The sequence below is a fragment of the Malania oleifera genome, chromosome 10 (assembly GCF_029873635.1).
Source record: "Malania oleifera isolate guangnan ecotype guangnan chromosome 10, ASM2987363v1, whole genome shotgun sequence".
NCBI classification, from domain to species: domain Eukaryota; kingdom Viridiplantae; phylum Streptophyta; class Magnoliopsida; order Santalales; family Ximeniaceae; genus Malania; species Malania oleifera.
Window position 1 is genome coordinate 10,743,175 of NC_080426.1, and position 124,578 is coordinate 10,867,752.

The 124,578-nt window shown below is 35.4% G+C and overlaps 4 protein-coding genes, 1 long non-coding RNA gene and 1 other non-coding gene across 13 annotated transcripts; 2 read left to right on the forward strand and 4 right to left on the reverse strand.

Annotated features, from left to right (window-relative positions):
• Positions 1-6,219: 6,219 nt before the first annotated feature.
• Positions 6,220-7,378, reverse strand: LOC131165578 (uncharacterized). The gene is made up of 2 exons (XR_009139600.1): positions 6,843-7,378; positions 6,220-6,597 (listed from the first exon to the last, which is right to left on the reverse strand). It is a non-coding gene; the product is annotated as an uncharacterized LOC131165578 (long non-coding RNA).
• A 9,219-nt stretch (positions 7,379-16,597) lies between these two features.
• On the reverse strand, positions 16,598-18,144 carry LOC131165579 (uncharacterized). 2 transcript variants are annotated; one of them, XM_058123504.1, is made up of 3 exons: positions 17,495-18,144; positions 16,846-16,972; positions 16,598-16,734 (listed from the first exon to the last, which is right to left on the reverse strand). In XM_058123504.1, the coding sequence occupies exons 1-3, from the start codon at positions 18,107-18,109 to the stop codon at positions 16,709-16,711; spliced, it is 768 nt and encodes a 255-aa protein (XP_057979487.1). In that variant the 5' UTR covers positions 18,110-18,144; the 3' UTR covers positions 16,598-16,708. The 2 variants fall into 2 exon arrangements, with proteins under 2 accessions (XP_057979487.1, XP_057979486.1); XM_058123503.1 differs by having other exon boundaries at positions 16,598-16,972.
• Positions 18,145-19,761: 1,617 nt separating this feature from the next.
• Positions 19,762-31,758, reverse strand: LOC131165580 (protein-tyrosine-phosphatase MKP1). Of its 4 annotated transcripts, none has more exons than XR_009139603.1 (4): positions 31,542-31,758; positions 28,506-31,193; positions 20,509-20,693; positions 19,762-19,950 (listed from the first exon to the last, which is right to left on the reverse strand). XR_009139603.1 is itself a non-coding variant. In XM_058123505.1 (3 exons), exons 2-3 carry the CDS (start codon positions 30,996-30,998, stop codon positions 20,637-20,639), a joined length of 2,550 nt encoding a protein of 849 aa, XP_057979488.1. In that variant the 5' UTR covers positions 30,999-31,193; positions 31,542-31,694; the 3' UTR covers positions 20,256-20,636. The 4 variants fall into 4 exon arrangements, 1 of the variants encoding a protein (XP_057979488.1); XR_009139602.1 differs by having other exon boundaries at positions 28,506-31,173; positions 31,542-31,694; XR_009139601.1 differs by having other exon boundaries at positions 31,449-31,681.
• A 5,033-nt stretch (positions 31,759-36,791) lies between these two features.
• Positions 36,792-68,077, reverse strand: LOC131165581 (beta-hexosaminidase 1). Its single transcript, XM_058123506.1, has 15 exons — positions 67,581-68,077; positions 67,397-67,480; positions 67,133-67,168; positions 59,353-59,464; positions 59,204-59,274; positions 58,931-59,061; positions 57,480-57,496; positions 56,918-56,966; positions 56,288-56,388; positions 48,907-48,966; positions 47,161-47,194; positions 43,440-43,538; positions 43,046-43,105; positions 42,723-42,973; positions 36,792-37,236 (listed from the first exon to the last, which is right to left on the reverse strand). Exons 1-15 carry the CDS (start codon positions 67,929-67,931, stop codon positions 37,061-37,063), a joined length of 1,632 nt encoding a protein of 543 aa, XP_057979489.1. The 5' UTR covers positions 67,932-68,077; the 3' UTR covers positions 36,792-37,060.
• Positions 68,078-71,598: 3,521 nt separating this feature from the next.
• LOC131165582 (cytosolic Fe-S cluster assembly factor NBP35) lies at positions 71,599-80,780 on the forward strand. Of its 4 annotated transcripts, none has more exons than XM_058123509.1 (5): positions 71,604-71,944; positions 73,135-73,188; positions 73,603-73,731; positions 73,863-73,964; positions 79,665-80,780. In XM_058123509.1, exons 3-5 carry the CDS (start codon positions 73,686-73,688, stop codon positions 80,594-80,596), a joined length of 1,080 nt encoding a protein of 359 aa, XP_057979492.1. In that variant the 5' UTR covers positions 71,604-71,944; positions 73,135-73,188; positions 73,603-73,685; the 3' UTR covers positions 80,597-80,780. The 4 variants fall into 4 exon arrangements, with proteins under 4 accessions (XP_057979493.1, XP_057979492.1, XP_057979490.1 ...); XM_058123507.1 differs by having other exon boundaries at positions 71,617-71,944; positions 73,090-73,188; XM_058123508.1 differs by having other exon boundaries at positions 71,621-71,944; positions 73,086-73,188.
• A 4,536-nt stretch (positions 80,781-85,316) lies between these two features.
• TRNAH-GUG (transfer RNA histidin (anticodon GUG)) lies at positions 85,317-85,388 on the forward strand. The gene has a single exon. It is a non-coding gene; the product is annotated as a tRNA-His (tRNA).
• Positions 85,389-124,578: the final 39,190 nt, after the last annotated feature.

The window sequence follows — 124,578 nt, forward strand, 5'->3', positions numbered from 1 at the left end:
CTCTGCTAACATACTCCGCGGGTACACGCAACTCCAACTGCTAGTCCGTTTGCCCTCACCTAAGGGTGCATTCTCCTCACGAAGGCAATTCGAACAAGGCCACCCTATACCTCTCAGCATAGGTGTGGGCGCACACGGCCACATAACAAATCTCTAACAACGGTACTGTGCTCACAATACATTGGTCGCCAGGGTTCCTAAAGCATATCATGCAATTTAGATAATAGAAAATATCATTTAAAACATTAATTCACATATATTCTTTGTTATTTCGAAAATTTGGCTCCTAGCCACAAAATACAATCCGGCATATAGCCATCAATTAAAACTCGACCCTCGACCGTCAAATAATAATCTTGGCCCTTGGCCAATCAAACAATACCCGGCCACTGGCCATTAGTTCAAACACCTGCATTTCACAAACAGTTCCAGTATTTTTCACAACCATTCCAGTATTTCACAAACAATCTAGTATTTCAAAATTCCAAATTCAGATATACAATAATCCATACAAATTAAATCATCCGCCACACAATTTTTTCACATTTTAACGTATCCGTATAAACGAACAAGCTTTCGACCATTCATTTTATTCAAAAATACCGTACCATATATCCTAGGCTTGTAAAATCCATTTCGAACAGTTAATTTTCAAAATAACCTTTAAATTTTTAAATAAATAAATAAATAATATATATTTATATAAACATAACAATTAAATGGATTCAAATTTCATAAAATTACTGACTTAACTTAATCCCCTTACCTGATTCCTGAAAAATTCGATAAAATTTCTGCCTACGCCCCACGGCATTCAAAAACCCGTAAGCCCTGAAATTCAAATTTCACCATATCATTTGTCACAATCCCTAGAGTAACTTTTCCTAAAATACCCCTAGGTTTCGAATACCCTAAATAGCCTAATAAAAGTCTAAATTATCAAACTTACCCCCGATTTAGGATTGGTACCCTAGAGCTCCAATTCGAAAGCTCATTCCGGCTAGATTGTAGAGAATCTTCCCACTAGTCTCCTGACAATTTTCGTTCGCTAATGGGGCTTATAGTTTAAGAGAAATGGAGGTAAGTTTGAGATTTGGCCTTACCCTAAGAGATATGCCTACGCCGCTCCCACGACAGATCCGCTTCGGTAGAAATGTTGGTGGCAACGAGCAGAACCCAACGATATTTTTGAATTTTCGATCGGCCAAATATAGAAGACGAGGTGGAGGAAAGTGGGAGAGAGGAGACAAGAGGAATAGAGGAGTCCTAGCACAGCTTTAGAGGCGACTCTCTGTAAATTCAATCGTGAGAAATCTCAGGATTAAATCTTCTCCTTATCTATATAACATATTATTATAATATTTATATTATTATATTATATTAATTAATTAATAATAATTATTATTTAATTTTATTTTATTTTTATTTTTTAAAAAAAATTTAATTTTAATTTTTTTAATAATAATTTTTTAAAATTTTAATTTTAATTTTTTTTTTATGATCAATACATTTTCCCCTCCTTACAAAAATTTTGTACTTGAAATTTATTAATTATTACCAATCACCTCCTTAACTCACAATCCTCATCTACAGAAGAGTCGGTAGCCACCCACATAGCGGCCTCGTCCCAAGTTTATTAACTATCCTCACTTATGGCGGAGGAATTAATATTGTGGTTACAATACTGCTTTTGGGAAATTACAATAATCATAACAAAGTTTTCCAAAGACTATCCATAGTTAAAACTATACACAACTAACCACCCCACCTACTATAATCCCTCAATATACAATCATACCTTTACCCATCTGGTACTAGCCCTTGCTGAACAGCTACAGGTACTTCGGGCATATTTCTGTTTCTAATTCCCAAGAAGCCTCCTCAACTGCATGATTTTGCCACAACACCTTCACTAGTGGCATATCCTTAGTACGCAATTCCTATATTTTCTGATCCAAAATTTGAACTGGTACCTCCTTGTATGCTAGAGTACCCTCAATCTCCAACGACTCATAACTGATCACATGTGAGGGGTTTAGAACGTACTTCCCCAACATGGACACGTGGAACACGTCGTGTATCCTAGACAGCACTAGGGGTAGTGCTATCCTATACGCCACCGAACCAATCCTTTCCAGGATCTCAAACAGCCCAATGTATCTAGGGCTCAGCTTGCCCTTCTTTCCATACCTCATCAGCCCCTTCATCGGGGCAATCTTTAAGAAGATCATATCACCTACTTCGACTTCTAGCTCCTGTCGGCGAGTATCAGCATAACTCTTCTGCCAACTTTGGGTTGCCTTGATCCTTTCCCTGATAAGTTCGACCTTTGTAGAGGCCTGCTGAACAAGTTCTGGTCCCAAATTCTGCTGCTCGCCTACTTCATCCCAGTACAACGGAGATCGGCATCGGCGACCATACAAAGCCTCATATGGTGCCATTCCAATGCTAGCCTGGTGACTGTTATTGTATGCAAACTCAACCAACGGCAGATATCAGATTCAACTGCCCCCAAAATCTAACACACATACTCGTAGCATATCCTCAAGATTCTGAATGGTTCGTTCGGATTGTCCATCTGTCTGAGGGTGAAATGTAGTACTGAAAGTGAGTTGAGAACCCAACGCTCCCTGCAAACTCTTCAAAAAATGGGAAGTGAACCGCCGATCCCGATCTAAAACAATGGACAAGGGCATGCCATGTATTCTGACTATCTCCTGAACATAAAGTTTTTCCAGCTTATCCATGGAATAACTGGTTCTAATTAGAATGAAATGGGCAGTCTTCGTCAATCTGTCAACCACTACCCATATGACATTCTACCCATACAAAACCCTAATTAGAAATTTACTCACGTTAAAATGACGACGATCACGACTAGAACCCTGTGGTGGTGCCTGATCGTCAATTTGATTGAAGATCTAAGAAGAAATTGAGAAATTAGGAAAAAATTGTCTTACCCCAGGAATGGTGCCTACGCCGCTCCCGTGACAAATTAGCTCCAGTAGAAATGTCGGTAGCGGAATTAAGAATCCAACAACACCTTCCGTTTCTCGATCGACGCTCATTAAGCCGACGAATTCAAGGAGAGAGAGGAGGAGGATAGAGGAGTGACGGAGAGAAATGAGATGCAGAGAGCCTGAGAGAGACGACGCAGACTTCATGGTAAGTTTCCTTTATATATTTTTTTTCTTTTTTTTTTCTTTTACTTACTTAATCATATAATATAATAATATTATATATATATATATATAAAATATTATTTATTCAATAAATCAAATTTAACAATACTTAATTAATTAATTGATTAATAATAAATAATTTTAATTTAATTTATTTTTAAATTATTTAATTATTTATTTAATACATTAATTTAACAATGTTTAACTAATTAAATGATTAATAATTTTAATTTATTAACTTTTTTTTTTAATTTTTTTTTCTGAATTATTACATCTCTATACGTATATAGTCTACCAAACTTTAAAAGAGCATTTTTGCATGACTCAAAATTTGAAACCAATAATTGGTGGTATTTGTGAGAGATAAAGCGACAATCACCGTGGCATGGATGCAGGCTAGCGTTGCTTTCACATTTTATAGGTACTTGAATCTTATTTCATTTTATTTTAATAATGAGTAAGACAAGACCATTAATTAGCACGTGCTTTCATTTAGTAGCCAAAAAGGCTGTCAAGCAGCAACTCAGTAATGACAGAAAAGATGCCCAAGTACATAACATAATATTCCACATTTTCACTTGAAGCACATATTTGCAATACACATTAAGCTAATTGTAGAATAAATCCATTGAAGATATGATGTTCTTTGGAAATTAAAAATTGAACCGCCTTTACTATCACCTGAAAAGAAATAAATAAGTAAGGTTTAGAGAATCCGAGATATATTCTGGAAATCTCTTCGATGCTTAAGTCAGATATTGGTTTGAGAGATTTTTTCTATAATAGTAAAATAGAGTTTAGAATAAGATATCTTAATATTTTTTTTGAGTTTCTATTTATAATGAAAAAGTTTGACCCGAGTGTGATACACCATTTATTGTTGAATTATGATGTGGACGTGAATCGCTCATGTTATTATCCTGTTGGCATGGATCGCTACGAACATTATAAGGCGGGCATCAAGTATTCCGACACAAAGATTGCATAACATTAATAAGCACATCTCTCATCTCAGTCAAGTATTTCAGTCACAAAGATTGCATAACATTATGCTATAGCCAATGTGATGCTTGTCAAGTATTTCAGTCACCAAGTCACCTCCCATCTCATTGTTCACTTTCAATAGAAACATTCCCAGCATCATACCCTCTCGCTGGAGGAGGTTGGTAGCAAAGTTGTAAGACGTGATGCTCCCTATGTTCACGGGGAATAAAAATAGAAAGTAGAATAGAGCCTTTTCCATTGCTGACAAGTTAAAAACGCAAGCTCTGTAGTTGGAATAGTAATTTTTTACATTAATGCTGTGCTCTGATATCGTTTAAGTAGGTCAAATATTTTAGGTATATCAATCTCATCAGTCATGAGTGAGAACCCTCTCTCAAATCATATTCCCAGTCCAAACAAGGCCCCCTGCCCCTTTCAATGGGAGCAGGCACCCATCACGTGATCGCACCGACCCCCTCACGTCATCACACACCTCACACCTACCCCATAACATATATATTTCACAAATGATTCCTCTCCCAGCACCAAAAAGGCTCCCCACGTCCCCGGAATTATATATATATATATATATATATATATATATATATATAATCAATCTTTATCACTGTCGGTATCACCGCTTCTTTCAAAAAAACCTCTGTTTTCACAGTTCGCAGACACTGACACAGACAGTCACACACACACACACACTACTTTTATATATATTTATAATTTAATTAATTATCAAATCTTAAAGCTAGCTCTAATTTGAATAAACTCAATGGTGAAATTAACTTACAATTTATTTGGCATTGTTGTTGTTTTTTATTTTTTTTTTTATATAGTTGTGAAATAAATTATAAAAAATATTTTTATTTATATTTTTAATTTTTTATTTATATTGTCATTATCAAAAAAACTAAAAATTAGATCTTATAGTTTTCAGTTATTGTTATACAAAGATTACTAATGCGCAAATCGGATTGAATTGTGATCAATCACACACAGATGATAAAGAAAAACAAATAATCAATGACACAAGAGATTACGTGGTTCGGCCATGTGCCTACGTCCACGAAAGTGAACAACTGAATTTTCACTATCTTGTTAAATAAGAGTTACAATATTGTTTATATGCTAATCCTATGCATACATAATGCTTAGAGAGTTCTTAAAGTACCCTTGTAGCAATTCTTGGAGGAAAATCCTTTGAAATCTCCAATCTACTGATCTGCACAATTCAAAATACCTAATCAACGTCAAACAATACCGTCGACAATTTTAGCAAACCATTAATGGTTTAATACTAAGCCTGAACCATTGTGACTGAAACCGTCGACGGTTATCTCCTAATGCCAAATTGTCGACCAAACTATCGATGATTTCTTTCTGCAGCTCAACTTCCTTGTTTTTCATTCACCATGCTTTTTTCGTGCATGTATCCCATTCAATATGAGCAACACAATCGAACAATTATTTTGACAACCTGCTCATAGAAATTTTACAAATGACCAGACTTTCAAGGATGGTTTGCTTCTAGACAAACCATTTTTCAGATTAAATTATTTATTTATATATTTTTAAATTAAAATCAAAACTAAATGATCATATGAATTTAAATATAATTAAAATAAAAATATACATAAATTTTAAAATTAATAATAAATTCAATTACAAATTACTTCTTACTATTTTTTAATTCTTATGTCCAATAAAATTTTTATTATAAGGTAGATTTCGGAAGTAGAATAATTAAGTAAAATAATTCTAATAAATGTCATTTTTATTATAATAATTTTTAATGTATGTTATTTGTAATTTCATTATTTAATTATATTTTTATAATATTATTTTATTTAAAGATAAAAATGAGTATTTTTTAATTAAAGTTTTAATTTGTATTAATTTTATAAATATTAATCAAATAGGTTTAGTTTCTAATTTCTAATTTTTATTTCTAATTTTTGTTTTTATTTTTAATTTTTATTTCTAAATTTTTGATAGTTATACGAAACTGTTCTTAAATTTTTGTTGATTCTTGAACAATATAATATTCACTAACAACCCTCCCAAAACACTCTTTATTAATTAGAGATACATAGAAGGAGAAAAATATAGATCAGTTTTGTCACTTCAATATATATATATATAAATATGCCATATTATTGAAGTCGACAACATTATTCTCCTAGATCAAGAGCAGTGCCGGACTCCATCCATGCGAAGCCCGTCGACCTCGACAAGTCGTCCATCGCCGCCGCCGTCCCCCGGCGCACCGTCCTCATTGCCATGTCCATTAAATAAGGATCAAGTAGCAGTTTGGGCGGCGGAGGGAGGGGCCGGAGCAGAAAATGCACCAAGTCCTTTGCCGCCTCCGTAAAGACCGCTACAATTTCTCAGCGTCCATCTCTCAGAAGCTAGCTTCAAGCGGCTGCCATGGCGATCGATCGAGATGTGAACATGAGACCAAGTAAAGAAATGTGAGAAACTAAAACTTGAACAATATCATATTCCCAGAGCAAGCTTGGAAATCAAAAACCCAGATGGAAAAACTGGATTATACAAATAAATAATTAAATCGGAGTATATAATTAAGCAAAGGCAGCCTTCATTCTTTTATTTTTTTGGCCATTAATGCATGTTGAATGGGTAGCTGCATGCTATACATAAACATACCTGAAATTAACCGGCAAAGTTGTGTATGTGATTAATGTGATGCTGCATTAACATGGCAATGTGGAGAAAGCCCAGTTAATTAATGAGGAGTGTGGATGAGAGCTGCGTTGTGGGGACTAAGCTAGCTAGAAAGCAAATAATGGGGGCCGGGCGCGCGTGCAGTGGCTGAATCATGATATGCACCGGAAAACGTAAAAAAGGAAAAGGAAGAGAAAGAGGAAAAGCACAGAGAAGAAAAGAACGGAAAAGAAAATAAAAAAGGAACTGGAGGCAATCATTCCAGCTCTAACCAAGTAGGTAGCTCAATTAGCTAGTACGAGATCTCAATCTAGCTAGCTAGATCTTTACTAATGATCTCTTCTTCTTCTTCTTCTTTTGAACGTATAGATGTTCTCATTAATTAATTGTTCCACCATGCATTGTCCGTTCCCCCTATCGATCATCTGTTTCAACTTACAACTGCGGTCTAATTTATATACAAAAACGTAAAGCGAAGTACAGACGGGGCTCTCTCTCTCTCTCACCATTCCCACCACAAAAAGGAAAAGCAAGGCTTACTTTTTGTTAGTGGAGGAGCTGATCTCAGTACCGAACGAAGCGCAAGTCCAACAACCAAAAATTATAAACAATAAAAACAAAAGGAAAAGAACAAAATGTGATGGGACAAAAGAAGTGAGTGTAATTCCAAACAATAACACTATGCATTTATTTTTTTACCATATGAAATGAAACTTTTATCCTCATTCACTTGCTAACTAGAAATTACACAGATGCCTTGCCTTCATGTATTTTTGTGCCAATATTTTAAATATTAAATATGTAACAAATTGATTCTATATTTATTAATATTATAAAAAAAATTATTGTTTAACAAGGATATGTTTTAAGAAATAGACACATGAACATGAACAGGTGCAAGAAGAAGCCCCTTATATAATTTCTCCAAGGTGGAAAAAAATTTAACATTTTTATTTTCAAAATTAAGGAATAAATGTCAATACATCTAAAATTAAATATGGATTAATGGTGGTACTTCAAAAAATTATACTGATCGATAGATCTTATTATTCAAAGATCACACTTATGTCGATTCATTCCTTTGTAATAGTATCATAGCATAATACAATATGCATAATATAGTGAAAAAGTAAAATTAAGTGAAATATTTAAGCAGTAAATATACTTGTTCATTGCTTGTTTTAATATTGCTTGTTTTAATATTACTTGTTCATTGCTTCTTTTAATATTTTTTTCCTCCTTTCATCAAGTAACTTATCTTTTTGTTGTGACATGTTAGAGATTTGTCAAATCTAAATATGTAAGAAATTTTTCGTATTCCATTTGCTAAATTAGGATTTTTAACTATCATGATCATCACATGTATTAGCTTCATACAAAAAATAAAAGTTTTAAGAAAATCATACCAGAATCAGCCATAACGTAAACCGGTCTTTGAAGAAGACTTGTAAGAATCGTTTCTCTCGCTTAACCCTCTTTCTGTTTTTATTTTTCACCAGATCATATGGGTAAACTATGAGAGAAAGGATTGATAACAAGAGGACAATTTCCAACCATATATATAAAAGTAGGCATTAATAGAAAAAACCCTTCCACTTCCCCATTAATTCTCATAGAATTTTAAAAGCCAAAAGTCACTTTAATCCATTAATCTAAAATGTCCATAGCCCTTTCATTTCATGTGGGTCATATTTCAACATTCTCCCACTTGACCCATATGAATGACATTTATTTAGATTGACAAGGCAAACATAATATGCACATAACATTAGCTTTTCCATACTCTAGTAAAATTACAATAATATCATAATTAAATAACTTACCAACATGAGTCATGGCGGGCGATAAATACCAACAAGGTGACATTTTCCCTTCCATGTACTACAATGTTAGCAAATTACTTAATTATAATCCATAATAGGAAGTAGCTGTAATGTCCCCGTAATGTCTTTGTCAAAGACGATTCATGTTATCAATAATTCATTTCCATAATTACGTAATTGATGGTAAGTAGGAAAAAAAGTCAGAAACACAATTAGCAATATCTCTATAAATGTTATAGAAAAAAACATAAAAATCCACAAACATACATCAGATTATTTTTTGAAATTCATGTTTATTTTTCTTTTAATTATATTTAAATTCATATGATCATTTTATTTTGATTTTAATATAAAAGTGTATAACATGAATAAATTAATAAAAAAAACTATTTATGGATATGAAAATTTTTTAACAACGGGTTGTCAAAACAACTCATCGATATTTAGTTTTTTTATAAACAGTTGAAAATCGATAATAGAAATAGAAAACTGACAATAGCAACAAACACATTTTTATAATTTGTTTTTTTTTTTCACTATGGAGAAAAATAAACTAAAAACAAAAAATAGCAACGATATCAAACAAACCATTAGATTTCAAATAAATTTAAGTGATTTAAGAAAATTAATTTATATTAAATTAATAATTTAAAAATATGATTAGTTATCTAAAATATAATTTAGATAAATTTAATCCAATAATTCATCCTCATATTATCGTAACATCTTATGATTAGTTAATTCAAAATCATAGGTGGAGAAAATGTTCCTTAGAAATCTTTTCCTTTGATAAGGGTACTTAAATTAATTTTTTGGTCGCTTTAAACACAATATAGAAATTGAAGTTTTTAAATGAATATTGGGCCCCCAAAAGTTAGGGGCTGTTTGGTATTATTGTCAAAATTTTAGCTAGTAACAAAAATTAGAAATAAAAATTAAAAACAAAAAATCATTAACTTATTTTGGTTAATATTTCTAGTACTAAAACAAGTTAAAAATTTTATGGGCTGTTTGGTATCACCGTTAAAAATTAGAAACAAAAACTAAAATTCAGAAACATAAACAAAAAAACTAGAAACCAACAATCTTTTTCTTTAGTATTTATAAAATTAATTCAAATTAAAATTTTAATTAAAAATGCTTTTTTTCATCCTTAAATCAAAAATATTATAAAAATATGGTTAAAATAATAAAATTACAAATAATATGCATTAAAAAAATTACTACAATAATAATATAATTTATTATAACTATTTTACTTAATTGTTCTAATTTCAAAATTTACTTTACAATAAAATTTTTTTTTGGACATTACAATTGAAAAATAGTAAAAGTATTTTTTTAATTGACTTTATTATTTTTTTTAAATTTGAGTATATTTTTATTTTAATTATATTTAAATTAATATGATCATTTAATTTTTATTTTAATTTAAATGTATATAAAATGAATAATTAAATATAAAAAAACTATTTTTGAATATTAAAATTTCTGACACACTACTAAAAAAAGTCTTTGTAGTGATGAAAGTATTAGTGACAGAGTAAAAAATGTCACTAATAATAACTTATTAGTGATGAAAATAAAATTCGTCTCTAATAGTCTAGACATTAGTGACGAAATTACTAACCATCACGAAAAATGCATTATTAGTGACAATTTTATTTTTGTCACTAATATGTTCGTAACTAAAAGAAGGATTCCCACTCAAACTGTTGTGCGAAAATATTAGCGACGATTTATTGACTATTAGTGACGGTTTTCAAAATCATCACTAGTAATTGTGTGAGTTAGTCCGATGGTGTACATAATAGCTTTACCCCCAGCACTGTCTAAGATTCACGATGTGTTTCACGTGTCCATGCTAAGGAAGTATATTCCAGATCATTCGCATATGATCAGTTATGAGTCTTTGGAACTCGGGGATACTTTGGCATATGAGGAGATATCAATACATGTCCTAAATCATAAGAAGCAGGAGCTACATACTAAGAAGATTCTGCTTGTAAATGTACTTTGGCGTAATCATGCAGTGGAGAAAGCATCATGGGAATTAGAGACAGAAATACGTCAGAAGTATCCACAACTGTTCAGAGAGGCTCAGCGCTACACAAATAAGTAGAATGGTAAGTAAGTGTTGGTTTTGTATATAGGTTGCTTAGAGTAGGCTTGTTAGCTTTATCAGTTGTTGTTGTTTTAGTATATGGTTGGTCTTTGGGAGAGTTTTGAATGGATATTATAATCTCCCGAGACATTATGTGTAACCACGGTATTCCTTCATCATAAGTGAGGGTAATTAATAAATTTGAGACGAGACTGCTATGTGAGTCGGATTAGTATATCAGTGATAATTTTGTGGATGTGATGGAAATCAATTAGCAAATTTTAAGGACAAAATTTTTGTAATGAGGGGAGATTGTAGTAACCCAAACCAAGAAAATAAAGAAATAAATAAAAGAAAAAAGAAAAGAAAGGAAAAAAAGGAAAAAAGAGTTTGGCCAGGACCAAACCGTTGTCAATTTTGTGAGGATTAGAAAAATCATTGACGGTTTTCTTGCAGGTAAACAACCGAGAGTTGTTTAAAGGTCAAACCGTCGACGGTTTTGTCAAGCCCAAAAAAATCAGCGACGATTTTCCTACGGGCCTATTTACTTAAGGGTTAAGTTATGTTTTAAGTTTTCATAACTCACAACTCTCTCTCTCTCTCTCTCTCTCTCTCTCTCTCTCTCTCTCTCTCTCTCTCTCTCTCTCTCTCTCTCTCTCTACTTAGAGTTTTCGGAAACTCTCTCTCTAGCCTCGAGAACTCTCCGCAAGTGCTCTCCGATTCTCTTTCCCTTCTCGTGCCACGTAGGCCGTCAATCTTCCGCAAATTGGTGCGGATAGGTTTTCGTGATTTTGAAGGTTTTAGACATTTTCTTCAATAACAGGTAAGGGGATTATATTATGTCAGTTGTTTTTGAATTGTGGACAGATTAAATTGCAATTTATGTTTACGGAAACGGTATATATGAATTTCAGAACGAATCAGGTATATGGAAATGGTTGTTTTGACTTTTATACGTTTTTTGGGAAAACTAACGTGAATGGTTTGAACATCTCTTATTTTCAATAAAATATGTAGTTTGAATTAAATAAAATTTTGGAGATGCTCATACCCCTATTTCAGCAACTTGTATATTTTCTCAGACAGTTTACTTTATTTATGATTTATTAGGTGAAAATTTGTGTGGCATGAGTATGATTTAACTCGCATAAATAAACAGACTATGTAAACTATTGTGATGTGACGACTATAAGCCGATATGAGAAATGACAGCTATAACCCGATATGTGATATGATGGCTATAAGCCAAGATGGGATGTGACGATTATAAGCCGATATGTGATGTGACGGCTGTAAACCCATTTGTGATGTGACGGCTATGAGCCGAGATTTGATATGCCGATTTTATACCAAGGCAGAAAATGACAAAATAACAAACAATATATGTTTTATATAGTGTTATGAAAAGTGAATTATGATTTCCGTATTATTATGTAAATTGTCATATATGATTCTAGCTAGAACCCTGTAGATATGCGATGTGATATTATGAGCATAGTACCATAACTATAAGTTGGCAGTGAGTGCAATCACACAAGAATGGAAGTGTGATATAGGATAGTCAATTGGAGACTTGGGTACAGTACTACCTCGAGGCAGTTTCGGGTGACCCTTTAGGGTAGGCACAATCGTAGTTACTACCTTTCTGACTCAGCTATGGTCGGCCCGCCATATGCTGAGTTCAACCTTCGGGCCGCACAACCCGTCATGGGCGGAAGCATGTCATATGATATGTAATAGAGTGATGACGCTAATTCAGCAGTTTAGGTTGTGTCTTTTATGTATATATGGACAAATTTACTATAAAATGGGGTATATTGAGTTTACAGTTTATTATTATGAAATTATGTATTTTTAGATATACAGTGCAGTAAAGTTTTAAAAATGTCATATTATATACAATGAAATAATGGAAGTTTTATATTCACACAAGAACTCATGCTAGCCACACACTAATAATAATATAATCCGTTTTACTAAGAAGTGTCTCACCCCATTATACAAATCATTTTTTAGGTCTTTCAGGGAACCGTGCCTAACTTACTACAGGATAGAGATTAGACTTTTGGGGATGATAGACAGAGCTGATGAGTCGCCAGCGGTTACATTTTGTTATTTTGATGGGTTGTATTATATAGACAGGTAGTTATATGTATGTATTTCAAAACAGTTAGAACTCTGGTAAAGTATTTTGATGTTTTAGCATCTTCTGTTGTACGGTTTTTAATGCTAGTAATGATAGGTGCACCCAAGATTCCTTGATTAAGGCGGGTTGCAATATATATGTGTGTGTGTGTGTGTGGTATCAGAGAGCATTTCTATATTTATAGTAGTTGAATTTTTCAGGACGTCACAATAATTATTATTAAAATTAAAAATTAAGGAAGGTTTGTATGATTTTTGAAACCTTTAGGGAGGTTTATGAAATTTTTTGAAACTTCATGTAGGTCAATGTGCTTTTATTTTAAGAAAGGTTGATGTACTTTACTCTTATTTTTTTTTTTATAAATAAACTTAATTACTTTAATTCATAAATAGTTAACAAACATCGACTTGTATCAAAGTTTAATTAAAAGGCATGAACTCATTTTATAATAATAGGACCTTGTCGAGGTTTAAGGAAAAGAGACAAACTTTTCCTGTAGTTTAAAAAATGTAAGTAGTTTATCTCTCTCGATAAAAAGATATAATCTCTCTTATGTCCAAAAATCAAAAAATCAAAAGAGGTGTATAACACGTTTAAAACCTCAAGGAAAGTACATATTACTGTTACCAAATTATAACTAAGTCACTACTTTTCAAATTTTAATCTTTATAAATTCAACTATTTGATTTTGTATTAACAACAAAATGTGTGCAAATAATAAATACAAAAATTGAGTTCAATACCATTTCAGTATTTGGATTTGGATTTCGATTTAGATTTAAACTTGTATTGTATTTAATAAAAAAATAATATAAAATAAGATTGACATTTTTTTTTAAAACAAATCTTCACATATAAAAATCTAAACCCTAAAACTCACACTCCTCGACCTAGTTACTACAACTTTGAGATATTATTATTATTTTTTACTTTAATTCCCTTTATACATCAACTTTAAAAGAGAAGGATTTGTAAAGAACCAACTCCTGCACAAAAGATTTAGAAACCATCAATATTGTATATTTATGTTTGACCCACTTAAGTGTCCTAGGACCTATACCAATCACAAGTTATTAGGTTAAGTTTGGATAACCAAACACATCCTTATGTGTTGTTTGATAATACTGTCAAAAATTAGATAAACAAAAATGAATAACCTAGATCAGAAACTAAAAACTAGAAATCAACAACATTTATAAAACTTACAAATCAAAGGCTTAATAAAAAAAAAATTGCTCATTTTCATATTTAAATCAAAATATTATAAAAATATGATTAAAGTGATAAAATTACAAATAATACACATTTAAAAAATTACTATAACAAAAATAAAATTTATTATAATTATATTAATTGATTATTCTACTTTTAAAATTCACTTTGCGACAAACATTTGGCTGGAGATTTAAAAAAAAAAATTGAGGAGAGAGAGAGAGTTTACCTTCCCTAGGAGTGGTGCCTACGACGCTCGTACAGCAATTCCACTCCGGTTAAAATGTTAGTGGCGGATAATGGAACCCAAGGGTATCTTTCGTTCTCTGATCGACACACGTTAGGCCAAGGAAATGGAGGAGAGAGAGAGAGAGAGAGAGGTGAGAGATGGAGACGTGAGGAGAGAGAGACGAGAGAAACGCCGAGAGAGAGAGTGTGTAAATTGACACAGGGGGCGTGTGCGTGTTCTCTGCACATTTCAAATTCCGAAAGCTCGGATGTTAACTTATATATATATATATATTATATTATATTATTTAATTAATAATAATTATTTAATTTTAATTTAATTTAATTTATTATTTATTTATTTATTTTTTTAGGATCATAACCCTAATCAAGTATAACTATTTTTGAGATCGTTGCGTAGGGTTTAAGCGTGAGGGGTGTAGGGTTTCGAAGATAGGAAATTTTAGCAAGTCTCACATTGGAAGATAGGGTAGGGAATATTCAATCTTGAACAAGAAGCCATTACTCACGATGCCCTTTGCAAGTTTCATTATCATAATAAGTTCCGACAACACTTAAAAAAGTATTTATATAACACATATTTTTAAAATAATCTTTTTTTTTTTTACAAAAAATGACATTTAATTTATGCAAAAATAAATAGCTATTGTAAAAAAAAAATTAAATTATTTAACCTGTGTTTTGAGAGATTTTGGATTTGAAGTTGTATTGGATTTTTGGATAAAATATAGTACAAAATTATATTGAAATTTGTCCAAATCTATCCAAACCTAAATTCAAGGTTTGAAATTCATGCTCCCGGATACTATCTAAATAAATTTCAAAAGGTAATTTAAGAAATTTTTTTGATTACTAGACAATTTATATACGAATTTAATTTTGTTTAAATATTAAAAAATTAGTAACTATTTTATACTTTTAAAAAATTTTAGAAGATAGTTGTATATTATTTTGTTATGTATTATAATATATTGATTATTGATGAAACATATTCAATTTTAAAATTAAGAGGAAGAACCATTTATCTATTTAAATTAGTACTTAAAAATTAAAATATTAATTTAATTTATAACATTATTAACTTAAATTAATATGACAATCATATATTATGAATCTATATTCAAAATGAGATTATTGTTAATTTAAAATAATATTATATTATTTTTACTTGATAAAAATATTTAAGTGTTAACAAAAATGACCAATTAACATAATTAACATAATTATTAGTTAAATTGTTAATTAAAATATTATATTTTTAATTTAAAATATATTAGAAAACAATCGTATATTATTTTATTATGTATTATAGCATTAATTATTAATAAAGTATAATGAAATTTTGGAATGAACAACAAATTTAAATTAACATTAAAAAATTAAAATTCTTAATTTGGTTACTAATACTATTTTTAATATAAATTAATGTCATAATCATATGTTATAAATATGCATTAATGACTAAATTATTTTTAACATTATATTATTTTAAGTATTAATTTTTTAAAATATTAATATAACTATTATTTAAATTTTAAATTATAAAGTATTAACCTTTTATTAAAATATATTTAAAAATATTTATGTGTTATTCAACTATGTACTATGTCATATTAATTATTATAATTCAATTCTGAATTGGATAAAAACTATATATTAATTTAAATTAACATTAAATAAATTAAATATTTTAACTTAGTTAATAAAATTATTTTTGTCATAAATTAATATGTTATAATTATACATTAATAGTAATATTATTATTAATTAATTAATTAATAATAATAATAAGCATGGGCGTGGAATTCTCGATGGCAGCCAAATTGTCTCTCCACAAAGCCACATTCACAATAAATACTCTCACATTTTGTATATATCCTTTTATGACCCAAAATTCCTAACCTTCACATTTTATAATATACCTATTGCTCTCTGCTCCCTAATTCGATTAAAGGCTGGATTAAATAAGTAGCAAAAGGATTTTTTGCTCCAACTTTAATAGCTTTGATCATTCTACACTAATAAGTTTGATTAAAAACTAACAAATCAATTAACTTGAACATAATAAAAATTCATTTGGTTCTTACACAATTTTACTCTAAATCATTTTACATCAATCAAGTTCCGCACCGTGACCATTATAAATTATAAGTTTGAGCATCTAAGTCGATATGCTTTTATAATACAATGACAAACTTGCGAATTTAAGCAAGCAAAGTAAGCTCGGAGGACATTTCTTATTATTCAAATAAAGTATTCTTGCACATATGGTTGCACAAATTATTTTCTTCTGTCTCTCCGACAATTGGTGCTCTTATTCCTTTGGCATCTTGGTTAGCTCTGTAAAAGTAAAAACAAGCAAGTAAGAAATAAAAGTAAAGATGAGGGGAAAGTAGAACAATAGTAGAGAGAGACAAATTTATTCGGTATTGTCTCCTCTCGAGTGAGCACCATTAAGCCAAGGCTTCTCAACCACACATTCGCCATTACTCGCTTCATCATTGACAAACTTCTTTCCAAGGTAGACGTATGTGAGAGCCGCATTGGAGCACAAAGAACCCTTCAACAATTTTACGCCCTAATATGATGAGAAACAACCCCCACCCCCACCCCCACCGCAAAAAAAGTTAATAATGTTATAGCCAGCACTTTAGCAAGTAAAACACGTTTATTATTCTTTCTTGGCTTGCAAGTGTTAAATTATATATGTATATATATATATATATATATATATATATATATATATATATTTCAAGAATGGAAAAACATGAATTTCAAGCATTTGAAATGGTCTTCTATGAAGTAGAACAAAACTCAATATAATTTTATATTATGTTTTATCCAAATTAACACAAATCCATGTGCATAACTTCTACTAAACACATATTAAGATAGCATTTGCGCGTATGGATTTCAAATTTTATATTTAAATTTAGATAAATTTTGATTATTATTTAAATCTAATACAGCTTAAAATGTTGGATAAGAACTTTTGTTAGAAGTGATTTGAAATGTCCTAGGAGGCCACAACTAGCATTTTAGCATTTGAAACACATTTATTAGGTAGATCCTCTAGAAAATTTTGAGTCGCTTTGCTCACCTCATCAGTGCCGAAATAAACTTCCTTAGCCTCAAGGACCTCAAACTCTCCCACATTTGAGGCGTTGAGGACGGCAATGGTGGAAACCATCGACAGCGGCGACACTGACAAATCATCCATCACCATGTACGTGACTGATCCCTTCACGTACCCTCCTCCTCCTTCGACGGTCGGCCCAACGTAACGCACGTCCGTATTCATAGAGTTCCGACAGTTAGGACACTTGGTCCCCTGTTCCTCTGACACGTACTTGCCCCCGTAACAACTCCCACAGGTGTACAAATTCTTGGTGGGCCGGGCCTCGGCTGCTGCCTCGTCCGGCAATAGCAGGGGCGGGGCAGCCGTCGGGTTGGGCTTAAGGACGTAGTCCTTGTTAAGATTGGGTTGAACGTAGGTTTGGCCCAATGAATCGAAGCTGCGGTAGAGGTTGGCGGCGCAGCCCACCATGGATTGGTGGGGGAGGAGGAGCCGAATGACACCATTTAGTGGCAGCCGAATAAGACTGAAAATGAAATCTATGAAGTCTTTTCCTGCTTCCGCGAATATTACTTTCTGGGTTTTTTTGTTTATCAGAAGCTTTAATCTAATCTCGGTGCTTGCTTCTGCTTGTGCCATGTTTTCTGAATTTTATGATCACAGATCTGTGTGTCATTTGGTTCTTCTTCTTATATGTATATATAGGGGGCAAAAGGCTCTCTTTCCCATGAGAACCCTCTTCTTTTCTTGCCATTTTGGCCAAGAACATTACATTGAGGAATACGAGAGCCCTGAAAAGATGAGGAAAAGCCAGCTATTCGGCAATTAAGATTTATGAGATCGGCATTTTGGGCAAGAACATCAATCTAGTGTGTAGTGTAGGGCAAAAGAAAAGAACATAAAAGAGTTCGAAGCAAACTCTAAGAATATTTACAGACTAATCAATAAAAAATAATCTATTCATTTAAAGACTTAATAAAAAGAACATAACAAAAAATAAATAAATAAAATGAAAAGACAAAGGTAGCCCGCCCTTTAGTCCTTATATGTCATTTGACTTCCTTCGTATTGGGCAAGAGACTCTTTTTCCCAGCATTTTGGCCAACAATGTGGGGAAACAAAAGAACGCAACAAAGTCCAGAAAAAGATACGGAAAGCCAATTGTTTCAATAATTAAGATTAAGGATGTAACTGAGTTAAGTTTACTTGCCATCTACTCGGATTTGCCAATTTAACTCAACTCAATTCTACTCGAGAGTCCAACTAAAGTTCGAGCTACTCCAATATTTTTAAAAAACCGAGCTCGAACTCAATAACCATACTCAAACCATTTTTTGATCTAATCAAATTTTATAATTTAATCATTTTCATATTATATATATATATATATATATATATCATAAAATATATATTTTATAAACATATTTGATATTATATATACATAAGGTATATTAATAGATGCATTTAATATTACTTTATTATCGAGTCGAACTCGACTTTTATGAACTTGTAGCTAAATCGAGTTCAAGTTTAACAATTATGAACTCAATCGAGTTTGAGTTGAGTAAAGTTTAAATATTTATCGTGTCAAGACTCAATTTGTTCAATTACACCCTAAATATAATTTGTTAAATTGAACTGAATTGAATAATATTAAATTGGTTGAACACATCAATAGATGGTCTAATTGTTTAAAAAATCAAAATATATTTAAAAAAACATAACAAAAAAAATAAAATAAAATAAAATAAAAAACAAGAATAACCTTCCCCGGGACACACAACATTAATCACGAGTGCTTAATTTAGTCAAACTTTAACATAACCAACTCAGCAAAATAGGTTTGCACCTACTTACACAACTCACTCAAATAATCCTCCTACCTATTTTCTCTGCAATTAGGTTAAGATTCAATCTTTGTGCAGCATAAGCAGGGAATGAATCGCAAGAAATATCGACCACTTCAGTGCTCACAAATTTGTTATTTTTATTATAAAAAAAGAGAGTATAAAATACTAAATAATAACCATTTGTATTTTCACCTATTCCCAATCCAACAGGTTAAAATAACTTAATTCTTTTTCTTTTTTTTTGGCATCATTTTGAGATTACGATCCCACCAAGTGGCTTGCTTGTTCTTAACCTTCATTCATTTGACACTAAATTTGACATTCTATTCCAGCATTAAACTCACTAACTCCCCTATTATCTATCATTTATTTTATTTTATTTTATTTTTTTGGGGTGGGGAGTGAGGTTTGTAGGTGGAGTGAAATGGGTTCGCACAAGAATTAATTAGCACGAGGGGAAATTCTAACCATTTCTACTTGGCCTGGAAGGGGGCCTAAAATCTGTTTCTGCAGTTTAGTAGCAATGAATATACAAGAAAAATCAGTCAGCAGGACAAATTAGGGTTGAGTTACGATCACTGTACAACCAGGTGCAATGCTGAAACGACCTTACACTTGCAAAGCAGCCTCCTGCAAACGGCACACACAAATTTAATCAGACCAACTGATCAAATAAAAAACCAATACGAATAACTATAAAAGCTTTAAACAAAACACTTTCACACATGCTTCATTTATTCGTGTGACCACATTTGCCAACTCAAGATAAGTGGAGTAAATGGAACATGGACCAGCAGTATTAATGAAATCATGAATTGTGATCTCAAAAGGCAAACTTAGCCAGGGTATGCTTGCTTAAAGACAGCCAGCACTATTAACTTGTTCTAAAAGGAAAAAAAATTATCATTTCTGAAATTGTTCCAAGAATGCCCTCAGATAGAAACACAAACACTTCTTCCTCTAAACGCTGATAATAGTAGTTAAGTTTTACCATTCAACCGCAAGTATCAAAGTTCCAACTTCAACTCAAACAAGATGGACAGAAAAAAGGCTGTTTCTACAGTAAACAGAATACCCATGTTTCCCCGGATGGAAAATGGTTTCACAAATTTTTATGCCTTCCACAGCAAATTATGTAGCAAGTTTCTGAAGCTATAAAAAATTGATGGTCAGCAAGAAGCCCCTCACCTTGCTTGTTTTGTCACAGCTGTTCCTTGAAATGCCCAGAAAGTTCCACTGCAAATTATGCAAGCTGAAGACATAGGAAGGTGATTGAGCTATTGGAGTCGGTAAATCTCTCTTCAATTGTGAAGGTGCTACAAAGAACTTAATAATGCAAGAAATTCTTCTGGTTCTTCATCCTCTTTAACAACCTATTCACATCCACCACCATTTCACATGCACACTCAGGGTTCACGCAAGGAGGAAACATAGAAACAATGAAAAATTAAAAACATATGTTGAAACCATGAAAATAATAACAAATTTTCAGCATTTTCTCCTTGCAAGTTAGAGAAAGACAAACTCAGACACAGCCAAGCATGAGCATGTATTGCCCTCCACAGGTCTTTCCTGTTTTAAAGTTTCCCAAAGCAAAATCCTTGAAACTAGTCTTTGTGACAAAGACATTTCCTATAATTCTATTTGAAAGTACTTGATGAAACACATGAATTTCTGCATATGTCTTTTGCATCCTTCAAGTAGCAGTTCTAGTAAGATCTGTCCCCAGGTCAAGCCCAAGGGAAAAAAAATTACAAATTAGAGACTCATTAAGGGCACCTTTAAAACAATTAGCAACCCAAACTTTTCAAATTAAAACCATTCTGTTTATCAATCACTGCATAAAATTATAATGAGGTAACCACATCTTCAAACTCTCTATAAAAACAATATGATGATAGTACTTTCATGTAAACAGGATCAGTGGTGTTGATTGAAAAGCAAATTACATATATAACCTTTTATCAAATATATATTACACTATTTTATTTTATCAAACAATGGCTCAATTCATTAGTATTCTACAACCAAATGAGGATATAAACAAATGTTTTCAAGGGCGAAGGCAACAAGAGAGGCTTTTTAACCTTATTGAGGCGAGGTGTAAGCGTTCAGGCATCAGACTTTTCTTGAAATTATTTTTGCAGATAAAAATATGTAAATAAATTACAAATAAGTTTAAAATATAGAAAATTTAATAAAATTACAGGTAAAATAAAAATAAAAAAAACATAAAAACAAAAACAAATATAATTTGTTGTTTTTTAAACTATTTGTTGGCTATTAAGAAAAATATTAACTCAAATTCATAAGTAAATCACACCAAGAGATAGTAATAACAATAAACATTTTTCAAGCCAAGTCTAACTTGAGACTTGCACCTCCAAAGTGCACAAGCCTCAATTGAAAAGGCATGCCTTTTATACAAAGGCATAAGATTCACATGTATAATGTGTTCCACACCCCATTCATATCCACAAGCAGTCTTGCAATTATATACAACACAAACAAGATCCAAAAACTATGTTCTAATTGAATGCATGACTTCATATAAATAAAGAAAAAGAAAATACAACAAACTGACTCATGCATTACCATGGTTATTAACATCGCAATTAGGATTGTAGAGTATGATTCTATGATCCCAATTCACCCAAACAATCCAAGTCGCAACAAAAATCAGAATCTAGTAGAATCGTGGTTGAATCATAAAAGTATCAGTGGAATGGTAGAATCATTCCAAGAGTTTGCTGGTTGAACCGCGTCCAGTAGACTCCTTGTTCCGCTCATCCCCTTCATCAGTTGTTTGATCAGGATACTATTACCTAGGTTACTAAACTTGGAATGGATGGCGAAGCATAGGTGGCAAGCAGTTATATGAATACAGTGCTTTACCCATAGATACTTCTCCAACTCTCGCAAGAATTGCATGGGAGTCATCCTCAAAGGGACTTCCTGAATGACCATACCGAGGAATTCTACCATACTTCGTGCAGCTATTGTTGTTCCTCTCAGTAGGATTCAAACTCAGATGAAGTTCTGACCATCTGTCAGAGAAAAAAAAACGTAGGATTCCTAAGAAATTCTTTGATTTCTTCCGAAAGCAAATGAATAATAATTTGCTTCTCACATTTCACGAGGGACATTGAGGAATATCCAGAAAGGCATTTTGGGAATCGGTCTAATTTTATCTCTGTTCGTTCCGTTTGAAGAAAGGAAGGACCCCAAAGAATCGAACTTTCTTTTGGTTGTTGAATCTCTCTTTGATTGATCAATGTGTGTTATTCCGATTTACAACTAGCCAATTAAGAATTCGATGTACACTAGCACTCAAAGATGCAATCATCAATTCTCCCAAGAGGCCGCAATTACCGCAAGCAAGCATATTAATGACGAATGATGCATTTTTTATACTAATACTTGTACTTGTACTTGCTCCACTATTCAGCCCAAGCCTAGTTGAGGAAGAGTTACGTAGGGAGATATAGGATACAGCTAATGTCGATAAGGAATGGAGGGTATAATTATTTGAACTATTAGCCAAAGATGCAGATAAGATAAGGCACTAGGAAAACAAGCTAGCCAAGATTGGTAAGTCTAGAATGAAATCCAGAGGGCCGGAGTATAGGACTCTCGATTTGGCTTGTTCAATAGGAAACACCTCAATTCGATTTGGTTAAGTACTTACTTAGTGAGCCAATGTGCACTGGTAGGCATTGCTTGCTTGTCGAAGAGGATCGTGCTTCTCTTCCTCCCATTGTGGTAATGGGGTTAGGCCTTTCCCTACTGCCAAGTCAAAGCTAAGACCGTTAGCCAATGAAAGGACTACCTTTCTTGGCCTATGAGCGACAACACCATATCAAAGCTAAGTAAGAGACAAGAAATGCGATTAAATTGCTTCCTAACTGCTTGATTTATAAGTATTTACGAAGTCCTAGACTTGTTGAATAAAGCAGCCTAGCAGTCTTATTTGCTTTGGCCTTTCTTCTACTGTTTTCTTTTCTGAGTTAGGCCCAAGAAAGTCTAAGATATAACTTTCCTAACTACTAAAGATGATAGCTAGAGACCATAGATGAGAGTGCAAGATAAATATTTGTAAAAAATAGTATACTTTGCTTATGCAAGTTGTTATGTACCAAAACCAAAGAATATTGTTGATGAGATGCAAAAAAAATGGGAACTGACTTCGCTCATGCACCTTGACTGAACCCCCACCAATTCCTACTTCGTTACTTGGATTGTTTTTTTTAATTTCCTTTTCCTTTTTGGGTTTTAATAATTAGGCTCAATACATGTTTTTATTGGCCCAAAGGCTCCAAAAAGGTTTACGTTTGGCCTAAAGTCTTCAAAAATTGAAGCAAAATAGCTCCCAGCCTCTCATTGATGAACAAAGTCAGCAAAATCTTCACCCAACTCCCCTGGAGTTCAACACCTCAATCCCATGGTTATTAAAATAGCAATCCGAATCGTAGGCTCATACGATAATACCATCTAGATTCATCCAAACAATCCAAGTCGCAACAGAAGTCGGAATCAAGTTGAATCGTAAAAGAATCAGTAGAATCATAGAATCAGAACCATAGAATCGTATGGATCCTACTTTCTTACCTGGATTTTTTTTTTGGGGGGGGGTTCAATAGTATTGCCCAATTCATGTTTTTATCGGCCCAAAGGCCCCAAAAAGTTTATGTTTGGTCCAAAGTCTTCAAAAAGTGGGGCAAAATAGCTCCCAACCTCAAATCGATGAACAGAGAGCTCTCCATCTGGTGAATGGTGCGAATGGTGCTCGATCAGCAGCAGCCAGCAGTCTTGCTGTTTGATCAGCAGTTCTTTGGTGTTCTACAACCAAAGTTCTTGGGGTTTGACAAAAACTTAGTCTCAGCCCTCTTGCTTCTTTGGTGTTCGACAAGAACACCTCAGTCCTCTTCAATACAGAGTTCTTTTTTTATCAGCAGCAGCAGCCAAGAAAAGAGCCAAGCCAGCAGGCCCAGCAGAGCTGCAGAGGTATGCTTTGAAACAGATCTGCATCTTAAAATGACTCAACAGTGATCATTGTTTTTCTCATTCGGCTTCTCTTCCTTTTCTTGCTCTTCTTCTTTTGCTTCTTTTTATTGTTTGAACTCTTTATTGTATTTTTAACTTCTTATACTAAGTTACTACCCAAGTTTTTAGCCTTAAGACTTGTCATGAAGTTTCATATATATATATATATATATATATGAAACTATATATATAAATTTTTAATATTTATTTTACATTGAAAGTAGAATCTTATGATTCTCAATCTGGTTCTATGATTCGATCCTGCAGACCCCTCCAACGATCCAACTTAAGATCTCGATTCTAACAATCTTGCTCAGTCCTCTACTCTCTTTAAATTTCAGCAGCCCATCACCTAAATCTCTCTCATGTTCGACAACCAGGGAGCTCTCCATCTGGTGACTGATGTTCGATCAGCAGCAGGCAGCAGTCTTGGTGTTTGATCAGCAGTTCTTCGGTGTTCAAAAACTAGAGTACTTGGTGTTCAACAAGTCGGTCCTCAATCCTCTTCTTTATTTGGTGTTTGACAGTGACACCTCAGTCCTCTTCAACACAGAGTTCTTGTTGTTCAATCGGCAGCAGCAGAGAAAAAAGCCAAGCTAGCAGCCCAGCAGAGCTGCAGAGGTATGCTTCAAAACAGCTGCTTCTTGAAAAGCTTCGAGAAAGACACAACAGCGAACTCTGTTTTTCTCTTTATTCTTCTAATTCTTCTTATACTTACTCTGTTTTCTTGCTCTTCTTATTTTTCTTCTTTTTTATTGTCTGAACTTGTTAATAGTTTTATTGCATTTTTAACTTCTTATACTTACTATGTTACTAACCAAGTTTTTAGTCTTAAGACTTGCCATAAAGTCCCACATATATAATTTTTTAATATTTTGCACTGCAAGTAGAATGTTATGATACTCTATCTGATTCTACGATCTGATCCTGCAGACCGCTCCGACAATTCCATTTAGGATCCCGATTCTGACAACCTTGTGCATTACAAGATTAGAGCTCTTCAGTCTTCACCATATATCCCAAAAAGGCACAACGTGTCTCATAAAGAAAAAATCCAACACCACCCTAAACACAGTAAGAATTACCAGTAGTAAAAGATAAGTTGACAGACAGCCCCCCTTTATCTCAAACTAAAAATGATCGATCTCTTCAAGAAACTGAAGCAAACAAACCATGTCTAGCCAATGCAGCAATGACCAAAATTGTTGACTCCTGAAAATAAACAAGTTCTTAAAAGGATCTTTCAATTTTTTTTATTTTTTGGTTCAGAGGTAAATTTATGCCCAGACACATAACCGGACTCTCTTATAAAGGTATCAAGAGCCATATCAACTGCACCAAGGATATCATTACACGGCCATTGGAATCATAATGTTATTTAAAAGAGCATCTGCAAACAAACCAAAGGTCCATTGAATAGCTACTGGATTTAAAAGAACAAGAAAAGCATGCTGTTATACCATCAATAAAATATCAGAACCCAATGCCATCCCCCCCCCCCCCCCCCCAAACAAACAGCCAAAAAAAAAAAAGGCACCTAGGCTCTGCATTATCCATGCATGTACTCTTAAAAAATGGAGTTTACACCACTCACCAATACATGCTTCTAATTCTCCAAGAACGGAAAGATTTTTTGATAGCTGCTTAATTTGATTTATTTATTTATTTTAGATTGCAAAAGATATTATCAAGAATGCGATGAGAGAAAATTACAATCTAGGAGAGGACAAGAGATCCTCATAGCAGGGAAAACAAAAAAAAAAACCAAAAAAAAGAAGTAAAACAATGCAAAATGGAACTAAAAGACCTATTCAAGACTCCTCCCATCATAATTGGTAGAGCCCTGAGGCCTTCCTAATTCCCACAGACCTTTATTCACTTTTCTTTTGACTCCATCCAATCAAACTTCCTTCCCTCAGGATCAGCCAACCACAATCCCACTCCATCCAAAATATTCTAGACAGAAACAGCCTGCTCACTAATCTTCTCCTCAGGAGTGGGAAGAATCCCATCCTCACACTTACTACTCACAGCCAAGTTCTCATTAATCCTCTCCTCAAAAACAGATACATTCTCTAAACCTACATGTGGAGAAGAGCACAATGTGAAATATCCCCCACCCCAAGTGTATCAAAAATGCTGGACACATAAGCCAAATTTCCAATGATCTTATCCAACAACAGACCGCTATTACATTTAAAGTTACCATCAAATTCACTATCCCTTTCCTAGATATGCCCCCACTTTTGCTCCTTTTGATTATCTCCTTTATCTATGTCAGACTAGGAGCAACTTTGAGACTCCTCAACATAAAAATTCCAGGAATAATCTAAATTTAAAAATTTGCCTCCCTTGGCTTTGAATTCATGCAATAGTTTACAAGAAAAATTTTCTTACCTTTCCCCTCTTTGCTGGCACTTGCACACCTTCAAAAACACAGACATCTCACATTTATTTTCATCTTGAAAACTCCCAAATATACGTACCTCTTGGCACAAACCATTTTTCCCTCCATCTGATTAAATTTTCTGCTCCACCAGAGAGATTCCCCCTTTTGTGACTTCTACTAAAAGACTCCCTTCTCAAACCATTACCCCCTTTCCTTCCCAAGGGTTCTCCACATACTTTTATCTTAAACCTTGGTACTAGCTATAACAACCTTCATGGACCTTGCTACCCCCTGAGCCCCAACTAAAAGAAATCCCCTGGCCCTTATTACAAGGTAGATCAGACCCTTGGGTTATAAAACATGGCCCTTGGTCTTTGACAGCAACACTTGGGATAAAGGTCTGATCCTTAGAATAGCCCACCTCATATGTGGAAGATCCCTCTTTTTTAGACCTTTTCCTGCCATGGGCCTTTTCAAGAGCTTGGCCTATCTTAGAACCATTCAGTAGTAAATATGCTCCTCCTTTGTCAAATAACTGGCCCAAGGACAATAAATCAACAAGCTGCCCAACCCTGCTTCATCTCCTCATCCTCCCTAAGAGAATCCTTGCTGCCTCTACCACCTTCACAACTCCATCCGAAACTCTAGCCAGCTTGACTCCAAATGGAAATAAAATAGCTTCCAGCACTGAATCCTTTAATTGCAACAAAACACCACATTGAGAACGCATATGTCCTTTCCTAGCAAACACATCAGCTTCACCTTCACATTTGACAGCCACAACCACTTGACTCCATGATCTTCTCGCTCAGTACCTTCATTTTTGCGACCAGCATCATGATGGAGATCCTAGCCAACTCAATTTCAAAACTTCGCCACCCATCACCTTTAGATCCACCAAGGACTGAATATCTCTTCCCCTTCCACCCCAACCCTAACCTAACTCCATAAATTTTCCCACCTTTGTTAAACAAATTGTCATCCAATAACTACCTAATTGAGTGCTAAGAAATCCTCTACCCAGCCAACAGAAAGTAGACAAGACATTAGCAAACTGTTTAGCAGAACTTTTAGATAACTTTAACCATTTGTCGCAACTTTGATTGTGTTCAAAAACTAATTCACTCCCACTTTGTCCAACCTGAATCGAATGTTTACTCATTTCTATTGACTTTTTTTATCAATTTCATGGTGCATTCCTTTGTCAGAGAGCGGAGGAGGTTTCACACGAGAAAGAGTGTATCCATCATGAGAGAAGCTCTCTAGATGCTTAATTTTATTAAGATGCCAAAGATTCCTTCCAAAAAGACCATATTCTTTCAAATATATCATTTCACCTGTATTCTTAAGACAAAATGAAGTTTCAGATAAACATATGCTTCTGCCTAGTTATTCAGCTGCAATTTATGCACATCTAGTTGTCTACAAAAGATTTAGGTGGCATCTACTCTGGAAAATAGGATGAGGGCACCACATTCCTGGATTCCTAACTAAACTGCCATTACTCTAAAAACTTTTTCCCACAAGATTAAAATAGAAAACAAGTCTCTAAGTCGATGATACCTAAATAAAGGTTTGATGGAACTCCATTCTTTCATTATATCCTCAATATTAAACCCAGCATTTCATCACATGACAAGAGAGGAGTTCTTGGTACAACATTCGATAAAAACGAAACCATAATCTTGTAAATATAGGAGAGAAACAACAACAATGCAATAAAAAGTAGAAGACAATCAAAAGTAATATGTACCTCGATGATAGTTTCCTCTGGCAGATCCATTTGGGTAAAGATATCAGGAATAACTTGATTCCAGTCAATATTCCCTATATCATCTAATTCTCTGTTGCTATCGAATCCATTCTGCCCTTTGTTGTAACTGAAAGACCTTCCTAACCAAAAATATAGAATCCTTCTTTCCACCTGTTTGCCTAAATCTGTACTTGGACAAATGAAAATAAATGCAGCATTGGAATCCAGACAACCTGAACCAAATGTTTCAATCTTCTCTAAACTGGGCCACTGAAATACCCAGGGTTGCAACCAATTAGAATATACTGAACTGTTCTCCAGTATCCCATTCATGGCACTTGACCTTGTGCCTCCCGAACAATAATTTCCTGACAATTCATCAGAAGCTTTGACAAAAGCCGGCTCCTCATGACATGAATCAACACCAGGTGCTTTACCACAAGAAAGGATTGACTTGAAATCTTGATTTGAGTCCCTCTCTCTGTTTCTAGAACAATCTTTAGAATCTAACACATTTTCCACACTTTTCGCCCTTGTACTATTACTAAGCATTGGCAGCTTCAGAGTCTTTGACAAGCTACCCCTGCGCTCTGCAAGGGATTGTGAAAATTTCTTAGATGGCAGGGAGACTGATTTAGCACGAGGCAGAGAAGTAAAATTCACTTCTATAAAGTCTGCACTGTTAGACAAGTTTTGAGGTGTTGTTCTAGGTGAGATGGACAAGCTAGAAAAAGAAGACAAAGTTGAAGGTAATGGAAGAGACACAGGCACTTTTGAGGGAGACAATACAGGAGATTCTGAAAAATACTTTGAACTATTGCTTGAGTCCGAAGTTATGGAATCAGGTGAGAGGAAAAAAGGTGATGAAGATAACGAAGATGAAGATGACACTGAAGATGATGATGGTGGTGAGGATGATGTTGATGCATTTACAGGAGAATGTGATTGTTTGACCAGAAAATTATTGTCTACACTAAGCATCGACATAGAATCTGAATATACTCTTGAGAAGGACAACTTGGGAGCTGACACGAACTCCTTCATACTGCCAGGGGCAAACTTACGCCTTAGTACACTCCAACTGCTTTTTCTTACAGGAAGTTGGGTTTCAAGTTCAGTCTCTGATGATGCAAATGGAGGCAGAAAACCAGCTATAATGGCTTTCTGGAAAATTTCAAAATCAACATTATACAAATCCACTTTTCTTTCACCCGGACAAATCTGGACAGATGATTCACTAATATCCACTCCATTAAAAGATTTGTCCATCAACGGTAAGAGGTTAGAAAAAGCATCCCAAAAGTATGCTGGTTCTTCCCCTTCCTTTATCATTATTATCGGTCCCTGCACTTTCTCATACCGAACAATCTGACAAACAGCCCCTCTTGCATCCCTTTCCATGATGGCTTCACAATTCTTACCAATCCAAATATATATTGCTGAAGGTACGTGTATTATAAATGCACCTCTAGAATCCAGGGCAGATGGGGAAGGATCATTTAACGTTTTGGGGACAAGATGTAAAGGATCATATGGAGAATGTGGAGCAATTCTATACATCCTAAGTAAAGAACTGGGACTAAGAGGGAAGGCATGGACCCTTTTTTGACACTGTAACAACTGGCAAGCAAAACCCATATTTGGGTCAGCAATCCCTCTAGCTGCCTTGACATACTGGAATGCATCATCAAAACTCTGCCCTTCTCTCCACATAAGATATGCAATAACCAAAGATGTAGACCGGGAGACCCCTTGGCAACAATGAACAAAAACCCTCCCTCCTTGCTCCCTGACATCTTCAAAGTAGTCGAAGACATCATAGAGTATGCTAGTAATGTCCTCCGAAGGATTATCCTGCAACCACAAAGTTCTGTATACAAAATCAGCTTTGAAGTATTCTGGACACACGAATCCCACGCAATTCAGAATATGAGTTATTTTATTCTGTGTAAGAATATCCCTGTCCCGAGCGACCGCATCTCCACCAAGATAGATATGTTCTGCCACCTTAGAGCATTCTTTGTCAAAAAAAGCAATCCTTTCCCTCTTCACAAGCCTGCCACTTTTACATGGGGTTTTATCAATTACAGACAAATCAAGCTTCAACCTCTCCCCGGTCTTGCCCAGCTCTCCCCTCCCACTTGGGGTTGGAGGCTGCGGCCACTCCCCAATATCATCGGACCCAGCCTTTGGCCACTCGTCTAAACTCCGGCGTGCAATGGACAATGGTTGTAACGGTGGCAAACACGCCCGAGCTTTCCAATTCTGCTGAGATCTAGGGGTTAGCGGAGCAGGAAACTTACGATTGTGGCCGCTATTACTCCCAACATTACCGTTTGGGTCAACACATTCCTTCTCTTCACTATCTGGATTGTTGTTAGAAGCTGAACGGGAAGAAGACCACGACGCCGACCGCCAGAAAGTTTTTCGAGAAGGTCCAGAAGTCTGGCACGGTCCCCAAGAACCAGCGGAGGTGTCCTCCTTCCCCACCATACCCAACTTCAAACTGTGAATGTAGAACCCAAATCCAGACTGAAGAAAAAAAAAACTGAAAAACCCTAGAGTGTCTATGATCGTGGGACTCGACCAAAGCGCGGGCAAGAAATCAATGGCACATCAGATCAAGATAAAGAACCGCCCAAGGTCAGACAGACGACACCGCCCTACACTGCCGAGGGAAGGTTCCAACTGTGAGCAAAAATAGAATCAATCAAGTAAACAACTAAAGAAAAAACACAAGTATTAAGAGAAAACCCATCACTGAGCATCATTTTGGCATATAATGATAAACAACGAGCAAATGAAGGGGCAGTGATGATTATAACGAGTACCCAAATCTTGACTGCTACAGGTAAATCTCAAACCAAAAAAAAAAAATCATTGCAAGATTTTCTAGGGTTCCTACAAACGAACGAAAGAGGGAGAGATGTTAACGAAACTTACAGGAGAATACACAGAAAAGCAACCATGAGAGAGAGAGAGAGAGAGAGAGAGAGAGAGAGGGCAAGGGGAAATGGAGGAAGAGAAGAAGTGTACCCAAACAGAAGACAGTAGAAGGTCGTTTCTAACTTTAAAATGGGTTTCTATAGAGTGAACTCTGCGCATCAAAGAGATCTCTCCTCCTTCACGCTTTTCTCTCTCCACTCTCAATCCGAATTCTCAAGAGCCAGCCATGTGTTCTGTGAAGGGTCCCCTTCATATATAGGGCACCCCACCCTCTCTCTCTCCAAGTCCCCTCTTGGTCCATCTCTCCCACGGTTTGAGTGTCGCCCCATTTTGTTAATAAAAGACAAAATTATATAAATATTTATTTAGTTATTTTAATCTAATTTATTTAACTCTCAATTGAATTCTCTTTTTAAATGCTTTCTAGCTACTTCAGTTCTCCAATTTATAACTTTTATAGGAAAAATTTTATAAAAAATAAAATCAACGCCTTTACAGCTACTAATTAATTCCTTCAAAAAAAAATACCTAGTCCACATTTAATGTTATTTTGAACATTTTGTTTTTAAAACGACAATTATTTTATTTATTATTACACTAATCTATTATGAGTCATTATGATAATTTCTCAATGAAAAATTTAATCTTAATCAATTATATTATGTATTTGCAATAATAATTTATTGGCACAAAATGCACCAACCACTTTCTAAGATTTGAAAAAAAAAAAAACATAAACCTCTAGTTTTAGATTTCAAAAATTTTATGAACTTTTCTTAACATTTGATTTTTAGAATATTTATGTCCCTCCATTAATTTATTGTTAAGAGACAAATAAAATTTTACAAAATAACTATTTTACCCTTTTTATATCGTGAATAACGACGGTTAAAACTCTTCATTAATAATGATTTTGTATTTCTTGGGAGAGGAATTAGACATTTTTTGGATATGATTAAAAGAAACGTATCCTCTTGATTGAGTTTGCGCTAAAGTGGAGGGAGAGGGGGTTACATTTTTTTTTTTTTTTAATACTTTGACTAATATTTATATAATTTCACATTTGACAAGGGTAAAAATAAGGTACCATAGCTGATTTTTTTTGGAAATTTATTCGACTATTTGAAAAATAAATTAAAATAGTTAAATTTCTAAACCTTTACTTGATACAATTTTCGGTTCCGAAAAAAAAGGTAAAAATATTTCATATTTTAAACTAATTCTTTACAAAACATTGTGACTTGCCATAAATGATCATAATCTAAGATGCCCTTGAAAAATTCATGCTTATGAGAAGTACCGAAATTCAAAGTTTGCCAAATATCAATTTAAAAGATGCACACGTATCACATTCTCTTATGTGCGGGTACAATGTTTCACTTTTCTACCTTGTGCACTTTTATTCAAGATTCATCGTACGAATCTAATACCAATATATATATATATTTAAGACTCGGGCCCTAATATATTGACTTGAATATAACTTTGCAAAAAAATAGTTCTTTTTGACAATGATCAAATAAGGTTCTTTACGTAATACCCAAAATATTAAATAACTCATTAGAATTTGAGATGAAAGATTTCAAAAGTAGCAAAGAGCAACACCCGATGTTTAACCCCTACTTCTATAACTAATATTAGAATATGAGTGCGGAGGAAGTAAAATTTTCTAAACGATCTTACCATTTTGTAAAAAAAAAAAAAAGTGATTATTAAAATGATTAATTTGTTTTCTGTTCATAGCTGATTGCTCGAATATCAAACACCATTCTGGACAATTCAAATCAAGTTTGGAATTGGAAGGCACATGGTTGCCCTTAATTTGGATCCGGAGGAGGAAGAAATGGCAATTTCCGCTTGGCATTATCCACACATGGGAGAAAACTTGAAAATCTTTGAGAAAAAATAGCAAAGCCTTTTGTGCTGTTCCTTTCCTGGATCCGTGAATTGATATTTCTAGACATACGTAAGAATTGAAATTTCAATTCAAAATGAAACCTTGAATTCCACTGATTGGCATCGACTCCAATTAGAAGACAAAATCGTTTGACCGATTTTCTCAATTGGGTCTCCCTTAACTCCTAAGGAATGCATCATCCAGAAGAAAGGGTCTCTGTTTTATTCTATCAGTCAAGGGTAGTGATTGTGAAGGAGAAGTTACCTGACCAAACCTCACAAAAGGGTCTTCCCTAACTCCACACAAAGGGCAAAATCAAACGGTTTCCCCAAGTCTTCCGCTGCATGTAGGATTCGGGGAAAGACTTACTTGAGGAAATTGACTAGGAAATAAGTGGAATGCCAAACTAGTCCACACGATTCCTCTGCCCTAGTTGGAGATCATGTGAAAATAACTTTCAAGGTTGCTTATATGAATGCTTAGCGAGTAGCAAGAAGAATGCATGTCCCTACCACTTGATGTGCCCGGGAAGGAACTCATTGGTCATTCTTTGGATGAGAGTGACCCATATCACCCATGGCATATATTCTTTCAATATTATTCAAGATTAATTATTGCCCTTTAGACTTTGTGATCCATAACAGCAAGGCTCTATAAGAGAATTTACAATTTTGTTACTTGGGTTGTGTTGAAAAGATGGAATTTTTTATTAGAGGTGTTGAAAAGAAAGATGACTTTTAGTGACTAACATAATGAGTTCTTATGATCTTATCTCGAATAATTACTTCTCTAAACAGAGGTTGCATTGAGACTTATTATCTTTCAAATGGAAAAAAAGATTGTCTCGGTTATAAATTCAAGTCACTTCCATGGAAATGAACACCGAAAGGAATGGAAGCATTGCCAGGAAAAATTACAAATAAAAATAAAAACTAAATGATTGTTTTCCCTTACCCAAAATTGACCAATTCATACATGTAACATCCAAATATTCATTACTTTGTTTCATGATGCATCATCTAGTTGCGAGTAGATGCTCATGAACCTAAAGAAAAAGAGAAGAAATCTTTCATTAGGATAGAGCTAGATATCAAAAGTTGAATCAAGTAAATAAATAAAAACCTAAGACGTAAGATGATTTGGGGTCTCTCTAGGAAAATTATTAGGCTTTGCAGTGATAGAAAAGAGAGAAAAAAAATTGAAGCCATCTTTGCAACACTAATAAACATCCATGAGGTCCAAAAGCTCATGAGAAGAGTGATGGCCTTGAGTTATTTCATCTTTAGAGTGGCAAAGAAGTGTCAGTCATTTTTCAAAGTGTTAAAGAAACTCTAGAGTTCCAGAGGATGGAGCAACATCAAACAGCCTTTAAGGACTTAAAAGTACTTGAAATTTCCTGCTCTCATTACTAAACTAGAGCCACCGAGTGACTCTACTCACGCGTGGTTATTTTCTATTCCATTCTAATATCTATGTGTACCGGTGGATCAGATGAGTTGGGCTTAAAGGTCTGACAAAAGAGTTGACTGCTTTTATAGGCGCAAGAGTTTTGTGGAAGCCAAAGGCCCTAAAAAGAGTAATCAAGCAACATTTAGAGTCTAGCAAATTCAATATACAGCCAAACCTTAAAAAGATTTTTTGGTCAAATGCACCTTCCTAAAGGTTGATTAGTATAAAAATTGTGTCATTTGGAGCTTTATATGGATGGATCCTCCATTTGAAGATGAAAGTAGGAGTCAAATTAACTTTGATTTCTTCCAACTAGAGTAGTATATAAAATACGTTCTTTCGTTTGAATTCGAGGCATCTAGTTGTTTCAAAATAAAGATTTTATTTTTTCAAGTAATTGTGTTTTGCCTCTTTTCTTATTTTTATTTCTAATAATGGCACAAAGTACAAAAACTTGTTAATCAAGCTCAACTTGGCCAAATTAGTGGGAGCTACAAAGCCGAGTGATCCAAAACTCAGAGTCACTCAAGTGCCCAAAAAATTAAAAATTATAAGCACGACATCCAAATGATGATTTTGAAGGAAAGAGATGTGATTTGAACTTCCAAGTATTTGAGATGCATGAGACATCAAAAATTGAGGATTGAGGAATCTAGGATTAGGACAAGCACATTCTTTACGCTAGCCACATATTTGGTTAGAGAGAAGCTCAAACTAAATGGTTAGAACTCATACATCAACACGACAATTTCTATTGCTTGACTTACACGCGATTATTTAAAGGGCTCCCGCATTGAAGCACCTAATATACTCTAGTTTGAAATGCCATGTTTGAGCTATATAACTTCTTCAATTTGTCGTGAAGGTGGAGAACCATGGATGCCTTAAATGTATGTAAAGTGCCTTACGGAATTCAAATACAAAGTACTCTATAGTCAACATCCTAAAGTCTCATGGCTAGTGTTCCTTAGTTATCTTCTATTGGAAAAAGAGGCTACGTCTCCAATTCGTCTTCCAGTTGCTCTATCTCCCTTCTTGATTGTTCATCTCTCAGGATCCTCATTGATCAGGAGCTCCTTACCAAGTTGATGCTCGGGAAGTATTCCAAAGAATTGAAGCTACCCTGCTCCTCATGGTGTTTGCCTTTGTTTCAGGTAGCCTAAGACAGTGTGGGCCATACTTCATTCTCCATCTTTCAAATTAAAAGAAGTCCCTCTCCTATAAACTTACCCTTTCAGTAGCTTACCTTGAATCACTTCCATGGAAACTAGCAGTAAATTCGGAGGAATCAAATGGGGAGGCCTAGCCAAAAAATTAAAAAGAAGCAAACATACTGTTCAACCGTTCATAGCTCTAATTGAATCCAATTCAAAGAGATATCTCTCTTGTTGCAAGCCTGCATTCATCCTGAGAAAATGCAAAGTCATGTTTTTCTCTAGTAAAGCAGCCCACGCAGGTTGGAAAGAAGATTTATTCATTTTGCCCTAACTGGCATTCCAAAATTGCCCTCTGGTGAAGCAGCATATAACCATGTTCTTACCCCCAAAAAAAATGAAGGGAAAAGAAAGAAAATGAAAGAAAAAGCATAATAGTTAGTGCCCCCAACCCCCTAAAGGACAGTAAAACAATGCCTACATGCATGCATATACATATGTATATGACTGACAAAAAAACAAAAAGTTCCATTGCCAACTTTGAAGAAGAAACCAGTACAAAAGGAGCAAGCACTATAATTTCCTAGCATTACAGTAAATTTCATTGATTAAATTATCTCAACAAAATTCCAAAAGACAATTACATAATAAATAGTTGATTTTTAACAATAATTAAAAGTTGCAAAAATTATGTGCCACATTTGGAAATTTGTAGAAGACTAATGCAAATTTTTAAGTTATCAGAGAAGTTGCTTGTACATTTTCTGGTTTAGAAATGAGGAAATGACAGCAAAAAGACACCAACGGGAGTGAACCCATGTACAGATCACTTACAATTCAAAAAAAATCCACAATATCAATAATGACATATTAAAACTCTGGATAAGCATTTATTCATCAACATAAACAGCAGCAGCAGCAACAACAACAACCACTGCAACAAGATGCTCGTAAAGCTAAACAACGCACCAACTAATGAAACATACAGGCACCAGATCACAGCAAGAGAAAAGTGAATTTTTGGGAAGTGCATACAGTTCATAATTTACAGATGATGGATATGCAGTTTCGCACATATAAGTACATATCAAAATGACAAAAAGGAAGAATTACTGATCATAGCAAGATCCTGGACCACTCGGAGGGCTTCGAGCGTACTTGTTTGAAACTGGAGCTGCCTGAACCCCACGCCTAGTCAGAAGGCATCTGAAGTAATGAAGCCTAGGAAGCACCCTTGAGGTAGTATTTCCTACAGATATGGCCTCCCTCCTGCTCCACAAGCGCTCTAGGGAACAAAATTATGGAGTGTTAGCATGCCTACCACCATCATGAGGTGGGAAAAATATAAAGGAAAGAAAAGAAGAAATTGAAATATCTGACACCATTGAAGACTCTGAACTATTATGCACAATGTAATATGTAAGGGTCTTGGCCAATTGTAGTGAGACATTATCTGTTTTGTCCAATTAGGCCCCACAATTTTGCACCATAAAAGGACTCTCACAGGGTCAAAACCTGTTCCATCTTTTTTTTCTTTTTTTTATTTGATCAGCAAGACCTGTTCTATCTTCATATGCCCAAGATCTCCTAACATGCACCCAATGTGACTGATATAATGCATCAAAATATAATATGGGAACATCAATTAAGAGATGAAAATACCAGAAACCAACATGACAATGAGCCTGAAATATATGCTGAATGCATTAAAATGGGAAAAACATCACTTAAAGGGATAAAAACACAGAATCCTACATGAAAATTAGCCTCAAACATACAGACTGAAACTCAAATCTCTATCACGATGATGACAAAATTCTTGTCACCATGTATATACTACATGACAGATTTATGCTATAGAGAGAATACTAATAACTGCTGCATGATACGAGTAACATTTAAGAGAGAAAAGCAGGAGCTCAGGAAAATCACAAGCTGTATAAATGGCTTAATCCATAGCCATACAATAAAGGTGATACTAATCACCACTACACATGGACTTAGAAAGTCATGACATTTAAGAGCTAATTGAAAGTTACGACATTATGAGCTAATTGAGTTAGTATACTAGTTTTCCATCATAGACAGAAGTTGACAAGGTCACCCAAAAAGAAACATCAAAAGAGTTTTAAGTATGACTCTGAAATAGGCTGAATGTTCTACTGGGAGTCAATTTCATGACAAATGGCCAAGTTCTACCACAGATATGACATCTCTTGCAATCAAAATCCATAATTTATTTTAATTATCACCTACATGAATACCTCTGTCAATTTTTTATTGAGCTGCTGTCCAAGCATTCTTACATTAAGCACTTTTATATTTGAATATTGAGAGCAGCTAAGACAAAAGCTTGTCAAACCAATTCACCTCCACTAGAAAGGCTTCTAGATACCAAAAAGAGTCTCACCCAAGGATTTCTAAAGAAAGACAGCGTTAACAGTCTCCCAACTTGGAAAGAGTATCAATATGTCTAGACAGAGGAAGTGAAGTTCTTATTCCATAACTGAATTCTAGGAGCCTAGGACTTCAAATCTCGACAGAGGGTTTGAGCATCCTATGAGAAATGGATGCATGCCATCTCCATGGGAAGGATGCGTATTATAGACCCATCGTAGTCCACCCTTTCCTTGGACCACACATACATGGGAGCTTTGTGGACCGGGCTGCCCTTTTTCTTTTTCTTTTCTTAAGAAAAGGCAGAATACTATGTAAGACTACAAGGGGGAGTCACTCTAGTACAGAAGCAGAGAAAAAATAAATAAATAATAAAATAAAAAAACCTATCTACAACCACAGAAACAACTCTCTACAAAGGAACACAGAAGCAAAATTGTTCCAATAGGAGCCATTAAATAAAAATAAAATAGATAGCAACTTCCCCTTCAAAATTTCCAGAAAGGATTCAACTCCTTTAAAAGCCCTAGCTTTCCTCTCTCCATAAGAGCTCTAAAACTACTTGAGGGATAACATCCATAAATTCTGCTGAAAGAACCTCTCCAAGCATATAACTCAGCCCCCACCCTATAAGCTTACACCAAATTGATGTCCAGGATGGTATAAATTAGGTTATACAAAACTCTGGCCCATCTACAATTATGTAGAATATGGCTCATAGATTTCAGCTTGCTCCTTGCAGAAAAACCATCTCTTAACTGTCAAGTACCCCTTTTCATTACCAAGAATTTTCTTCCAACATATAGTAGTAATGGAAGTAGTCATAGTCTTCATAAATAAATTAAAAATTTATTGAAATACCATTTCATATCATCCCAGGGCCCATCCTACATACCCAACAAATTGACTCCTTTCAAGCCCTATAAAATCAGGGACTGATAGTCATCAAAAATCCTATGTGACTGCCAGAACGGAATGACTTAATTTAATAGAAATTCCAAATGTCCTCCTCTAAGAAGGCACTAATTTATAGCGAATCCTGAATGTCCTAATTTTTTCACACACAGTCGGTCTCAAGCTCGGGTAAAGGAGGAGGGTTGCATTAGGTAGCTAAAAAAATTTGTCGGATCACTATGATATGAATCCTTACTGAATATTTGCTAAGGCGTCCCCTATGAGCGATGCATTGCACTTGTACCACTCAGGTGTAGCGAAAAGTGGACGAAGGTGGGCTAGGTCGTTGCCCCAAAGCGACGCATCATGCCAGCGCCCGGATACGGTGTCAAATATGCGAGGATTCTTGCATCATTCTGTACGTGGGCAAGTAAAAAAACTAGTTCAAGAAACTAGGATTAGATTAGCAACTTGGAATATAGGGACACTTGCAAGTAAAAGCATGAAAATTGTAGACACAATGATTAGAAAAATAATTAATATAATTTGCCTTCAAGAAACTAAGTGGGTGGAGGAGAAAGTTTGAGAAATTGATAAATCAGGATTTAAACTATGATACAATGGAAAATAAAAACATAAGAATGAAGTAAGAATTATTATAGATAAAAACTTAAAAGATAGCGTTGTTGATATAAGCAAAGTAGGAGTTGGAATTAAAAAATCAAGATAGTATTAGGCCAAGAGATAATAAATATCATTAGTTCTTATGCTCCTCAAGTAGGCTTAACAAAAAATCTTAAGAGACAATTTTGGGAAGATACGGATAGTATTATACAAGGCATACACAGGACTGAAAAAATATTCATAGGAGGAGGTCTGAATGGACACGTTGGAAGAGAAAATAAAGGTTATGAGAGGGTAAATAGAGGATATGGATATGGAGACAAAAGTGAGCCTGGGGACATGATCTTAGACTTCGCTATATCATATGATTTTATTATACTGAATACTTGCTTTAAGAAGAGAGAAGAACACTTAATAACCTTAAAAAGTGGACAAAATAAAAGGCAAATAGATTTTTTTTTCCAACTAGGAGGGTAAATCATTTATCATGCAAGGATTATAAAGTTATTCCAAGTGAAAGTCTAACCACACAACATAGAGTCTTAGTGTAAGATATATGTATTAAAAAATGGAAGAAAAAAACAAAATAAACCAATGTAAGAGAGAACTAGGTAGTAGAACCTAAAGGGAGAAATATAAAAAATTTAAAGATAAAATGATCAAAGATAGGGATTGACTATAGAAGATGGGATAGATATAAATATTCTTTGGAGTAGATTAGTTAGCTCTATTAAAAAGATAGCAAAAGAGATTTTAAGTAAATCAAGGGGTAGATTCTCGAATAGTAAAGAAAGTTGGTAGGATAAAGATGTCCAAAGAGCCATAAAAAAAAATGGTATAAAACGTGGCAAAATGTAGAAACATGGATAACTTTGAAAAGTATAAAGAGGTGAGAAAAGATGCAAAAAAGACCATTAGTGAAGCTAAACACAGATCATTTAATAATTTATATGATAGATTAGATACAAAAGAGAGGAAAGAGATACATTTAAACTTGCTAAAGCTAGAGAAAGGAAAAGTAAGGACTTAGGAAATGTAAAATGTATAAAAAGTGAGGATGATATTATCTTAGTTAAGGACAAAGACATAAAAAAAAAGATGGCATAGTTACTTTAGTAAGTTGTTTAATGAAAACCAAATAAAAGGCTTAAACTTAGATTTGACAAATGAGTTACTCGCAAAAATTATAGTTGCACTAAAAAAGATGAAAAATGGAAAAACTATAGGACCGGATAACATCCCAATTGAAGTTTGGAAATGCTTAGGTGATAACGGAATTATAGGTTAACTAATTTAGTTAACAAAATAATAAAAACTAAGAAAATGTCAAAGCACTTTAATACCTATATACAAAAACAAAGGAGATATTTAAAATTGTAATAACTATCGTGGAATTAAACTTATGAGTCATACGATGAAACTATGGGAAAGGGTAGTTGAACAAAGATTAAGGCTAGAAACAAAGGTCTTAGAAAATCAGTTTGGTTTTATGCCTAGGAGATTTACCACAAAAGTTATATATCTTTTAAGAAAATTAATGGAAAAGTTTAGGGAAAAGGAGGACTTGAATATGGTGTTTATTGACTTAGAGAAAACATAATAGGGTACCTAGGGAAGTTCTATGGTGGGTTTTAGAAAAAAGGGTACATGTAGTAGGTATATTGATGTCATTAAGGATATGTACGATAGAATAATGACTAGTGTAAATACTACAAATGGAGAAACTAGAGAATTTTCAATCACCATAAGTGTACATCAAGGATTTGCTTTGAAACCTTATCTTTTGTTTTAGTGATGGACTATATTTTGTTTTAGTGATGGACTAACTAACTAAGAGCATTCAAAATGAGGTTCCATGGTATATGTTATTTGCAGATGATATCATATTGATTGATGAAAGTAGGGGCAAAGTGGAGGCTGAGTTAGAATTATGGAGAGAAACTTTGGAATCTAAAGGTTTTAAAATAAGTAGAAATAAGACAAAAAATATGAAATGTAATTTCAGTGGTAGGAAGAATATTAAAGACAAAGTTAAACTTGATGATGAAGAGATAAATAGCATTTGTAGATTCCGACACCTTGGATCTATTATGCAAGTTAAAGGAGAAATTGAAGATGATGTAATGCATAAAGTTAAAGCAGGTTGGGTAAAATGGAGAAGTTCTTCTTGCGTGCTTTGTAATCGTAAAATACCCTTAAAATTAAAGGGGAAGTTTTATAGGACAGCTTTAAGACCAACTATGCTATATGGATTAGAATGTTGGGCGACGAAGAAGCAGAATATCCAAAAAGTAAAAGTTGACGAGATGAGAATGCTTAGATGAATGAGTGGTATAACACTGAAAGATAAATTAAGGAATGAATATATTCGTGGTAAGTTAGGTATAACTCCTATAGAAGATAAGATAAGGGAGGTACAACTCAAATGGTTTGAACACTTACAACGTAAGCCACATATTGTGTCCGTGAGGATGAGTGAGTGTGTTACTAAGGGGGGCAATAGCAGGGAGAGGGGCAGACCTAAAATAACTTGGAATGCGATAGTGAGTAAGGATTTAATAGCCCTAAATTCGCTGAAAGAAATGGTCCATGATCGCATAAATTGGCGGAAAAGGATTCATATAGCCGACCCCACCTACTAGGACTTAAAACTTGGTTTTGTTGTTGTTGTTGTTGTTTATTTTCTAAATCCTCCAAGGTCCAACTTCCTTAAATAACAAATTAAGTTCATAAACAAGGAGTCCTAGTAAAGCCTTCAAAAGCGCAGATTCTTCTATACCAGCCATTGATTCATGAGATGTGACATCTTTAATAACATGCATTTTAGACCATAATTTACTTTCACCACAGGCATACCTGCAGCTGCAGCAGCCCGAGGCCATATAGTTTGCTGAATATTTGAGGTGTCAGCAGTTTCGCCCCACATGCAAACTTCTCCTCCAAGCACAAGCTCTTGCTTAGAAGCATCGTTTATTCCTTCTAGTGGTTCAGCATTATACACGCCCTCCCAAGGGACATCTAGATGGTCAAGATACCAGAAACCTTGATTGCTGAAAATGCATCTGAAACCTTTTGCAACAGCTTTTGGACAAACTCCAGCGCCCAGCCTACACCAATATATAGAATTCTTGGTGTGAATGATACAATGAAATTGCACATCATGTTCCCATAAGACTCACCAGTTGTGCACCACAGTACGTGGATTAAGGTGTGCAGCAAAAGTGTTGAAGGTTTCTTCCCTAGAATAAGAAAATACATCTGCGTCAAAAATTTTGTGTATATTTTGAAACAATGTGAAATTATTGCATTGGAAATCATATGCCAAAAGAAACTCTCTTCAATTATAGATCCTATTATTACTCAAGTTCCTCCAGAAATAATGTATATTTTTTAGTCACCCCCCAAAAAGAAAATTCAACTCATCATGCTTCCTATTCATAATTTTTAATGTCCTAAAAAAACTTTACATAAGTTCTGGTAGGAACACATCAGACTTGTTCCCAGTCTGGCAGAAAATCTGAGGGCATGACAAAGTTCATGCATCTTTATAATAGTTCTATAAACATTCATTACCAGTTGACTGGAGTCCAGTTTTTTGAAATCGCTATCTCTTGAGCTTTAAGAACAAAGTATTGATATGCAGCTGTAGCAGTCTGGTTGTTGTCTTGAAGCCTGCAGTAAAAATACGTCAATCCATGCACCAAACATGAATTCATAAAATCCAAATGCTCAAACTCGGCTGCACCAGAGGTCATACTCAGAAAACCAATTAAGAGATGAAAACTTCAACGAAAATGAAAACCAAAAGCTTATGTCTTAATTTTGCAATAATTATACTGTTCAAGAGACTGTAACCAGAGTTGCCGAGGTGACAACAATTTTCCATGCACAGTGCATGGTCTGCAATCCACGTTCAACATTAAAGCAAGATAATCAGTAACAGACCAAATTACTCAAAACATTCATAGAAGCACAGAAACAGAAATTAGAATCACACAATATTCATATACTCTACACGTTTATCTTCCACTTCTGCATGTATCAGTTAAACTCTGAATCAAAAAAAGAAAAAGGAAGAAAATATAAACACACATGTACATATAAGAACATCCATGTGGCCAACACCCGCCAGTTCTGGAAAGTCGCATTGGTGAGTTGATGATAGGGGATCCAGACGTATGTGCCTCCATCTTCAATTGAGGGGTAAGACCGTAAGAGAGAATTCCTGTTTTTGAGGAAGATGGTCTGGGAGAAGAGCAGCAGTGTATGGATGGGATATCACTATTTCTGTGGAGCAAATTGATGGAAAGGATGTCACAGGGCAACATCTTTTGGATAAGATGGGCTCATGGATTTCTGCTCATGAAGGAAATGAAGTTCATGCTAGAAAGGTGAAGAAAGGCCAGCAGGAATTAGCTAATTTGTGGTGTTCTGTGAATTATGATGGCAGGAGATTAAAGAGGGGCTTTCTAAACTAGGTTTTGTCAGTTTTTATTTCCCTTTTTCTATGTTATATTCTTTCTTTCTCTGGATGTGTTTTTTTCGAGGATTATAGTCCTCCCTTAGATTGTAACTTTTTTTTTTCTTCTACCTTAATATATTTCTTTTCATATTAAAAAAAAATGATAGGGGATCCAGAAACTGACCATTGGTGAATTGCATCTGTAACTATAACAGTATTAAGGTAGGGAAGTGTCACAGCTGGAATACACCAATACCGAAGCCCCAAGAATGATGTGAAAGTCAGGGAGAGGAGCTATATGAAGTAGGCCACAATCACCCAAAAAAAAAAAAAAAAATGCCACTACCCTAGCAAACTGCGAATTGGTACAAACAATCTGAAACATAGTACATTTTCATTCCAAAACACTAAGCGGGGCATTTGTTTGATATGAATGGCCTCTGATAGATGCTGAATAAGAATTAGTTCAATATTAAGTGAACCAGTTAGACTTGGGATTATTTGGGAAGATTTCAAAATTTGGCTGAATTCCACTATTTCAGTCAGACATGCATCCACGTCATAAGAAAACTCAGAGACCCCCTCCCTTGTTCAGCCCCTACTCTCTCTCTCTCTCTTGCTCGCTCTCTCCATCCATGAACAAGCAACAAGGTGCAACCACCAACATCTTTTCCGGACTGTGGCATCATCCCATAGAAATTGCTTCCAGCACTGTGATAATTGGGGTGGAGGGGGCTCTGAGCGCCTCTGAAAACTCCAGCGTCTTCGTCAGCATCATCTCAAAGATCTCCTCCTCCAGCACAAACTTCCTCCCTAGTCCCCATCCTTGTACCATGCCATGATTCAATTGAACCTCCAATGCAAATTTCCTCTGCTTGATTCTTGATTGCCTCACCTATGAGCACTTGGTGTCAATGAAGGCAAAATTGGAAGTGGTGGATTGATGGCCGAGATCAATTTTGATGGCTTTGTCTTCCATCTTGACAGTCATTCATGGAGCTTCGTGCAAAAAAATTTCCACTTTTCTTTATAGTGATACAAAAATTTTGGGAGATCAATTTTTTTTTTTTGCAACTTTTTATATTTTGTTTGAAATACAATTGTTATAATATTTTTCATATCATCTTTCAATTTTTAGTATTTTAAAAAATTTCAAATCCCAAATGAACTCACATAATATAACAACAACAAACCAAATCTTAAGTCCCACCAGGTGGGATTGGCTACATGAATCCTTTTCCGCCAACTTATGCAATCATGGACAATTTCCTTCGACAAATTTAGGGCTATTAAATCCTTATTCACTATCTCATTCTAAGTTATTTTAAATCTATAAAGTTATAAAAATATTCATATTTAGATGTCTAAACTAACCAATTGTAAAACAATCTTTTAACTATTCTATGTGGTCCAAACTAAATCTATACCCTCTGAAATAAATTAGATTTTAGAACTTAATACTTAATTTTTCCAAACGACACCCAAATATGGTGATCCAGAGTTTTAACTTTTAACTCAATATTTTATAAATGACATTTATTTTTATTGGTAAACTGGAGAATTACGGCATTGTAATTTTATTTTTTGCTAGTATTAATCTCCTTCATCAACAGAGATCTCTTTTAAATTTTCAAGTGCTTCAACCCTCAAAACTAAATTAGATTTTAAAACATAATACTTATTTTTACCAAACGACACCCAAATATGGTGATTCAAAGTTTTAACTCAATAGTTTATATATGACATTTACTTTTATTGGTAAACTGGAGAATTACGACATTGTAATTTTCTTTTTAGTCAGTATTAATCTACTTCATCAACAAAGATCTCTTTTAAATTTTCAAGTGCTTCAACGCTCTCTCTATATGTATACTCCTTACTATACCACACATTTCAAAACATGCTGCACCACAATCCTCTTCCTGTTCCATGAACCACACTCTAGAGAGACATGTCAGTAAGATGCAAACTTCCTACACCTGGACAAAAAGACCCACCAAGCTTCACGGTTCCTAATATTGGCTTTGGGTCTTCCCCATACATCTTAGGTGCAGGGCAACAAAAGCCTCGTGTGGTTGAGTTTGCTCAAAGAAACGATTCTGAGACTGACAATGCTCATTGAATCAGCAATTGAATAAGGGATCATGGATCAGATCATTATAATCTGTTGAATCTTAGATGTTAGAACTTGGAATAAGTTCAGCAGAAGATCACTCACAAAATTTGATGGTATTCTCTAACAAATGAGGACTCCTTGTAAGTGAGGCCCCTTGCAAAATGTATTTCTTACACATTTCAATTACAAGGCAAATTACAATTCATTATTCTCGATACATTGTTCTTATATTCTCGTTGCAAATTTTCATTTTTTTTTTCTACATTTTTAAAGTTTTTAAAATTCCGCTATCTCTATATTTATTTACTCACATCATCATAAACATGGACACTTCTTCCTCGCAAGCAACAAGCAACCAGCCTGATTACTTGGAATGTCTAACACAACACTGTCTCTAACATTATGAAAATGAACTGTATGTAACAAAATGTCTAAACATTATTTTACTGGACAAATGTTTAACAGTTGTTACCATATAAGTAGTTGTAGCTGCATTTTATTGGAATGAATTCTAACTCAATGTATTACAAGGAAGATGGTGCAGAACCAATCAACCTCTATTGACTGGATTTTCTCCCCACCGTAGCAAATAGAAAAGTAAAGATCCAATAGCCTCGTATTGCTCATCCCGGACAACAGCAATCATAACTATACATGATCATGTAACAATTAAGTGAAACTTCAATGTGATTAACTACAAAAGAGAAGAGATGTACCATTGTTTCACGTGTGGTGTTGAACTCCAACAACCTGTTAAATATTGGATCATGTTAAACATAATACTAATCAGAAGATGTACAAGTGCAACAATTAGCCTGAAAAGAAAGGCACAACCAGCACAAGAAGGGTTTAAAGGCTACTATTCGATTAAAACCAAATCAACTGGAACCAAAAATACAAGTTAACTCAATTGTGGTTAATTTGATGAGTCAGAACTATATTTTTTTTTTAATAAAAAAATGATTTTTGGTTACTTTTAAGCAAAAAATAAAATTTAGAAAAATAATTTAGAAAAATTTAAGATGCATTTAAGGAAAATATTAATCACTTAACCAAATTATTTTAATTTATTATTTTTAATAACTTTTTGCTTTTATTCAATTCTATTAATTTCATTTTTATTAATTATTGGGGGCAAAAGAGGAGAAAGAAACCTTCATGGATGAATTTAGAAGGGAGGGGCAGCACTCACATTTACAGGGAGAGGAGAGGCCCACCAGCCTTGGACCGATGCGGGATGAGGAAGGAGGAAGTGAGACTGGGACCAGACCTCCTCTGGTACTGAGGTGGGGCCCCTCTCTTCCCCATTCTTAGATCCATTGCCACATCCAATATTTGTGGTCTTGAACTAGGCCCTTCTCCATTATAATCTGTTGGGCCCTTTCAATAAATCATTAATTACAAAAAATTAAAATTTAAATAGTTTAAATTTATTTTTCTAGTCTTTTGATAATCAAAGTTAATTGGGACGACCAAAATCAGTTTTTCAGTTGGTCAAACTAGCAGAATCCCTAAATTTTGGTTGGCTCAGTAGAAAAAATTTCCTAACGAAATGTATTGGCAAATTTGGAAATTTAACCAAATGCCCATAGCGTCTATAGAAATACAAATTGTACCAAAATAGATCAAGATCTCAAATAGTCAAGGTTGTGTTCCAATAAAATTCCTTATTTTTATAGCAAATGCTAATCTTATTCTTTGTTAGAGAGTCATTGGCGTCTTAAGCAAGAGGATATCTCTGAAAGAAGCAGAATGATAGGGAAACATTAGTATTTGCAATTTGGCAGTGATGTTTCAAAATGAAATTTTAGAAGCAAATAGCCAAGTACTATTCATGTAAATTTACAAGTATTCAGTATTTGATGTCCATATGGAATACAGCTGCAGCTACTCATGGAGAACACCTACCCTATCTCACTTCACAGTTCCACTATATTTTGTAAAGGAAGAAAATATCCAAAGGCAGCATAGAATGGGAACAATTTAAGAGCTCCTTAATGTATTGGAAGGAAAGGAGCAATAATATGATCAGGTTGTTTTTACCTCATTATAATTCCCCTCACTAGAAAAGTTATAACAGCAATCATACACTCATAAAAAAAATAAAATAAAATTTAAAAAAACCAAGACGGTAAAAGAAGCAACATCCAAGTACAGATGAGTACCTTAAAACTCAGTAAATTCACACCTTTGTGTTGCAGTAAGAAAATTACAGAACTATTACAAAAAGAAAACAAATTATGAACAGAAAACAAACTTTCTCATTTTTCAATTCCCTTTGAATCATTGAATCTGAAAGCACACAAAATGTTTTTCTTTTCCATTTCTTCTTACCTTACATTTGTTGGTTAAATGATTTTACAGTCCTAGGCTACAACAAGGAACCCATTCTAATTTTTTTCTCTTTCCTGAGCAAAAAAATCAAGAAGATTTATCTCAAAAAGAAAACAGCTCATACTAACCTGTATTGACCTCATCACCGCCCAAGTGGAATAGCTCGAAAGGAAAAATTTTTCGCAACTCTGCAAAGTAAAACATCAAGAAATTAAGCCAGAGATAAAAGAATACCTGCAAAAAGATAAAAAGTCAAGTTTTAAGGTTCTAACTTAGCTAACAATTATCCAGAAGCTGCTTTTTGCTTCTTCTTCTTTTTTTTTAAATTTTTCCACCTGCTAAATTATAATGGCATATTTGCCTCATTGTGATGTCAATCACTTGGGAGTAGTTGAGAGGAAAAGTGAAAAAACCAATTGATGCTGGAAGTTTTTTTTTTTTTTTTTAATAAGTAAATAAGAAATTAATTCAAAAGAGCCCCAAGAGGGTGCAACCCCATATAGGTAGAATAATTTATAGCATAAAAATTCAAAAATAAAAATCAAGTCTTCTACAAAATCTACAAGCTCATTTTTGTCAGCCTTGCGTTAATAGCATAAACAATTCATCCATCTATAGAATTCCTAAAAGTCAACTCTGTGATACAGAACAGCAAAGAGAAATTGAGCAAATGATGCAAAACAGAATGAGAATTACGACCAAGAGAGAAACTGTAAGATAAATGGATAGGAGAAGGGAAGCAGAAGAAGAAGGAAGAGGAAAGAAGGAAGGAAAGAGGAAGAAAGAGATACAATGGAGGAAAAGACACATTCACCTAAATTTTCAAATTCACAAAAACTACCAATTACATGGCTTTCACATCCTATTTATAAGAAAGTCTAAATTATAAGAAATTGCACCTAAATCCCTAAAGATGCAAGAAATCACAATTAAACACTTAAATAACACATATTACAAGCAAACCGCCAAAAAAACATAGGCCTACAGCAAACAAACTAAAGAGTAAAGACATTTGGCTTCAGGACCCAAAAGTCCCTTGAGCCTATTTTAAATGGATCTCCAAGTTGGGTCAAAATGATCCAACCAAATACCTGCTTCCCATCCTACATCAATTCCCTCTGTTCAAGAAGAAATAGACTTAGACTGCAACAAGTTGGGGAAAGCATCAAATAGTTCAATCACAGTGGAAAGAAACATCTTATTTCATAATAAAGGAACCAGCAGCAGCAGTGCACATTGGTGAGTGGAAGAGCTCAGAATCAAGATGGCATCAACTTATATGTCATCTTGTAGATGGAGAAGGTATTAGAATTTTCTTAGGCATGATTCTTAACCCTCCTACCAAACAACCACTATGCTCTAAAAAGGTATGAAAAATCTAGAGGAAGAATATCACACTGCACTGTCTCCACAATTGAACCAATCTTAAAGGTAAGCAAGCAATGATCATGGACCTTCAAGTTGGTATTGTTCACCCTAGCAATCTTGCATGGATTGGTCTGTGGCTCAACCTCCAAATTTAACTTCCTCACAGCTTTTTCAGAAACTAAGCCGTACAACTGCCAAGATCAACAACCATATACGAAGTTCCTTATAACAATCAGAGAAGTGCCAGAGGATAAGTTTGAAGAATCATGAGATACCAAGTTCTAAACTGGGGTAGTTTATATGATGATTTTAATACAGGGCAGATTTTATCAAAGGATGATTCATTTAACAGGTGACAAGAGAATCAAACATACAAAGGTTTGACATCAAAATTGAGACAACATTTAAGAGTTGAAGGAAGGTTAAGAATAAGGTCTAGACCGTATTCCATCATCAACAATGGCATTGCAGCAAACTTTATTTAAGATGGACACGCAAAGGTTGATTCCAATGCTGGGGGAAATTTTATTTGAAGAGGTTTGTCAAGCAAGCATATGGAAGCTTCCATGTGAAGGTAACCATGGATAGTGTGTCTAATTTCTCCGGGTTGTAGCTTTAAAATTGCAACCAAGCCAATTTCATAGTCAGCGAAACAAAAAACAACTTCAAATGTTTCCACAACATCACCAAGACATGCCACGTGCACCTAATTCTTTATTTTTTTTAGCAAAACAAAAAATTTCATTAATAGGAAAAGAATTTACAAAGAAGAAGAATATGACATGAAAAAAATCTGGAAGAAACCAGAAGGAAAAATACAAAAAAGCAACAAAAGAAAAGAAAAAATCTAGCCAACAGATTCCTCCAATCTCACTGAATATCTGGAAAGCTTACTCCCCCAAAAAACTAAAACACAACACACGAGGCCATATAGTAAATCTTTTCCCAAACCCCAATAGCCAATTCAACTTCTTCTTGGAAAAGATCCATGCATTGCACTCCAGCCATAACCCCCACAATAATGCAAAAATACCACATTTCTATAATGCAGCCCTTCCTCCTTCCAAAACCTACAAATAAATAGCCAACAATTCTTCCTTTGATATAGGTGAAACCCAGATTGACTTGTTCCAAATCCTCCAACCAAAATAACTTGTTCCAAATACTGCATGAATACTAGCAAAAATACAGAATTTCTTCCTCCTTCATGAAGAAGAAATGATTTTCAGAGTTATATAGCACTTAGATGTGATTCTAAACACTATGATTTTATACCTGCTTGTATTGTGCAGGAAAAAAATGTTGAAGATTATAATGAGGAAGACGAAAACAACACTAAAAGATTCTACAAGATCAACAGCAACAAAGCCTTCCATCCCAATATATTTTTTTCTCTGTAAAGTTCTCCACTTTTCCAATATATTTTAAAATTAGGGATATTTCATGTTCCTACCGACCCTTTATATCAACTTTAAGGAGTCGAAAAGCACATGGGAATTGCAAAGATTTGAAGAGAATCCCAAATTCAAAATAAACTAATAATTCTCGATGGCATTCTCAAAGGCCAGTGGAATATGATGATATATGATCTTATTGTTCAAATAGCCTGTCTAATGCAATACTACTCTACAAGTGTCACAAGTCTCCTCCATGGAACATCAAACTGTTTGTGCATAGAACTACAAGTACAAAGAGGGTATTGAACAGAATTTCTGGATGCTTTCTCAGTCAAAGTAGATATTCCAGAAAATCTCCATGATCGTATGAATCAAATGTCTATAAAGAATTATACAAACTAATTGACATGAGATTCCATGAACGGCCAAAACAAGTTTTGGGGGGGAGCAAGAGAGTGGAACTCGAGGGTTTCCTTAATTGCTTGAGGTACCTATATTTTTCTGGCTAATGAAAAAGTGCCATTGCAAGGAAAACTTTGTGCGTTTAGGAATTTAGACATTTTTTATATTTTTTATTTGCCTTAATAATCCAAAGATTCGTTTTGATGAATCTCTTATAGATCACAATCACCGCACTCCTTCTGCCAAAATAAATGTTTTCTACCATAAGCAAAGAAGGTTGTCATAGCTGCCCTGTTTTACCAAGGAAAAAAATAGAACAAAAAAAATTGACAAACTAGACTGTGAAACCATGCATTGGAAGGTGACCCCAGGCAAGGTGACCCCATTTCCCCCTTTTGTTATCATGGTCATGGAAGTGTTGGGTCTTATGATAAGTAGGGCAAATGAAGGCAGCTTTCTAAAGGGTCTTAGCATTTGCAGGAACAATGACGCTTATGGAACACTATCATCTTTTGTGAGGATAAGCCACAGATAATACTTAATATTAGATGCATCCTCCTTGGTTTCGAAGCAGTATCAAGCTTAAAAGTGAATCTGTGCAAAAGTGAAATCATTTCCCATACATAATTGCGATCGTGGTCTCTTTCTTGCAGGTATCCTTGGTTGTAAACTTGGCGCCTTCCCTATTACCTATCTCAACCTCCCTTTTGGAGCAAAGTTTGAGGATAAGGGTATTTGGGATCCCATAGTTGACAGGTTTGAAAAGAAGCTCGCTATTTGGAAAAGGAACTTCTTGTCAAGAGGTAGTAGACTCACTCTCATTAAAAGTACTCTTCAATATTCCGGTTTACTTCATGTCTCTTTTCCCTATCTCTAGTGCAGTTTCCAAGAGATTGGAGGGTATCCAAAGAAGATTACTTAGCAGGAACACGGGTGAGGTTTTCAAATATCATCTTGTTAAATGGGGAGTGGTTAAACAACCTTTACCAAAGGGCGGCCTTGCCCTAAGGAGGCCCTTCCGAGAAATGGCTTTGGAGATTCATGACTAAAAAAAAAATCACTGGAAGGATGTCATTGCAATCAAGTACGGTCCCCATCGTACTCATTGGACCTACTTTTAAAGGAAGGTCACGATACAAGTGTTCGGAGATATATTAGAAAGGGATGGGAGAATTTCTTCCCCCTCATCTACTTCCATGTTCTTCTGGCATGATGTTTGATGCGGTAATTCCCAACTCAGCTCCTCTTTCCCTTCTATCTTCAGACTTTTGAGCAACATAGATGCCCTTATTAGCCAATAATTCACTAGTCAAGGGATTGTTTGGGATATTCCTTTGAATAGAAATGCTTTCCATGGGAACTTGATACTCTTACAAATTTTTTCAACAGTCTCTATAAGTCTCAATGTCAAGCTATTTCCAATGAGCCCAAATGGGTTTTGAGGAAAGATGGGAACTTCAAGGTCAGCTTTTCTACAAAAACCTACAAACACCTTAGTTCCTGGTTGGGGGCAGCACTAACTTCACTTGGAAGCTGTTTGGAAAACGATAGCCCCTTCAAAGGTTGCCTTTTTCACGTGGGAAGCAACTCTTCGAAATTTTCTTAATATAGACAATCTTTAGAAAAAAGGTTTCCCTCTCGTCAATAGATGCTTTTTTATGCCTGGAGCAGGAGGAATCAGTTGATCATGCCCTTCTGCATTGTTCATGAGCCAAGAAATTCTGGAACTTAGCCATTTCCGTAGTAAATCATACATGGGTCACCGTAGCTACAGTGAGAGGCAAACTAGGGGCTTGGAAAGGGATCAGCTCAAACAAGGAAGGAAGAAAATCTCTCTCCCTCATTCCCCTTGCAATTATCTGGACGGTGTGGAGAGAAAGGAACAAAAGGGCCTTTGAAGGAATTATCTCTCCAATTCAGGCTGTCATGGACCATTGGATTGCTATGATCTCCAGCAGGCATTCTGGGCTAGTTGAAAGGGACCCTTTGTAGTTCTTGATTTTCTTGATAACTTTCAGTAAAGGATGTTTCTCTCTCGCTGTTTCTTTTGTACTTGGGTAGCATCCCCTTGATGCCTCTTTTAATATAATTTCTCTTTGTTGATTTAAAAAAAAAACTGTTAAACCATGCATAAAGAAGAATGTAATTAAAAAAAATTTCATAGAAGCATAAAGTTCCATTGTGGCCTTTTGAGTTCTATCCACCAAAACACCTCAGTAGCCAAGGAAATACTCAAGTGCCAACTTCTTTCTACCCTCCATCGGATACCTTGTAAATGGTAAGATATTTTTCTGGGCATTCAAACCATAAGATAATGCAGGCATAAAAAATGCCTTTATCATGTCATGCTCAATGAAAATGTTCAATGGCATCAAAAGCTCCCACACATCTAGCAGGGGGATATCTATTTTGATAAAAAAAAACATCAAGAAAACCAAATTTTTTCCACTTATCATTTATAGTGGTTTCTGACAAGTTGTTTAATAGTTAGCATGTTAAATCGTATACATAATGGTCTGGTCTGGTTTGGATTGATCCTAGCCAGATGATTATGAATTGCTTCTAGTTCATAGATATTAAACTTCGTAAGAAGATAAAATCTCAAATCATGAATTTGCGTGAAATACCTACTATTCTCATTCAATTGCTACATGATCAACAATTCCATGAGCCGACTTCTGTCGCTAACATGAAAGTATCCCTTTCCATGTCAGAAACAAACCATAAGGGCCCGTTCTTTGACCAGAAGGTTTTACATAGTTTCAGTTCTTTTGCTTCCCATATAAATTCTCCCGTATGTGCCTTATAATAAGAACTAGCAGGTTGATAGGTTACTACCCTAATCATGAAAACATAACATAATAAATAGTTCCCTATCTCACATGTAAGGCAATGAAAAATGACAAAGAATTAAACCCAAAAAAGATAAAATTGAACAACCAGATAAGCATCTTATGCACATTGCATATGGCTTGATAATGGCATTTACTTCTACCTTCCATCAAAGAAATAGAAAAATAAGTCTTACCAGACTCAGATTGGTAGATTCCAATTACCACCCTTAGTTTTCTTTTTTCAAGTTTTAAAAAAAAAGAAGTATCATGGCTTGTTGCTTTCTATATTTCTTTCCTAATTCATATGTGATCCAGTCATCCCAAATTTTCTTTTTGAACCAATCAAATTAAATACATAAAAAATAATCTCTTATATTTGCTTTCATACTCTTTCATAATATAAAAATTGTTAAGGGCCCTCTAGCATGAAACAAGAAAAGTTTGTGATGCTGAAATGGTATGACAATAGATAAGATCAAAAATACTGTTTCCTTTATCCCATACAGTCATACTGCTCTATCGATACATAATATTTTTTTCCAAAAAGAAGAATACAAAAATTTTCTCAGATCGAGTTCGAAGTGCCATGCTATGATTACTTTACATATATAGATCATATCATATGCCAAAGCCTAGCATTCTTTTTCCTCAAATAAATAAATAAATAAATAAAAAGGTTGGCGCCAAGCACGAGGGAACGCTAGACATTGGTAGTCTCTCCTCTTGCCAAAATAAAAAATTCATTTTAGCTACATCTAGTCCCCCAAATTGTATAGTATCATAATTAAGTACTCCAGGTATTACCCATTTGCCAAGAAAGTTTATAAACAAATAAAGATCTTTTGTGTCATCCTCTACATTGAGATATAACAAAAGACCAATAAGCATATTTAAGATTTTTCTATCAACTCCTTGGCCTAAAAACAGAAATCTTTCTCGATTAAGTTCATTGATTAGGATCAATGTGTATATTCCAACCCTCTTATTTTTTCTAGCTAGTTCAAAAAAGAATCCAAATTCAAATCTTCCCTTAAAATCTCAGCAATTCTCATGTATTTTCAACTTCCAAGAGTTCACACAAAGACTCAATAAGGACATGAGGGGTTAAACTAGAGAATCTTCTAGTTTCTCTATTTTCTTCTTCCCTTCATGGTCTCTTTCCACAGATATTATTTTAGTATGATCACAATATTTCAAAATTCAAATTATACATTAATGAGAAAAGTGAAAACCCAGAAGAAATCCAAGCAGAGACCATTAAGTGCGTCACTAAATATTAAACAGTCTTGCATCCTTATCAATCAGCAGGAAACGTGATCCATACTGAAGCATTAGAGAAGTTCAATGCCAATAATGTATTGGTAAAGAAAAATATCTGGACAAAAACAGTAAGCACAAAAAATGCAGAAGTTCAATGCCAATAATGTATTGATAAAGAAAAATATCTGGACAAAAACAGTAAGCACATAAAATGCAAAACTAAGTAAAAATTTTCAATTGAGCTTAACCTGTCAAAATGCCAGAAATGACATCAAATGTAAAATTTTTAGAAACATCCAGTGGCTCCCTACAGGATGGTGAAGGCCAAAGATCAGGATACCCAATGCCCCTGCATAAAAAAGTAAATCATTTTCAAGATAAATCTGGAAACAGATATAGCCAATTAAATTTCAATCAGTATTTTCAAAAAAAAAAATTGTTCCTAGGATATTGTATGACTGTCTTGTAATGGTAAGGTATCACTTAAAGATAGAAATGAAGTAAACAAAAAACCTAAACCTTCCATATCCATCTCTTCCAGATGAGTGCGGAAGAAGGCATGAGTCACCTTGATAGGATTTAAATCCATATTAAACATACAGTTTCTGTATGTACATGCATAAAGTAATCTTGATATATGGAATAATCAGGAGACTTTTCTATGTTGCCAGGCTTTTACGCCACGAAAGCGTAAACATAGAGAGGATCACTTGAGTACTTAAAATAAACTCTCCATGAGATCCTGTACATACAACAAGTTTCATGGAATTTTTTTCTCAAGCACTAAGAACTTCCTTGGAAGAAAATTAATTACCATGCAGAATAACAAGGAATTTTTTACAAGAAGAAAAGAGAGCTCCTAAACAGAAATGCTTTACCATGATTCAGCATGACCAGGGACATCAATTTCCGCCATGACATTGATGCCTGTGGGAAAAGATGCAAAACAGTCAAGAAAAATGTACAAAACTACAAATATTCCCAGATGTCAATTCAGATGCAAAAGATACAGAACTGAGCTTTATCCTGTTTTGTGTATTAAAAAAGATTTTACTTCTTTCTATTATCTGATCACAGACATGTTTCTGACATATAACTTCAATCAGAAAGAGAAAAAAATGGACTTTTAAAGTTTAAAAAAATTAAGTAAAATATCTTAACATTGCCTGTCGGAAATGATGCAAAACAGTCAAGAAAAATATACAAAACTACAAATATTCCCAGAAGTCAATTCAACTGCAAAAGATACAGAACTGAGCTTTATCTTGTTTTGTGTATTAAAAAATATTTTACTTCTTTCTATCATCTGATCACGGACATGTTTCTAACATATAACTTCAATCACAAAAAGTAAAAAATGGACTTTTAAAGTTCAAAAAAATTAAGTAAAATATCTTAATATCATGCTGAAACCCTAACATCGCTCAGAAGAAAACATACCTCTACTTTTGGCGAAGCTTCATATGACAACATACCAAGAAGACATGAAATGATATGAACACTATTAGCACCTCATTTTGGGACTTAAAAAATGAATTGATGAGGGGAAAATGAGATAAAATAGAAAGCATAAACAAAGGAAATATTAAGCAAGCACTGGTGCAGGGGGAAGAATGGGTTGGGGGGCACTTCCCTCCACTCCTTTCCAAACAGATATAAGATTCCTGTTAACAGTTTGAACGGAGGATCATTCAACAACTTGAGCAATTGATTGTCCTCCAAGCATAGATAATTTCTTTTCTTTTCTTTTTTACGCAGAAGACATCTACCCTCAGGTTTGACAAAAAGACAATGACCTCACTGAGGTTCCAAAAATTCCAGAAACCACCCCTAAGGTTTTAAAAATCAAAGGGACCTCCTCTGAAGTTTGTCAAAAAGGCACAAACCTCCCCTTGTATTTTTCAAAAAGACAAATTTTTTAAGAGGAGGCATGTGTCTTTTTGGCAAACCTCGGGGAGGTTTGTGTCATTTTTGAAACCTCGGGGGAGGTTTGTGTCATTTTTGAAAAACCTCAGGGGAGGTCTCTGTCTTTTTGCCAAAACTCAGGGGAGGTGAGTGTCTTTTGCCATTTTTTTTATCAAGGTAGTCAAAAGATACAGATTTATATCAGTTGGTAACAGCTTAGATGATACAACTGTCACTCCATGATGGGAAAACGTGATGGGTTAAACTCAACTACCCACACTGGGCAGCAAACTAACAGCAATGTTTTTATCACTACTCCAAAATGGGTCAGCCAAATGAAGGATAGGTGTATAATACATCATGAAAAGTGCATAAGCATTTCTTTTTGTGGACAAGTATGGAAAGGGAAAATAATGTCAACGACCAGGCCATTATGTGAAATTGAGTAACAAATTTGAGAATCCAAGTAAGGTGGTCCTCCCATATGTCATCTAGGCAGGGCAGTTCTCCAATCTGCCATCTAGGCAAGGTAGTTCTCCTTTGTGGGTGGACTTCATCTCCAAAATAATTCTCTTCAGAACACAAAAATTATTCGAAGGACACTACTGGAAAAATAATAAAGGCATGAGTGGAATATCCTGCATAGTCTCATCACTATCATTAGTTTTATTCCCAAACAAGTGAAACCACATCATTTTTAAAGTCAAAAGAATAACACATTTTCAATGTTCTTGCATTCTATTGGCTGAAATTTATTTTTAAGTTTCTTGAATAAACAAGCTGGCGGCACCTTCAAAAGCATATGTCGCATAACTCCTATGATCCGAGAGATTGGGACCAATACAATTTAAGATCATATTAGAAAGGTGACAACATATCGTTAGCAAAACAAATCAAGAATATTAAATAATACTAGGAGAAAGGTTACTGAAGGTATCTAAAGATCATGAGCTACTTAGGGATTGATCAAGATATAGAGCTCTTACTTAACAATTTCATAAGCATCCTCAACAGTAAAGCGCTCCCACTTTGTATATGCACCACTCCACAAATTTGGATATGTAGGAATTTCGAGAGGAAATGATTCCTCATCTATGATGTGCCAATGAAGTACATTCTACTGAATGTAATTTACAATATCAGAAATACATGCAGAATAATTAGGAAATCAAAGGATGGGACAATAATCAGCTGAATAGCAATAATAAAAATTTCTATAGAAAAAAATACAAGTAGCACTTAATATAAGATGAACTTACAAGTTTAGCATATGACATAGATTCTATTATTTGCTTGATTACATCAACTGGCAGATAATGCCTTGAAGTATCTGCAAAGAATGTCACGTAATTTAGAACATTTGAAACTCAGAAAACTTGTTTTCCTACTTAACAAGAGAACAAGTTACCAAGCAAAAGGCCACGATATGCAAATCTTGGCTTGTCTTGGATGAACCATGGCGCATTGTATACTCGTACAGATTTACTTCCATAATCAAATGCACATAATTGACTGAACGTCTGGAATAATTAGAAGGGGAAATAAGAAAAAAAGTGAAGCACACCTTTATGGTACCAGCTAAACCCACTTAGTGATAAAAACATGTTATATAACATGAAAAAGTGGCAGGGATTCCATGCATTACTTGCAGGTGCAGGACCATAGTTTCAAAGTGACAGCAAATTTGACTATGGAGCATCTAGAGTTTTGAGACAAAGACCCAAGTCCATGACCGCATATAATTAGGCATGTTGAACGCACTTATGAGTTATGCAGGAATCAACATAACATGACCCACAGTTCCAAATTAACAAGGCGCATGTTTTCAAGAGTAAGATTTTAGATGCTCTCACTAATCCACGGTTTCAACTTCTTTAATGGGACCTGTGAATTGGTACGGTCCAATTTGCGGCCGGCAGACAAAATTATCACAGTACAAGGTACTCAGTGAAGTTGGTCCACTTGGAAGAACAATGAATTTTTACTAACAATGCCATTGATTCCTTGAGTACATGTGCACATGCATGCAAACAATCTGGCAAATTATATTTAATGATCAATAATATCTATAAAAAAAAAAACAATTTTTTAAGGAACCAATTCCGTTCTGTTGTGCAAACTGCACAATTAATAATGTTATTACCTAAAAATTAGTAATTTTTGAAGAAATGTGTTATAGTATTAGAATCGAAAGACATAAACATCTAGACATATGCTAATATACATTACAATAATTAATATGATAGACAATAATATAGTGTATAGTAAAAATTGTTTGAACAAAGTGGAAGCAAGAGAAGAGACAGTGAAAATTTATTAGCGAAATTGGAAAAATAAAAATGTTGGCAACAATTGGTACATAAGCTAAAAGAAAACAGTGGAAAAATTATTAATTCCATCTTAACATGCAAAAATGAAGGGGACTGAAGGCAAAAGAAAATAAGAAAAATTCTCTCTTCTCTAATTTAGAAGAAGCCTTTTTTTTCTTTTTTCGCTTGAAGTGGAAAATAGGTATGCAAGCCGATTCAATTACAATTTCCACCATCCAAATTCCTTTAAAAGCAAATGATTTTTCTGTGGTTAAGCTGGGTTACAACAAGCAACATGATGACTGCTGACTGCTGTTCTTTGTTACCACGTATACATGCATGAATGCACACACACATGCACAGGCACACACACACACATACATAATAGGGAGAGGGAGAGAGAGAGAGAGATGTGGGGTTGTATGCCTATGCACACAAATAAGCAACAATAATGTGTAAGACATTAATTGCCTCAAATAAAATTATGATCATGTTTATTGAGGTAATACGAAAGGTCTTTAATATTAAATATAATAATGTTATCATAATTTACAATAATATCTTGGAATATGAGAACTGAGAAGTCTATAATTATGATAAATTATGTATATTAATTAATCACTCGATGGAAGTGATGAATATATAAAGGAGGTTTGGGGCTGGTCCTATCTCAACCTAGAAAGCTTGTGCTAAGATTTCCATCAAATTAAGATAGAGCATAAGGAAGTGTAAGGTTGTGAGATAGAAACACAGTCTAAGGATGTATGCTTGGAGGCTCTGGAACAAGGTATGATTTTTTTTTAACGTTTGTTGTGTAAAATTATGAGTTTCAAAGGTCCTTAAAATTAAAATGTATAAATCATGTTTATCGTGTGTGTCTAAACTTACATGTGGTATCAGAGCCAAAGTTGTAGAAACTCATGATTTTTTATTATGATTAAAGGTTCATGTTCCATTAATTTTAGTTCATGAATCAAGGCACAGTAACCTTATGTTTTTCTAAGGTATAACGATGTAAGTGTGGTACGCCTTGGTTAATAAAATCTGACGATACAGAACGTTTGTTGTGATAGTAAATATATATTAATGTTATTATGTGATTGAGTGGCTAGAATGATTTTATAATTATTTAAAAGAAATGTTATTTCTGAAGGTATAAATTTATTCCTTTTGTGACGCATAAGACGAATGGGCTACGAAAGTTATATAACTTTCATGACTTGATCCGTGAAAATCAATAGGATATATAATGTTAATGCATGCTAACATGAATCTGCTAGCATTCTGTCAACATGTTTATGTTACTCACAATATTTTAACATTGTGATGTTATAAAGTGTTTTGATTTCAATCACCAAAGTGATTAAATCATTAAGTAAATTTCTCATATGTTTGATGCTAGAATGATATTAAAATTATTATAAGACATCAAGAATCATCCAAAAGTTGATTAATAGTTCTTATAATATAAAAATGATGATTTGGTAATATTATTATGTATTATTCTTTTGTCTATTTATCCAAAGATAATAAATTCTTATAATGAGTGCATATAATGTTACCAAAGTATAATTAGCATCATTTTAAAGTTCTTTATGTTAGTGTTTCTCCCAAAGGAAAACATTAATATATTTATCTTATAAACGTTTCATTCCAAGCATTAAGTGTGTTTAATTCTTGCAGTATCTGTGCCTAGATTGTTACAATTGCATGCTTCATCTGTTCCAATGTTTAATGGGTTGAATTTTGCTGATTGGAGTGAACAAGTTCAATTTCACCTTGGTGTATTGAATTTTGATTTGGCACTCTTAAATGATCAGTCTGCATTATTACTGATTCTAGCAATGCTGAAGAAATAACCTAATATAATAATTGGGAAAGATCAAACAGATTAAGTTTGATGTTTATGCGAATGAGTGTTACAAATAACATCAAGACAGCTATTCCCAAAACTAAAAGTGCCAAAGAGTTTTTAAAATTTGTGGGAGTGTTCCCAAACAGCAAATAAATCTCTTGTTGGGACATTAATGGGTACGTTAATCACCATGAAGTTTGATGGTTCACGTACTATGCATGAGCATGTTATTGAAATGACAAATATTGCAGCATAACTTAAGACTTTGGGAATGGATGTGAATGAAAATTTCCTTGTTCAGTTCATTTTAAACTCATTACCGACTGAGTATGGAGCTTTTCAAATGAACTATAACACCATGAAAAATAAATGGAATGTGCATGAGTTGCACATTATGCTAGTTCAAGAGGAAACACGATTGAACAATAAAGGAATTCACTCTATTCATTATGTGTACAATCAAGGAGCTGAAAAGAAAGTAAAGAAGCATGGAAAGGGGAAAGGATCTTTAAAGGATAATAAATCCTCTTCCCATATCCAGAGGAAGGTATCAAGTAAGGACAACTGGACATTACCAAAAAAACTGCTTGAAACGGAAAGCTTGGTTCGAAAAGAAGGGTAAGTCTAGTGCTTATGTATGTTTCGAATCAAATTTAGCAGAAGTTCCTTATAATACTTGGCGGATTGATTCTGGATGTACAACTCATGTTTCTAATATGATGCAAGAATTTCTTACAATCCGGAACATAAACTCAAATGAGAAGTTTATCTTCATGGGGAACAGAATAAAAGTGCCAGTTAAAGCTGTCGAGACTTATTGTTTAATCCTTGACACTGGTTATTGTTTGGATTTATATGAGACTTTTTATGTTTCTAGTATTTCTAGGAATTTAGTTTCATTATCTAAATTGGATATAAGGACGTTTCAGTTTATTTAAGAATACCAGTATGGTTGGTTGTGGTATGCTTTGTAATGGTTTATATAAGTTAAAACTTGATAATCATTATGCTGAAACACTTTTAACCTCGCATCATAGTATTGGCACTAAATGAAGTTTAGTGAATGAACGATCTGCTTACTTGTGGCATAAACGATTAAGTCATATTTCCAAAGAAAGACTGGAAAGATTAGTAAAGAATGAAATACTTCCAAATTTGGATTTCACTGACCTTGACATTTATGCAGATTGTATTAAAGGAAAGCAACAAGACACACAAAGAAAGGAGCCACAAGGAGCACTCAGCTTCTAGAAATTATACACACTGATATATGCGGACCCTTCAATGTAAATACCTTCAGTAATGATAGATATTTCATCACCTTTATCGATGATTTTTCACGTTATGGATATGTCTACTTGCTACATGATAAATCTCAAGCAATAAATGTTTTGGAGATTTATGTAAATGAAGTTCAAAGGCAATTAGACAGAAAGGTGACAATTGTTAGATCTGATATAGGAGGTGAATATTATAAAAGGTATAACGAAACTGGACAACTTCCTGGTCCATTTGCTAAATTCCTTGAAAAACGTGGTATTTGTGCTCAATACACAATGTCAGGTACACCAGAACAGAATGGTGTATCAGAAAAGCGTAATAGGACTCTGATGGATATGGTTAGAAGCATGATAAGCAGAAAGTCTTTACCCATTTCGTTGTGGATGTATGCTTTAAAAACTGTCATGTACGTATTAAACCGTGTTCCTATTAAGGCAATTCCAACAACACCATTAGAGCTTTGGACTGGCAGAAAACCGAGTTTACAACACTTGCATGTTTGGGGTTGTCAGGCAGAAATTAAAGTTTATAATCCACAAGAAAAGAAGCTGGATGCAAGAACAAGCAGTGGTAATTTCATTGGTTATCCAGAAAAATCGAAAGGGTATATATTTTATTGTCCTAATCATGCCACCAAAATAGTTGAAACTGGAAATGCTAGGTTCATTGAGAAAGATGAAACTAGTGGGAGTATGGTTCCATTAAATGTGGAAATTAAGGAAATTACAACTCCTACTATTCATAGTGAACATATTATAGAAAAACCACAAGAGGTTGCGTTAAGACAATCTCAAAGAGAAAAGAGATCTGCTATCTCGGATAATTATGTGGTTCATCTTCAAAAGTCAGATTTTGACTTAGGAATTGAAGATGATCCAGTTTCGTTTTCACAAGCCATTAGCTGTGATAATTCTGATAAATGGATGGATGCCATGAAAGATGAGTTAAAGTCTATGGAACAAAATGAAATCTTGGATCCTGTAGAATTGCCAGAAGGTTGCAAGAGAGTTGGATATAAATGGGATTTTAAAACCAAACGTGACTCTTGTGGTAATCTTGAACGTTGCAAGGCCAAACTTGTTGCTAAAGGCTTTACTCAGAAAGATGATATTGATTATAAAGAGACCTTTTCACCGGTCTCTAAGAAAGATTCTTTCAGAATTACATGGCTTTAGTAGCTCATTACGATTTAGAGTTACAACAAATGGATGTGAAAATTGCCTTTCTATATGGAAATTTGGATGAAGATGTTTATATTGATCAACCATTGGGTTTTACAGTTGAAGGGAAAGAAAATATGGTGTGTAAACTTAAGAAGTCAATATACGGGCTTAAACAAGCTTCCCGACAATGGTATCTAGTTTAATAATACCATTGATTCCTTTGGATTTAAAGAAAACACTGTTGATTGGTGTATATATCTGAAGATTAGTGGAAGTAAGTTTATATTTCTGATTCTGTATGTTGATGATATTTTGCTTGCAACTAATGATCTTGGTCCATTACATGAGACCAAAGAATTTCTCTCTAAAAACTTTGAAATGAAAGATATGGGAGAGGCAAAGTATGTGATCGGAATAGAAATATTTTGAGATCGGTCCCAGGGACTGGTTGGTTTGTCTCAGAAAGGTTATATAAATGAAGTTTAAGAGAGATTTAAAATGGACAAATGCTCAGCATCTCCTGTTCCAATTCAGAAAGAAGACAAGTTCAGTCTTGTGCAATGTCCTAAAAATGATCTAGAACGGAAACAAATGAAAGATGTTCCTTATGCATCTGTTGTTGGGAGCTTAATGTACGCTCAAACGTGCACAAGACCAAATATTAGCTTTACGGTTGGAATGCTCGGTAAATATCAAAGTAATCTAGGAATGATTCACTGGAAGGTTGCAAAGAAAGTTATAAGATACTTGCAAGGAACGAAAGATCAAAAGTTTGTGTATCGAAGGTATGGTCATCTTGAGGTGGTTGGATACTCGGATTCTGATTTTGCTAGATGTGTGGATACAAGAAAGTCCACATTTGGCTATGTATACTTGCTAGCCGGTGGAGCAATTTCATGGAAGAGTGCGAAGCGGTCAATAATTGCTGTGTCCACTATGGAAGCTAAATTTGTAGCTTGCTTTGAGGCTACAGTTTAGGCTAATTGGTTGCGAAACTTTATTTCAGGACTTGGAATAGTCGACAGTATTGCCAAACTGCTGAAAATTTATTATGATAATTCCGCAGCTGTCTTCTTCTCTAAGCATGATAAGTATTCCAAGGGTGCTAAGCATATGGAATTGAAATACTTACTGTTAAAGAAGAAGTACATAAACAAAAAGTGTCAATTGAACATATTAGCACCAATTGTACGATAGTTGATCCTTTGACGAAAGGATTGCCGCCCAAAACATTTATTGGTCATGTTGAAAAGATGGGCGTTATTGAATCTTAATGTATGTTGGTTAATTCATACTTGAGCTCGATAATGAAAATGTTTCTGTTATTTCTGTTTTCCATTTTTGTATACATAATTGCTATGGAATAATGATAACAGGCTTATCTCAATTAAGTCATTAAAGTTGGACCTAATGTATGCCTCTCACCTAAAGATCACTACATGTAGTGGAACTTGTATCATAGTGCATGGAAGGGACTATGTTTATAAAGATAATATGGAACCGCCATGACTCCTACAAGTTTTCTACATATTAATGATAACTAATGTATGCACATTATGTTTATATGATCAACTATGTTAAGCAATTTCACTTGAACCAAATGGGAGAATGTAAGACATTAATTGCCTCAAATAAAATTATGATCATATTTATTGAGGTAATATGAAAGGTCTTTAATATTAAATATAATAATGTTATCATAATTTACAATAATATCTCGGAATATGAGAAGTCTATAATTATGATAAATTATGTATATTAATTAATCACTGGATGGAAGTGATGAATATATAAAGGAGGTTTGGGGCTGGTCCTATCTCAACCTAAAAAGCTTGTACTAAGATTTCCATCAAATTAAGATAGAGCATAAGGAAGCGTAAGGTTGTGAGATAGAAAAAAAGTCTAAGGATATATGTTTGGAGGCTATGGATCAAGGTATGAATTTCTTTTAACGTTTGTTGTGTAAAATTATGAGTTTTGAAGGTATTTAAAATTAAGACATATAAATCATGTTTATCGTGTGTGTCTAAACTTACGTAATGCAGATAAACAATTTATGGTTGTAAAACTTTACGCAAGGTACTTAATTAAAAAATAAAAATCACAATAGTCATAACAGTATAACACCAACAACTCTAATATTATTAGTAATTCAAAATGCCAAGAAAATAATAAAGTAACGGTGCTTCACCATTGACTTAATGGTTCCCCTGAGGCCCTGCCCCCCTTTACAAAAAAGTATTAATTCATCTTCCAGCACGTGTGTCGTGTAGCATGCACATAATTAGTCATTTCATTGCTGCACTCATGCACCACACTCGACCCTTCATTTCATTGATGAGCCACATTTCACATTTATACATTACTTGATTGCTATACACTACCGCTGTAGTAAATTAACTTGTCCAGTGCTCGCTAACAGCTAAAAGCTCAATCGCCTAGTGAAGCTGTGCAATGCCTCCCTCTCCCACCTCCCCACTCCTACCCCACAAAGTCACACCAATCCAGGTTATAATTGAAACCCCTGAGCTTGCAATAATTGCACATGCATGCACAATTGTTATAAGGCATCATTCATACCTCTAAACCACGCAATGCGCCATAAACAGTATTTGCCTGCAACAAATATGATATCAGTCTTCTAAAGAGCATAATGGATTAAAATTGAAATTGCACATACTTCCATAGATGCACTGCCATCACTCGCCTATTCAGTCATTTGAATTATTTTTTTTCCATTTTTGGTGACGCAAAACGCTGTCTCCATACGATAAATCTGGTTGTTCGTCTAAATCTATCCAAAGCACATAACAGTAAACAGCAAACGCTCAAGTCAAAGTGTACCTCGATCATAGCCTCCCCGATTATCGATCGGCCATCATTCTTCGTTATATACAATGAATAGCTCTCGTCCACTCCAAGATGAAGCTGTTCTCAAAACAAACAATTTCAAAACCACATACACCGCAAGAAAGACAAGAGTCTCCATTCCCAAGATCAATCAAACTCCAAAAATAAAGTAACTCACCGTTTCGTTATCCGAGTGAACAATCACTCGAAGACTGTTAATATCATACCCCGATGTGCCTCTTAACTTGATTTTAGAAATACCAGATATATGCTTGAACACGATACCTTTGTATCTCCGAAATGCCTCTCTCACAATTGCAGAGCTCCCGCCGCTGCCGCCGGCGACGAGCGAGAGATTGGGATCGACGGAGAACGTGTCGTTGCCGAAAGTGTACTCGGAGGGAAGTGGCCATAGGTAGACTGGCGAGTAGTCGAGCTCCGACCTCGGATCGAACCCTATTGTGCATAGCAGTGCAGAGACCAAAATCAGAACGGGGAACAAAAATTTGGAACTTGAATTTGCAAACATTTTTTAAGAAATTAAGTTAGGAGAGAAAAAAAAGAGAGGACGATCGGTGTCAGCTAGACTGAAGCTGCCGAAGTAGGGCTGTTTGGTTGAAGACGAGACAATGATTATCTTGTACGAATTGTAAAATTAAATCCGCCGTCAAAAGCAAGCTTTTTTTTCGGAATAACAGTATTTTAATTAAATATTTTTAAATTTATTTAGTGCAGTTCAGAAAAGTATTTTTCAAATGGGTTAAATACAACATTAAATTTTTAATCAAAATTTTCTTTTTATAGTTTATGGATAAATTTATCCCTTTTTTGTTTGTCTTTTTACTTTATGTATCAAAAGTAATGGGTAAAATCAATATTGAATATATTGAAAATTGAAAAAATAAATTTGAGGATTATTATATCTATCTTATTTGCTTTTACATTTCGAATCTAGATTTTTGTAGACGAAAACATACACCTCTCCCCTCACATTCATGGAACATTGACAACTTTAATGATTTTCATTATAACTAATTTTATGTGTTTATTAAGATTTAGTTTGAATTATAAATTTTATTTGAAAAAAAAATAAGAAAAAAATTATTTTCATTATATTTTAGTACTTCTCGAATCCGAGGGGGACTTGTCCCCACAAGGGCCTAAAGCAATGGAGTTTCGGACCTGACTCTGTTAGCTGAGCTCACCACCTGGGGATGTAGTATGTTCCAAGAGGTCATTTCTTTGGTAAGTCATTGCCTCACTAACTAAAGTGTCTGCTAAAAGTCATACCTCTATTCTAGTTCTGGCTTTTCTATCTCACCTACTTAGCAGTGACAATTATCGTATGAAAACTTGCTAAATATCAATTTTCTAAAAAAATTAAGCATTGATATTTTCTTTTTCAACTAGATTTTCACATAGGAAATAACATATGTAGTGTATAGATCACAAATTCTAAATAAATTACAAGGATAGCAGTGAAAGTAAAATCATCCCTTTTATCATGTTTTTTTTTTTAAATTGATTTAGGATTTTTTTTTTTTTTGAGAAACCTTGTTTGGATTTGTCTTTTTGCACTCCCTTGTAGAATGATGACGATCTAAATTAATAAAATCATTAGATAGAAAATTTGCTTGAATAAGGCGAGTTATCTGTCGCCTAAGCAAATCAAAAATATCTATTGGTGGTCCAAGCCACAATGGTCACGTAGCCATTAGGTAATGCAGATCACCTAGCCATCAAGTAAGGTAAGAAAATTATAAATGGTCACTTAGATAATGAAAATCATCCAGTTGCTAGGGCGCAAATGTCGTCCAGTCATCTAAGATGGCAGGTAAGTAATGGGCAAGTATAAATGTCAACCATAATAATTGAATGTCTAATGTTTAAAATTGTCATAATTTATAATAAAAATTTTAATGATTATAACTAGAAATAATTTATGATTATGATTTATGACTTTAGTTTATGATTTTTAACCTTAAATTTTATATAGTTTTTTACCCCAAATAATAAATAGGGTACAACTATCTCATAAGGGATATCTCAACCAATTAACACACATAATACAACTAGTTTAGTGCTAAACAAGTCTCTTTGCCTTCTATCCCTCTATCTATTTCTCTATTTCTCATTTTTTACTTCATTTATTCTCTACTCTCTTTTTTTCTCTCATTCTTTTTTAAAATTTTGGGTTTTTTCATCTCCCTTATTTTCTCTCTCCTTTAACATTTTTTTAATTATTTTCCAATCATAATTTTTACATATATGACTATTGCAAAGACCTGCTAAATTCTATAAATATTTTATATTTTTCCAATAATAAATACTATGAAATTTCACCACTCCGATACCATCTACTATAAATAGCCATCAACCTATGCAGTGAGAAGCCTAATTTATATAACCATAATCATAAATATATAATATTAAGTGTTAAAATGCTAAAAAAATATATATATACTACTGTTCCCAAAGTACCCTCAACATAACTAGGTTATACAGAGATAACCTCCCAAAAATACTCACTCCACTGACAGGGAAGTGCTGTAGCTCTTCTACTTGCGAACCTAATCTACTCGTCTAACTGGATCACCTGAAAAAAAAAATGTCAATTTATTGGGATGAGATGACGCTCAGTAAGACGAAATATGTTATTGCTAGTATATGACAAATGAGTTACATTTTTAGAAAAATTCGATTCCATAAAATTATGAATAACTGAATCTAGGAATACAAGTGCAAATAATATATAATACTACCTTATTCACGTTGCTTAACATAACTGTCTTTATAAGTTTTATATTCATAATACTTCTAATATACATAAGTACATCAGTTGCTTCTGTAAACTGTATATACATATAAATACTGAAAAACTTCCTTGTGCATAATTGTATGTCATGATTTGACCTCTCATGACAGGATTGTGCGGGTCATAGGCGGGATCTATCACTGGCTGGGCTACCAGGATAAATCACTATACTCCGACAGTCAGATCGGCCCCCTCAACTCATATCTAATGGGGAGTCTGTCCACAACATAAGCACGATTGACTCTGAATACTACATATTATCTAAATATGTGGTTACACTCTGAACTGTATATAATTACGGTACCGTACTTTATAAACTATATTTGTAATGATACATTCAATAAATAAAAATTAATATTGTTAATATTATTTTTATGTCGGAGATAATTTTGTTTCTTTGGTAGATGATTTCTTGGAACAAAGTTACTATTTGTTTAGTAGATTTTTACTATCCTGTCAAGAGTAGAACTATTATGTTTAGAAAAAAAAAGATTTTTTTTAATAATTTAGTTATACATTCGTATCATCTATTTCTATATTTTACAACTTTTTCTTTAGAACGTTTTCAAAAAATTATTTCCTTAAAAGTATTATTTTTTCTCTAATAAAACTTACTTTTTAAAGTATTTCTCTTTCAATTACAATTTTTTTTATCTAAAAATTGCATTCATAAATTTGATCTTATAAGAAATCAATTTCTAAACAATCAACTTTATTTTCTTGTAAGTAATTTGTATTGTAAGTTATCTTCACTGCAAAGAGTATTTCATTAAAGATTTGAGATATTCTGTTAATAAATAAACTCAACTAACAATATGACGGATAATATATTAGTACATTTAAAAAATAAGATAAAATATTTTTAAGAAAATAAAAATTGAGGAAAAATAGATAGATTTATTTAATAATAATTTTTTGAGTGACAATGATAGTGGTTGTTGTTGGCAATAACATTGCATCAATTTCTAATCATGATAAAATTTGAGGTAGGGTTTTTTTATTTTAATTTGAATAGTACAGGTTAAAATTATTTTAATTTAAAAATAAAAAATCAAATGAAAGGTATATGTCAAATAATTTTAAAGAATTTAACATGTAGATAATAATACAACTTAAAAAAACTAAAATTTTAAAATAAGATTATAGATAGGGGTGAACATATTTCAGTCTTAATCAAATTAATCGATCAAGTTCGGTTGGTTTGGTTTGGATAATTTATAGTTCGATTTGGTTTTAGAATAGGGTAATTTCGAGTATTCGATTTTCAGCTCGATTTTGAGTAATTTGTATTTCGGTTAATCGAATTATCTAATTTTTTAATTAATTGATAATTAAATGTAAATTATTAAATTATATTATTTATGATTTTAATTTTTAGGCTAGGTTGGCCTAGCGTTCCATTCAGGATTCAGCCATTCCTATTCTTTACCCTCTTCCCTCTTCGGCTCTTCCCTTCCCAAGTTCGCAGTTTGCAAGTCGAAACTCGTAACTTCGCCGGCAGCTGGCACTCCCTGAATCCCAGTCCGAGTTCCCTTCAGCTTCATCTTCCCTTCCCAGTTCCCTTCCCACTTCGCAGTTCGCATACAGTCGGCGACGGCGAGTTCGAACCTCCTGTTCCAGATCGGCAGATCCTGTCTTCCCCTTCGGACTTCGGCTTCCACCTTCCCAACTTCGCTGCTCGCACTCTCGCAGACTTGCAGTACTCCTTCGGATCTTCCGTCCTTCAGGTTTTTCATTTTTCCGTCGTGTTCAAAACTCAAAAGTCTTTGCAGTTTGATGTTCATTGAAATTTTACAATACCCTAAGATGAGTACAATGTGTTTGATTAAATGTATGAGAGAATATTTCCTCCAAATTATTATATTCATGTTGATCAGTCTCCCTCTTTAAATGGGTTCTGTGTGTTATTTGTTCATATTTGTTTGAATGTAAATTGAATTTGAGTTTTGTTCCTTTTTAATTTTTGTATATTTGTGTTTTCTTACTTTTGTTGTACCCAAAGTCCAGTGCCCTGTTCTCTTCTTCTTCGGTTCTTCACTACTCTTACCAATAACCCTCGTTTGCGCATCATGGAAAAGTTTTTTGGTGTTGAGAATTTGTCTGATGAGTCTTCATTTAGTGGATGCAAAATTCTCTTTTACAAAAGCATAAAATTAAGGACAGGAAGAAGATTAAAGGATGGAGGATGAAATTTTTTTTGAGAATTACTTGGTTGTTTTTAAGGGAGAATTATTCATAATTAATTTTATTTTTATTAGGTTAAATTTCATTACAAAAATTTGATTTGATTGGATATGGTTCGGTTAAATAGATCAATTTGATCGATTGGGTTATGAGGTGGATTTAATTAAATAACCAAATTGACCAAACAGACAAGTTGCACACCCTAAATATAAGAATACTCTCTAGTAATTTATTTGAAATTTTAAAATAATTCATCAAATTGATCATTAAATAAATAAAAAATAATATTATTAATATTGAAGTTTACATTAAAAAAGTCGCATATGAATGTTTTTATAAAATAAAAATATTATTTTATTAAAATTAACGTCTATAAATATTAAATTCAATATTTTTCATTCAATATCAATTAAAACATTTTTAACATATCACATCTCATATTTAAAAAATGAAAAATGAATAACTTTAAATATTCACAAATTAATTGATAAGAATATACTGTTGATTTAAAAAAAAAAATACATTTTTATTAATTTATTTAAAAGGAAAGATGAAATGTTTTACTGTGATACTATTATTTATTTAATATTGTTTTAGATTTATTTAACAATACATATCCATATAGTGCATATGTATATATATTGTTTGCTGCCCATTTTAAAATTTCTATACCCATCCCTCGAGCGAGCCCTTTGATCATTCGATATCCTCTGGACCGGCGACGACCCTGAAGGACTGGAGCTTCTGCTGCCCGGTCGACTGCTTCCCTCACCGTTGCTTCACTCAGGTAATCTCTCTCTTTCTCAAGATTGTTCATCTCTCTAATGAAGAACATTAAATTGGTCGCCCTGTGACGGCGTCCAGGGAGAAAAGATGGACTGACGACGACCATGGAACTGGTCGCCGGCGTCTATGGCGGTCTATGGAAGTCCGTTACTCCATAAAGCGAAGAAAAAAGAGCCCTCCATGGCGATGATTTCTTTTTATTGTCAGTGCATGAAGTTTATTCAGTTTTCTATTATTTTTCGGTTCCGTTTTCCTTTTTATTCTTATAAGTTTTTGGGACATTTTTTTTCCTGTAATTCTTTCATGATCAGAAAGGCTAATTATTTTTGGTCGTTGCTCAATAACTCTTCATTTTTGTTGTTCCTGTTAATATAAGCTGATGATGTTCTCCAAATCATTTATATTTTATGGTCAGAGCTCCGGACTAGAACATAGATTTTTCTGTGCGACGGAGTAGTCGGAGCCCTCGGCTTCGCGAATTAGAAGAGAAAAGCGTCAATGGAGAACGATGGCTACAATCAAATTCCCGAGAACGCCAACGAACGTATGATCTATTATAGATATTCTTTTGTTTTCTTACATTGAAAATTAGATGATTGCATTTCCCTTTGGATTTCTTTTTAATTTCATTTTTTTTTAATTTCATTTTTTTTTTTTTGGTTTGTGCTGTTTCAGATTGCCCAGGTCCTCAATCAGAGTCGGCAGGAGAGTCTGATGCGTGCCAAGGATGCCCTAATCAAGAAGCCTGTGCCACTGCCCCTAAAGGGCCTGACCCAGGTCTCTCTCTCTCTCTCTGCTATAGCTAAAAAATTCACACCCATTATCATGGTGCTTGGACTGATGTTCAAAGTTCAGGCAAATGGTGGTTGCTGACTAGGTAGTCTTCTTCTCTAATTAACTTGTATAAACTTTGGAACTACTGATGAATAGAAATTAGTACAGAATTTGGACCCATCAACCAAAACATAAAGTATGAATGTTTTTATCAAATATTATGAGTATGAATATTTTTTTGTGTGTTGAGGATATTACTTCCTTAATTAACATGGGCCTACTTCTTGGGATTCCCACTTTCCTAGGCCTCTAAGGGTTTGTTTTGATGAAGGATTTTACTTGAGTAAAGGAAAGGAAAGGAAAATAAGAAGGAACTTTATCCTCTCTTGTATTTTACTTTTCTATTAAATACTATCAAAAATGAAAATTTGTTTTAGCATGACTAAAATTAGAAAACAAAATAAAATATTAATGATATGTAAGATCAAATTTTTGTTCATAGATTTGATATATATTTATTTTCTTTTTCACTTTTCTTGATAACTAAACATGAAAATATAGATTTCTTGATATTTTCTTTTTCTTTTTATAATATTTTTTGAGTTCCAAACAAGGCCTAAATGATAGGGAGATGGAGGAACCATCTTCTTTGTTGGCTCCATTGGAGGGCTTTCATTTCTCATGCAAGAGGTATAGTCAGAGTTGGGTTTTGGATTCATCAGGTTTCCAATCTTTCTTTAGCAGCCAAATATTTTTAAATCCTTTCCTCTTCATCGTTTCATCTAGAAATCTAAAGTCCCCTCTTAAGATTAAGGCGTTTACTTTGTTGTTTTTAGTAGAGTTAAGAGCAACAATCTACTGCAGCTTAGAGGCCGTTGAGGTCGTTACCACAGATGTTTGTTTATTGTGTTTTGATAGCTCAGAATCTGCTTCGTTTCTATTTTTGCATTGGTCTTTCTCTTGAGGATCTGGAATAAGTTATTTGCTGTTTTTGGCTAGAGAATTGAGTTTGCCTGGATTTGGTGGAGAAATGGTTACATTTCTCTTTTACAGGTTTGGGAATGGTAGTGACAGTAACTTGCTTTCACAATGTCTTCTGGGTCATTCCAACTCCTCATTTTGATGCTTGTTTTGTTTCCCAACTGGCTGTTTGTTTCATGTATGAGCATTGGCAAAATAATTTTAGGTCAGCCCTCCAATAAATATTTAGATTAACGCTTGGAACTTAGAAAGTGTATGATCAAGCGAAGTTTATGGTAGCCTTCCTTGTGCCACATAGGTTTGGGAGCTGGTAGTTCATGGAAGTTTATGCAAGAACATTCAAAGATAAACTTGTTTATTAGCTTGTAGATTCCTTGCTTTCTTTTAGCTATGTATTTCTAAACTCGTATGCCTGCAGTTCTTCCATTCAATAAATATGTAATATACATATTACATTGTGCCATTCATCAAAGAGTAACACTGTCAGTTTGAGGGCCTAAATCTATTTAATGTGAATCTTTGTACTCTAATCGCTAAAGCTTGGCCTGTAAAAATGACGAGGAAACTGATGCTTAGACTAGGTGCCCATAATAAAACCTTAGCCATTAATTTCTTCAGAAATCTGGTTATCTGTATTCAAGGAATCCAATTTCCCCCTGCTTGTCCAGAGAATTTCTGAGGTTTAGGCCTGTGAACTGGACTAAGTTTTACCATGCTGAGCTTCAGGCTGCAATGAAAATCAATGAGCAGATGAAAGCTTAGGTAGGATGGTGCACTGGCAATCTTTAACAAAACATTTTGGAATTTGATAGGACCTTAAGTTAGTGATTTAGGATTTAACCTGCAATGATTGCACTCAAGGTACGTTTTCAGAAGCTTTTTGCACCAATCACATAGCTTTAATTCCCCAGCAGTGGAAGCCTTCATCTCGTGGTTTAGACAATTGGCTTTGCAACATTGCCCAAAAATCCTTTGTAAATCTTTAGCTAACAGTATCAAGCCTTTTCGTGGAAATCTTACTGCTCCCACCCTGGCTAGCTCCATTAAGGGCAGGTATACTATGGCTATTCTCTTCTTGCCTAGAAATTTTCCTTTCCATGTGGCATAAGAATCTGACCTCAAAAACAGACTTCGGAGAAAAGAGAAGTATGGTGGGAGCTCTAAGGCTTTTGGGGAGTCCTACTAGGGGTTTATTGCAATCAAGCTATCTTGAGAAAGGCTTATGACAGGTTGAGTTGGTCTGGCTTTTAGAGGAATTGGAGGGGAGTACTACTTTTATTTCTTTTGTTTCTTTGGTTTTTTAGGAGCATCTCTTATCCTCCACCCCCTTGTAAATTCTTTTCTCTTTTTTCATTGAATTTATTATTCTCTCCCCCTCAGAGAAAAAGGGTTGGGTTGGTCTGTGGTAAAAGGGAGCCCTTCACTTTGGGTTCTGATCAACAATGTTTTTTGTTCACCTTCTGGCCTCTATCCTCTTCTTTGGTTTGGGGAGATACAGAATGCTTAAAATGCAAAAGAGGGCTCCCCCAAGAAAATCTTCCTCATCTAATCTCTCTCTTTCTGCATGGAGAGAATCTGTACCCTAAACTCTAGATTGATAGATGGAACTGGATCCCTATTAATTTGCAATAATCATCCTTTTTTTTTTTGGGGGGGGTGGGGGTCAGATGATCTCTCCCCTTCTTTAAAACAAGTATTTCCCAGCTTGGGAAATTCAATCCTGTTTGAATCTGTTTTATGCTCACTTGGGTCAAAAAGTTATTCTGTCCTAGTCAATTTTTTTTTTTTGTCCCAAACATCTGGCATGGTCTTTGAAATGGCTTATCATGCAAATTCCCTTGACAAGTTGGAGGCAATATGAATAGTAGCTTGAATTTTGCACATCTAATTCCATATACTGAGTATGTGGAAAATCATGGTCTTCCAACATGTTCTTCAACCAAACAAGTTGACATATGTATTGTGAACCATGATCCTATACTCAGACTCAGCAATTGACCTGACCACCATAGTTTGTTTCCTACTTTTCCAAGAAACCAAATTGCTGCCAATAAAGATACACTACCTGGTTGTGGGCTTCTGTTAGAAGGTGATTTGGCCCAATCTGCATATGGCCCAATCTGATCAATGGTGGAAGTAATAGATAAGGAAGACTCTTTTATGATATTGAATCTGCAGCGCAGCAAGGAGATCAGTTGTGAAAGGAAGTTGCGATGTTTGAAATTGCCCATGTTGGTTAATGTGAAGTGTATGCGGGATGGTGAGAAATTGTGAGGGTCAACCGAGGAAGACAACCGGTGCAAGGCAGAGGCAGCTAGGGTTTTGAAAACAGATTGGTCTGGACCTAGGTCCTTATTGGAGGCTTTTAATTAGTATGATGGTTAATTCTGGTATTATTTTTTAGTAGGAACGAGCTAAAGAGTCAGCCCAGATGGGAAATGTCGGCGCCCACTGTTAAGGGAGTTAAGGGAGAGTTGATATGGAAAGCTAATTGGGCTGAGGCCCATTGGGATGTTTGAAGGACTGAACCATATCTATTGATAATTTCAGCATAGTTAAAAAAAATGATGGATTCATTGTTTGGTCCCTTCCTTCTATAAAGGGGCCAAGTGGGTCAAGTTGAAGACCAATTTGCTCCAAGGACCATGCAGGTGCTGCAGGCGATGGGGGTGTTATCAGTGACGCATCGGGAGATATGGTTATCTCCAGCTTGGGGCAAGGGTTTCAGGCAAGTTATCTGTGAAGTGAATGCTCACCTTGTGATCTAAAAAATGAACACTTCTCTTCTAGATTCTAATCGCATTGGAGCCTTCATACTGGACTGGAAAAACTATTGTGGTAGGATTTGGTTTTGTCACACTCCAGTATGCGTTGAGGAAGGTAATGCTTGTCCAATAAACTCTCAAAAATGGGCCCTAAGGTTGTGCACACACACAGCAAATCAAATAGAAAAAGCAAAAGAAAATAAGAACACAACAATTTATGTGGTTTGACAGTGTGCCTACATTCACAGAGCTTCTGTGCAATTTACACTTTCTTGTCAATGAAACTGCCCTTATGCTGTATTTGGGAGCCTGAATTTTAGACCTTGGATTTAGATTTGGGTGAACTTGAAGAAATTTCAATACAATTTTATATTACATCTTATTCAAATTCAATACAAATGCAATCCAAGGCCTCTCCAAGCATAAGGTTAGGGCTTCAATCCTAGGCTACAATCATGTGTGTGTGTGTGTATTCCATGTGAAAACCCCAAAATACCCTCATATAACAATACAATCGACACTACGCCTTGGCTAAAAAATACTGTACTGTATGGGCCCCCTCACCCTCTATGCAAAATCCCCCACTTGTAATAGGTTTCAAGTGGACTAACCCTTCTGAATATGAGCAATAACAGAACAACCCAAAAAAAAGAGGCAGAGTTGTGAGATTCTGTTTCATGGTAAGTATGAAGCTGCTGGGTTTTATGGAAGGAAATGAATAGTGCTTTTAAGGGCATGAGATTTCTTTGGGGATATGAGAAAGCAACATTATATCTACAGTCCTCTCTTGATTTTCTTTTTTTGTGGTTGGACTAAATAATGCATTGGGTTCACTTCATTGTTAATCCTAGTGGAAGTGATCTTCTAAATATTACTAAATGAGGTAATTCAATAGAAGGAAACCAGGGCAATGCCAAGCCAAGCACAATTTGATGAAGAATCTCTTCTTTAATATATGGTTGTCAAGATCCATTGCACCAGTATACAAAGGTGGATTAACATTTTGATAAATATGGGAGCTGAACAAAATCAGATGAATTTCAAAGTTGGACTTGCTAATGTATACTGTATACAAGTGTGGATTAACATTTTGATAAATATGGGAGCTGAACAAAATCAGAGAGAAATTGGTCACATTGTGACATGCCTGGTAAACAAGTGACATTTGAGAGGAATTGTGCTTGCTTATTAGGATACCTGGATAATGCTAATACAATTCCTCCTTAAAAAAGCACAGGAGAAGAGATTTGTAGGCTAAACTGGGGAATAATTTTAACCAATAACTTTCGTATGTAAACAAATCATCATTTACTTAAAACAAGCTCCATTGCAGTAGAATAAAAGATCTTGGAAGTGTGGAAAAAAGGTTACACTGATTAAAAAACAACAAACGTGAATAAACACTATTTAGGTGTAGGAATTCCTGGTTCAGCCTGAACAATTTTTTGCCTTGCAATAAGCAACAAACTTCTGTGTGATTGCTTTTGACAACCGGTTATATTAGTGAAATATGTTGCACAAGCATTGAAGGTCAAAGACTGGTCTTAAAAAATGCCATCTTGCTGCTTGTGTAAAAGTGGTGGGATGAATTGAAGAATAGATTCCCAATTATTACTTTATTATGATTGTATCTTGAGAGGTCAGTTCAATAAACATATAGACAACTCAAAAGAAATCATACGTGCAGTTGTTAACATCTGTCAATGTGGTGTGCTGGTGCAGGCTCTTTCTTTGCACTTTCATTAGGTTATCATTGTTACTTGCATTGCATTTTTTTTTTTTTTTTGGGATATGCAGTCATCATGGAGTTGAGAAGGAATGGCATATTTTGCATCAATGTGAAATTTTATGTTTAGTGCACATATTATCATATGGAAGCAGAAGCAGTAATGGTACCATCTGCCTGAATTTATAATCTCTGCCTCAAAACAACCCTTGTCTTTTGTTTTTTTGGCAGACTTGGTTGCAATTGCAGAGAGAATGGCAACTGTTAAGCATAAGATACTGGTTTTATCTGGTAAAGGTGGGGTTGGCAAGAGCACATTCTCTGCCCAAATCTCATTTGCGCTAGCAGCTATGGACTACCAAGTTGGTCTCCTCGACATTGACATATGCGGCCCAAGCATCCCAAAGATGCTTGGCCTAGAAGGTCAAGATATCCACCAGAGCAACCTTGGCTGGTCTCCTGTTTATGTTGAATCAAACCTTGGGGTCATGTCTATTGGGTTCATGTTACCCCACCCTGATGAAGCTGTTATATGGCGAGGACCCCGCAAGAATGGGATCATCAAGCAATTCCTGAAGGATGTGTACTGGGGAGAGCTTGATTTTCTAGTGGTTGACGCCCCACCAGGGACCTCTGATGAGCACATCTCGATCGTCCAATTTCTTCAGGCTACGGGAATAGATGGTGCCATCATAGTCACCACCCCACAGCAGGTTTCTCTGATTGATGTGCGCAAGGAAGTGAGCTTCTGCAGGAAAGTTGGCATACAGGTTCTTGGGGTTGTTGAGAACATGAGTGGCTTGTGCCAACCCGTGGCAGATTTTAAGTTTACAAGGGTAGCAGATACAGGAGAACAGAAAGATGTAACAGAGTGGGTTTTGGAATATTTGAGAGAGCGAGCACCAGATGCACTAAACTTGATTGCTTACAGTGAAGTGTTTGACAGTAGTGCTGGCGGTGCTGCAAAAATGTGCAGTGAAATGGAGGTTCCGTTTCTTGGGAAAGTGCCATTGGATCCACAGCTTTGCAAGGCAGCTGAGGAAGGTAGATCTTGCTTTGCTGATAAGAGGTGTTTCGCAAGTGCTCCAGCGCTCAGAAGTATTATAGAAAGACTAGCTGCAAATCTGACAATGTTGAGAGCTTCGATGGACAATGGTGCTTAGGTGATTGGCTTTTGATGGGTTAATCTTTCCTGAATTGAAGCCTTGCTTCGTGAGTTTGTCTCCCTTTTAAACTGTGACTTTTCTTTTTAAGTTTTTTATAGCATATAAATAATCTAGTGTGTGTAATTAACGAACTAAATCAACATTTGAACATTTAAACAGGTGGCAGTATCTTTTTGTTTAATTGTTTATTTGATTTTTAAAGTTGCTAATTACTTGAAGTGGTACGGTTAGCCAGCCCGATGAAGTGCTCTTTTTGCATTGATACTGCCCAATCCTTCACAAATTCTACAGGGGGAAAATCCTCTTTTGTTTTCGCCTTTCTTAGGTGGAGGAACACGGGTATTGGTATTACTCTGTATGGTGGGCATGCATGCTTTTGAGGATGAACCACAATTGTGCAGTAGCCAAACATTCCTTTATAAAGAACCAAGCCACCATAGATCGAGTGCAGCATACCATTCTTTTGTTGGTTTCATACTTCGATTCTTGAATGAATTCAATTAAAGCATCGGTTCCATCCTTATAAGAATCATGCTACGTACTGTGGGTTTGTGTCATTGTGGCAAAGCAGTGTGGGCCCATACTGCTTTACCTAGATCTGCATCGTTCAGCATTTTCCTTCACATAAATAATTATAGTGCCAACATACGTAGCTTGTGGACTAAAATGGGTGGTAAATGGAATAAAAATTTTAAACAAGAAGCATGTCAAAATTGGGGGGCTTGCTTCTATTTTTTGTATGAAATTTACTGTCAATCTGAGAAAATGCTGTCACTGATTCAAAAGAGGGCGTTGAAAGTATGAAAAAAGGAGGAAGAGAGGAGAAAGCAGCATTATTTGTTTTGAAGTAGAAAGGGTGCTCAGGTCAATGGATGTACTTTTGTTAGCAAACAGATATTGATGACAGTAGTAGCGAGTTTTTTTCCATTTTAAATTTATTTTATAATAAAATATTAAATAATAGTTTGTTTGAAAAAAAATTGTCCATTTTCATGCTTACGTAATCTTGCTACTCGGTCTAGTGAGATTGCCATGCGTCAGCACCTGCTCTATCCAACGAGATTTGCTTGACATGTGTCAAAACACGATTGGACAGACAATTTAAATCTAACTGGATCGTCCAACGAGATTTACTGCAATTTTTTTGTAAATTAAAAAATCTTAAGTATTCAATTCTCTTTTTATCTTTTTAAGATTTTAAACACTTAATTTGTGCTTTAATGTGATAAAAATGAGGAAAAAATATAATAAATTTTTTTATGTTTGATTCTAAGAAAAGTAAAATATAAATAAAAAATGTAATAAATTAATGAGAAAAATTAATTTTACAATCATTAATATTTCAATTTTAATTTTTAAAAATATTAATATATCATTAATATAATTAAGAGTTAAGAAAGCAAAACCTTGTTACTGCTAATTTTCATCCCTCCCAAAAGAAGTCTGAAATGTGATGATACGTGTCTGGGCCATGCTTTTTCTGGTTATTTTTTGTTGAGTTGAGGTCGTGTTTGTTCTTGCCTATAATATTGTTGTTACTTTGAAGGTGGATGGGTCAAACATTCTTATAATTGTTGAAGGGAAATGTGGATGGATTAGATTGGTATGTAACAAAATGAACACTATTTTTTTCATTTCGTTTTCCCATGTATGTGATTTTTTCTCCACTGTTGCCAATTTTCTTTTTTACACATTCAAAGCATCAAATTACTGTAAAAATTTCGGTAGAGTTTCCTTTAAAAAATGATCATATCCATCCATAGACCTGTTCAAAGAAAACATTTTTCCTGAACAATCGATACTAATATGTTCACAAATTTCATTCAAAGTATTGAATTACTGTACAAATTTCAGAAGAGTTTCCTTTTAAAAAATAACCATATCCATTCATGCTACCTGTTCAAAGAAAATATTTTTCCTGGGCAATTAATATGAGTATGTTTACAAATTTCATTCACAGCTTTAGTACACATTCAAAGTATCGAATTACTGTAAAAATTTTGATAGTCTCCTTTTAAAAATGACCATATCCATCCATGCACATATTCAAATAAAATATTTATCCTCGACAATCGATACGAGCATGTTCACAAATTTTATTCACAACTTTCATATACATATACATATTGGGAAACAATACATAAGAACACCTCCACACACATGTTCAAAGAAAACAATTTTAATCGGGAATATCAGGGTGGTCACAATGTTTATTTACAACTTTCATTCACATATATATGTTGGAGAAAATGAATAAACATTCCTAATTATACATAAATAATGTAACAATGCTATACAAATGAAATAAAAATAATCGATGCTATACAAATGAAATAAAAATAATCGATGCTACTTAGTCCTGCATGCAGATTGTCTCCGGTTTCGAGGTGGCTGTCGTCTGCGTCTTCCCTCTCCTGGTTGCTCATCTGCATCTGGTGTCCTGTCCCATAATTTCTCCCCTCCCTCCCTCCTCGATATACAACAACATCGTTACCAGAACACTACTTGAGCTTCTTGTCATTTAAATCGACCCTCAGCAACTAGTAAAGACCTAGGAAAAACAAAATTGTATATAGAAGCGCATGACCTCTTTTCCATATTTTAGAGAATCAGTGTTTTCCTCTTCTTTAGGTTAAGTTTGATAAGAAAACAATTTCATCTGCAAAAGAAAAGAAAAAAAGAATTGACTTTTTTTATGACACTTACATTTTATACAATTAATTATATTTTCATTTTTTATATTAAAAAAATATAGTTCAAGTTTATTTCCTATAAAATTACATAAAATCATTAAAATTTTAGACATAATTTAACCAAATAAAACATTGACAACTCATAAATTAATAATAGTGTTCTTGTAAAGTGACTTTGAAATATAATAATTAAGTAAAATAGTTATAACACTTTTTAATTTATTACAGCATATTTTATAGGTGATTTCCCTTTTTAATTAAATTAGGAGTTGTAATGATTATTTTCTACTTAATATAATTCACATTATTACTTTCTAATTAACAACAATACATATCATATGGTGAATTAACATATGATTGTGAAATTTTTTAATAATATTTCAGTAGTTTTAATTATTATTTTAATAGTAAATATAATTCATATTATTATTTTTTAATTTAAAATTGTATATTATGATGCATTTTTTTTTTGGCCAAATCCACTGCAAAAAATCAAATCAATTGTTGAGCACACCCTTAATTTTCAAAATCAAATCAATTTTCTTAAGATATCTTTAGAACACATGTAATTTTCAAATTCAATTACAAATAAGGAATTCAACCCAAAAATACAATATTATTTAATTAACAACAAATTAACCTCACATTAAATGACAACAAATTAACAGATTAAATATATAACAATTACACATAACAATACCATCTAAAATACAATATATATTAATTATAGCATACCTTAATTTTTTTTAATAACAATTTTTTTTTCAATAACAATTACACATACAATACTAATATATTAAACAATTTTTTCTTTCAATACCAATTACATATACACAATACAGTATAAAATAATTTTTTTCAATAATAATTACACAAACAGTATACATTTGCATGAAATAAATTGTAGGAAATACAATATCAAATTCAAGGAAATAAAACACAAAATCAGAATAACCTTAACCTCAATATTGGGGGTTTCCAGTAAATGCTTGCAATCAACAAATTGAAAGTTCTACGCACTAATTTATTAAACACACTAACAAATTCTCCACAGAATTTATAATATGAGAGTTCTTTCTTTTCGTGAAAGCAAACATGGAATCAAACCCATGTTTGTGTAGGCGCAAAATACCCCCTTACATTACAGTGCTTGGTTACCCCGTTAAGATTTAACTTCCGCCAAGCCAGGCATCCTTATTGTGTGTTTAACCACTGGTGGCCCCCCCAATCGACAAGCTCCCTACCAACTTCAATTCGGAAGAAGCTACATACCTTATTTATCCCTTTTATACCTTCTCCCCAACGTTCGACGAGTCCTCTCCAATGGTCACTTGCTCCCCCTCGCGTCCAATCACCCAGCTAGCAGCTCTGCCCTCTGCTCTACAATGCCTCTCTGCTCGCTCTGTCTCTGCTCTCTCTACAATTTGCGAGCAAGTGAAGGAGGAAGAGAACATTCAAAATTTGAGCAAAACTTACAGGATGATCCAGCGAGTTTTGCCACGCATCACACGCCAATTGATTTCGCTGGCAAATTTTGTTGGACTATTCAGCGAGTTTTGCCAATTTTCAAGCGAATCTAGCTACTTTTCTTTTCCAAAGAAATCTCGCTACTAGGTTCAGTAAGATTTCGTAAGTATAAGAAGGAGCAAATTTTTCTCAAACAAACTAGTATTTTATATTTTATTATAAAATAAAATTAAAATGGAAAAAAACTCCAATAGTTGCTATGAAAATTGCCTCAGCAGAACCACATAAAAGGCTGCTCCAATAAATGATATTGGAGGTGGGAAAAAATTATATTAATTGGAAGAATGTCACATAATTTTCATGTTAGAAAATAAATTTTCATTCTGTATTGAAATTACATTTTTAAGAATTGATAAGGTATATTACAATATTTTCCTAAGAAGTTATTGATGACATTCGTGAGGCGAAGGCTGAAAGACGTAGTTGTTGATAATCTAAAATAATTTCTTATCTTTTAATTCATCAATTATTTTTTAAACACACAACGTCAGCATCCTGTGGCTGTAGTTTAGTGGTAAGAATTCTACGTTGTGGCCGTAGAGACCTGGGCTCGAATCCCAGCAGCCACACAACTGCCTGCATTTTGTGTTTAATTTTTTATTTCTATTATTCTTAAGGCGTAACGGCTTTGACTAAAGTTTCTGCTAGGATACTCTAAAAAAATAATAATAATACTTGTGATACTTATTTCTTAAAATAATTATTTTAACAAAAAAAAATATATATTTGACTTATATTATAACAAGTACTGGTAAAAATATTTTTCTAAAATTATTTGTTATAAAAATATTTAAATATCAATGAAAAAAACAATTAATATAATTATTAATTAAATTATGAATTAGAAAATATTACTATGTTAATTTTTAAAATATTTGAAAACAATCATATCTTATTTTATGCGTTATAATACATAATTATTAATGAAATATTATTCAATCATGGAAAAAATAAAAGAATCATCTATTAATTTAAATTAACATTAAATAAGTACTAAAACTTTCTTCCTTTCTATTGTTGCCAGCACTTTCTCGGGTCGAGCCAGAATTTTTTATTTATTTGTTATTAATAAAATTTGTGCTTTTTTATATTAGTAAAAGGTAAATATATTGATTAAATGCATATGTACAAAATTCCCTAGGCATTCTCGGACAAAGGGGAAGCCAAGCCCCCATCACAATTGCAAAGCAATACAATCAAAAGGCAAGACCAAAAGACCTCCATAACTTAGTAACATCATTACATCACGACAAAAGGAACATCCAAAAGTGCAACAGGTCTCCATTTAATCATTGGGCAACATATCGAATCTATCATAAACCACTCTATATGTGTGACTTTGAATCACTTTCAGGAGCTCCACAGGAGAGATACCCTTCCCTTCAAATTTCCTTTTATTTCGAAAATGCCAAATAAAGTACACAGTGACAGCCAAATAGACCTTCCTACCAATTGCCTGAATTCCTGTCTCTTTAGCTTCCTTATGAAGCCATTTCAGTGCTGCTTTTAGAGTAGTCATAGCCCTAGTTATGCCCAACCCGGCTCGAACTAGATCCCACGCTTCTTTCGAGAACCTACATTTAAAGAAAAGGTGCTCATTAGTTTCATCACTTGCATTACAGAAGCCACATTACAGGTTGATTCCCTCTCCATGTAGTCTCTCATTTGTTAACAACTTTCCTTTAATTCCCATCCACAAGATGAAGGCATTTTTAGGGGTGCGTCCACACTTCCACATCACTTTGTGCCAAGGAAATTCACTTCCTTTATTTCTCCAAAATCCATAGATTTAAGAGGAGCAAACATGACCATTGACCACTCACTGGTTTATCAAATTTTGTGCTGATAATTAATCTCCACACCTTTGCAGTATTTGGTTTTTTAAGTCAACCACTTACTTAAACAGAGGGGAGTCATCATGATTTGCTTAAACCTCCTAAATGCTTGCCCCTTTCAAGTAAATTTGATTGACTATAATGAATCTTTCTTTGCTTGAATATTCCACATTGCTTGAGTGAGGAGTGCATTATTCCAGGCTTTTAAGTCAAACACTGCAACGCCCCAACCCGCCAGGTCGGTTTGGGGTGCTACTTTAGTGATGTTTGTGTACCTGATATTTTATTCATTATATATAAATGCAGCGGAAATAAATGGTACATTCTCCAAAATAAATTACCATAGTTCTGAACTACCTTTATATACAAAGGTCTCCAAATAACCATGTTATAGACCATAATATAATACAAAAACCATCTCAACCCATACAAGCCTAATACACATCCAAGGGCTTCAAACATAACTTAATTATATTAGAGTTCTCACAGACACTCACAAAAACTGAAACTAGTTATCACCCCGCCCTGGAGCTTTTCTCAGTAAGGCAGATTAAGTTAATATTAGTGTGTGGCCAATGTGAGTTTGAATATATACAAAATATCATCAGTTGATAATTAACCACAGTTATAAAATCGTTCTCCGACCATACTCACACACATTGTAGTGACCCAGAGAAATTATAGTATTTAAATAATGAAAGAAGGGGGAAAAAGGAATTAAAGAAGGTAATTAAACAGAGTCTCGTCAACAAACACGAGGGATTCGTCGACGGGGATGTGTCTCGTCGACGAGAAGATACCGAGAGGGGTTTTGGCGATTTTGAATTTCGTCGACGAGGGGTGAAAGTTCGTCGACGAATTACCTTCTTAACCTTGTCGACGAGGTGACGTGACTCGTCGACGAAGGTCAGTGTATAAATAGCCTTAAACACGATTTTTTCAACTAATTTTTCATGTAGAAACCCTCTTTTCTCTCTCCTTTTAGTTTCCACCCCTTCTCTCTTAGTTTCTGGGCTGAATTCTCGCCGATTCGACGATCTGAAGCCACCACGACACTCTTAGGGAAGTTCTCTACAAATCTATTAGAGTGGATTGTTTGTGGGGCTAACTTGAATTCCATCCCAGATTTGGGGTAAGGGTTTTTATTCAGTATTTGACTTTCCTGCAGTTGTAGGAATGTAGTAGTCAAGAAAATACTGAAGTTTTGTTTTGGGGAATATCATTTTCAGGCTGTTGAATGGAGAACCCTGTAGTGACTCAAATAATAGCATTTAATAATAAAAAGGGAGAGGAAATAGAACCAGAAACAGAAAGAGGCCGTAGACTTTGTCGACGAACGCGGAGCGTTTGTCGACGACATTGCATTTTGGAGATAATATTAAATAATCAAAATTTCAGGAAATTGCCAAGCTTCGTCGACGAACACAGGATTTCGTTGACAAAGGTCTTCAGAATTTCTTCAACGAACACAGGGCTTCGTCGACGAGAAAATACCGAGAAACGGTTCGGGCTACTCTGAATTTCGTTGACGAACACAGGACCTCGTTGACGAATTTTGTGAAGGGCTCGTCGACGAGGTGACGTGTCTCGTCGATGAACCTGGCCCTATAAATAGTGGAAACCTGGGATTTTATCACATTTCTCTCGCCGCTCTCTCTCTCGTCTCTCTCTCCTACGACTCCTTCTCCCTTCTCTCTTCGATTTCGGCCCCACCAGTCACCGGATCGACGATCTGAAACTATCACAACACTCCTAGCGGAGTTCTCTGCACATCTCCCGAGCGGATCGTCGGGAAAACAGAGTTGGATTTCATCCCAAATTCAGAGTAAGGCCTTTTAATCTCTTTTTGACCTTGTGGTAGTTATGGTAAATGATGTAGGTAGAAAAAATACTGATGTTTAGTTCTGGTAAATATCGTTTTCAGGGTGTTGTATAGGAAGCCCTACGGGTATCAAGCTAGAGTGCAGTAGGGGCTTTTCAGAGTTAAGGTAAGGGAAATATGCTATGTTAGGAAAATTCTAAATATTATACAGTTTATTTATTTATGAAAATTACGTATTTTAGTATGGTGTGGCTTGTGATTATGTATATGGTACGGGGATATGTTTTATGAATTTAGTTTCCTGATTTTATGAATTTCAGTATTATGGTTCTACGAACTTCAGTATTATGCTTTTATGGATTTCAGTACCATGATTTTACGATATTTCAGTACCATGATTTTATGAATCTCAATACTATGATTATACGAATTCCAGTGTTACGAATATGCAGTTCCATGTTATGATTATTCAGATTTCAATACGTTATGCAGCATCATGGTTATTTCAGTACTTCAGAATCATGGTAAATCAGTTAGTTATGTATAGAAATATATTATATGATATCAGACCCTGTTGGACTTGCAGCTACAGAGCACGGTACCGTTGCTACAGATACTATGTTACTTTACGAGTGCAATCACCTATTCAGATATACATGGTAAATTCGACCACCTAGGCCCTTGAAGAGGTTAGGCTCCCCATCCAGATATGGGTTGAGGTGGGCAGGTCGATTGACGGAGTTCAGTGATTTATTCCTGATTGGTCAGTTAGGGTAAATCCAGCCTACGGGCCGCACAACCTCGTCATGAGGGGCATGTCATGACACAAATAGCCACAGGGAACAGTTTCATTTACTATTATATATGTACAGATTTACAGTAACAGGGATCCTACTTATGTACACTAGAAGTATTTTGAAGTATAACCATAATACTGATATGTTAAGCAACAGAGAAAAAGGGGTGGTGTACTTTATTACTTGTATTGTACTTTTGTACTGAGTTATCCATGTTTATATGAAACAGATTTCACAATATATATATATATATAGTAGCTCATTTGCCACACACTAGTAATAGCATATTTTTTCTTACTGAGCGTTGGCTCATCCCAGTGTTGATATATTTTTTAGGTGATCTAAGTAGGCGAGCAGACCAGGCTCGCAAATAGAGGGGTGTCAGTAGAGCCCTGTCAGAGAGTGAGTATCATTTTTGGGAGCATTTTTGTATTACCCTAGCTAGTTGAGGGTATTTTGGGAAATTCAGATAAATGTGTATATGGGGAAAACTTGTAGTACTCTGGTATTGAGTGATATTGGTTTTGTATTGTATATAATGGTTATGGATATGTTTATATGATTCTGCTTCTTACTGCTTAGGTTAATATTATGGTATCAGAGTATGCTATTTGCTATAAAAAAAAAATCAATTTATTCAGCAGGTCGCTACAAACCTTGTGGGAGCAGGACTAATTATCTTAGGGCTTTTCAGGAATCAGGTAAGGGGATAAATTAAGTTAGTTGTTTTTATGAAGATATATGTATAATCTTACAACATTTAATTTCAGAAAAATAAATATAAATATTAGCATTATGTTTGGGAAAATACTGTTGTAAATGACGATATGCTTTAAATATGTGTAATACCCATTTTGTGTGGCATGAGTAGAATTTATTATGAAGTATTGTTTCTGGGAAAATGCTGAAATGATACAGAGGATTTTTAAATGATATATTGGCATACGGGCCAAGGAATTTTAAATGATATATCGGCGTACGGGTCGAGAGCTTTTACGTGATATGCCGGCGTACGGGCCGAACTTTATATATATGATATGATGGCGTACGAGTCGAGAATTTAATCTGATATGTAATACGGCGTATGAATCGTGAATGGTAAAATATGAAATGTCGGCGTATGGGCCGATGATTTTTACATTATATATATGCAAAATTATATGATGATATTAATTTGGAAATTATTGTTATGAAATAGTCATGTATCACTATTTGAATATATGTTATATGTTATCAAAACTTGGTTGGCTTGGTTTAGGCTCTCACGAGCACAATACTGTAGCTATGTGATCATGATCATTATGATATTATGTTATTGATGTCGTACGGGGTAGCGTGAGGATGGATAGTCAATGTGACTTAATGAAGTGTTGGTGTAACGACCTACTTAATTAACTGGTATATTTTTTTTATTTTTTATTTTTATAATATTCTACATGCTCTGATACCATACTGAGGAAAAACCCATTCATAAACCTAAGTCGCAAGAAGCGGAAATCATACAAACATAACCATAACCATTGTATACAATACCACATAATACCACAGTACTACATGTTTCCAAAATATGTACATGTATTTGTTTCCCAAAAATACCCTCAACTAGCTATGGTTTACAAAAACGTTCCCAAAATGATACTCACTCTCTGACAGGGCACTACAGACGCCCCTCTATTTGCGAGCTTGGTCTGTTCGCCTACCTGGATCACCTGAAAAAAATATTTCAACACTGGGATGAGCCAACGCTCAGTAAGAAGAAATATGCTATTACTAGTGTGTGGCAAATGAGCTAACAATATTATGCTAAATCTGATTTCATATAAACCTGTATAACTGGATATGTTAAGTACAGTGTAAGTAAGAAAATGCATCCCCTTTCCATGTTGCTTATCACAACAGTATTGTAAGTTATAACTCAAAATACTTCTAGTGTACATAAGTAGGGTTCCCGAACCCGTAAATCCATACGTATGTAATAATAACTGAAACTGTTCCCTGTGGCTATCTGTGTCATGACATGCCTCCTCATGACAAGGTTGTGCGGCCCATGGGCTGGATTTGCCCTAGTTGGCCAACCAGGAATAAATCACTAAACTCCGTCAGTCGACTTGCCCACCTCAACCCATAACTGGATGGGGAGCCTAACCTCTTCAAGGGCCTAGGTGGTCAACTTTACCACGTATATCTGAATAGGTGGTTGCACTAGTAAAGTAACATAGTATCTGTAGCAACGGTACCGTGCTCTGTAGTTGCAAGTCCAACAGAATCTGATATCATATAATATATTTATATACATAACTAACTGATTTACCATGATTATGAAGTACTGAAATAACCATGATACTGCATAACGTACTAAAATCTGAATAATCATAACATGGAACTACATATTCGTAATACTGGAATTCGTATAATCATGGTACTAAGATTCATAAAATCATGGTATTGAAATATCGTAAAATCATGGTACTGAAATCCGTAAGATCATGATACTGAAGTTCGTATAACCATAATACTGAAATTCATAAAATCAGGAAACTAAATTCGTAAAACATATCCCCGTACCATATACATAATCACAAGCCACACCATACTAAAATACATAATTTTCGTAAATAAATAAACTGTATAATATTTAGAAATTTCCTAGCATAACATATTTCCCTTACCTGACTACTGGAAAGCCCCTAGGGAATACAAGCCTAACACCCGCAGGGCCTCCTACACAACACCCTGAAAATGATATTTTCCAGAACTAAACATTAGTATTTTCCTGCCTACATCATTTCCTATAACTGCTAGGAAGTCAAAAACTGGATAAAAGTCCTTACCCTAAATTTGGGATGAAATCCAACTTCGATTTCCTAACGATCCGCTCTGGCAGTCTTGCAGAGAACTCCGCCAGGAGCGTCGTAGTAGTTTCGGATCGTCGATCCAGCGACTGGTGGGGCCGAAAATGAAGAGAGAAGGGAGAGAGAGAGCGGTGAAAATGAGAAATATCCCAATTTTTAGCTATTTATAGGGTCAGGTTCGTCGACGAGACACGTCACCTCGTCGACAAGCCCTTCACAAAATTTGTCGACGAGACCCTGTGTTCGTCGATGAAATTCAGAGTAGCCTGAACCATCTCTTGGTATTTTCTCATCGACGAAGCCCTGTGTTCGTCGACGAGACCCTGTGTTCGTCGACAAAGCTGGGCAATTTCCTGAATTTATGATTATTTAATATTATCTCCAAAAATGCAATGTCATCGACGAAGTCTACGGCCTCCTTCTGTTTCTGTATCTATTTTCTCTCCCTCTTATTATTAAAATGCTATTATTCTTCGGGTCACTACAGTTGGCGGCCCTGGTGTACGGACTAGGTCTGGCAGACCCATCGTACTTACAGACACTTACTAAGAGGTGTCTCACCCCAAATTATATGAACATTTTAGGAGCCCTAGATAGGAGAGCGGATAAAGCTCTGCAGCCTTAGAGTTCGTTAGTTCTACCTTATCTAAAGGGTAAGTATTTGCTAGGGTCAAGTGGATTTTAGGCGACGACCCTAAGACTGTTTTTGACTGTTTTGGGATGTATATGATGAATGTAGTACACTCTGGTTGTAGCGACCCTAATTTTCTTTAACATAAATTGTAATATAATGAATAAATGGTCAACCCGAACCCATGGGTAACGGGGACACCTGTCATCCACAGCGGAAACCTAAGCAACAGTAAAAATAAATTCTCAAACATCCAACCACAAGATATGATACCAGAGTTTACTATATCATCAAAATACTGTTACTATATACAACTTCCAAAAAGTCAAAATAACACTAGGATCAAATAACAAAAACTCTCGATCCTAGTTCAACGCTTACCCTTATAGTAGGGAAGCTCCAATCACTCAACGGTGGCCCTGGCCCACCGGTCTCTCTAAATTTCCTGAAAATCATTTAATGTTCGGGGGTGAGACACTTCTCAGTAAGGGAAAATAAATTAAATACAGCTGTGTGGCAACATGAATATTTAATGCAATTATACATATACAATACGTTTCATAAATCGGGAAAGCATTCATCATATCATACTGAATAATCATACATTTTCATATTTGCTAATAACTCATAACGTACATAAAACATCCGTTATAACTATAATACTAAAAATATACCTAGGATGAATAGTTACTTGGTGTAATGTATTACCCCCCCATGACGGGTTGTGCAGCTCGAAGGTGGGACCCGACAATGGCTGGCCGACCACTGCCGAATAAAAAATGTCTGTAAGTATGATAGGCCCGCCACACCCTGGTCCGGAGTGCCAGGTGGACGTCCTCACTCTACTGAAAGCCACATTGACTATCCATCTCCCACCCCCTCTTGGGATGGTTAGCACTAATCTGATGTAGATATTTGATCTACAATATAGCTATGGTACCGAGCTCCTGAATTGAACTAAACTAACATCCGGGTTCTGATAACATATAGTACATGGTAATATAGCATCTTTCATAATTTCATAAGTACGGCCTTGTGCCAAAACATAAATATGGCCTCGCACCGATAACATAAATGCGGCCTCGCGCCGATAACATAAATACGGCCTCATGCCAAAATTGTTTCAGGTATATATATATATATTTTAAAATAAATCATTTATCATATATTCGTCAAATTCATCACAACATAACTCATCTTTTCATAATACCTGAAATCATGTTTTGTTCGTAAAATCCTTCATATCATAATACATTTTACGTAAAATAATATTCATGCCACACATGCGCTGTTAAAAATCATACTTCATATTCTAAAATCGTGATTTTCTGGCATCTCATACATACATATACATCTTAACATCATAATAGTATTTTTCCCAAATCGTACATTCCATTTGTAATAAACAAATATAACATATGCTTTTTTGAAAATTAATTTACTCATAATCAATAATAATTTGTATGGAAAATAATTGCTTTAGTTTATTCCCTTACCTGACTACTGAGAAAGCCCCTAAAATATCCTAGCCTGACCTCCGTAGGATTTCCTGATCAATACCCTGAAACTGAAAATCCCCAGTATTAAATCTCAGTATTTTCATACGTATATCATTTCTTATAACTATCACAAGGCCAAATTTGGCTTAAAAAGCCTTACCTCAACTCAGGGATGATTTCCAACTTCGTTTCCCCAACAATCCGCTTCGGCAAACTAGTAGAGAACTTCACCAGCAGTATCGTGGTAGCCTCAAATCTTCGATCCGGTGACTGGAGGGGCCAAAATTGAAGAGAGAGAGAGAGAGCCGAAGTGGAGAGAGAGGAGAGAGAAAGGGGCGCTGAAAATGACAAAATATCTCAATTTTCCACTATTTATACTGCCAGATTCGTCGACGAGAATGGTCACTTCGTCGACGAATCCTTCAATAAATTCATCGATGAAGCCCTGTGTTCGTCGACGAAATTCAGAACAACCCAAACCGCCTCTCAATATTTTCTTGTCGACGAAACCCTATGTTCATCGACAAAATCATGAAGGCCTTCGTTGACGAAACCCTATGTTCATCGACGAAGCTTGGCAGTTTTTCCATCTGTTCCCGTTTCCATTTTTTCCTTCCTCTTTATAATTTAAATTCCATTTTCATTCGGGTTGTCACACTGGTATTGTGTTGAATGGTATTATGAGATGTATATAATTTTATGTTTCCTGCTGCTTAGACTTCTGTATTATATCTCTGATGTATCCCTGGTACTCATGGCTTCAAGTTGATTATGATCTGCTGGGTTTATTATATCGGTTTTATTATTATATGGAAAATAAAGTAAAATAAGCAGGTTGTTACACACACCCACAATTATTTATTAGCGAAAGTTCTCGAGGATAGGGAAGATTACATGCCCATACATGTGGCTCCCCTCTACTCTAATACGTTATGCAACCTGGTATGGCTACAACTGATACTTATCAGGGCACTCGCCTTTCTCAGAGAGTTCACTTTGTTATAAACATTTATGCATTTTAATTCACATACAAATTGTAGAGACCCGGAAAAATAATAGAAATCAAATAATAAAGGAAAAGAAAAGAAGGAAAAATAATTATATTAAGGAACAACAGTAGGAGTTCATCGACAAACCAGGGTTCTCATCGACGAATGTTCTTCTAGAACTCGTTGACGAAGTACACGTGTTCGTTAACGAGAAGATGCCGAGAGTAGGGAATTCAGGCCATTAACCATTAAGGGTTCATCGACGAACTCATTATCTTTGTCGACGAACACCCTTCTATGATTCGTCGACGAGTACATGTGTCTCATCGACAAAGCCACGTGGCCAACCGTCTGTATATATATGTATATGCAAAAATTACATTTTTAGCGAGGATTTTAGGTTTTCTCTACTTCTCTCTCTAAACTTTGGCTCTCCTTTCTTCTCTCTACAATTCCGGTTCTGTTTTTCCTCGTTTCAACAATCAGGAGTTACCACGTTGATCTTAGGAAAATTCTCTACAACTTAGCTGGAGCAGATTGTTGGTTTGGAGTTCTTGGGGTTCATCCCAAAATCAGGGTAAGTGAGTTATTTTAGGATTTATATGATTATTAGGTGTTTCTGAGCCCAGGAAATGTATTAGATGGTTTTATACTAGGGTTTGAGTTGATTGAACTGGAGTTAATTTGATTTTAGGATTTAGAGTTTTGGGACGTCGTACGGTTGGTTTAGGATTTTAGCAAGTTTCCCAAGAAACAGGTAATGGAATAAACTAAGTCAGATATTAACAGTACATAAATTTTATTTTCACATATATTATGAAATTTAGTCGGCACAGATGTCGTAACTTTTAGTGTAATGCTTCGGCCCTTAATAATGCCCCAATGGGCTACTATACATACACATCTTGTACAAGTCCTGATAAACATACACATCTTGTACAAGTCCTGATAAACATACATAACTACCCACCCTAAACAAGGACATGCGGGTATTCCATAATGATCTGTACTCACATATATTGCGGAAAACATAAATCATTCATATGGATTCTAATAGACATACTAGAGTATCTAACTGTGTCACGACCTGCTTATTTTCCACATTTTTTTTATAATAATAAAATCAACATCATATATTCCAGCTTAGTAGGTCACAATCCACCTGAACCCGTGGGTACCAGGGATATACCAGAACATTCAGAAAAAGCCCTAATAGTAGAAAACATACAATAAAGTACATCTCCATACCAGATATATTACAATATATTAGAGTTACCACAATCACTATATCTCAGAATATACATCCCAAAAATCATATCTAGAGACATTTTCCCCAAAATCTAATAATCCCTACAAAACTTACCCTTCAAAAAGGGCAGACAAACCATACTATGTCAGCGGGGCTTTTCCCGCTCTCCTATCTGGGACTCCTGAAAAATTTGTAAAGTTTAGGGGTGAGACACCTCTGAGTAAGGGAAATAGACTAATACCAATGTGTGGCAACATGAGTATTACGTGTTCTACGTATACCATACATATCATATTTAGTACTGTATATCAAATCTGGGAAAACATATGTATATCAAAACATGACAGAACATACTGCATTTCATAAGCATATCTCATCTCATATCATAATAATAATAACATAAAAACAATCCTGGTAGGTTAGTTGGTTGTTGTCATGTATTACCCCCACATGACTGGGTTGTGTGGCCCGAAGGCGGGACCCGACAATGGTTGGCCGACCACTGCCAAGTCAATAGTTTAGTCTATAGGTCCGATGGGTCTGCCAAACCTGGTCCGTACACCAGGGGCGATAACAGCACACTTCTTGAAAAATAACCATATCGACCATCTAATCTCACACCACTCCGTACAGCGGCGTTAACACAGATATCATGATCACAAAGACCATGGACATATAGCAACGGTATCGTGCAAGTGCTAGCCTAGACCAAGCCAACCAGGTTCTGATATCATATAATATATATTCTAAAACGGTGATACATGGATATCTCATATCATTAATTTCCACATCAATCATATCATTTTGCATATATACGTGTATCATGAAAATCATCGGCCCGCACGCCGGTATTACACATTTTATCATAGCTCGGCCCATACGCCGACAAAACATAACACTGCCCATACGCTGGCAAATCACAGTCACATAGCACGACCCGTAGGGCGGCAAACATAGCACAACCCGTACGCTGGCAAATCACATCACATAGCACGGCCCGTACGCCGGCAAAACATGTAAAATCTCGGCCTGTACGCCGGTTTTCACAACATTTTTACTCATGCCACACAAATGAATTTTCACATATTCAACATATGATCATTTTCACAGTATTTTGCAAATATAAATCATATATATAAATATATTTATTTTTCCTAAAACCAAATGCTATATATACATATACATGCATTTTCTCAAAACAAAACTAGCTTAGTTTATCCCCTTACCTGATTCTTGCAAAGCCCCTAAGAAAATCTTCCCTGCACCCGTAGGGTTCCCAACCCAACACCCTGAAAATGGAAATTCCCAGTATTAAAGTTCAGTATTTCTAAGCATACAATACTTTCCTCAACTGTCAAAAACCCAAATATTGAGTAAAAAGTTTTTACCCAAAAGTATTCAAGTCTAACACCTGAGGGATTCCCTACCAATACCCTAAAACTGAAAACCCCTAGTATTAAACTTCAGTATTTTCATGCGCACAACATTTCTTATAACTAGCGCAAGACCAAATATGGCTTAAAAAGCATTACCTCAACTCTAGGATGATTTCCAACTAGCTTTCACCAACGATCCGCTCTGGCAGATTTGGAGAGAACTTCCCCAGGAGCATCGTGGTGACTTTGAATTGTCGATACGACGAAGATCTGGCATGAAATCGACGAAAGAAAGAGGGAGAACCGAAGGGGAGAGAGAGAGAATGAAGATAGCTTAATTAGGAAGTTAAAATTCGGATTTCCCATATTTATAGAATAGGGAATTTCGTTGACAAACCCGTCCTTCATCGACGAGTCCTTCACGAATTTCGTCAACGAAATCCACTCCTCATCGATGAAATTCAGTCGGCTCAAAAACCCCTCTCAGTATTTTCTCGTCGACGAGCCCCCTGTGTTCGTCAACGAATTCTCTTAAGCCTTTGTCGACGAATCCCCTGTATTCGTCGACGAAGTCCTACTGATCCCCTTTTCTGTTTTCCCTCCCAAAGTTCAATGTCGTTAACAACCTCCTTCTGTTTCCGGTCTCCATTTCCCTCTCTTTATTATTTAAATACCATTCTAAATTCAGGTCGTTACAAGCTATCCCTTGCATACATTAACACGTACGTAAAACATAAACTGTATTACATTCCCAAAAAGAAAACCCATCCTGGCTAAAATCTAGAACTCATACAAAACTTACGTCAACTATCAAGACTCTACCTTCCACAGCCTCTCTAAAAGACTAGGACCGACTCCCTGTAACTCCTGAAACAAGGTTGTAAAATTGGAGTGAGACACTTCTTAGTAAGGAGGAAGATATTATGTCAGTGTGTGACTGTACATTTATATTCTTATTTGAAAACAATTACATAGATTGCACATGTAACAACCTCAATTTCTTAATATGAAATGTAACATAATAAATGGAAAATTCGACCCGAACCCGTGGGTAACGGGGACACTTGTCAATTACAGCGGAAACCTAAGTAGCAGTAAACATAAAATCTAAATCATCCATCCATAAAGCATAATACCAGAGTTTACTACAACATCAAAAAACTGTATTTTTATACATCCTCATAAACATCAAAATAACTCTAGGGTCAAACACAAAATAATTCTGATCCTTATACAAAATCTTACCCTCCTAACGGGGTAATAATATTGACTCAACGGCGACCATGACCCGCCGGTTACTCAGGGTCTCCTGAAAAATACATTTAGTTCGGGGGTAAGACACTTCTCAGTAAGGGAAAATAAACTAAATACAACTGTGTGGCAACATGAACATTTAATGCAATTATACATATACAATACATTCCATATTTTCGTAAACGTTCATCATATCATACTGAATAATCACATGCTTTCATATTTTCTAAAAATCATATCATACATAAAACATCTATTATAACTGATAATACTGAAAACATTCCCAGAATGAATAGCTAGCTAATGTCATGTATTACCCCCCATGACGGGTTTTGTAGCCCGAAGGCTGGACCCGACAATTGCTGGCCGACCACTGCCAAGTTAAATATGTCTGTAAGTACGATGGGCCCGCCACACCTTGGTTCGAACTGCCAGGTGGACGTCCACACTTTACTGAAAGCCACATCGACTATCCATCTCCCACCCCCTCGTTGGGTGGTTAGCACTAATCTGAACATAGATATCTGATCTATATAACTACGGTACCGAGCTCCTGAACTGAACTAAACTAACATTCGGGTTCAGATAACATACGGCCTTATGCCGAATATTTCATAACTACGACCTTATGCCGAACATTTCATAATTACGGCTTCATGCCAAACATTTCATAATTACGGCTTCGTGCTGAACATATCATAATTATGGCCTCGTGTCAAACATATCATAATTACGGGCTCGTGCTGAACATATCATACATATCGTTCTGAAATTAAATCAATTACCATGCATTTCAAAATCATCATAATATATTGTACTCTTTCATAATTTCACAAAACATATTTCATTCGTATCATCGTCGTATCATGATATTCTTTTATGGAAAATAATATTCATGCCACACATTTGCTGTATAAAACCATATATTATATTCTAAAAATCATAATTTCTGGCATCTCATACATATATATACGTTTCATCACATTAGTAGTGTAGTAACCGGGAAAAAAAATAAAATTTTAAAAAAATAAATAAATAATAAAATAAAATAAATGAATTAAATTAAACAAGTAAAATGAATAGTATGATAAGGAAAAAAAATGTATATATATATATATATATATATATAATACCACAAGCTTCTTCAAGAAACTTTGAAAAGTAAAAAAAAAATCCAATTTGAATTGGATTCTTTGTGGTGTTGCGGTCAGTGCACTCTCTCTCTCTCTCACACACACACACACACACACTCTCTCTCTCTCTCTCTCTCTCTCTCCTATGACTCTCTCTCTTCGATTTCGGGCCAGTTTTACGTCGGATCGACAAATCGAAGCCACCACGACGCTCCTGGCGAAGTTCTCTACAAGTCTGCCGGAGCGGATCGTCAGGGAAACGAAGTTGGATTTCATCCCAAATCCAAGGTAAGGCTTTATTTTCAATATTTGGATTTTTGACAGTTGAAGAAAGTGATATACGCGTAAAAATACTAAACTTTAATACTGAAAATTTTCAGTTCCAGGGGTGTTGATTGAGAACGTTGGGAATCATCCCTAAGTTGAGGTAAGACTTTTTAAGTCGAATTTGACTTAGTGGTAGTTATAGAAAATGTTGTACGTACGAAAATACTAAACTTTAATTCTGCGAGTTTTCATTTTCAGGGTGTTGAGTTGAAAACCTTGTGGGTACGGGGAAGATTTTCTTAGGGGCTTTTCAGGAATCAGGTAAGGGGATAAACTAAACTAGTTTTGTTTTGAGAAAATGCATGTATATATATGTAGCATCTGGTTTCAGGAAAAATAAATATATTTATATATATGATTTATATTTAGAAAATACTGTTTAAGTGATTATATGTTGAATACATGGAAAATTTGTTTAGTGTGGCATGAGTGTAAAAATATTGTGAAATACTATTTTTTTTTTTGGGAATGGGGACGATATGGTTTTCTATGATGGAAAATCGGCGTACGGGCCGAGATATTTATATATATATATATGTGATTTGCCGGCGTAAGGGCTGTGCTATGCGGATGAGATTTGCCAGCGTACGGGCTGTGCTACGTGATTTGTCGGTGTACGGGCCGAGTTATGTGATTTGCCAGCGTACGGGTTGTGCTATGTGATTTGCCGGCATACGGGCCGAACTATGATAAAATGTGTAATTTCGGCGTACGGGCCGATGATTTTCATGAAATATGTATATGTGAAAAATGATATGGTTGATTTGATAATTATTGATATGAGATATCCATGTATCACGATTTTAGTATATGTATATGATATCAGAACCTGGTTGGCTTGGTTTAGGCTAGCACTTGCACAGTACCGTTGCTATGTGTCCATGGTCTTCGTGATCATGATATTTGTGTTAACGCCGCTGTACGGAGTGGTGTGAGATTGGATGGTCGATGTGGTTATTTTCAAGAAGTGTGCTGTTATCGCCACTAGTGTACGGACCAGTCTGGGTAGACCCATCGGACCTACAGACTACTGTTTGACTTGGCAGTAGTTGGCCAACCATTGTCAGGTCCCGCCTTCAGGCCACACAACCCAGTCATGTGGGGGTAATACATGACAACAGCCAGCTAACCTACCAGGATTGTTTTATGTTATTATTAGTGTATGAGATGAGATATGTTTATAAAAATGCAGTATATTCTGCTATGTGTTGATATATATGTATGTTTTCCCAGATTTGATAAACAGTATTGAATATGTTATGTATGGTATATGTAGAACACATAATACTCATGTTGCCACACATTGGTATTAGTTTATTTCCCTTACTGAGAGGTGTCTCACCCCTAAATCTTATTAACTTTTCAGGAGCCCCGAATAGGAGAGCGGGAAAAGCCCTACTGATATAGTACGGTCTATCTGCCCTTTTTGAAGGGTAAGTTTTGTAGGGACTGTTAGATTTTGTGGGAAATGTCCCTAAGTTTTATTTTTGGGATGTATATAAGAAAATACAGTGATTGAAGTAACTCTGGTATATTGTGGTATATGGTATTAAGATGTACATGGTTGTCTATTTTCCGCTGCTAGGGCTTCTGCTTTATGTTTTGACATATCCCTGGTGCCCACGGGCTCAGGTGGATTGTGTTCTGCTGAGTTGGAATGTATGATGTGATGATAATTTATTTATTAAAAAAAATATGTGAAAAAAAGAGCAGGTCGTTACAAGCAGTATTTTTCTCAAACGTACATTTATTCCATAATATTCAAATATCGTAAATACTTTCAGAAAATCAAGTTACTCATGAATAATAATAATTTGCATGAAAAGTAACTGCTTTAGTTTATTCCCTTACCTGGCTACTGAGAAAGCCCCTAAAATATCCTAACTTAACACCAGTAGGATTTCTTGATCAAGACCCTGAAAATGAAAACTCACAATACTAAACTTTAGTATTTCTACGTGTACATCATTTCCTATAACTACCATAAGATCAAATTTGGCTTAAAAAGCCTTACTTCAACTTAGGGATGATTTCCAACTTGCTTTCACCAGCGATCCGCTCCAGTAGAATTGGAGAGAACTTCCCCAGGAGCGTCGTGGTGGCTTCGGATTGTCAATCCGACTCAAATCTGACCCAAAATCAATGAAAGAGAGAGAGGACGGAAGGGGAGAGAGATAAAATGAAAGATGGCTTAACTGTGAAGTAAAATCCAGATTTTTTCTATATTTATAGAACAAGATTCATCGACAAGTCACATCATTCGTCGACGAATCCTTTAATAATTTTGTCGAAGAAATTCATTCCTCGTCGACGAAATTCAGCTAGCTCAAAACCTCTCTCGGTATTTCTTCGTCTACGAAATTCAGTCTTCGTCGATGAATTCTCTTAAACCCTCGTCGACGAATCCCCTGTATTCGTCGACGAAGCTCTGATGATTCCCCTCGGTTATTCCTTCCAAGGTGCAATGTCGTCGACGAACGCGAACTTCCTCCTTCTGTTACTGTTTCCATTTCCCTTCCTCTTTATTATTTAAATTCCATTTTATTCGGGTTGTCACAACACATTCTTAATATTGTAATATATATATATATATATATATATATAGTACATATATAAATTTCCCGATAATAGATAACTCAACATCATTACAAGTGAGAGTTCCTGAGGTTAGGGTAGGGTACAGGCACATACACTGTACAATCCCTCCGCCTGATACTCAGACTTGTGACTTTGCCCAATAAAGCTTTTAAATCATGTATATGCATATTTAGAATATCGTCCAACTTGAAACTATCATAACTATGCCAATAACTCCCCGTGGAAAGGGTTGTGCGATAAGAAAGCACTGATCGAGCCCTGTTTGTGCAGGCATTGTTAGGCATCATAACATACTGCAGTCCAACTTGACCATCACCCCCCTAATTCCTTTTGACCAATGACCCTTCTTACCAAGCCTACTATTAGGTACCCACACTGAAAAATAACTGCGTGTGGTTGCACTGTACCTCTGTTTTGGCAACGGTACCGAGCCTACATAATATAAGCTTTTTAAGGCTTCATGTACTATTGAGACGAGTTGCGGTCCCAATATCATATATACAATTTACATTAAAACATAATAACCTATGTAATTCTAGTATTTTCACATTCTCATTCATGCATACTTTCATTCTTACTGTGGTAAAAATCGGCTTGTAACCTCTCGGTTTTACCCTTTTCTCATACTTTGCACGGTATCTAACCGACACCTGTTTTCTGCAATTTATGATAACCACTTGGAACCTTAGTCCCCATAATTCACATACATACATCTAAAATCAGTATAAATTCAATTCATATCATACATCACACTTATTATCAACATTTCATATAAATTGGTTTGTAAAATATCATTTATATTGCTATTAAGAGTTTCAAGCATCTCCTACTTTAGTTTTAGTACAAATAAAGTAGTTTAAGAAATTTGGAGATCAAATGCCAAAAACCTCATTTTTGCCAAAATCGTAAAATTGTGAAAACATAAGAATCGACAGTTATACCCGGTAGAACTTCGGAAACAAGCAGTCAACAAGTACATATAAACATAAGCTACATATCTTGTGGTTTCGTTTTCTAAAAATACTGATGTAAACAAATCCCCTTACCTTTTGACGTAAAAACTGAAACACCAACGAATCGATCCAAAACTACCATACAGAAACCTCAAAACCTAAAAATCGAAGAACAATACTTCAATGTAATTCAATCTACTATAAATCAACTAAAATGAAAACAAATTCAGATCCTTACCTCGATTTTAGGAAAAAACCCGAAAATCTTCAAAACGATGATATGATCCGCTATAACTAAAGAGATTATTCTTCTGATCTACGCAGAAACCTTTGATCGTAGAAACATACGACGAATGGCGAAGTATCATAGAGAGAGAGAGAGAGAGAGAGAGAGAGCTCGCTGGTTCTAGAGAGAGAGAAAGAGAGCTTTTGGGTTTTCTTACCCCTAAAGCAACCCAAAATGATATTTATAGAGTCTTTTACAGAGTCAAATTCGTTGACAATCGACGAATCTCATCCGTATATTTTCTTTGGTTTTGCTCGGTATCTCTTCGTCGATGACTCTCTGAATTTCAGCGACGAAGAGCTGAAGGGACTTTGTTTACAAACATATTGCCATCGTCAATGAACCATGTCGTAATTCCTTTTTTACCCTTATTTATTTATTTATTTTCCTTATTTACGGGTTCAGGTCTCTACATTCAGTTGGTGCAGATGCCGTATTATTCAGCCGGCACAGATGTTGTGATCAGTATAAATATGACAGTTTATTCAGAAATTATGAAATGATAGCTTTTATTCAGAAATATGAAAATATTATTTAAGAACATAATTATATTATGAAAAATGTATTATATGATAGCAGAATCCAAATGACTTAGTTTAGATTCAGAACACAGTACTATATCAGTTCAAGCAGTGCTACCACACATCTCAGATGTGGGAGTGGGATAGTCGATTGTGCATCAATGTGGGAGTGTGCCCCCCTGATAGTCCATACCAGGCTGGGCAAACCAATCGTACTTACAAGATTATCAGTTTGACTTAGCGTGGTAAGCTAACCATTACTAGGTCCCGCCTATGGGCTGCACAACCTTGGCATGTGGGGGTAATACATGACATCAGCTAGTTATCCATCTAGGATATGATTTCAGTATTATGCAGATATAGCAGATGATTTTTATGAATACAGATGTTATATGAAATGTGATCTATACAGATTTATACAGAATAGTTTTATCAAATGCAGTTGAATTATGTACATGTATTCCTTATTTAACAGATATAGTATACCATGTTCAGTATATATCTATATTACAATGATACTATTGTTGCCACACACAGATATTAGTTTATATCCCTTACTGAGAGGTGTCTCATCCCTAGCATTACAAACATTTCAGGAAACCTGGATAGAAGAGCAGACCGAGCTCCGAGGTAGTGGAGACTGTTTTATACTACCCTGTCTAAAGGGTAAGTTGTGGGGTGTGTTCAGGATGGATTTTTGGGGATATGTCCCTAGGATATTATGGTTCTTTTTGGGGATGAACATTTGTGTATTTATGGACTTAGTAGAACTCTGGTATTATATATATATGGTTGTGTAAATTATAGTTTCCATTGCATAGACGATATGTATGTATGGAAAGGTATATCCTCGGTACCTATGGGTCCGGGTTGACTTGGACTTTGTTAGTATATTATGGTATCAGAGTTATTATGATAATTATTATGTAAAAAAAAATATAGCAGGAATTTCAGGTCGTTACACAAATACTCACACCTTTACAGTTGAAAAATATGCATTTTCTTCCTCAGTATAAAACAGTTCAATAATTAATAACACGATTTACATAAATCAACATATATGTATAAAAGACACTCCCTGTGACTAATACACCATTTACTTCCCCCATGGTATGTTGTGCGACCTGAAAGCTAGACTTATGCCCTAGGGATCAACCCAAACACAGTCAAAATAACCATCTACAAGTATTTCTGCATGCATCCACAATTCAATTGCAGGTCCGATAGCCTTACCACTTTTTGGCCCGGGTCCTCAGGAAAGGTATTTCATCCTTACGCAGGCTAAACGACGGAGACCACCCTACACCTCTCAGTACAGTGTGGGCGCACACAGTCTCAATATAAGTCCCTAACAACGGTACCATGCTCTCAATACAACTGGTCATCAGGGTTCTTAAACCATATAATGCAATTTCGGTAATAAAAACGGTAGTATAACTCTTATTTCATATAGAACCTTCCATTTAATAAAACTCGGCCCTCGACCATTAAATAAAATCCCGGCCCTCCATTGTTATATCAAATCCCAGTATTTTGTAAAGGCAGTTTCAGTATGTTTCACAAATAGTTAAGTATTTTTCACTATCATACCCAAAATCGGTTATACAGTAACCATACCGATTATTCACCTGTCACACAATTTCAGTATTTAAACATAATCCATAAATAACCAAGAAAAACACAATATGTAGTTCGTAAGATAAAACCCAGTTTTCCACCGTTCATTTTATCAAACATACCATATCATATATCCTATATTTATAAAGTCCATTTTGAATGGTCGGTTTTCGAAATAACCTTTGAAATCATAGTATACATATATATATAAAGCAATTTAACCGATTCAAATTTAATAAAAACCTGACTTAACTTAATCTCCTCACTTGTTTTCCTGAAATTACGCTTGTACGGATCCCAAAACTGCGCCTGCGGCACTCACACGAACCGTAAATTCATAAATCCTAGTTTAATCAACTTAACCCCAGGTAAAATACTATTTTAACATTTCTCAAACTCAAAAAATACAAATAAATAATTAAACTCTGATAACTATCAAATTTGCTTAATTCCCTAAATCTTACCCTAACCTTGAAATGGTGCTTGAAAAGCCCAGTTCAAAAATCTACTCTACTAAACTTGTAGAGAAACGATTTTAGATCATCGTGGTGACTTCCAATCGTTGATTCGGGCGACGAACGACGGGAAATCAAAGAGAGAAGAGACGAGGTTCGTGGGTTAGAGAGAGAGAGAGAGAGAGAGAGAGAGAGAGAGAGAGAGAGAGAGAAGATATTTTATTTTTCTTTAAAAAAATCTCTTGTGGCTTCTTTTATAAGCCATTGACCTGGCCACGTTCGTTGACAAATTTAAGGTGTTCGTCGATGAGCTGTAGAAGAACATTCATCGACGAAAGAAGGGGTTCATTGAAGAATCTTAGGCCTGATATTTCCTGTCTCTCTCGATTTATTCTTTGACGACACCAGCACTTCGTCGACGAGTCATAGAAGGGCACTCGTCGATGAAAACAAGGGATTCGTTGAAGCGTCCTACTTCTTTGCCCTTTTAAATTTTCCTTTCTTATTTTTTTATTCATTTCTTTTTATTTCTCGGGTTCGGGTTTCTACAATCTCCCCCTTTATAAAAATTTCATCCTCGAAATTTGCTAACTGTTATCAATTACATCCTTAACTCATGATTCATCTTTACATAAGAGTCGGTAGCCACCCACATAGCGGCCCCGTCCCAAATTTATTAAATATCCTCATTTATGGCAGAGGAATACCGTAGTTACATGCAATGTCTCGAAAGATTACAATATCATACAAAATTCTCCCAAAGACCATTCATATACAAAATTGTAAATAACTGATAAAACTACACAACCTACCTTATCTAACCTACAAACAAAATCAACACTTACCTGTGCTGCCGCATTGATCTATTTAGGGCTAAACCTCTTTGAAAAGTTGTGGGTACTTCTGGCATATTTTCGTTTCTAATCCCCAAGAAGCTTGCTCAATTGCATGATTACGCCATAGCACCTTCACTAATGGTATGTCCTTAGTACGTCATCCTTGTATTTTCCAATCCAGAATCTAAACTGGTACCTCCTCCTATGCTAAAGCATCCCCAATCTCCAAAGGCTCATAACTTATCACGTGCAAAGGATCCGACACGTACTTCCTCAGCACTGATATGTGGAAAACATCATGAACTCTAGACAACGCTAGGGGTAATGCCACTCGATAGGCAAGTGGATCAATCCTTTCTAGGATCTCAAATGGCCCAATGTACCTAGGACTCAACTTGCCTTTCTTCCCAAACCTCACACCCCTTTCATCGGAGTAATCCTCAAGAATATCATATCACCAATCTCGAACTTTAGCTCCCGTCGGTGAGTATCCGCATAACTCTTCTGCCGACTCTGAGCTATTTAAATCCTCTCCCTAATAAGCTCGACCTTTGCAAAGGTCTGCTGAACAAGTTCCGACTCCAAAATTTGCCGCTTGCTTACCTCATCCCAGTATAACGGAAATCGGCACTAGTGGCCATACAAAGCCTCATATAGTGTTATCTCAATACTAACCTGATAACTGTTATTATACGTAAATTCAAAGAGCGGTAGATAGAGAATCCAACTATTCCCAAAATCCAACACACACGCCCGCAGCATATCCTCTAGAATCTAAATGGTTCTCTCAAATTGCCCATCCGTCTTCGGGTTGAACACAATACTGAAAGTGAGTTGAGATCCCATGGTGTCCTGCAAACTCTTCCAAAATCGAGAGGTGAACAGTGAATCTTGATATAAAACGATGGAAATCGGGACGCCATGAAGTTGTACAATCTCCTGCACATAAAGCTCTGCTAGCCTATTCATAGAATAACTAACCCTGATTGGAACAAAGTGCGCAGTCTTTTTCAGCCGATCCACTATTACCCAGATGACATTCTATCCATGCACCGCTAAAGGCAACCCCGATACAAAGTCCATCAAGATATGCTCCCATTTACACTTAGGGATATCAAGTGGTTGAAGTGGTCCTGCTGGCCTCTGGTGCTCTACTTTTACCTGCTGTCATGTAAGACACTGTTCCATGAATCTGGCAATCTCCCTCTTCATGTTAATCTACTAGAAGGATTCTCGCAGATCTCTATACATCTTCATGCTTCCCAAATGAACAATACATAAAGGGCAATGAGCCTCCTCCAGAATCGTCTTTTTAATCATCGCGTTGTTATGTACACACAACCTGGTTTGAAATATGAGAACTCCATCCTTAAAAACATTGAAGTCTGGTTATTGCTCACTTCGTACTTTCTCCACAATTTCCATCAACTCCGCGTCTCTCTTCTAAGTGGCTTTAAGTTTCTCCTATAAGGTTGGCTGAATGATCAAACTAGCAATGAACACCTGATAATTTCCTTACACTAACTCCACACCCAACCTCTCTAGGTCCATCATGATTTGATGTTGTACAACAACCGCTGAAATTGACGCACCGACCATGTAACGTCCCTCAATAAAATACAACATAACAAATAAATGGTCAACCTGAACCCGTGGGTAACGAGGACACCTGTTGTACACAGCGGAAAACCTAACAGTAGTAAACATAAAAATCCATACATCCATCTATAAAACATAATACCAGAGCTTTCTATTAACATCAATATACTGTTCATATGTACAATCTCCAAAAAGTCAAAATAACACTAGGACTATGCAACCAAAAATCTCCTAGTCCTAGCTCAGGGCTTACCCTTCTAGTAGGGAAGCACCAATCACTCAACGGCGGCCTTGACCTGCCAGTCTCTCTGGGTTTCCTGAAAAATATATTAATGTTGGGGGTGAGACACTTCTCAGTAAGGGAAATTAAACTAAATACAGTTGTGTGGCAACATGAATATTTAAAGTGCTTTTATATATACAGTACATTTCATAACTCTGGAAATAATCATAATATCATGCTGGATAATCATGTAATTTCATATTCGTTGATAAATCATAACATACATAAACATCTGTTATAACTCGTAATACTGAAAATATACCCAAGATGAATAGCTAGCTAATGTCATGTATTACCCCCCATGACGAGTTGTGTATATCGAAGGCGGGACCCGACAATGATTGGCCGACTACTGGCGAATCAAATATGTCTGTAAGTACGATGGGCCCGCCACACCCTGGTCCGAACTGTCAGGTGGACGTCCACACTCTTCTGAAAGCCACATCGACTATCCATCTCCCATCCCCTCATGGAATGGTCAGCACTAATACGGCCTCGTGCCAAATCTAATCTACCCATAGCTACGGTACCGAGCTCCTAATCTAAACTAAACTAACATCCTGGTTATGGTAACATATAATACATGAACATACATAACATCATTACGGCCTCGTGCCGAAAACAAAGATACGGCCTCGCGCCGAAATCATACGTATGGCCTCGTGCCAAAATCATAGTAAATGTGGCCTCGCGCCAATAATATCAATACAGCCTCGTGCCGATAGCATAAATACATGGCTTTATGCTAAAATCATATAAATACGGCCTCGTGCCGATAACATAAATACATGGTCTCGCGCTAAAATCATATAAATACGGCCTCGTGCCGATAACATAAATATGGCCTTGCGCCAAATACATTTAAGGTATTTACATTTGAAAATAACTCATTTATCATATATTCGTCAACTCAATATAACATAACCCATCTTTACAAAATACCTGAAATTGTATTTTACTCCTAAAAGCATTTATATCATATCTCATTTTAGGTAAAATAATATTCATGCCACACATGCTCTATTAAAAGTCATACTAAAATCATAATTTTCTGGCATCTCATACATACATATACGTTTTATTCATCATAGCAGTATTTTCCCAATCGTACATTACATTCATAATAAACAGATATATCATAAGCTTTTCTGAAAATAAATTTACTCATAATTAATAATAGTTTGCATGGGAAGGAACTGCTTTAGTTTACTCCCTTACCTGGCTATTGAGAAAGCCTCTAGAATATCCTAGTCTAACCCTCGTATGACTTCCTGATCAACACCCTGAAACTCAAAATCCCCAGTACTAAACATCAGTATTTTCATGCGTACATCAATTTCTATAACTACCATAAAGTCTAATTTGGCTTAAAAAGTCTTACCTCAACTTTGGGATGATTTCCAACTTCGTTTTCCTGTAGAGAACTCCCCTAGGATCGTCGATCTGGCGTAAAACTAGCCCAAAATTGAAGAGAGAGAGTGAGAGGGCCGAAGAGGGGAGAGAGAAGAGAGAGAGAAGGAAGCTTCAAATGAATAAAAATCGGATTTTTCATATATATATATATATATATACAGCAAAATTCGTTGACCAGCCCGATCTTCATTGACAAGTTCTTCATAAATTTCGTCGACGAGACCCTGTATTCGTTGACGAAATTCAGGCTGCCTCAGAACCCCTCTCGGTATTTTCTCGTCGACGAGGCTCTGTGTTCGTTGACGAATTCTCTAAAGCCTTCGTCGACGAAACCCTATGTTCGTCGACGAAGCTTGGCAACTTCCTTCTTTATTTTATTCCATTCCCCTTCCTTTATTATTTAAATTCCATTTAAAATTTCGGGTCGTTACAGATCAACTTCCAACTCAAAGCATCAACTACCATATTAGCCTTTCCTAAGTGATAACTAATGGTACAGTCGTAGTTCTTAATCAACTCAAGCCATCTTCTCTGCCTCTCTGCCTCATGTTAAATTCATTATGGGTGAAAAGTATTTAAGCCTCTTATGATCAGTAAAGATTTCACATTTTTCACCGTATAGGTAGTGCCTCCAAATCTTTAATGCAAAAACTACAGCTGCCCACTCCAAGTCGTGCGTCAGATAATTCTTCTCGTACTCCTTAAGTTGGCAAGAAGCATACACAATAACCTTTCCTTGCTGCATTAAGAAACACCTGAGTCCTTTATGGGATGCATCACTGTAGATCACAAATCCACCCTCTCCTAACAAAATGATCAACACTGGGGCAATGACTAGTTGTTGCTTCAATTCTCAAAAACTCTGCACGCATTCACTAGTCCACTCAAACTTCTTATTCTTTCTCGTAAGCTGCATTAGAGGGCCTAATAACCTCAAAAAACCCTCAATGAACCAGCGATAGTATCTTGTTAGACCCAAGAAACTTCTAACCTTGTGCACGTTCTTCGGTCTCGCCCAATCAACTTCCGCCTCTACTTTACTCGGGTCCACTATATTCCCTCCATGGGCACTACATGTCCTAGAAATGCAACGTGTTCCAGTCAGAACTCGCATTTCTTAAATTTAGCAAATAACTTTCCTTCTCTCGGCAAATGAAACACTATCCTCAGATGTTCCTTGTGTTCTTCTAGGCTCTTTGAATACACCAATATATCGTCAATAAATTGTAACGACCCAAAAATTACACCATTTTTTTTAAATACTCTGATACCTTTATAATTCTTGTTATAACATCTCAGGCTCCAGATGGGCACTTAGGTATCCCCGTACACCAATTGACACACCTATGCAACAGAAAACATTAAGTCATACACCCATTTTTACAATACCAGAATTCAATGATTCAAAACCATATATACATATTTACACATCACCCCAGTATCATTTGCTCAAAAACATAATTCCTTGAATACTCTTATCCTATAAGCAAGGCAAAATAAAAGATCTCTCTATCTGTGAGCCTAATCTGCTCGCCTAGCTGGATCATATGAAAAATGTTAAATCATTGGGATGAGAAAACGCTTAGTAAGAGGAAATATGCTATTACTAGTGTGTGGCGATTGAGTTTTATAAAGATTATAAAGATAATATTTGAAACTGTAAAAACTAGTAAATTGATATACAGTATAACTTGCATTTATCATATTTTAAAAATATAACTATAATATCTAAGTTTTTCTACTTTTTCATACTTCTGATATCACACTATATTACTAATGTTCTATAAATCTGTATAAATATACATAACTTAAATGTTTACCTTGGAAAACTGTACGTCATGATTTAACCCCTCATGATAGGGTTGTGTGGCCCGTAGGCAGGACTTCATCCTGGTTGGCCTACCAAGTAAGTCAACTGTAATCTACCAATCCTCAACCCGGCCAAACTGCATCCTCTCTTAGGCACGGAACTGGTAACTACCTCGTCAAACCGATCTCCTCAACCCAGAATACTAGGGAGATTGCAAACTCTCCAGGCACAATTTGACAGAATTCACATACTATCTGAGATATGTGGTTGCACTCTGCTCTGAAAATAGCTACGGAATCGTGCTCTGCTATCTGAACATAACTTGATTCATCAAGGTCTAATACTGTATATACTATCTTTATAAATATCCTACTTTTTTCATCATGATTCCAAAATAACCATAACACTATAAATCTGATTTGAAAATATTGTAATATCTAACTGAAATAACTGTAATATTTGACTGTATAATCTGTAATGTCTGAGTGTTATGGTTTTGGAAAGCATGGTATTCTGTAATTACTGTAAAATATCGATCTGTATAATATTTGTATAATATATGTCTGGTAAATATCTGTCTACATATACACTGTAAATCATGATATTCTGAAAATGATACAAATTTTGTACTAATCAAATATCTACTCAGGCCACACAATTAAATAATTGGATTCACATGCTCTGAAATCTTTATTTTCTGTTATGCTAACATTTTATAATATGAATAATAATAATCTGGTAAAACATATAATTTCTACTGATAATCATACTAAAATTCATAGCATAGCATATTTCCCTTACCTAACAGGCTGGGAGGCTCGCCTCTAACTTAATCTTCATGCTCACGGCGTACTATCTCCAAAATCCTAAAATAATACATATACACACACATTTCAATAGATTAACTATATTTTCCCCAAACCTACATATACACAAATCCTAAACTATAATCCATACATCATTTTACCTGGGTTCTTGCAATACCACCCTCTGGGGTCCTCAACCCTTACCTGCAGGGTCCCAAAAGACCTTATCCTAAAAATATAATGCTCAAATTTTATTCCACAAACACCAGTATATTCTCATATAACTTAAAATCTAAACTCAAATAAGTCTGATACAATTGAAAATACCCATTTATTCAACTTACCCAAATTTTGGGATGGTGCCCAAGTTGGCCTAACCAACGATCTACTCCAGTAGACTTGAAGAGAATCTTCTCTGGAGTAGCATTGCGGCTTCTGATCATCGAACCGGAAAAAAACGAAGTTGGAATCATAGAAAGAAGGGGAGAGGGTGGTCGATTTTAGAGAGAGAGAAGGGTTTCTGCACAAATTCTCGCTAAAAAAATCCGATTTAGGCATATTTATAAACCTGGATTCGTCAACGAGACTCATCACCTCGTTGACGAGTCCAAGAAGGGAGTTTGTAGCCGAACATGAATTCCTCGTCAACAAACTTCAGGCTCCACTAAACCCCTCACGGTAACTTCTTGTCAACGAGACTTGTGTTCACATCGACGATCTCAAGAAGCCTATTCGTCGACGAACGCTTAGCGTTCGTTGACAAGACCTTGTTGACCTTCTTAAAATTTTCCTTTACTTCCACCTTTCTTTTATTATTTAATTACCATAATTCTACGGGTTTCTACATTTTTAACTACCATGAACTGGTCCAAATACTGGTGGAAGACCCTATTCATTAGATCCATGAATGCCGCAGGAGCATTTGCCAAACTGAACGGCATAACCAAAAACTCGTAATGACCATACTTGGTACGAAAAGTCGTATTTGTTACACCCTCTAATTTCACCTTCACTTTATGATACTTGGATTGCAGATCAATCTTAGAGAAAACCCGTGTGCCCTTTAGCTGGTCAAATAGATCGTCAATACGGGATAATGGGTACTTGTTCTTCACTGTCATCTTATTAATTTCCCTGTAGTTGATGCACATCCTTATCGACTCATTCTTCTTCTTTACAAACAACACGGACGCTCCCTAGGGTGATACACTCGGTCTGATGAACCTCTTGTCAAGTAGATCCTGCAACTGTTCCTTTAGCTCATTTAATTCAGTCGAAGTCATTATGCATGGAGTCTTAGAAATGGGTGTTGTTCTTGGGTTTAATTCAATGGCAAACTCCACCTCGCGATCAGGATGCAATGCCGGTAAGTCCTCAGGAAAAACATCCGAGAACTCCCTTATCACTGGGATATCCTCCAGTTTAAGTCCCTCCTTTGGTGCTTCTTTTACAAATGCAAGATACCCCTGGTTACCCTCCATAAGTAACCTCTTTGCCTGAATTACTGAAAGGATATGTGGTGCAGAGTGCACACACGACCTGATGAATTCAAACTCTTGCTCCCCAGGAGGTCTGAACACTACCTTTTTCCTGTAGTAATCAATGCTCGCATAGTTGGATGCTAGACAATCCATCCCCAAAATGACGTCGAACTTATGCATTTCAAAAATAATTAAGCAAGTAGGCAGCATTCTCCCCTAAATCTCCATTGGGGAGAGACGGAGCTGGAAACTTGGAGAGAAGTGAGAGAATCCCATTTTTACAGAGAAAAAAAGAGAGAGAAAGAGAGAACTTTCTTCGCTGAAAACCTGTTTCTACATGTTTATAGATGTCTTGACACGTGGTCATCGTTGACGAGTCTAAGAGGAATTTCGTCGATGAACCCTTACTCCTTGTCGATGAAATTCAGGTCCAAGAAATCATCCCCTCGGTATCTTCTCATCGACAAGACCCTGCTGACCCTCTTAAAACTCTCCTTTACCTCCTCATTTCTTTTATTATTTAATTACCATAATTCTACGGGTCTCTACATTCTCCCCTCCTTATAAAATTTCGTCCTCGAAATTTACTATTTATATTGAACACCACTCTTAACATAAATGGGCTACTTATTTTATTACTAACCCTCACTTATGGCGGAGGAATACCGTGGTTACATAAGCAGTTCTGAGAGATTAAAAATATACTCATAAAAGAAAATTCTCCTAAAACTAAAAACTCTACCTATCCTATACTCCATATTACAATTACACATTCATTACACTATACTAAACAAAATTAAAACTGCTATTATTTAACTTACAACTCACTATTGTACCCCACTAACATATATGGGTATCTTCCTCTACCGCATGTTTCCTCCATAGGACCTCTACTAGTGGAATTTTCTTATTGCGCAATTCCTGTTCTTTTCTGTCTAAGATCTGTATTGGAGCTTCTTCATATGCTAGAGCATCACTAAATTTTAAGTCTACATAACTGATGACATGGGAAGGATCTGGGGCATATTTCCTTAACATAGAAACATGAAATACGTCATGTATTCTGTACAAAGTTGGTGGTAAAATTGGCCGATAGGCAACTGAACCAATGGCTTAACTTACCCTTTTTCCCAAACCTCATGACTCCCTTCAGTGGTGCTATTTTCAAAAACACGTGGTCACCCACTTTAAATTCTAGTTCCTGGTGGCAGGTATCTGCGTAGCTTTTCTGCCAACTCTGTGCTGCACAGATTCTATCTCTAATAAGTTAGACTTTATCGTACGTCTGTTGCACTATCTCTAGCCCCAAAACTCGCCTCTCACCTAGCTCATCCTAGTATAGAGGAGAACGACACCTCCTACCATAAAGGGCCTCGTAAGGTGCCATGCCTATGCTGGCCTAATAGCTGTTGTTGTAGGCAAACTCAACCAGCGACAAATACTGGGTCCAACTACCCCCAAAATCCAATACACACGCTCGCAACATATCCTCAAGTATTTGATACGTTCTCTTTGTCTGACCATCTGTATGAGGATGGGAAGCAGTGTTGAATGCTAACTGAGACCCCAAAGCCTTTTGCAAGCTCTTACAAAATCGTGATGAAAAGCGTGGGTCATGGTCCAAGACTATAGACACTAGCCCTCCGTGGGGTCGAACAATCTCCTGAATGTAAATATCTTCCAATCTGTTCATAGGGTAGCTAACTTTAATAGGTATACAATGAGCTATCTTTGTTAGCCAATCAAGAATTACCCAGATGACATTCTGACCATGCGGTGCTGGCGGTAGTCCAGTGATGAAGTCCATGGATATGTGGTCCCACTTCCACTCAGAGATAAAAAGTGGCTGTAACTGCCCTGCTGGTCTCTGGTGCTCAGCCTTAACCTGTTGGCACATCAAACACTGCTACACAAATTCAACAATCTCCCTCTTCATGCCACTCCACCAGAAATACTCTCGCAGATTCCTATACATTTTAGTACTACGAGGATGAATCGTGTATAGAGATCTGTGAGCCTCCTCTAGAATCGTTCTTCTAATATCATCATCTGCAGGCACACACAATCTAGTGCAAAACCTCAGAGCTCCGTCATCAGAGATACTGAACTCCTCTCCCTGACCATCCTGTACTCTGACTATTACCTTTGCTAGTTCTGCGTCATCTCCCTAAGCAGATTTAATCTTTTCATATAGAGCAGACTACACAACCAAGCTTTCAATAAATGCATGAGGATTATCTTATACCAACTCTACATCAAGTCTCTCCAGATCCATCAGAATCGGATGCTGAACCTCCATAGCTGTCATTGCTAGTCCCACTAATTTCCTGCTTAAATCTGCTACCACATTCACTTTCCCTGGTTGGTAACTAATAGTGCGGTCATAATCTTTAATGAGTTCTAGCCACCTTCTTTGCCTCATATTCAGCTCTTTCTAGGTAAATAAATACTTTAAGCTTTTGTGGTTCGTGAAGATTTCGCATTTCCCACCATATAAATAGTGTCTCTAGATTTTCAGTGCATACACCACTGCAGCTAACTCTAGGTCGTGCACAGGATATTTCTTTTCATATTCTTTAAGTTGTCTAGATGCGTAGGCAATGACTCTTTCATGTTGCATTAACACACATCCAAGACCCTTCAAAGATGCATCACTGTATATCACAAATTCATCCTCCCCTAATGGAATAGCCAGTACCGGTGCTGAAACCAACCGCTACTTTAACTCTTGGAAGCTCTGCTCACAATCATAGGTTTAATAAAACTTCACATTTTTCATCGTGAGTCATGTTGGTGGACCCGATAATCTGGAGAAACCATCTATGAAACGTCGGTAATAGCCTGCCAAACCTAGAAAACTCCTGACCTCCTAGACATTTCCTCACCTTTCCCAACTCACCACTGCCTCTATCTTACTCGGGTCAACCGATATACCGTCCTCAGACATCACATGCTCGAGGAAAGTAACCTGCCTTAACCAAAATTCACATTTCTTGAATTTTGCGTTCAACTTTCTTTCTCTCAATATCCGTAACACTAGTCTTAGATGATGCTCGTGCTCCTCAAAATTTCTTGAGTATACTAATATATTATCAATGAAAACCACAACAAACTGGTCCAGGTATTGATAGAATACTCGATTCATTATATCCATAAATATTGTCGGTGCATTAGTCAACTCAAATGGCATTACCAAAAATTCGTAATGCCCATATCTATTTCAAAATGCTGTTTTCGAAATATCCTTTGCTTTAATTTTCACCTGATGATAACCCGATGGCAAGTTAATTTTAGAGTAGACTTGGGTCCCTTGGAGGTGATCATATAAGTCGTATTTCCTAGGAAGAGGATATTCATTCTTGACTGTCAATTTGTTTATCTCTCTATAATTTATGCACATCCTCTTGATTCCATCTTTCTTTTTCACGAATAGGATAGGGGGCCCCACGGCGACACACTGGGTCTGATAAATCCTTTATCTAGCAACTCTTGTAACTGATATTTCAATTCCTTCAATTCAACTGGAGTCATATGGTATGGTGCTTTAGATATCGGTGCCAACCCTGGAAGTAGATCCACAGTAAATTCAATATCTCGGTCTTGTGGTAAGCTAGAAAATTCTTCCAGAAAAACATCTGGAAATTCTCTAACTATTGAAATATCAGCTTGTTTTAGTTTTTCTTTTGGCACTTCCTTTATGTAGGCAACATACCCCTGGCAACCACCCTATAGCAGTCTCCTCACCTGAATAGCTGACACAAACTGTGGCAAGGCACGCACACGTGAACCCACAAATTTGTATTCTTGCTCACTCGAGGGTCTGAAAATCACATCCTTTTGATAGCAATCTATGCTGGCGTGATTTGCCGCCAGCCAATTCATACCTAGTATTACATCAAACCCTTGCAAATCTAGTACCACGAGATTAGCTGGTAGTACTTTCTCCTGAATGCTTACTGGAAAGTTCTGAAGTACCTTCCTACACCTCACCATAGACCCCGTCGGCGTGACTATAGACAATTCTACATCTAATAGCTATGCCTTTACCCTAGTTACTTTAACATACCTTGCCAATATAAAGGAATGGGTGGCACCTATGTCAAACAAAATAATAACTTTATATGATAATACAGTAAGTGTACCTATGACAACGTCTCCAACAGTCTCGGCGTCTGCCGACGTCAATGCATAGACCCTCGCCGGCGCTGTATTCCTTTACTGGCCTCCACGGGCTGCCTAATGACCACCTTGATTCGGTCTGGGAGTTGGTGCATAAATCGGCGGTCCCTGACATGTTCAGGCCGTATGGCCAGGCCTCCCACAGTGGTAGCAGACATTCTCCCCCAGCCGGCACTCACCTGGATGTTTCCATCCACATCTGGGGTTGGTGGGATAAGACTGCCCACTCTGAAATCCACTATACTCTATCATTTGTCTCTGACCCCCACCGGATCTACCTCCTTTCCAAAGGCCTCGGCTGGAACCCGCCTGAAAACTTGAGGGTGCGACCCTTTTCTTCTGGCTCTGTATCTCAGTCTCTCTCGGCAAACTCTCCTCTGCTATTATGACCCTATCAACCAGTTTTGATAAGTCTTGTATCCTCAGTACTGCCACCTATCTATAAATATCTCGCTTCAAGTTCCTCTCAAACATCCTGGCTTTTTTAACTTCATCTAAAGCAATATAAGGGCAGAAACGCGACAACTCAATGAATTTCACCGCGTACTACTGGACTATCATCAATCCTTTGGACAAGCTCAGAAACTCCTGTACTTTAACCTCTCTGACCGAGGTAGGATAGTATCTATTAAAGAATATGTCCTTGAATCGGGTCCAGGTCATCAGTACTGGAATTGATCTTTACTCCTTCAGTAAACTAGTGGTCGTCCACCATCTCTTGGCCTCTCTTGTCAGCTTATACATGGCATAGAGGACCCTCTGTTTATCGATGCAATGAAGTACCGTCAAAATCTTCTCTATATCCTGCCATCCAGTTCTTCGCAACTGCAGGATCAACCACTCCTGAAAATGCTGGTGGGTTCATCTTCGTAAATTTTTCCATCGTGCATCCTTGAGCTATAGATGGACCTCCCTGCTCCCTGGAGCTCTGGGCAATCTCAGCCATAACCTGCTGAGTCACACTGGTAACACAACATTTGAATCCCTACCTCCAGCACTTGAAAGCCCTGCTCCATCGTCATCACTAACGTGAGCGCTACTATAGTGACCCAAAGAATAATAGCGTTTTAATAATTAAGAGGGAGAGAAAATAGAAACAGAAACAGAAGGAGGTCGTAGACTTCGTCGACGAACGCGGAGCGTTCGTCGATGACATTGCATTTTGGAGAATAAAATAATTTAATTTAATTTTAAGGAAATTGTCAGGCTTCGTTGACGAACACAGGGTTTTAAAATAATTTAATTTAATTTTAAGGAAATTGTCAGGCTTCGTTGACGAACACAGGGTTTTGTCGATGAAGATTTAAGAATTTCATTGACGAACACAGGGCGTCGTCGACGAGAAAGTACCGAGAAGGGTTCCGAGGCAGCCTGAATTTCGTCGATGAATACAGGGCTTCGTCGACAAATTTAATGAAGGACTTGTCGACGAGATGACGTGTCTCGTCGACGAATCTGGCAGTATATAAGGAGAAAAATCAGGATATTTCTCATTTCTCTCACCGCTCTCTCTCTCCTACGACTCTCTCTCCCTTTTCTCTTCATTTCCATCCCCACCGGTTGCTGGATTGATGATCCGAAGCTACCACGACGCTCCTGGCGGAGTTCTCTGCATGACTGCCGAAGCGGATCGTTAGGAAAACGAAGTTGGATTTCATCCCAAATTTAGGGTAAGGACTTTTATCCAGTTTTTGACTTCCTGACAGTTAAAGGAAATGATGTAGGTAGAAAAATACTGATATTATGTTCTGGCATATGTTGGTTTCAGGATGTTGTGTAGGAGGCCCTATGGGAGTTAGGCTAATGTTCCATAGGGGCTTTTCAAAGTTAAGGTAAGAGAAATATGCTATGTTAGGAAATTTCTAAATATTATACAATGTATTTATTTACAAAAATTATTTATTAAATTATGGTGTGGCTTGTGAATATATATGTAGTACGGGGATATGTTTTACGTATTGTAGTTTCATGATTTTTATGAATTTCAGTACCATGATTTTACGGATTTAAGTACTGTGATTATGTGAACTTCAGTACCATGATTTTACAGATTTTAGTACCATGATTATATGACTCTCAATACCATGATTATACTAATTCCAGTATTACGAATATGCAGTTTCATGTTATGATTATTCAGATTTTAGTACGTTATGCAGCATCATGGTTATTATGATTACTTCAGAATCATGGTAAATCAGATAAATATGTATAGAAATATATTATATGATATCAGACCCTGTTGGACTTGCAGCTACAGAGCACGGTACCGTTGCTACAGATACTGTGTTACTTATTTAGTGCAACCACCTATTCAGATAATACGTGGTAAGGTCGACCACCTAGACCCTTGAAGAGGTTAGGCTCCCCATCCAGATATGGGTTGAGGTGGGCAGGTCGACTGACGGAGTTCAGTGATTTACTCTTGGTTGGCCAGCCAGGGTAAATCCAACCTACGGACCGCATAACCTCATCATGAGGGGCATGTCATGACACAGATAGCCACAGGGAACAGTTTCAGTTACTATTACTTATGTATTGATTTACAGAAGCAGGGATCCTACTTATGTATACTAGAAGTATTTTGAATTCTAACCATAATACGGATATGTTAAGCAATAGGGAAAAAGGGGCGGTGTACTTTATTATTTGTACTTGTGTACTCAGTTATTCATGTTTATATGAAACAGATTTCATGATATATAGTAGCTCATTTGCCACACACTAATAATAGCATATTTCTTCTTACTGAGCATTGGCTCATCCCAGTGTTGAAATATTTTTCAGGTGATCCTGGTAGGTGAGTAGAACAGACCCGCAAATAGAGGGGTGTCTGTAGTGCCCTGTCAGCAAAGTGAGTACAGTGGAGGATTTTTGCATTTACCCTAGTTAGTTGAGGGTATTTTTGGGGAAGAGATGTATGTGTATATATATATTGGAAAACATGTAGTACTCTGGTATTGTGTGGTATTGGTTTTGTATTGTATATAATGGTTATGGATATGTTTATATGATTCTGCTTCTCGCTGCTTAGGTTAATGTTGTGGTATCAGAGTATGTTAATTGTTGCAGTATTAAAAAAAAATCAAATCAGTTAATTAAGCAGATCGTTACAGCTACTACCTCCTAGGTCCATCCTGCAATATTACCAAATTATTTTGAGAATCTGAACTTTACAATACTATTCTAACTAAAATACCCCTTACATCTTATCACTAATTTAAGGTCTGATCCTACCATATGGAAATAGAAATTGTAAATAGTTTACTAAGGTTTTCCTAAAATTGTCACTCTAGGAAAAACACAGAAACCACCCCGAAACTCTATCTCTAAACCGCAGGACAGATCGCTAAATTCTTATCCTAATTCCCCAACATTAACTCACTGTTATCCTGTTTCACTCTTCTTAAGATTCCATTCCTATATTATGGTATTATTTTCCATTGTACTCTAGAGTCTATAGAACCTAGCAACCAAGGCTCTGATACCAAACTGTAACATCCCAAAAATGAAACCATTTTTTTTCCATATATATATATTACTCTGATACCCCTGTTATACCTGCTATAACATCTCAGACCCCAGTTGGGCACTAAAGTATCCCTGTACACAAATTGACACACCTATGCAGCAGAAAAAATTAAGTCATACACCCATATTTACAATACTAGAATTCAGTGTTTCCAAACCATATATACATATTTACACATCACCCTAGTATGTTTTGTTCAAAAACATAATCCCCTGAATACACTTACCCTATAAGTAGTGTAAAATAAAATATCTCCCTATCTGCAAGCCAGATCTGCTCGCCTAGCTGGATCACCTTAAAAATGTTAAACCACTGGGATGAGACAACGCTTAGTAAGAGAAAATATGCTCTTACAAGTGTATAGCGGCTAAGTTACATAAAGATTATAAAGATAATATCTGAAATTGTAAAAGTTGGTAATCAATATATGGTATAACTTGCATTTAACGTAGTTTAAAGTATAATTGTAGTATATGAATTTTCTACTTTTCATACTTCTAGTATCTTACTATATTATTGATATTCTGTAAATCTATATACATATACATGACTGAAATATTTACCCTAGAAAACTGTACGTCATGATTTAACCCCTCAAGACAGGGTTGTGTGGCTCGTAGGCGGGACTTAATCCTGGTTGGCTTACTAGGTAAGTCAACTGTACTCTACCAATCCTCAGTTCGACCCAAAACTGCAAACTCTCCAAGGCTCGGAACTAGTAACTACCTCATCCAACCGGTTCCCTCAACCTAGAATACTGGGGAGACTGCAAACTCTCCAGACACAGTTTGACGGAATTCACATACTATTTGAGATATGTGGTTACACTCTAATATGAAAATAGCAACGGTACTGTGCTCTGCTAACTGAACATAACTGAATTTATCAGGGTCTAATACTGTATATAATATTCCTATAGATATCCTATTGTTTTCTTCATGATTCCAAAATAACCATAACACTATAAATCTGATCTGCAAATACTATAATATCTAATTGTAATAACTGTAATGTCTGACTAATTAATTTGTAATGTCTGTATGTTATGGTTTTAGAAAACATGGAAATCTGTATGTAAAATACTTGTCTGTATAATATCTGTAAATAATTATCTGGTAAATATATATCTGTCTATATATATATACACTGTAAATCATGATATTTGTAGCTACATAAATATTATGCTAATATACTATAAGCTCATGCCACACGATTTAAATAAATAAATTCACATGCTTTAAAATCTATATTCTCTGCTATATATATATATATATATATATATATATATATATATAATATAATATAATATAATAGGAATAATAATAATCTGTTAAAACACATAATTTTAGCTGATAGCCATACTAAAATTCTTAGCATAGTATATTTCCCTTACCTGACTATTTGAACACTAGCTGCTATCTACCGTCTCACACATATGACATTTATAATTTCAACATCATGCGATATACACATATAATTCCCCAATCAACAACTAAATTCACCTAAAAGTTATCATATACATACTCCCCAAATCTACATATGCACAATTCCTAAACTATAATCCATATATCATTTACCTAGATTTTTAAAATACCACCTGCTAGGTCCTTAACTCTTGCCTATAGG

Excerpts from the sequence above, each read along its gene's own strand:
- LOC131165579 (XM_058123503.1), bottom strand. The coding sequence starts at position 18,109 with ATGGCACAAGCAGAAGCAAGCACCGAGATTAGATTAAAGCTTCTGATA. Across the intron at positions 16,973-17,494 it reads TTTATTTCGGCACTGATGAG|GGCGTAAAATTGTTGAAGGG; the intron begins GTGAGCAAAGCG and ends TCATCATATTAG.
- LOC131165580 (XM_058123505.1), bottom strand. The coding sequence starts at position 30,998 with ATGGTGGGGAAGGAGGACACCTCCGCTGGTTCTTGGGGACCGTGCCAG. Across the intron at positions 20,694-28,505 it reads CAGAGGAAACTATCATCGAG|GTTGTTAAAGAGGATGAAGA; the intron begins GTACATATTACT and ends GGATGTGAATAG.
- LOC131165582 (XM_058123510.1), top strand. The coding sequence starts at position 73,686 with ATGGAGAACGATGGCTACAATCAAATTCCCGAGAACGCCAACGAAC. Across the intron at positions 73,732-73,862 it reads TCCCGAGAACGCCAACGAAC|ATTGCCCAGGTCCTCAATCA; the intron begins GTATGATCTATT and ends GTGCTGTTTCAG. Across the intron at positions 73,965-79,664 it reads CCCTAAAGGGCCTGACCCAG|ACTTGGTTGCAATTGCAGAG; the intron begins GTCTCTCTCTCT and ends TTTTTTTGGCAG.
- LOC131165581 (XM_058123506.1), bottom strand. The coding sequence starts at position 67,931 with ATGTTTGCAAATTCAAGTTCCAAATTTTTGTTCCCCGTTCTGATTTTG. Across the intron at positions 47,195-48,906 it reads CGGTGATGAGGTCAATACAG|GTTGTTGGAGTTCAACACCA; the intron begins GTTAGTATGAGC and ends AATATTTAACAG. Across the intron at positions 43,106-43,439 it reads AACTGGACTCCAGTCAACTG|GGAAGAAACCTTCAACACTT; the intron begins GTAATGAATGTT and ends TTCTTATTCTAG.